We start from the raw sequence: 118,041 nt of genomic DNA, 5'->3' as shown, positions 1-118,041 counted from the left end.
CAGTCTATTTTCCAACCAATTAAATATTAAATTAAAAAAAAATTAAAAGACAAAAAAAAAAGCATATTCTATTAATAGATAAACTCGTCAAACTTGTTAATCGGATAAGCCAAGCTAGTACATTAAATTTGTGAACTGGGTTATAGACTCTACTAGGATTATAATTTTTTTTTAATTATTTTTTATATTAAATATATGATAATAAAAATAGACGATTGAGAAATCAAACATCAGTCAAATATCAAGATGTTTTTTAGATCACGATAATCTCATAAAAGGCGAAATAAAACCAGTTATGGAACTAAAATCTTAATTAACCTTGTATCTAAGAATGAGATAAAAAAAAAAAACTAGTTAAAAAAAAAGTTAAACTTATTAAACCCGTAAACCAAATCAACCAGCCAAACATGCGAATAGGTCAATGAATTTTAAAAAGATTAATAACATAACATTCCACTAAAACTATTTTTTGAATTGTATGAAAAAAAAAATAAACAATAAAAAATTAAAAAAATTCAACCAAACTCATAAATCATGGCAACCCGGGTTACCCTGGCAAACCCGCAAAACATGTTAACCTTAAAGAAAGGTAAAATAAAAATAAACAAATTATAAAGTCAAATTCGCAACCATCCTTCTATTAAAGATAAAATCAATGAAAAAAAAATTGAAAATAAAAGCCATAACAAAAATTCAAGAACAAGAAGAAAAGGAAAAAAAAATATCATGAATTACTATTGTCATTCAAAGTGCAATGTGTGCGGATGAACAATGATTTCCTTACACCCTTTAATTTTTGTTATTTTATAAAGCTCAATAACATAACTTTTTTCTAACACTATTTTTTTAACTATACGAGAAAAAAAAATCCAAGTTCAATTAAAAAAAAAACAACTCACCAAGCTCATAAAGTGGGGCAATTTAGGTTACATTGGCAAATTCATAAACTACACTAACCTCGTATAAAAATAAAATAAAAAAAAAACAAATTACAAAGCTAAATTCTCACTAATCTTAATTTTAAACTATGAAATCAACAAAAATAAATCTTAAAAAAATCATAAAAAGATTTAACAACAAAGAAAAAGGAAAGGAAAAAATAAAGCAAAATACTATGAATTATTATTGTAATTTACGATGCAATAGGTGTTGGGTGAACAATGATTTCTCTATATTTTTTTAAATTTTTATTACTTTATAAATGTTAATAACATGATTTTTCTCTAAAACCATTTTTTAGCTATATGATAGAAAAATAGACTATAAAAAAGTCAAGTTCAACTAAGAAAAAGAACAAACATGTACCCTAGCTAGAAGAAATAAGCAATCAAAACATAAGGACTAAAATTGAAAAAATAAAAATAAAAGGGACAAACATGTACTTTAGCTAGAAGAGAGAGAAAAGTAGGAAGAATAAAGAAGAAACAATCATTGGTGACAAACTGCTAAACCACAATCGACACACTTCACACTAGAAAAAAAAACATGACGGCGCTTCTAATGACACGACAAAATGCTATTTTCAGACAAACAATGGCATCACACGTGCTGTTGAAATAGCACAAATGCTACAAACACTTTAGTGAGTGAAAAACAAGCACCAACAACTTTTTAAAATTTAATATTAAAAATAAATATTAAATTACTAAAAAGCCTAGTAACCTTGAAAATAATAAATAAACCAATGTAAAAGCATCAAAACACCCTCGCGTGCATAAAAAATGTTTTGTCTTATCTAAATGCAAAGAAGCATTTTATTTATTTTAAAGTTTATACAAAGTTAAGAAAACTCTTGGTCAAGGAGTTTAAATTTCATTTAACCTGGAGGTAAAAAAGTGTTTTTACTATATAAATAATCTGAAAAGATAATAATATTCATGTTTAATTATTTAATAGCTAATAGGTCAACGTTAAAAGATCAAAATACTCTTATATACTAGCCTTTCAACTTTTTTACCGGTGCACAAAGGTAAATTCAATATAATAATTTATAATAAACTACACCTATTGCTCTAATAAACCCACCAACCGTTTTAGAATTTTGTCTTATTAGCTATGTTCAAAACGTCATGCGGTAAATATATCAGTAAAACGTGAGAGAGAGAGAACCTGATCCATCCTTGCAGGACAATACTTTGCATAGTCTATCCATAGTCGTTTTATATTGATATCAATACCCATTGACTCATCCATACTTGTCTATTTTAAGAGAGGATGGGTCCATACAAAACTTAAATGGCATTAGTGGGTTGACCCAGAAATAGAGTATGGCTGGTATTGTTTTTAATTTGATTTTTATTTGAAAATTTATTAAAATAATATTTTTATTTTTTAAAAATTTATTTTTAACATCCTATTAAAATAATTTTTTTTAAAAAAAATAAAACAAAAGAATTCAAAATACACTAAAACTGTAGGATAAACACAGCTCGAAACATGACTAAATTTGTCAGGAGTGTAATTGCGGTTACTTTCAAATAACTTTTCTCCACTTCATTCTACAATCTTGTTTAGTACCATGGTTGTGGTTACTTTTCAAATAATTTTTCGTGTTAAAAATATATGTCAATGATGTTTTTTATTTTTTAAAAATAATTTTTGATATTAGCACATCAAAATAATTTAAAAATACTAAAAATATATTAATTTAAAATAAATAAATAAAATTAAATATTTTTTAAAGACATTTTTAAAACAAGAAACAAATAACGGTGGGTGATGCAGGAAGTATATAATTGCTCAGCATGTCTAGCAGAAAGTACATGGGAAATTTCTCGTATACGTGAAGACATTCACGATAACATTTGGCCCGGTCATTTTCCCTGTGATTCTAAAAGATTTTTCTACATTTAGGTAAGCGATGACGCCCCTATTTAGCATCGGTCAGGAGTTAATTAAAAATTCAGACAACTCGATTAAAAATTCTATAATATACTATTAATTATTTTTGGGAAAAAACAGGAAAGATAAATTATACAAGTAAATTTTCTTAATAAATGTTTTATGTTATTGTAAAAAAATTGATAAAAAAAAATAACTACTAAAATACAGTTAATTATTAATTAAGAAAATCAAAGTGGACCTTAAACGAAGCCGCGTTCACATTAAAGGCTGGATAAGAACAAGTCATGTCGGGTCTTTAAATATCGAAGAAGCAGTTGCCGTGTCAGATACATGGAGTATTTAATATGGATGGAGAGAGAGATACACTAGAAAGCATCCTAATCGACGCCAAAATTCAACTTCAAAAACAGCTAAAAACTTGCTAAGAACTTTCCCAGGAATGACTTAAAATCTTTGTCTTTTTATATGGAGAATAATAGGATAAACGAGATCAGAAGCGTGCTAGACAGGCTAGAACTCATCTTGTGAGTTAAGTTCTCCATCTCTCCCCTGATGCCACCCTCATCCTCGATCGAATTCATTGACACCGCACTTTCTTGCACGAGCCGCTTCGCATTATCATATACAGACTCTAAACAAAAATGGTTCATCAGAAAACACCTCCTTTCTTTAATCCAAGATTACCCCACTTTCACCATCTCAACCAATACTTTCTTTCACGATGATGGCACCACTGTGAACCTTCTATGTGCCACTGGCCATCTCCATCTCGCCAATCACACTCCTTCTATACCTCTCACAATCTGGATCCATGAAAACTATCCGTGTATGCCTCCTATGGTCTATGTTTTATCAGATTCTACGTCTCCAATCCATCAAGACCACCCCTTTGTTCACTCTTCTGGTGCGACCTCTTCTCCTTACCTGCAAACTTGGGCATTCCCCAGATGCCACCTCACTGAACTCGTGCACAACCTTGTCAAGATTTTCTCTCGTGACCATCCTTTCGTTTACTCGCCGGCAGCTAGTTTTACCCATCCCTCTCTTGTCTCTAAGATGGAGGCTCTCGACCGGCTTTCAGGAATGCTTCACTATGACACAATTGTCTTGCAGGCCCAAACTGAAGAGGAAATGGAGGATTTTTCTAATTTGCAATCCGAAATGGTGAAAAGAGATGATACCATCACGAGTATGATTATGGGACTTGAACATGAAAGAATGAACTTGAAGCATAGAGCCATGAATTTGATGAACCAAGCTGATGTCCTCGTGAACTGGTTACGAGTTAATGATGCAAAAGCACTAGTGACAAAGTTAGAGGGTGAAATGGATGATGATGATGCATTTGAAGCTGGCGATGAAGATTCAAACTTGTTGATAGAATTCTTGGCCGCGGATAGTGCCATAGAGGATTCAATGTATGCGTTGGACAAGGCAGTCGAGCACGGAGTGGTAAGTTTTGATGCATACTTAAGGCAGGTAAGAATGCTGGCAAGAGAGCAGTTCTTTTTGAGATCTAAGCTTGTTAAATTGAGAGGTCCTAGCATACTCCATTGGCCTTGAAAGAGATTGAGCTTTGTATGGTTCCTCCTTTGCGTATAATGAATAAATTCGTGATAACCATAAAGATAGATGATACCATGGCTTAAATGTAAGTTGATCTTAATTAAAATCCTCAAGCAAAAGCTTAGAAAATAACCATGACCATTTCAAACTCCAATGTCCACCATCGACGAGGCAGACCAAGTTTTTAATTCTCGGCTTAAAGGGCAGGAGCACAAATTAGCTTTGATACGGTCTACTGTCATCATAATCATATCTTTTTGGACGGCTTAAATTCATATGGAACGTCCCCCTCGGTGCTCTTCAGGTCCACAAGAAACTCATCGATCTCACCACTCTAAGGATTCTTTTCTTCACGATCAATAGCCCTCGTTGCTTTCATGATCATACTGTTACACTTAAACCCAGACCCAAATGAAATCTGCCACACACGACTGCCTTTCTTGATCTTGTTTTTTGTCAGAAAATCATTTTAATTTAAAAATTTAAATTATTGAGGTGAGATCTCAAAATATAATTTATATTATTTTTCAACACATTCCATTCCTTAACGTAAATTTTTTTTAAAATAGAAGCAGTATTACTAAACCTGTACAAAGTCATTCTTGAAGCTTCCATATCAGTTTTACTTGAGGTTTTTCTCCACTTCATCGAGCACGTGTTTGCCACCGACGTGAGTGATGACTTGGTCAATGGCCTTCATGAAATTAGGGACCTACGGTTTGACCTTTGCCCCGCGAAAATGCATAGCAATGTAATTTGCGATGAACTGGATCTTTTCTGATATGGGAAGCACTAAGTGGCCTAGTGTGGTCAAGTTGGCTTCAATGGTCTTGATTGCTTCTTGAATGAGATCTTCGGTGGTTGTGATACCTAAGAGTCCTTGCGAGTCCTCCAAGCGTCAAACGCAGTTGGAGGACGAATCAGAAGCAGCTGTGTTGGGACGGACGGCGTGGATTACCTGATACTTGGCAACATGGCTATCCGATGGCTTGTTGGAAAGGAGAATGGCTGCCCCACCAACACGGAAAAAGCAGTTGATATACATGTTAAATCTTAGCAGTTCCATGCATTTAAGACGAACAAGCTAACGATATACCCTCCACGATACTGCGCTGACATTATATCAGGACCTCTTGACAAAGAGAGAGACCTCTTTTTCAAATATCTACATTTTACAGAGACAATATAATAAATAGATATATAAAGGAGATCCTTTTGAATTCTGTATTGAATTATGAACCGTTTATCAAACACTATTCTTGTCCCAGATAACGTTCAAACAGTACTGCCTGCAAAACGAGGGTTTTCGGTGTTGAATGCGGGTATAAGAAAATTTGAATTTAAAGGTTAGAATATAGATATTAAAAGACTTAGGGATGGAAGATAAAAGAATTAAAGATTGAAAAGGGTTTGTATCTTTTCATCCAATTTAAAGTGTTGCCCGGATATAGGGAGCGTTAGGTTAAAATGTAGATCAAATATATTAAAACTAAAGAGTGAAGACTCAATTGTACGTGTGAAATATGTAGTTGAAAACTCGATTAGATGTTTGATTTTAGAGTTGAATTGTTCATGTTTTATTTTGAGAAATTGTAGTTTTTTAAGGATTTAATGTACTTTCTGGACACATTAATAACTAAAAATATAAATTACAGATTACTTGATGTTATAAATACAATTCATTAAGCTGTTTAGACAACATTTTCTTTCAATAAATTATAGCCCATCATTTTTATTAAACCCAAACCCGTTAAGATTGAAAATAATTGTTTTAATTTCTTGAAAATAAAACTTTCAGTTAAAAAAATAATAATTTGATCACCCACTTGACTTGGTAGAGTAAAATCTTTCGTGTTATAATGTATTTAATTTTTCCAAACTATCGATTAAAACACTATTAATATATGAACAATAAGTTTGCGTTGGTAATTCTTGAATAGTTATTTGATTTTAAATTATTTCTGTTTGTTTTTATTGTTTAAAAGTATTTAAAAAAATTTTATTTTTTTATTTACTTTAAATTAATATTTTATAGGTATTTTTCGGATCATTTGATGTGCTAATATAAAAAAAATAAAAATTAAAAAAATATTATTTTAATATATTTTAAAATAAAAATTATTTTTAAAAACAATCACAATTATACTTTCAATTTCATTCAAATTCTAATACAAACGATGTCACCTGCTTGTCACATGGGATGTGTTAATGATGCAAAGAGTCTTATTAATTTTATTTTAAATTGATTTTTATATGTTAAATCTTTTTAATATGGACATCATATCCATATATATATATAATATTGATATTAATTTTCAAACTCTTCACCGGTAAAATCATCAATAATTCAAGCAGAATTTAACAGATCAAAAAACTTCGCGATTTTAATATATACCAGCTTGTGTCCCCGTGTCATGTTACAAGTAAAAATCTAAATCAGTTTTTACCAAAAAACAAATAAGAAGGCGTCAACATTGTGGACATATTTTTGGAATCATAATTTTTTTATGAAAAAATAGAAATATGCTAGATGCACTTTATAAATAGATTAAAAAAAATAAAAGCTGATAGATTGAATAAAAGTCATTAATGATTATTAAAAATTAAGGTGAAAAGTTGATGTTCTTTGTAAAAACAAGATATAAATACATATGTAAATGTTTTACCTCAACAGCTGTTTTTATTTTATATTTATATTAGAGGTTAATTCTACAAATGTGATTTTCTTTTCCTATAAGTGAACCATGCATATTCAACTTATCTACCTAAAAATTGAGGGGAAAAAAGATAAATTAAAATAATTAATTTGAAGTGGTTTAAAATTATATAAGCAATCTAAAAGATCAATTAACACTTTTAAAAAAAATAATTTAAAAAAATAAGAGGGAATTTTATTAAAAAATAAATGAAAATTACATGTAAAAAAGGGTTATGCACCCTTGCTTGGCTAATTTAAAGATAATTAGATGATCTATTTAAAACATTATAAAACTATAGAAACAATAAAAAATAAATTAATATTAAAAAAGTTTAAACAAGATGATTTAAAAAATAAGAGCGAGGGTACTGATTAAAAACTTAAAAAAAAAAAAAAAGAGAGAGAGAGAGAGGTTTGGAATACCAGGCCTGCCTATTTAAGTTATCTTTTTAAAAAGCAAACAATGTGTAGTATGCTTTAAAAAATAACACATGACATGTCTTCTGGATTGTTGGGCAAGGTGTCGTTTGTTCATGCATCTTTTTCACTTTCGGTGATAAAACAAATTAAGGTTTGAGTATTTTTATCTAAAAATTTATTTTCAACATTTTATTTTTCTAAAAAACATTACATAAACCTCGATAAAATAATTTGAGGCAAAAAAAACACTATCTAGTCAATTAATAAACTCAAAATTAAACTAGATTAAAAACAAATTAACATGTTACTTTCTTTAACAGAATTTTTCTACTTTTTTTTTTTGCATGTTTAAATAATAAAATTATCTTCATTAAACCATCTCTTTAAAAAGAAATCATCGGCACCAAGTTTAATCATTTTATTCGCTGGAATTAAGTTTTGCTTGTTCAGTTACTTTCTTCATCTTTCTTCAATATAAATGTCACAAAAAATGAAGTTTTGAAGGATAAAAAAAAACAATAAGGATTGTGCAATTCAAAAATTTAGTAACCAATTTGATTTTGTTTCTTGTAAAAACAACTTTGTTTTTGTTGTCGGTGTCAATTTTGATATTTGTTCTTTCAATTTTCTTGAAAACAATTTTTAAATTGTATTTTGCTAGATAAATCTGAAAAATAACATTGATTTCTCAATAACACGTTGGACGTGCGAGTGAATGGAAATAGAAACATATATTAATGCATAAAATCAAGGAAACAAAATTCAGAAGGATGAAGCTAGTTCTGACGGCTAGTATGTGAAAAAGGTAACAATTGCAAGGACGTGATAGTTAACAGCGACACAAACAGCCAACCGTGGAAGGGCTAAATAAACAGTGAAACTTTCAGTTTGTTTGTTAACTTTAATTGATTAATTAAGATCGTGTTTGTCAGTGTAATAGCGGTTGTTTTTTAAATAATTTTTTATGCTAAAATGCATGTCAATAATTTTTTTATTTTTTAAAAATTATTTTTGACATCAGCACATCAAAACGATCAAAAACATACAAACCATATTAAATTTTAGCAGATAAAATAAAATAAAAAAAATATTTTGGAAACACGGTTTGCACCGCGTTCCCAAATGGTTTCCAAAGATCATTGTAAACGCAGCATTGTGTATCGAAATTAATTTTTTTTTAATGAAAACAATATTTAGGTATAACTAGTTTATTTTTTTAATAGAAAAAAACTTAAATTATGTCGGGGTGACATGAATAACTTTATGAGTTTAAAAACAACATAAAAAATAATTTAGAACATAACTTAACTAGAAAGATTTTAAGGATGATATTAAAAAAAAAAAATATTGAGACACAAATATATTGGACCGACCTAGTTAGCTCGGGTTAATTTGTCAAATTCACAACTTAGATCACAGGATTGGATAACCATGTGGAGATCAAATTAAAAAAAATATATTATGAAACTCAATTCTCAATAAATTCAATGTTGAAAGATGAGTTTTAAAAAAAATCAATTAAATAAAACACGCCAAAAAATGCCTCAATCAACTTGGATAAACTTATATAACTTGTGATCCAGGCAATGAGATCATGATAGCCTCAAAAAAACAAATCAAAAAAATTATGAAGCCAAATTTCAAAGCAACCACGTGTGGGAAAATAATCAACTAAAAAATAATGAAAAAATCTGAATTAACTTACCAAGCTCGTGATTTGAATCATAAGATCGGAATAAGCAAACCTATTAAAGGATAAATAGGAAAAAATAAAAACCCTTAAAAAAAAAATTGTTAAAGTAAACAGTGCCATGTAAGGAGATGAACAATGAATCCCCCTCCTTTTTTTAACTAGTATATGTTGAATAGTTGGCTTATTTTATGTCGAGGGTCGGATCGATTTTTTTTGAATAAACAAAAGAAACATCTAGGCATCGCTAACATTATTATAGTAAAAAAACCATGCAGAGGTTGATCTGATGTGACTTGATCGACTTAATGCATCAAAAAACTATCTGGATAACTAGTAAAAATATGGCTTAATTCATAAAAAAATCAAGACAACATGTTTTTTAAAAAATAACATTGAAATGACAGCATACTAGATCAATCTGGGTCAATCTAAATTGATTTGTCAAATTCACAAATTGGATCATGAGATCACGATAAACCCTAATATAAAACAAATCAAGACATATTATGAACTTTATTTCATAATCAAGACAACATGATAAACCCTGATATAAAAACATGGCTTAATTCATAAAAAATCAAGACAACATATTTTTGAAAAAATAACATTGAAATGACAACATACTGGATCAATTTGGGGCAATCTAGATTAACTTGTCAAATTTACAAATTGGATCATGAAACCATGATAAACCCTGATATTAAACAAATCAAGACAGATTACGAACTTCAATTCCCAATCAATTCAATACTAAAAAAAAATTTGAAAAAAATTAATTAAAAAATAACAATAAAATTTAACTTAAGTTAATCTAGCAAGCCCATGATTAGTAAGTAAAAAAATGACTCGAGTCTACCCACAAAACACGTGACTAAAGTCATGAGACCAAGATAGTCTTATAAAAAGTAGATAAAAATAAACTATGAAATCTAATTCATAATCAACTAGATGTTAGAGGATGAAATTAAAAAAAAAAACCAATTAAAAAAGATAAAAAAACTCAAATCAATTGAGTTAACTAGTCAAATTTGTTATCCAATTTATAAGATCGAGATAATTTTATAAAAACAAATCACGATAAAAAATAGAACTTAGTTCCAAACAATTTAATAAATATTAAAAATAAAATTAAAAAAAATAAAAAAACTCAAATCAACCCATTCAAGTCACTAAGAACGGTTATTAGTATAAAATAATAAAATAGTATCAATAACATCAATTACAACAATAATATAATGTATTCATATTATTGCATCGTCATGCGGACCAAGTTGCTTGTCACGCAATACCATCACATTAACAGATAAAATTAAAAATATCACACGCGTCAATTTTAGAAAAGAAGATCCTTTCATACCTTCATACCAGCTGTCATTTATTGGTCGAGATGAAGGATTGAAGTTGAGCAAAAAAAGGACGTTAACGTTGAAGACATCAACGGACAATGTCATCAAGTCAATTACATTACAGCACCTACATCTCCCTTTTACCAAAGCACCCATCCCTCCAACACAGCTGCAAGAAAACCCACAAGGTTCTCGGAGTAAATTCCTCGGACAACCTTAAACTGATAGTCAAGCTAGAGATAGTCTTGAACCAAATTACCTGTCAATATTAATCCTTGAATAAAAAATTACAGATTTAATCAATACTTTTATTAAATAAAATTAAAATCCAATCCAATCGAGTTAAAAAAAATACAGGGATTTTTTAATATCTGGCTTATTCCACTCAATTTGAGTGAAAATCTAGTTTTAATTCAAAATTAAAATTTTAATTTTGCTTAAATATTAATTGCACAAGAGAATATGTGTGGAAACTATTTCTATTTATTTTATTCTTTCCGATAGTTAACAGTAAAAACTACGAGGACTTTTACCCCTTTAAAATATTACAGTATTTACCATCCAGGCAAAAAAAATTGCTTCTTACCAACGGCACGAATCCGCTGCTTTTCACCGCAAAAACAATTTCCCTGCGCTTCTCCTTTGTAGATGCGAAATCTACCTCCATGTGTTTCCACGAATCGTAACGTACACCAATCTCCATGGCCTCTCTCTCGCGATCCAATTCCTTCCTTGAAAAAAAACCCTTTGTACCTTGTCTTCTCTTGCACAGCCTCTTTTCTCTTTGCAGTTTTTAAGCTTAACATATAAACAAACAGGTACTTTGACTTTGCTGCTGCATTTGGAATATAAAGCAACGACGATCTCCAGCAATTCTAAATTATGAAGATTTCTTGTTGGATTTTGATTTTTTGGCTTCTTCTTTGCATTCTCGCATCTGGGTCTCTTTCAATTGACAATTTTAACCAAGCGTGAGTCTTTTCATGATGTTGCAACTGCCCATTTTGTTGTTAATCTTTATCTATCTATTAGATTTGCAGTTAACTAGCTCGGTGCTCCAGAAAATTCTCGTGCTTTTTTGTTCTGGAAAGTTATAACTTTGTGATGCATGTAAATAATCCCTGCTTGTAAATATATCACATGTCGGCGGTTCCTGCCTATGCTCACTTAGCTTTATGTACTGTAAAGTTTGTGTCTTTTGGAGCTTTGCGTATGCTTTTTCAGCATTTTATCTATCCGGGGTGACATGTTAATGTGTCTGGAATTAAACTATCATCATGTAATGAGTGACGAGTGTGATGAGCTAAACATGTTTGATCACTTTGTTTATGTTGGCTAGAAAATATGCCCTTTAGGTTTGGAGATTTCCTGGTGTAAGATATTTGATGCCAGCAGCTTTTTGAACTATGAAACAAGAAAAAATTGGGGATACGTATGAAAGGCTGCCTAGTTCATAGTTAAGATAGAAACTGGCCTGATCCTGTTGAAAATAGTGTGTCATGCTTGACGAAGGGCAAATATTCCAGAAATTGAAGATTGTCAAATGTAGCCAATGGCGTTGCAAATATTATTTCCAGTTATGTGGTTTTCATAGGAAGTACAGCTGCCAATGTTTTGAGTAAAGTTTAGATCAACACAAAAACAGTTTGTGAAGCAATTACTTAAATTTGATTCAGACACAGGAAATGTATACTTTGCTTTGTAACTCTTTATACAATTTACAAGTTCTCTTTATCCTCACTAATTAATCTCGGTCTTGTGTGTTATAGTAATCAGGCTGTCCTCATTCTGTCAAATTTGTTCTTTTGTTGGTATTGTCCTTTGTTTCACATTTACTCTGCACCACTTTGATTACTTTTTTTTGTTCGCATGTTGAATAACCTAACAATATTTTTCATCACATCAATCGCTTATTGCTGTTTGTGCATACACAGGTTTCCTATCATTGAGCCTGATCCTGGCCATACAAAACTTCGTCTTTCAAGTGAAGGCTTGGAGGCCATCAAACGAATAACAAACCCAATTGCTGCTGTTTCTGTATGCCCAGCATCTTTTTTATGACCTAAACTTTTATGTTTTTCAATAATCTTACATAGTGTTGCTGTTATGCAATGGTTTTTAGAATGAATTTTTTATGCTTTAAATACAGCAAGTGCTCTCTTAGCATGGCTGCAATTGTTCAATCCCTGTAGCTAATTGTACACTTACAAGTTGATATATTTCTAATCTGCATAGCCATATCAAGAAAATTCTCTCTCTTTTTTATATATCCCTTTTTTACAGTTTCTTTTATGGTTGTACAATCAGGTAATTGGTCCATATCGCTCTGGAAAATCTTTTCTGCTCAATCAGCTTCTTTCCCTTTCTTGTTATGAAGGTGCTGTTTTAACCTTAATTAGTCTATTCTTCAGTATTTTTTTTTAATGTTTATGAAATCATTTTAAATTGGTCGAAGTAACATTTTCTTCTTCAGGTTTTGGTGTTGGACATATGCGTGACACAAAGACCAAAGGTAATGTGAGTTTGAGAATGAAAAAAAGCGCAACTCTTTGTTTAGATGTCATCCATAACGTGTCTCTTATATCTTGCAGGGATTTGGGTTTGGGGAACCCCGCTTGAATTGGACATCAATGGAGTAAAAACTTCTGTGTTTTACCTTGATACAGAGGGATTTGAAAGTATTGGGAAGTCAAATGTTTATGATGATCGGTAAATTCCAACTCATTATGTAATCTTGAAATTGCAATTTGGAGATTGAAGTTTTATGTATATGTTTCCTTTTTTATATTTGCTTTTTCAGGATTTTTGCTTTGGCTACTGTTTTGAGCTCTGTGATTATTTATAATCTGCCTGAGACGGTTAGTATTTGGTCTCTTAACTTCTAGTTTTAAATACATGTGAATTCTGGTTTGACTAAATATGAATGAATCTTGAGGTGTCACTGCAGGAAAGTTTCCTTTGTTAGATGCGTAGGATAAGTTAGAACTTTTTATGGCTGTGTGGCTCTGGTTTATGGTGGACATGTGTCTTCCTTTGAGGAAGAAATTTTTCGTCAAAGACAGATAGATTAAGGATGGTCATATTCTTGGCAATCTATATCCTACATTTTGAGGGAAATGTGGTTCTTTAATGTTGAAACTTCACACTTTCAATTTGAAAAATTAATGGGGATATATTATGTGTTTTCTTAAATGTGTGAAAGAGTGGATTGTAATGAAACAAATAATCTAAATGATGTTAGAGAAGTATATATCTGAGTAAATTGGTCAAGGCATTGGCTACTCCAATCATGTTATGGTTATGGAAGTGAGTGTATATGTGCATGTGTCATGCAGGAGGATTGACTTAACACAATCACTACTGGTGAGATGCGATTAGGCTTAAGATATAAATTACCTCTGTTCATCAAGTAGGGCAATCAATCCTATTATGAAGACATTCACATTCTCTTTCAGGTTTCCCAAAATGCCAATCAATTTGAACAGTTATTTTCACAGGATGTTTTGTTGTTTTTACATGAATATAGCAGTCTGTTTCAATCTTCAAGTAAGAATGCAGCAAATTGAAGCATCTTCATTAATGAATAAATTATTCCTATGGTCCTGGGCCACCATTTCCCACTTTTCTTTAGTTCCATTACCTTCTTAACTAGCCCAAATTTGGACTAAACTTTATAGTGGCATCTTTCATTTCTTCAACAAGTTTGCACGAGGATACATGGATGCTTAGCTAGTCTTTATTGAAACTGAACAAGGAGAGCTAGTCAAATATGACAATGTCAACTTGCTTTTGTCAAAACTAAACCTACCAACTATAGGAAGGAAACATGGGACTCTAGACCTTGTTTTACAGGTGGCTGTATAACTAGATCTGATTATTTAGCATTCAGTGCCCTGTCTGAGGTTTTAGTTTCTAAATTAGGTTATTGCCCATTTTTCCTTAAGCTTGCCTTGTTTTAATTGGTTCTTCTGGCAATACTTTCATATTTATCTTCTCCTGCTCTCAGATCCGAGAAGCTGACATATCTCGCCTGTCATTTGCTGTTGAGCTTGCTGAAGAATTTTATGGAAGGTCTGCAGTTCTGTCTTTTGAGTTCAACTTATTGGATCATATCATCAATAAATTCTGTGAATTGTGATGGTATTTTTGTATCTCTCTTTTTTACACCCCATAAGCTACTAATACTGACTTGATTTGTTGGTGGCCTGAAAAATACGGAAAATAGAGTGAAGGTAATATATAAGCTGCTGTGGTTTATTCCTCTTGTATGGTATCTATTAAGTGAATCCTTGGTGTTGACTTGTATTTGAATTTCCATTTTTTCACAGGGCCAAGATGTTGCATTTGAACCTGCAAAACTTCTATGGCTTATCCAGCGTGATTTTCTACGTAAGCTCATAAATGCCTGTCTCTAAAGTTGTTTGTTGTACTAGGATTTCGATAGCTGCCCAGTTCATTCTGTAACATTGTAACAAGTCATATAGCAATTGAACTAGGTCTTCTAGTGAGCTAATTTCACTGAATGCTGTTTCAGTTATTATGCCAAAGCGTTATCCTTTTTAGGTTTTGTATTTTTCTTGTTAGCTTTTACTTGTGCCCCACCAGACCCTTATTCAAGATCCCCAAGATAATGGTATAGTTATATAGAGTAGATGGATGAGTCTGGTATCGTAGATGTTTTAGGTGGGTTACCTATATTGCTTATTATGATCTATCTGCTTCATACCATGCGTTTAGGGGGAACTCATGTTATTTTTTACTTTATTCAGAGGGGAAGTCTGTGCAACAAATGGTGAACGAAGCCCTCCAACATGTTCCTAACAGTGATGGTTAGTCTTCTCTCCTGACAATATAAGTGTAGAAGATATGTGTGATTCACTGTATAATTATAGCATTGTTTAAGCAAACTTATGAATTGCATGGTCTTGTTCTAACGCAGGGAACAAAAATATTGATCAGGTATTTTACCTTTTATGATCTTACTTTCAGTCCCAATTATTGTCAATGGAATGGTATGATTCTGAGACAAGCCTGTGCTTTCTATTTATCAGGTTAATCAGATCCGAGACTCGTTGGCTATTATGGGTGATAACAGCACTGCCTTTAGCTTGCCACAAGTAGGTGTTTGTCTAGTGCTTCTTGCCTTTTCCATTAATTTCTTCAAGCCCGACTCCACACATATCACTTTCCATTGCTATGTTCCTTGGATTTGACTAACCACCTATATAATTTCAATGGCACTTAAATCTGTCTAAAGCAGTCATACTTACGGGATTTGAACTGACAGCCTCATTTCTCTGCTGGACACACATTGGGCAAAGCCCCTCCTTTTTCTGCTGCTCCTCCTCTGGTTGGTGAGTGTGTATTAGCAGTGATGGGGGAGTTACTGGCCTGCCCATTGTCTGAGCAGGATACCTTAGTGTCCATTTTATGATGGCAAAACTTGCCGCACAAAGTTGTTGCATACATCTGGATTTAATTTTTTTTGGAGGGGGCTATTCTAGTTTTGACAGCCTGTGACATTAATGTGCTGTAGATTCAGCTGCATACACAGATGCTTTTAGCTAATATCTCGACCTTGGCTGATCTAATTGTGCTGAATTTGAACTGACAGCCTCATCTCCAGCGAACGAAGCTTTGTGACATGAAGGATGGTGAGCTCGATCCTATATATGTTAAGAAGAGGGAGCAGTTAAAAGAACTTGTTGCTAGCATTATTCGTCCAAAGATTGTGCAGGGTAAATCTCTAAATGGAAAGGAGTTTGTAGCTTTCTTGGAGCAGGTAACTTTGTTTATATCAAGCCTTTTCTGGTTGGAGTCGCTGAACTTATATATTTTCTTCACTTCAGTGTCACAGGAGGGTAATTTGTAGCATTACACAAAACTCTTTTTTTTTTTTTTGGTGGGGGGGTGGTGTTGGGGATGCCGTAATCGAGTTCATTTAACAATGCTGTGATTTTTCCTTGTTAGTGAATGTTGTTGCTGTGTGGTAAGCATTTTTTGGCTCACCAATGCACCCTTGATAGTTTGTCACTGCATTTGCATTGCTAAAAATACTACAGAGAGAGAGAGAGAGTCAAAAGATGATTCTGATGAGACTACTGGATAGTTTGATATCTCATCCAATGTGAAAATGACCTCCTAACTTCTTATCTCACTGTTTGCTGTCCATCCATAAGAGATGTGCTTAATGGTGTCATTTGGCTGATGTCCAAGGTGCACGGCATGGGATCTTAGCCTTGATGACCATGTAGCAGAAGACAAATAAACCAAGGACTTTTTGCTAAAAAATCACCTATAATTGAATGATACTCCTTGATAGCTGTTAAAAGTTGTGGCCCCTCCATGTTACCTTTTTTTATTTTCAGCCCTGTCAGAGAATGGCTGTGAAAAATTAAAAAGCATAGGTGGAATTTTGTCACTAGTTATATATTATTTACAATTCCGTAATTCTGATCCTGCAATTTTCAGATACTCGAAGCTTTGAATAAAGGAGAGATCCCATCAACAGGCTCTCTGGTGGAGGTTTTCAATAAGGGTATTCTTGAGCGATGTTTGAAGTTATACAGTGAAATGATGGCAAAGTTACGCTTGCCACTTCCTGAGAAATCTCTGCAAAATGTCCATGAAAGCTCTAAAGGGGAAACAATGAAATCTTTTGATGAACAACATTTTGGCCGTCACCATGCAAAGAGATCTGTCATGCAGCTGGATGAAGAAATAGAGAAGGTATTGATTGTTTATCAGCAGCATTAAGTTTCTTCTCTCCTTAAATCAACTTGTGGCTCTGTAAATTTACTTTGAACTGATACACATGGATGCTAAATTATATTTTAGATTCCAAAATCTGTTGACAATTCAAACGCACTAGCAAAAAAAAGGCCCTGTTTTGGTTTCCTTTAATTAGTTTCATGTTTGAAGTGTTGAATACTCCTGTTGTTTTTTTCTCGAAAAAACACAAACTGAATCCAAGTTCCTGAAACCCACCTCCACACCATAAACCGGATGAAAAGGTGAATATTTGATCTTGCTGGTATAACTGACTACTTCATAGCTGGCCCACTTCTGTCGAGTCTGCTGCACTGGACAAGCTGCATGTGCTCAGTGTCTCATTTAACAACCAACCATATTTAGAGTTTGAGGTTCTAGTGCAGCAACATATAAATACATATTTTTCGAAGCTGTGTCCTGGGGACTCCAAAACTTGCAATAATCTGTAAGGCTATTGAGTCTAATATTTTAAATTCTCCTGAAGTATTTTGCTGTTGAAATTCTGTCTAGGTTTATAAGAATTTCATAATGGCAAATGAGTATCAATCAGCAAAGCTCTGTGAGGCACTGTATACCAGATGTGAGGACAGAATGGACCAGCTTCAAGTTCTCAGACTTCCTTCCATGGCAAAATTCAATGCAGGCTTCCTGCAATGCAACCAAAGTTTTGAACGGGAGTGTGTTGGACCTTCAAAGGCAAATTATGAGAATCGTATGATTAAGGTTAGCCATGCTCTTTGTAATTTAATTTAATATTGCTTCCTTTATTGCTCTGCTTCTCTTATCTGGAGTGTTTTGAGTCGGAGGGAACCTTGAAATGGGAAATCAAACTCAATGCTGTTTGGTGACAAGTTTCTGATTCTTTAATATGGCATCTATGTCATAATTATCAATATGGAGACCTCATAAACTAAACAAAGTTGTTGCTAAGGATGTAATAGTGTTAGTGTTAGTGTTAGTGTCTGCATTAGGATGTAACCTTCTAAATGCTTTTCGATGGACTTATCTCACCATGAATCATGTAGCACATTTTTTTATTGCTTTATCAATAAGTTGTTTCAATATAGTTCCATGTGGTGTACAAATGCATGCTTTCATTTTCACTTTCATTTACTGATCAGTGCATTGTGAATGGATGGTGTGGATCCACAGATGATGGGGAAATCAAAATCTTCATTTATAAAGGAATACAACCACAGGTTATTCAATTGGTTGGTGGCCTTCTCCCTCGTCATGGTGGTAGTGGGCCGGTTTATTATAAAGTTTATTTTGATAGAAATTGGTGCATGGATACTTTTTATCTTCTTAGAGACGTACACGAGGATGTTCTGGTCTGCAGAGTCTCTCTATTACAACCCAGTTTGGCATTTTATTGTTGCAACCTGGGAAACACTTGTCTACAGCCCTATCCTTGATTTGGACAGGTAACGCAACATTTCCTCAATTACACCTAAGAAAAATGGAATTCCATCTTATCTAAAGATAGTGCTTGATGCATACAAAACTCTTTACTATCTTATTCTTACACATTTACAACTATAGTGTCATTAGCTTATACTTGGTGGCTCGGTTTGGCACTTTGATCAGAAGCATATCTTGTTAGTTGATAGTTCAAAGTCGTGCTCATTGTGTGTTCCTTTTAGAACAGAATGAGCTCTGGCAACACTTGCAAAAAAAATATGTTCCAAGGGTCAAATGTATTTTAAATGATTTTTTATTTCAATCGGTATGCTAGAGATTAATAGGCATATTTAGAAGGATCCAGTCCATAGTTTTGTATTTCACGAGCATTGTTCCATTTTCTTTCTTGTTTTCTTTTGTTGATCTGTTTTGGTTCAATGCAGATGGGCAATACCACTTGGTTTCGTGGTGGTGATTTTGGTAGTATATTGGCGATGTTACGGTGGAAGGAAAAATGGGTCACGCTGGCTGTTACCCTTATACAATAATCATAAAGGGGGCACTGATAGGCCAAGAACAGACTAAATGAACTGCTACCATGTGCCTTAAACATCTGGCATATTCTTTGCTGCAATCATTTTGGGTGAGCTTTACTTTTTTCACATACAAAGCCCACCATTCTTCTTCTTTCCTTTGGTTCCCGGAAACGTTTGTTCTCGGTGCCGAGGCTGATGATGAGATGAGTTTTGCCTGGTCACACTAGTATCATTTCTCCATCATCGTGTCCAGGCCATTTACATTGTTGTAATCTGCTAGTTACTTAAAATGTCTGTTATTTCTCGGGTTTGGTTTCCCTATGCTAATGTTGTAAGAGTATAGTCTTATGAAAATCATATTTGACCATTCAATTAGATCTGCATTACTGACTGTACAGACACAATATTATTCGATTACATTATAAAGAAGAAAAGCTGATATTCTATTCTCAGTGAGAATCTTTTCAGCCACAAAATTTTCAGTGAAGGTGATGTTGCCAGAAGTTTGGTAACTCAGCTTAATTTGTCATGACAACTCTGTATTCTGCACGATAAAATATACCGTTGCAAGCACCATGATGGCTGTTATGGCCGCCTTTCATTCCGTTCTCAGTGAATATATTTTTGATTTACAATAATGTCCAATTCTGAAGAAAAAATAAAAATAAAATAAAATTGAAAATCTAGTATCAACCTGGGAACACTTTCTTGAACCGGCAAGATCTTAATTGAAACAAATTATTAATTTTGAATCCCAGTGAATAATGTCTAGGGATAAAATTGAAAAATAAGTGATTTAGTGACCAAAATGAAAAATGCTTCAAGGATAAAATGTGTATATATGTGTATATACACATTCCGTGTCATGGTGTTATAACTTAATCGTAATAGACTTAGAAAAGGCCAATCCACTCCTCTGGGTTTGTGTTTATTTCTGACAAGAGGGCTAAAGAGAAATCATGGACTCAAGTAAATTATAACTTAAATATTTCTAGTCTAGCGTACCTAAACAATGAACTGCTGCTTTTCACCTTCTTTGTTTTTTTCGCCTGTTTATTTTTTTATTTCAAAATTATTTTTAAAAAAAATTTAAATTTTTTTCTTTACTTTAAATTAATATATTTTTGATATTTTTATATTATTTTGATGCATTAATATCAAAAAATAATTTTTTAAAAATAAAAAAATATTATTTTAATATATTTATAAATAAAAATCACTTTAAAAAACAATCACAACTATATTTTTAAAGAACACTAGCCACGTCTTTTACATCTCTATTAATTTGTGCTTTAGATTATTTTTAAAAAAAGTGTTACGATTCCAAAAAAAAATACAGTTCTTTTTCCTTACAGTGGTTAAATTAAACAAACTTACATAGAATCTATTATGTTATTTGCATCAATTTGATTACTCGTCTTTTATTCTATGATAATTTGATTTCTTAAAATAACGCAGGATTCAAAATTTCAAGAAAAAATGGATTAATTGTTTAAACAAAAATAAAACTATAAAAAAAATGAGATTCTAATAATTAAGCTGTAGCCATTGAATACTTGTAACATAAAAAAGAGATGAACACAAAGAAACAGGAGAAATAAAAGACAGAAAATTAAAATATTTTTAATATAAAAGAAAATTCTTAATATTTTTTAATGAGACGTTATATGATTTTCTTTTTTCTTATTTATGTCCATTTCTTTCCTAGTGAGCGAGCATTGAGCATCATTCCAAGGTTAGTGATTGTATATAGTGTGATGACTAGTTTGGTGGCCATTGTTACACCACGGCCAGACCAAAAAAAATTCTGATGTAAGAAAAAATGTTCTAGCACAGTCGGTGTGTCCTAGAAAAGTAATGAAAGTTAATAATTGCGTCATAAATCCGATTACATCTAATAAATTAATTTTATTTAATTATATGAAAAGATAACAACTGAAAATAGATTGAATAAAAAAAAATTATGATGACCTGCACAAAAAAAACATTTACTAAAAAAAAATACAAAGCTCAGTTCTTGTCCAACTCAACACTAGAAAATGAAATTAAAAAAAATAATCCAATTCATCACGAGTTAAAATGCAAAACTCATGATCTTGGTCACGAGCTCGGATAACCCTATAAAAAACAAAGAAATAAAAAATAAAACTCAATTATTAACAAACACATCGTAAAAGGAATAAAAAAATCAATTAACAAAAATAACAAAACAAACAGCAAATCCGAGTATGTCTGCCAAACCTCACAACTTAGATTATGTGAATATAATAATCTAATAAAAGACAAAATGAAAAGAAAAATAATAAAGCTCAATTCTCAAAACAACCTACTGTTGGATGATGAAATTAAAAAAAAATCAATTAAAAAAAACTCGAAAAAAAGTCTTGAGTCAATTCAGACTAATTCGTCAAACCTAAGACCTAGGTCATAAGATTATGATCACCCTGAAAAAAAAAGCAAAGAAAATTGCAAAGCCCAATTTTTTAAAAAAATATAATGCTGAATAATGAAATTGAAAAAAAAAAAATATGTGTAAAGGTGGACCTAAAACAAACTGATGTTAGCTTGAATTAATTTTTCAAACTTAAGACCCGGATCATGAGACTGAGATTATTTTATAAAAAAAATGACAAAGCCTGATTTCTAACTAACCCGGTGTTAAAGTATGAAATTTTAAAAAATCAAAATTAAAAAAAATAATAACTAAATTTAACATAAAAAAATAATACAACAACTTACGATGTTGGATGGATCAACACAAATCCCATTGAGAGAAGATATAAGATAGAAAAAGAGGACAAGGAAAAAAAAAAAAAGGTTGTTGGTGGCTCACCATCACTCCTTTATCAACATGCTTTGCATCCATCAAAAGCCCTCGCCAAAATGCTTCAAATGTCGTTAAGGATAATAGTTTTTTTTTTTTAAAAAAAAAACCCATAATGAAATTTTAGGAATTTGTTGAGAAAATTACAATGAATCTAAATAGGTATTGAATCAAAACAAATACCAACCATTTCTTTCAAAATGTAAAAGAACACAAAAACTCAAAGCTAGCACGTTATCTTATCATAATCAACAACTCAATAAAAGTAAAAGCAAAAAAAATCTAGTTATCGAGAGGTTGTTTGTGGTCATACTCCAACTTGTGTTTTATAATTTTTTATTTTTTGATTTTTTTTGCTTAAAATTAATTTTTTTTAATGTTTTTTTTTATTGTTTTGACATGCTGATATCAAAAATATATATTTTTTTAAAATATTTTAATATATTTTTGAGAAAAATGTATTTTATTGCTACTTCTAAATACTAGAAAAAGAGTGAGGGAATAAAAAGTGAAGTCCGAATGACGAGTGAAAATGGAAAAATTTAAATTTTACACACATATATAGTATGGTACTAAATAGGTGGTCCACACTATGTTGTGGGCTGGTTCAAATTTTTTTCAACGCAAGAAAATAATATTCAAACAATGATAATTCAAGACAAATTAGGTTAAATTCACTAAAGCATGACTCATTATATAAGACTAAAACAACTTGCATGAAGAAAAGAGAAAAAAAAATTATGAAGTTCGAAACCTAATAACTTAATGTTAAAGATGAAAAAATATATTCAAAAAATATAATACTGATGAAAAAAAATCTGAGTAAACTTGGCCTAAGTTGATAAACTCATAACCCGCGATATAAGATCAGGATAAGAAAAATTCAAAAAAAATACCTAGCAAAAAAAAACAAAGTTCAACAAAAAAAAACCTAAGCTAACCTAGGTTAGCTTTACCAACCCACCATCATAATAACCAAGTAGAAAGAAAAGTGAAAAAAATAACAAAGCTCAAGGTCAAATTATTCCATTCATAACAATGAAAAAAAAAAAACTCATAAAAAATTAAGGAAAAAAAATAGACTTTCAAAAGAAGCACTTACCAAAAAATATCAAAGTTAAAAAAAAAAACTTATTAAGAAAATGCAAGTTAACCTGGGTTAACTTTACCACTTCGCACTCGGCATAACCCATAACGTGTTGGCAAGTGCAACTGTTTTTAAATAATATTTAATAAAACACGCTTAATGATTAATAATTTAATAGCAAAAGATAAAATAAACAAAATCAATTTAAAAAAACCGAGTCAACCCAGGTTAACCTAGCTAATTTGCAATCCAAGATATGTGGCAGACATAACTCAACAAAAAGAAAAACAAAACAAATCATGAATCTCAAGGTCCAATAATTCAATGTCAAAATAAAATAAAAAATTTAAAAAGAACTTTAAAAAAGACCAAACTTAAACCGGGTTCATCATCAAAATTGGTGGACTAGGTCATGAGACCAGAATTTAAGAAAATGCAAGTTAACCTGGGTTAACTTTACCACTTCGCACTCGGCATAACCCATAACGTGTTGGCAAGTGCAACTGTTTTTAAATAATATTTAATAAAACACGCTTAATGATTAATAATTTAATAGCAAAAGATAAAATAAACAAAATCAATTTAAAAAAACCGAGTCAACCCAGGTAAACCTAGCTAATTTGCAATCCAAGATATGTGGCAGACATAACTCAACAAAAAGAAAAACAAAACAAATCATGAAGCTCAAGGTCCAATAATTCAATGTCAAATTATAAAAATAAAATAAAAAATTTAAAAAGAACTTTAAAAAAGACCAAACTTAAACCGGGTTCATCATCAAAATTGGTGGACTAGGTCATGAGACCAGAATTTAAGAAAATGCAAGTTAACCTGGGTTAACTTTACCACTTCGCACTCGGCATAACCCATAACGTGTTGGCAAGTGCAACTGTTTTTAAATAATATTTAATAAAACACGCTTAATGATTAATAATTTAATAGCAAAAGATAAAATAAACAAAATCAATTTAAAAAAACCGAGTCAACCCAGGTAAACCTAGCTAATTTGCAATCCAAGATATGTGGCAGACATAACTCAACAAAAAGAAAAACAAAACAAATCATGAAGCTCAAGGTCCAATAATTCAATGTCAAATTATAAAAATAAAATAAAAAATTTAAAAAGAACTTTAAAAAAGACCAAACTTAAACCGGGTTCATCATCAAAATTGGTGGACTAGGTCATGAGACCAGAATTATCCTATGAAAAGCATACATGAAAAAATTACAAAGAAAATTTTCAATTTATAAAAAAATTAATTTTTTTTAAAAATGAAACAGTGAAGACTAAACCATGCACAAATAATTGAAAAAAACTAATAAGGGATTAAATTGAAAAAAAAATAAATAAAAAAGAGAAATAAAAAAATAGGGACCAAAATTGGAAACCAAATAAAATTTAATTAAACTCCTAAGGACAAAAAAATAATAATAATACAAAGGATGAAAAAGTAGTAATAAAACAAATAAGGATCAGATTGGATAAAAAAATCTAATGAGATTAAATAATGAGGGATGAAATTTAAAACAAAATAAACTTAAAGAAGTATCAAATTAAAATAAAAAAAATAAAAATCAAAAGAATGAGAATCAAACCTAAAATAAATATAAACTGGATGACACAATTGAATTTTTAAAAGCTCTGCACGAATACTAAGGTCTAGGAGAGAGAAAAAAAGGGGAGTAGAAAAAAGATCAATCATCGCCAATCCGTCACTTGAATGACAAAACATGACACTCTAACAGATGCATCGCTATCTTCCGTGTCGGGAGAGTAAATGATTAATCTTTTTTGGCCACTGTAATGGCCTCTAGGCCCCCACGCACCACCATAATGACATGGAGGACAATGACACTCCTATGTTTGCATAGTAGACGCAGGCCTATTATATTAATTTATTAATATTATAGTAATATAAATTACTAAAAAGGTCATTAGGGCATATAAATATTAGAAAAAAAACAATGATGTAAATATGAAAATACCCTTCCAAGACAACCTTTGATTTTTCGAAGTTAAAAGATAAACATGAAATTTTACAATTGTACAAAAACAAAAAGTAAAAGCCAATATTTTTTATTCATGAAAGACACAAACATTATTTAACTATACAAATCAATTTGTAAAGACATAAAAACCGCTAATCAAAAGCTAATTATTTTTAGCTCCCAGGAGCAATGTAATATTTTTTCTGCATGTAAAAAACATAAAACAACTACTTTATTCCTGATTAATTCTTAAATGATATTTAAATCACAAAAAAAATATAACTTTACCAAATTACCAAGGCAAATAATAAGTGCAATAAAAAGCAAAATAACCAATACATTGTCTAAATCTACCATGTTTTCACTTACAAAACATAGTAAATAACTGAACTGATTTAATTTTTTTTTGAATAAATATATTTTTTAAAAAATTTATAATTATTAATATATTTAAAATTAGAATGGAGTAGAATAGATTATATCCGTATCGGATCCAAAACCTAAACTTTTTTTTTAAGAATTCATCCCAGGCTTATCAGTTAATTTTTTTTTACTATCCATTCAGATAGAATAAAGCGGGTGTCCATCGGTTCGGTAAAATTGTCAGCCTAATTGCCCAGGACAAGGCCCACCAATCACAGGTCTCCGTTTTTATGAAACATATAAAACCAGACCTGTACCTGAGACGACGCCACGTGTCTTTTCACCACTAACTCGGTCTGAAACAACACTGCGGTCTCTGCAAATGCGGAAGTGAAACAACAAAAATCCCTAACTTCTTCAATGCAAACCTGAAAATCCAAGATCGTCATTTTTGAACGGAGTCAACTCAATTCGACTCGATGGACACTCACTCTCACTTAACAGCACCCAATCGCTCTCGCAGCTCCCAATCCCCGTCCCCTTCCCACTCAGCTTCGGCGTCAGCAACCTCTTCCATCCACAAGCGGAAACGTGCTGCGGCTGCGGCGGCGTCCGATGACCATTTGCCTCCACTTGCTCCGTCTTCTTTCTCCGCCGACACTCGAGATGGTGCTCTGACCTCCAACGACGACCTTGAGAGCATCTCCGCCCGGGGCGCCGACTCGGATTCCGACGACGCTGAAGATTCCGACGCCGTTGTTGATGACGACGAGGACGAATTCGACAATGACTCCTCCATGAGAACGTTCACCGCAGCCCGCCTCGAGACCACTGCCGGTGTCTCCGCCGCTGGCAGCAGCGGTCGGAACGCGAAGATAAAAATAGAGAATACGAATGTGAAGATTGAAAATTCTGATAGCGGGAAGGATGGTGGGCACACGGGGACTGGTGCAGTGGGGCCTGCCGCAGCGGGAAGTTCTGCTCCAGGGATTGTGGTAAAGGAGGATTCTGTTAAAATATTTACGGAGAATTTGCAGACTAGCGGAGCTTATAGCGCCAGAGAAGAGAATTTGAAGAGAGAGGCATGGTCTTTATTTCTTATGAGAACTTTAATTAGTGTTTATCTTCTCAAGTTCATTTCTTACAATTGTTGACAAGTGACTAAAGTTTAATTTTGCATGTTGCCTTTTCGAAAAAGAAAAGGAAACTTTGTGTGGGATATTTTATAACGGGACATGATATTTTGGAATCAGGAGGAAGCAGGAAGACTCAAGTTTGTCTGTTATTCAAATGATGGTATTGATGAGCATATGGTTTGGTACCTTATTCTCTTCCCCTAATTTTTTTTTTTTGGCTGGATTCATGCTTCTAATGATGAATATTCTTTTTGCAATCTTTAATTCCTAATTTCTTGTTTGATGAGGTTTGTTTTATAAATTGGAAAACTTCTATGTAAACTCTAGCGATGGTGTTGATTTTAATGCTTGCCTTTTCCTTTGGTTTCTCAGGCTGATAGGATTGAAGAATATATTTGCGAGGCAATTGCCTAACATGCCCAGAGAGTATATTGTTCGTCTGTTGATGGATAGGTAATTCCATGAAATCGTCTAAAAGTGCATAAAATAAGCGATTTTTTTCCAAAGTGGCCAGAGATTCGATAACATGAACCCCTTAACTTCTATTATTTGTTTTCCTTTTTGGTTAAGCCGCTTCCAGTTCATTGTGAAGGTAAGTAACTACTTTCTACTATACAGCCTGCATTAATAGTAAGAATCAAAACGGGTTTATCGAGGATGCGTTTGTTTAGATATAAACGTGTCCAGTACTGTAAATTAATATCCTTGCAATCCACTCACCAATGCATATATCACCAGAACTGCATATTGCAGCATATAAGAAGAAGCCTACGTCCTTATGTGATGCCATCTTGGAGAGTGTGCTGGATAATTTGTGTTAATGTCAAAACAGTGAACTACTTACACGTCCTTGAACACAGACATCTAGGGTGTCGTTGTGTAATGAATATCACTCCGATGAGCATGCAATTTGTATGGAAAGACACAGTACCTTTATTTTTTTCTTGTTATTGAATTATTCTCCCAACTTTGCTTATGCTAGCTTAGGTTAGGATTGCTGGTCCCAAGCCCTGCAGAGGAGGGTAAAACTTCGTTGTTTTTATGACATGGATCATTTTCATATGGTGCAAAAGTACTCATGTACATTTTTCAATGCAATATGCAGAAGCCACAAATCTGTGATGGTTATTAGACACAATCTGGTGGTTGGTGGCATCACTTATCGTCCATATACCAGGTTAGGTTCAAATTCATAGTTTTCATGTTGTTTATTACTCATTCTAACTTAAAGTTTTCTTTCATGTTATTATAGTTTTTCTAGGTGGAGTCAAACCTTACATTACCTAACTAACATACTTTCCCTAAACTGACTTGAGAAAAGACATTTTTGCATTTTCTTAGTACTTTAACCATAATTCTGTAAGATGAATGAATGACATGATCTTGGTGAGGTTTTATAATGAGCTGCAGATGACTGGAGTTTCATTTGGTCCAAGTGACTGTACTGCTAAGCTTAACAATTATATCTGGACTTAATACTTTTATTTTTTCCCTCATACATGAAAGTCCTTTACATTAAAGAACCATGCATTACATGAAAGTACTTTATATCTTGTTATGATTTTGTCATTGAAACCTCTTTTGTTCTAATGCTGCTGGTTGTTATAATAACCCCCTTTTCCCTGCCCAACCATAGTCAGAAGTTTGGGGAGATAGCTTTTTGTGCAATCACTGCAGATGAACAAGTAAAAGGTTACGGCACAAGATTGATGAATCATTTAAAGCAGCATGCACGTGATGTTGATGGGTTAACACATTTTCTGACATATGCTGACAATAATGCTGTTGGTTATTTTATCAAACAGGTTGTCTTTCTAATTCTTTCATTAAGTCTTTTGCTTGGTTGATTTTATTGTTTGTTTCAGCATGGACTTGCAAGACACTGTTGATCTGTAAGATATGCTAGAGTTTTTCTTAGATATAATGTTCTAACAGTGTTGTTAAGAAAGTTGAAAGGTGTGATTAGTAAATTAGTAACAAATACTGCTTGTGTGATATCTCTTAGAGGTCTTTCTTTTTTTGGTGTTCTGCCAGTTTGTCTCTATGGAAGATCTGCTGCTACTGTTTAGATAGTAGCTGATTTCGAGTTAAACCTTCATCTTCAATGGATCTGCAAGATTATTAGATGATGTGGTCTTTTTCTCGAGTTCCGTAACTTGCACAGTTCATTGTTTTCCTGAACTGTTTATCTGTTAAATGTTACTATATCACTGTTGGCGGTGATCTATGGAAACGGTTGTGCTATAATTGTGGGTCAATCTTGTTCTTGATGGTCTTTATACATTTTGCTCAGATGTATTTCTGATAGTTACATTGCTATATCCTTCTGAAATATATTGGTTTGTTTCTTAATGTTGTGTTATTTTATTATCATGTAGGGTTTCACAAAAGAGATTTACCTGGAGAAAGATCGATGGCATGGGTATTGTTAATTTACAAGCTCCAGTATTATTAAGATAATTGAAGGGTGGGGGATAGGAGAAAGGAAGGGTTTCAAGTACAGTTCTGCTTTCTATTTTATATACTGAAATTGGAGTTTGGGGGAAAGGGTGTTTGTTATGAAGGAAGATAACTGCAAGCTTATCACACTTGCTTGTTATCCCCCCTTTGTTAGCCTTGGTTGTTGTATCTCATCCATTTAGCTATTGCTGCGCCTCCATTTGTTAGTTCATTTATGAATTTGTGTGAATTCCAGGTATATTAAAGACTATGATGGAGGTATCTTAATGGAGTGCAGAATTGATCAAAAACTTCCTTACACTGATTTATCAACCATGATCCGTCGTCAGAGACAGGTGGGATGATAATCTACTCAGTCAATGTTTTCCTTGTTTAATGCAGTTAGATCATAATATTTAAATGTCAGTGTCTGGAACATGAATCAAGAGAAAGGTCAAACAATCCATTTTAGCAGTATGTCTTCCTTTTCTAAATGCTCAGCTTGTTGGGGCTTTCTTTCATCAGTAAAAGTGTAAATTTTAAAGGAAGCAAGCTCAACCTGTTAGCTCCCATTCAGAAGCTTCGTCATTTTCTATAATTTATTCCAAAACTTTATATTTAAGACGCAAGTTACTCCATTTGACATCTAAAATTGAATCATTGGATTGAGATCACTAGTCGATTTCTGGACCCAAAGAAAGTCAAGAAGGCTATACAAGGCTGCTGAACTGATGCACTAATTCTATTGATAGACCATTTCAATATTTTTTATTGTAAATAATCCCAATTTTCGCTTCCATTTTCATTGATCCTTTTAGGTTTTTTATTATATTATAATCATATGCTCTTTACATCTTAATTTGGATTAATTCTATCACCTGCCCTTGGGAAATAGGGCTTGTTTTCATATCACTTGCTTCTTGAGTTGTTGAGTGAAAATAAATTATAGACTAATGAGTTGGGGGTGTTTCATAGTTGTGTTGCCTATTCTGGAAACTTGGATTTTTCCTGTACATGCACCAGTGTCTTTCAGGAGGTTTTGTAATATAGGCAGTTCTGTAATATAGAACTCATTGACAGGAACACCAATAGTAACTGTTTATTATATTGTACCTTTCCCATCCGTTAGCTTCCTGTCAGACTTGCTGTGCTGCCAGCCTTCCCTGGAACTTTTAAATTACAACTATACTGCACATGTATTACTCACAGACTTGTTTCAGTGCATGACTTCAGAATTTTTTATCTGAAGATTCTTCCTGCACTTTCAGACACCTAACCTTAGTAGATTTCTACGTAGATATGCAGTAATCTTGTTTTCTGATGATGATAGGCAATTGATGAAAAGATACGAGAGCTATCCAATTGCCACATTGTCTATCCTGGAATTGATTTTCAAAAGGTATGTGTCATCAGCAATCTGATATTTCTTAGACCTGTCATCAATTATACTACCTGGTAGTTTCCTTTACTAGATTGCATGCATTCTCTATCTAGCAGTATGGTTTAGTGCTATGTTGTTCATTGGATTAAGATTATATGGTGTAATCATTTTTGTTCAGAAAGAAGCTGGCATTCCCAAGAAGATCATCAAAATTGAGGACATTCCTGGCTTGAGTAAGTTTTTAAATGTGTCATGTTGACTGTATATCAACTTCTTCCAGTCTTTTGCCACACATGGTACATACCTTTTGGGAATTATATGATATAATTGGAAGTTTGGAATATTTATTATGAGATTCGTTTTGAATGTGATGATAATAGGGGAGGCAGGGTGGGCTCCTGATCAATGGGGCCATTCACGGTTCAAAACCTTAAACTCTTCTAAGGATAGTGGCACAAATCAAAAACATTTGACTGCATTTATGCGCTCGCTTTTGAAGGCAAGTCCCAAAATATATTACTTTTCTTTATCTTTTTTTTTCTCACAGGGGTTAAGAAAAAATGCATATCCCGTCACAAATGGCAGCCAGCCATGTAACTTACAGAAATCTTTTGTGGTTGCCATAATTTGCAAAAGTAATAGCATAGTGTTGCCATGACATGGTTTGCATGGGAAATGCTTGTGGTTGAAATTGCCCCTAATGAAACTTTGACATCCTGCTGTCAAGAATACATGTCTGTTTGGATGCCTGTTTTCTGAAGTTGATTTGTTTTATTAAGTTAAAAAAGACAGCCAAATGTGAAGGTTGTTGATGCATTACTGTGGCAAATATCCGTGCCTTTTATGTTGTCACCGTCTTACTATCTAAAAGTAAGAAATATGTCTGGTAATAGTATTCAAATGATCAACAATGGAACAGCCAACTTCTTCTTCTTCATGCTAGAGATATCAAAATTTGATAGAATCTTGCCTACAACAGAAAGATCCCGTGGTCTAGGAAAGTGTAATGCTGCTTTTATTGTATAAGATCCTTCAGGCATATTATTGAAGAGAAGATAAATTAACAGTTTCTCTTCTTAATGATGTTCTTGTTCTTCTATTTACTTTCAATTGTAAATCTGTGCAAAAAAAGTGATTTTTCTACCATTGTTAGTATTCTTTGGGCACTCACGTTCGCAAATCCTAATCCTTTATGCATTGGATTTGCAACACTTTTTGCTCTTGTTTATGCGTTCTCCTTTCTGTTCTACTTAATGTTTAAAAATCTGGAGAACAGTGATTGGCCTGCTGATGTGATATTCATTTTACGGAATTTGTATTAGCAGTCCATGCATGACCATGTTGATGCTTGGCCATTCAAGGAACCAGTTGATGCTTGTGACGTCCCTGATTATTATGACATCATCAAGGATCCCATGGGTAAGATATCAAGTTTCTTGCAATGATTTCCTAATTGACAAGCTTATATGCTGTTAAAATGAGACATGTCCAGGCCACTCATATTTTGTATGGTATCAATCTTTTCTGGAAACATAGGTCACAACTGTCCAAAGTTTTTAAAATTTCAGCTGTCTTGAAACTAAGTTACCAAGAAAATTGAAAACTATAATATTTTTTGTTAAAGTTTATAGAACTCAGTTGAAATCTCATTTCGGTGTCTGTTGCTGTTGCACAAGTTGAGGAATATGGAAAGTACAACTCTGCTTCTAGCATTTTGACAACATCAGATAATTGGCTCCAGTTGTTTGAATCTCTGCTTTTGGAATTTACTGCATGATTCGGCATTAAAAAACAATATCTTGTTCCTACTTGTTCTTACTGAGAATTTCTCACAAAAAAATTTCTTGTACAAATGGGATTACATGTTCTTATTGAGAATTATTATGACCTTTTCTTATTGAGAATTTCACATTGTAAATGCCATCTATAATTCTTCCAATTTGCTGCAGATCTGAAGACAATGTCGAAGAGGGTAGAGTCAGAGCAATACTATGTAACACTCGAGATGTTCATTGCTGATGTCAAGAGGATGTGTGCCAATGCAAGGACATACAACACACCTGATACCATTTATTACAAGTGTGCAACCAGGCATGTTCATACACTTGTGTGCTCCTTTTGTTTCATCCCCCCTCCCCCCCAAATTCATGGCGCCACCTCGATTATATTCATGTCCATTATGCAGGCTAGAAGCCCATTTCCAAAGCAAAGTCCAATCAGGCATCCAGTCAAAAATTTTGCCATGATGTGTCCCATGGATTTACATACTGCAATTATGAGGAGATCGACATTCACTAAATTCAGCCTAAGCATTGCCCAGATTGCAAAGAGAACCCTTGTGTGGGTTATTTATGTATCCTTAACATAGTGCATGTCTTCATACGAACCATGCTAGAATTTAGTTCACTTTTTTCTTTTTTATTTTCCTAGATCTACTCTTCCATTACCTGCATGTACAATTTATACCTCGGTCATGTCACACTTCTCGATTGAACACATGTTCGCATAATAGACGAGATATGTATGTATATATATATATGCTGAACTCAAGTTGTTCGAACCCGCTTCCCCTGGATTTCCATAAGATAACAGTTCTTCACTGGATTAATCAAATGGATCTATCTGTCAATGCTGGAAAATTTTGATTCCCTTCTCAAATCGCCACCTAGTTCTACCATATCGTCTGAGGAAATTTGGAAGGGTAGGTTTACCTTCGGTGGATTAACCCAGATTATCTGATGTGTACTTCCATTAATGGTGGGGCTTTTGATAGTTCATCACTTCATTGTGGCTAGCCAACCGTCAATTTTTAAGGTTGCTGCTGTTTCACAATGATGGATGGCGATGGCTGTATTTTTTCCGTTAGTGTTCCGTATCAACTTATCGATTCTACCGATTAACAAGATCCAACCAGGAAGGTGACCTTTTTTGAGCACAGAAACTCTGCTACTCCGTTACGAAGCCAATGCTGGTGAGATCTCCTAACAATGTCGCTTGAATCCAACTCTATGTCAGGTGAACCTGGGAAATTAAATTTGGAGTGCAAGGATGATCGCCTAACTCAATTCCACTACTTGTAGAGAAGGTTTATGTGAAAGAATCAGTCACGAGGGTCAGCACTTTCCAGTAATCAGCCCTGCAAGTCTATGTGAAAGAATTCCCATGGCGGTGGGGATCAAATTAGCTAAGCAACTCTTAAGCTGGCTTGATTTCTCTTTGTCGCGTTTGAAAAGGCATGAAAAATGTTTCTTATATCGGCAACTTGAATGGGGATAATCACAAGCCTTCCATTGACAACTTGGGTTGCACTAACACGACCCACGTCTACATGAAAAAAAATGTCAAGATGATCTACCAGCTAAAAAGGCTTATTTATAAACCATAACAAAAGGACCCAGTATGTGTTGAAAGTCATAGAATTATATGAACAGACAGTTGTACTCAGAATGGAAGAAGCATCTGATTCATTTCTTTTTGGCATCCCCAGGGATGACGTGAGGAAGTCCTGAGTCACATGCAGGCAAGGTCCCAGTAGGACCAACAGGTGGACCAATCTGCTTTTGCACCTGTTGCATGGAAGGCATGGCAGGCAAACTTTGCCCATCAGCAGTGAGTTGCATGGAAGGCATGGCAGCCATTCCACCATCATTTCTGTTTCCATTGTCAGTTTGTGGATTTGTGGCAAGCGGAACTAAGGTGCTGTTAGGGAAGCTGTTGTTTAGTCTTTGGAGATGTGGAGGAGCAGGGGTAATACCTTGAACTGGCTGGTGAAAGAATTGGTGGGGGTTTGTTTGCATTGGAACAGCAACATTGGTAGATGCATCCACCTGGCCACCAGCAAATGGCATCCCAGGGCTCGGGATGCTAGACCTTGCTAGAAGCACTGGATTCAAACCTGTCACTCGTTTCACTTGTTCTTCGGCCATCTTGACCTGGAAGGTTCATATGTAAAAAAATTTCAACAGAGTAGATTACATCAGCTCATGCACATGCAAAGCACTTTCAAGTTTCAAATTAATGTCATCCCAACTTTGTAAAAACTGTTGCTGTGATTCTTATACTATTTAGCAGGGCGTACTCTGACCAGAAGTCTTGCCTGATATGGTTTGTCACTCCACACATGCAAAGCTATTTTTTTGTGTGCTCTGTATGGAGACAGAAGTTTCCATGATGTGATGTAAACACGGAAGTACGTGCATGTACCCACAAGACAGAATTAGTTTCTGGGAGACATCTATGAAGCATGTTTGATGATTTTACAAGGATTTGTTTTCTCTAACATCATGATCTTAAAACATGGAGTCAGAAAGTAATTGCTAGACAATTTCAAACAACCAAAGGAACCCTCAAAGCAACAAAGTTAAAATAGGTGAAGCGCAATGACTTACCTTTGCCCTTAATGTTTCAATATCAGCCTTCAAAATTCTATTGTCAACAGCAGCATCATCACATTTTTGATTTACATCAGTGAAGCGTGATAGCAGTGAAGTGCGTTCATCCCTTAGTTGACCAACCTATTGAATGCCATATAGATAGAATCAGAGCTTATTAAAGAACCATGATCTAAAAGGCAAGAGTGCCACAGAAAAGCAATGGGCAACCTGAGTTTCAAGTTCATTCAGCTGTGCTTGTTTTCTTCTTCTAGATCGTCTAGCTGACTCTCGATTCGACTGCATCCTGAGTCATTGTCAAGATATCAACACAGTGATTGGTGAAAGGTCCTTCCTTTTTAACACAATAATAAGATATACACTTGCATCTAGTAAGAATCTGTTTATCCCAAAACTTGGAGACAGTTAAGTCAGGTTTAGTAAGGCTGTATCTGATTTAATTAGAAACCATTGAAAAATACTCTTCTCCCATCCTAAAACAATGCTTGATTATTCACCAATAACACGAGCACTAACATGTGAATTCCTCAAAATAACATTACCTGTATAAATTCATAATAAGAGGAAAAATGGGACGTGTATGAGTAAAGAAAACAAAGAATACAAAGTTTCTAAATTGTATTTAGAGCCTCTTACACTAAGCATGAATGTTAATAAATAAGATACCTTCTCACACGTTTCACATCAGCAGGATCCATATTTTCATTGGTTCCTGTGTCTCCTTCAAGGTCATCATCATCCGAGTCTTCTCTTGATGATCCACTGGTTGTTTGCCTGGCCTGAACCTCTTGTTTTCTCTGTGTAATAGGTAAAGCTGGAATGCCAAGTGATCCACCATCTGATTTTCTCTGAGTAGTAGGTAAAGCTGGAATGCTGAGTGATTCACCATCTGATTTTTTCTGTGTAGTAGGTAAAGCTGGAATGCCGAGTGATTCACCATCTGATTTTCTCTGTGTAGTAGGTAAAGCTGGAATGCCGAGTGATACACCATCTGCCCCAATTTGTGCCATTGAAATGCCTTGATCAGTACCTACAATTGACAGTATTATATGCAGCCCAAATTTTGGAGAGGGGCAAGGAAAACTAAAGCATGAAAATCACTGTGAAAGTAATGCACATATTTGCATTGATTATAACGCTTATCTTGCATCAGATGAGAGCACACAAACAACAGTCTATTATACAAGACTTTGTGATAATGCGGTGACGAACAGTTAAGAATACAAGGGGGGAAATAAGGATAAAGGACGAGAGTGAGAGTGCTAGAGATGCATAGTGCAACTTTGATCAACTTAGCTGATACATGTAACTTGTACAAATCAGGGGTTCAGTGGATTCAAGATAAAGTGTGTTCTGTCCTAGTTTCTGAACTTATGTAGATTGCAAAGTGAAAAGTGCATTTCAAGTGCAAGGAAACATGACTAGCTAGTCCCCATTTCCATTCAAATAGCGCAAACAGTTTCTCACCCACCAAACATATCACAATCTATTGGAATCAAAAAGAGGCTTTCACATAGCGTTCAATCTAGATTAAAAACATGATCTTTGACACAATATTACTACCAGTTATATACATAAATGCAATCAACAAAAACATTCAACAATTCAGGAAGCAGGCAAAACCATTATGAAAAGATTGTGTTCCCAACGACATATTTCTTGCAGCTGGCCTTTGATCTTCGGGTAACGAAGAAAAAACTTCCGGCTTTACAGCATTGGTTTCCTGCATTTATTCAAAGAAATCCATAATCAAACACATGTGATGCATGCACACACAATTCAATCAGTACGCGTATATTATACCCTAGACATGGCCACGGCAGCACAAGCGAGATCGAGCTTCGACTTGAGAAGAGCACGGTACTCCTCGGAATCAATCGGTGCCGTTAGATTGCGATCCAGCGGTTGCGGATGTGGGTTAGGAATTGGATGTTGGTGTGGTGGTGGTGGTGGTGAATTGGATGTTTTGTGATCTCCACAACTTCATCCTCGCCATTGTCAGGAGGTATCGATGACGTGGACGATTGAGAAAGCACCGAAGGAGCGGCGGTGTGGGTTTCGCTGGCGGAGGAAGGTACGGAAGCCATTTCTTTTAGAAAATTCTCAAAGGCCCATTCCGATTCGCTTCTATTCATCTTCGGATCCGTTGATGATGACGGAGGAGGAGGAGACAGCCAGAACGGGTCGGAGAAATCGTCCACTGAGAAGACACTATTCATTCTTTGTCTGTTTCTTCTGTTGGCTGATTCTGTTTGAAGATTTTTTTAGTGCGTGAATTTGTTTTATTTTATTTTCTCTCCTTTGCTTAGTCGTTGGGGTTTGGTAATGGCGGAATAAGGAAATCATCACGTGCTTTTTTGCGACAATGATGACCCAGGTTGGAATTAAGGTTAAAATTTATTTATTTTTTATATTAAATTAATTTTTATAATATTTTTAAATTATTCTGATATAATAATATTAAAAAAATAAATCTTTTTAAAATTAAAAAATATTATTTTAATAAATTAAAAAAAAAAAACATTTTAAACATCTTCTCTTTCAGATAATATAATTGGGTACCGCCACGTACGGAAAGTGAAGAAGAAGATTCATTAATGTTCCTATAGCATATATTTGGATGCGGCCTAACCAGGGGAGGCAAGCAGGGGCGGTTCTGCAATTAATTTTTTTATTTATTTAGTATTTAAATATAGAATAATATGATAATTTTATTTTAAATAAATAATTTTTTTAATAATATATTTTATTATATTAATTTTAACCTTCTTTATTAAATACTAGCAGCTCCGTCATGTTTGGATAGTACTGTAAATCTTCCTAACCTAATTTGTTGAAATTTGTTTTTTTTTTTTGGAAATTAGCCCATTTAAAGAAAATGAGAAACCATTATTGTTGGAAAAATATTTTAGAAAATAACATATTTTAAAAATGTTGTTTCCAGGTGTGGTATTTTAATTTCAAGAAAAAACTATAAAATAAAATAAAATAAAATAAATAAAACTTTGAACCACACACGGAATCCAAAATAAATCTCTCTTTTTTTCTCTTCCTCTCCTCTCTCTTTAAATTAAATTATCGCACTTTAAAACTAAGTTTTTGCCCAGAGTTTTTTCAAACCATGCTTGAAATGAAAATTACCCCATTTGATGCCCCTTTTCTATATCAATAATCTTGAAACATTATTATTTGATTTTGAGCCTTGTTGCAGTTGTAATTTTTTAAAAAAAAAATTATTTAAAAATATATTAATATAATATATATTTTTATTTTTTAAAAATATAAAAAAATAAATTTAAATAAAAAATATTTTTTTAAAAAATAAAATTCCAACAGTATTCCCCATGATATCCACTGAAAGGCGGCGAAGAAAGGAGCTTAGCATACCCTTTTTTACTCCGAGTTCTAACATTATAGGGAATCCGTACCTTGGTTTTATATTTTTTGTTTGGTATTTGTTAAGAGGGTGACAAATGAGACCTAATTATTGATTTTGTTTACGTGAGGTCCTCAGGGGTGATGTGTAAGCATGGACATATACATCTACATACATACATAAATACATGCACGCGAGCTTATGTATACAATCGCAAAAACTTAAAAGACTAGGTATTTTACTATTTTTTATACTGCAAACACAAACACGATTGCACGATGAATTTGTATACTGTAGTTTTTTTATGTTTTTTTCTATTTTTTTTTTTTTTTTGGATTTGATCCTTAACATTGATTTTATTTGACCGTGACATTCATAGTTTGTTTTAATAAGTTTTTCACGGGGTGAAAAAAACATTATGTATTTAGTTAGTGCTTAATTATGCAGAAAACTCTTTGAAACGTTTGCTTTTCAAATGATTATATCTGGAGGGACCAAAGTTGAATTTTAGAAATAAACACATCCCTTTACATACCATATAACAAAATATAGCGGGAAAATCAAGGGGAGAAGGGAGTAAAAAATGAGAAGAAAAATTGATAAGAACTCATGCGAGGATGCTGAATGTTTTTGTTATGGTGTGAATTGATCAGCTTTCATCCAAAAGATGGATTTCATGGGATGAAGGTGAATGCTTCCCCCTCTCAAGACCCTTTCTGTCTGCCTGCATAGATACGCTTATGCCAAAGAGAAGAAGATGAAATGCAGATCAATCCTATGGGAAATCAAATCTGCGCCTCTACATACTAATGTTATTTTTCCTTCACATGAAAATTATTTGAATAAACAAGATGTCGAATGAAATGTTCTCAGATTGTAACCTGCTAGATTTTCTATCAATAGCTGCCATTGTCATCCCCGCCCCAGAAAAACAAAATGAAAGCTAATTGGTGCTTTGGAATTTTTTGTTAGAGTTCATTAGACTCGTGGAGTTTGATGGGAATGCAGCTGGAAGAAAGCTAAAGCAGACCTACTAAACCCTAACCTCAGCAGCGACTGACAGAAAAACTCAAGGATTTTTCATCAAATTAACAGAACTGCAGCAGCATCTTGTAGTTTTATCAAGTGCTCGAGTTGTTAAAGACACTGGCAACATTCATCCTGGTAAACGAGATTCGTTTTTATTCAATTTCAATGCACATATTGCTGTTGAAAATAAGAGTTTCAAGCTTTCATTTGATCCCACAAAATTGAGTTCAAGGAAGTGCAGCTTTTAAAGATTTCGTGAAACTCTCTAGTTCCTTCAATCCTTCCTCGGGAGATTTTGCTTCGCCCAACAACTTCACTATGGCACTACCAACAATGACACCATCAGCACCCCATGCCGCAACCTGTCATAAAACTTAAGTAATAAATCCAAACTAGTGCAGAAGCAATCTATAGGCATCAAGTTACATTATGTTGAAGACTAACCTGCTTGACATGCTCAGGTTTTGATATACCAAAGCCAACAGCTACAGGCTTGGTTGTTGACTGTCATAAAAAGAAATCAGAAATGATGGATGTGCGATACCATTTCCTAAAATACATCCTGAATTTTCATGAAGGAGCCACTAATTTCCAAAATGCCACCAATCAAGAGAGTGCCCTGTGAATGAAATCTAACTGTAAAGACAAACCTCTTTAATATCCCGGAGAAGAGTTTGAACTCGGTCACTTACAGAAGCACGAGCGCCAGTAACTCCAACTGAGCTCACCTATAATTCCAGAAGAAATGGGGATGTCACAAAAGATGGCAAACCATTGAGTATCTCATCTTTGTTCATATTAGAACTCAAATATGATTAATCTTTCATCTTAATCAACTTCTAAAATGCTCTTACAAGATACACAAATCCATCTGCTGCTTCAACAATGGCTTTCATGCGTTCTGTAGGAGTAGTGGGCGTTGTAAGAAGTACCTGTGCATCACCAAGGTGCGTACATAAGACACGGTGAATGCATGATAGCTGCATATCTTTCATGGTTCACTACCCACAGAAGCTCAGCAATTCAAAAGGTAAATTGCAAGAAAACCAAAGCACACAACCAAAAGGAGCCCTTCTTCAATTATCATTCAACCAAAAGGAATTTTTTTATGAAAACCAGCAGACACCGTCAAAATAATGATGAGGTAAAGGTGTTGGTTTAGATCTATAATAAATCACGATTAAATGATGTGCCAAAAATAAAAACAAAAAGATAGGGTCCATTTCATTTTTATAACACCAAACTCTACAGCGAACTGATTTTTGGCAAAGCAGAAGGAAATGATTTATTTTTTTTAACTCCAAAAGGGATATGCTAATCAATGTGAATACACAAAATGGAATGCATCATCCAGAAATGTGATAGGTAACAGACCAGTTCAAGCTTATTCTTGACAGCTTCCTTCCTCAGAACTCCAGTCTCCTCCAGAGGAACATCTGGGACCACAAGTCCTGCAAAACCAATGTAAGGTTAAACATATGGTCATGCCTCATGACACCCAGAATTCACAGAAAAATAACTGGAGATGCACACAGTGATCCCCATTTCCCACATCATTCGGCATGATATAAAACATTAAAATAGGCAGTTGGGTGCTGCAAAATAAACCTATCATTTACCATGTACGCCAATGTCTTTTACAGTGGACATAAACTTCTCAATTCCACGCTTTAGAATTGGATTGTAATATGTAAATAGAGCAATTGGACAGGATACTTGTGGAACCACCTGTGCAGTCAACAGTTGAATTAATATAAGGAAATACAAATAAGAAAAGAAACTGGCAAGAAAGCTGTAAACCAGGATACTGTATGCTTGTCATATGGACAGGCACTTCTTCACTTACCTATGAGCATGTGCCCGGGTACAAAATGCTATGACGAACTAGTGTTTCCAGGTAAACTATCTTAATTGCAATCTTAGCAATCAATAGCGTAACAAAAGGAATAGCATGATGAGATTTTTTTTTCAGTAATTAATAATCCAATGATTTTGTCATGACCTCAGCACAGTAGAAAGATAGCATTGTAATATAATGGCCCTACCTCCTTTAACATTGATGTGATAGCTTCAAAATTGGTCCCTCTAGCCAAGGAGCGTGTAGCTGCCGCCTAAATCAAGAGATTCCAATAAGAAAACTGAAATGGAGACTCATACAACCAGCAACCACATTATAATCATACCTGGATAACCGGACCATCTGCCAGGGGATCGGAGTAAGGAACACCTAGTTCAATTATGTCACATCCACAGGCGTCCAGCACCTTCAAGGCTTCCGCTGTGGTTTTAAGATCAGGATCACCAGCTGTGATGTATGGGATGAGCGCCACCTTCACAAGCAAGCATGCTCGTCAAACCATAGATATTAACAATATTTCCTTTCTCCCGCTTCCCCCTACCAAACCAAAACTCTCAATCCAATCCCCTCCTCACAGCCTCAACCCCCCAAATAATCCATTCCAATCTATGTCATCCAAAAAAAAAAAAAAAAACAGTGTTTCCATCTTTCAATACTATCAATTTAACACAATTAAGCTCCTCTTTTCTCCCATCTTTACTTGTAACGCGCCCAATAGAGAACTCAGTAGAAATATCTGACTCAACATGGATATTAACGCACAGAGACTCCTATGTGCAGCTTTTGTCTCCACTAATGGAAGAGTAAAGTAAGTACAGTAAAAAAGAAAAAGAAAAAATCCATAGCCAAAACCACAAACAATATCCAAGTCAAACCCCGTTCAACATGTCAAGAAAAATCAATCAAGTCAGGTGTAAACCTATCAAAGCCCGTCAACTAGCACAACAAAACCCACATGTAACAAAGATTTACTAAGGGGGTGGTGCTTACTTTGCCTTGTTTTTTGAGACTGGAGAACGTTTCTCCAATGCCAAGACTTCGGATCGCAGTGACAGAAGCCATTGGCGCGAACCTTCTGGTTGAAACGATAGTGGGTTTGTGACGGACGAGGAAATGGGTCTCTGGTTTTTTCAGTTGGAGGAAGGAAGGAGTTGATTTCAGAGCAGCAGCCATTACACCCACTGCACAGCAAAAGGGTTGTTTTGACACAAAAATGTTTCGTGTGTGTGCTGGGCCCAGGTACCGTGATATGGTTTTGCCAGTTGTGTCTTTTTGATAGTGAATAAAGATTTGGTTTTGTTCGATATACAGGGTACTGCTGCTGCTTGTTTGCCTTGTGTTATTGGAAACCTTTAGTTTTTATCAGCTCCTGTCCATATCCTAACGACGACTAAAGGAAACTGGTTTTGTCCAGTTTTTAAGTTGAGAACGAGGGAAAAAAATTTTAGTTACGGTGAATTGTGTTGCAGCGTTTTTTTAAATAATTTTTTATATTTGATATTATTATAAAAATATACTAAAAAAAATAATTTGATATTTTTTCATGTTAAATATATTTTTAGAAAACATACAAAAATATGTTTAAACACATTCTCAAACACCCTTAAGCATGTTTATTAATATGGTATAAAATATTTTTTAAAAGTGATTATAAATTAAAAATATATTAAAATAATTTTTTTAAATATCAATATATTAAATTAATAAAAACATTTTAAATAACAAGCTTAACTACAAATATAAACACTACGTAGGAGAGTTATGCTGAGATACCTTGGAGGTTTTTTTTAGCATGAGTCTGCGTTTTTTTTATATCGTTTATTATGAACATCAATTATTAAGATCGCTGGTATAAATTTCATAATTCACACCCGTGCTGACAACTGGAAAATATCGTCGAGATGGATTATAAATTTGAGATTTTCAGGACTCGAAGGCTGGGAAAAAATAAAATAAAATTTGGTTGATAAAAGAGTTTAAGAACTTGTTTCTTTCCTTTTATATTTTAAAATTGTTTTAAAAAAAAATTAATTTTTTTTGTTTTAGATTAATAATTTTTAGTATTTTTAGATCATTTTGATGCGCTGATATCAAAATAATTTTTAAAAACTAAAAAATATATTATTATGATATATTTCTATATAAAATGACACTTTAAAAACCAATCATAACCATTCTTCCAGCAAACCTATTACGCTAATAGTTTGAACCTACATAACAACTCAAATAAAAGTAGGGGAATTGGTTGTATTAAAGTCCAATTATTATTATTATTATTATTATTATAACCGGGTGTGTTCAAGCTAGCTTATGCACATTACAACTAATTTTCGGGTCCACTAAACACCTTACAAGTCTAATAAACAAGTAAAATACCCCAAATATAATAAACATACATGAAAAAGAATTGAATCCAGATGCAGAGAAAGCGAAACGTCCCTTTTCCTATTAAGCTGAAACCTCATGTGCTCAAGTTTATTTATTGTTTTTCTTGGTTAGCGCCAAGGTATCTGTTTATGCTATGTATTTTAGCATAGTTATCAAACTTGAACAAGATAAAAATGCAACTGGACAATTTATTTAAGTTGGTGATTTAAAATATAGTTTTGGCAAGATTTGCTTTTAAATTATTTGGAGTTGATGCAGTTAGACCTAATAGGTTTTACATGTTAATTCATAATCCAAGTAAGATTCATCCACCCATATATTTTTCAAATCTTTATAAAAATATAACATGTATTTTTGTTAATGTTTTTTTTTATTTTATTAAAACAACATTATTTTATTAAAATTCAATAAATTTGGATCAGTCCGCTAACCTAGTGAGGTTACACACTTCATACAATAGATTTATGAAATAGACATCATCCTGAGATTTTAATTAAAAAAATTGAAATAATCTGGTCAAGAAAATAATTTAAGCGAAGCAAGTGTGATTGAAAGATAGAATTTCATAGAGGTTAAAATTTAAAGATACCAGTGGAAGTGTAAATTTTCATAAATAATTTTTTTATTTATTAAAAGATCTGGATTAAACGGAACAAAATATAATGGCTTATGACGAAACATCTGACTGGCTAACATTATTATTTTATTTTTTATTTGGTATTGTGATAAAATTATTTTTAAGTATTTTAAATAAATTAATATAAAAATATAAAAAATTAATTTAAAATGTAAAATATTTTACAAACGGGCCTTTTCTCCCTTCAACAAGACATCATCCAAAATCAAAACCCATCACGCTTTGCCTCGCTTGAATCCGATGACCCCGTTTCATTTCTCTTGCCTTGTAAAAAATGTCATCTCGCTACAGGCCTCTCTCTAAACCAATTTCTCTTCTCAAATCCATCACTAACAAACCCAGCCTTCAACCCAAATCCACACCTTCTTTTCTCCCTACACGCCCTCCTCTCACAGTTTCAAGGTAAGCAATCCCTTTAAAAACATCCTTTCAATTTTGTTCAAGAAGTTCAAATTTTCTGAAATGGGTTTTCTTTAAATCAGCAAGATTTTAAATTTCGAATGTCGGGCATTGCAATTTAGGTTATTTTTCTGAAATGGGTTCTCTTTAAACTTGAAAAAATCTTAAATTGTGGCGGTTGGGTTTTGAATTCCAGGCCAGTTCCTCAACCGGGTGATATTCAATCTCTGCTTCCACTTCATTCGGCTGTCTCATCAGCTAGGCCAGTTCCAAGCCTGGGCAATACTTAGGAGGTAAGATTTACTATTCAATACCAACAACATTCTTTATTAAATTCAATAATACTATCTGAAGAGTGATACAGTACTCGCTATATACAGCGAGGACTTCACAGAGCTTGAATGGTGAGCTACTTGAAGAGCAACAATGCTCTAGGTGAAAACAAACCTGTTAGCTATTATAGTTAAGGAACCCTCTTAGAGAGCATGAACGTGGATGCTCTAGCACAATACAAATCAAGAAGCACGCCTCTGCAAAGAGGAAAAGAAAAAAAAAGGGTATTTTCGCGTACTAGCACCCATTAGCACAGGCTAAGAAAGTTTAGCACACTTTTGAAAGTCGAGTTTGTGAAGCCTTTGAGTAAAAGTGCATATCATTTCATGCTCTAAGATTTTGTTTTTCCTAAGCTTTTGTAAGGGCTCAAGATGCTGGTTCAAATGCTATTATGATGTTTAGAATTCCACTCTCCAGATGAACTATCCTGAAAAAAGTTCAGATGCCTGATAGTCTTGTTGTCATTTCATCCTGGGTTTGCCAAGAGCCTCAAAAAGAGTCTGATTCATGGCAGCAAAATAAATAATATTAGCTTTGGTGAAACGAGTAAGTGACTATTTGGTATCGCGTTTGAAACCGTGTTTGAGTGTGTTTTAAAAATGCATTTAGCTTGAAAAAACATTACATTGATGTTTTCTAGTGCTTTCCCGATGGTTTTGATGTACTAATGTAAAAAATAAAAAAACAAATCTGAAAAAAATTATTTTGATTTATTTTCAAGTGAAAAACACTTTTGAAAAACATCCTGCACTACAATACAAAACACACACTAAATAGGTTCTATCTATGAATTCCATATTGGTTAGTAAGAATTGGTTTGGCATCCACATAGTGACATTTGTTCTTTTATGTTAAGTAGGTTTCTTTGGCTAGGCACAATCATTGGTAGCAATCTATTAGTTGATGACTATAAAATTTCACATGAAGCTTTTTGACTTGTAATTGAATTAAGAATTATTTTAAATTATTTGGTTTTATATATTTGGATATGCGAAACTTTATTTCTTATTTTCATTAGGCAAACAGATCAACCTTTTCAGGAATTCCTGGGGGGAATTATTGGAGTTTGAACTTCTATTTGTTGCTATATGCATAAGAATTCATGGTATAAAGATGTCAAAGACTTAATCAGCCCCTCGTGGCACATCACTGCATCCTGATAACACATGTCATCCGATGAGCATGAATTGTGTTGTTCTTAGTTGTTTCCATTCTTGTGATAATGGAATTATGACTTTGGACAAGTCAATTACTATTTTACCAAATCCTTTTCAAACTTTGTTATTTTGCCATTTGTTTTTAAATAGTGCTGATTTAAAAAAAAAATCTAGAAAAAACACCTCTGGCTTAGGAGATGCATGTTGTCCAAATTAAATGACATACCAAACAACGCCTATTTAATCCATTACAAGCTTTAGAGTTCAGATAACCATGCTCAAAACTGTCATGAAAAGACTAACATTATGAGAAATCCCAGCACGGATACGCTACTTCCCCTTGTTTCCTCACCAAACAAAATTAAATCAGACCTGGATTAAGAGTTATCTGACTTTGGAACCTGGATCAATGACCTCTAAGAGCTTCAGCTACAGCCCATTTGGAAATTAGGGTCCCTTTTATCATAACAGGTTAGCTTGTGGTAATTAAATGTATTTGGGGATTTTAATTTTTTAATACCCTTTTTAACTAACAAGTTTGAGATTGATCGTTAAAGAAGTTTCCGCGGCTGAAATATCTGTTACAATTTCTGTTTCTGGTTCTACTTATTTCAATTCTGTTTCAACGCAAGCAACAATAATTTGTCCGGATGGTTTCAGAAAAAAAAATGAAATGAAAAAAAAGATGCAAGAAATCTCTTTCTCCATTGCAAGCCATCCCTAATCAACTCTCCCATCCACCACTGAAATTCCATGCCCTCTAGGTGATAAACACCGCCATCTTGCTATACAATAATGTACACTATAACACACGCAACCCATTTAGGAATTTGACCAATTCAGTCACGAAACTCCAGCGTCAATGTATTAAATTTGAAATCTTTCACTTCCTAAGAAACCCTGCTTCCATGTCAGAAATCTAAAATTCTGACTGTGTTGAAGAACAGGAAAGGTGTTTGTCAAGAACTAAAACACTTGAAGAAGAGCTTTAATTGGGTTGTGAGTGTTATCTGTCTACCGCTAGTGTCTCACTCTCCCCTTTCTGATTTTTTTTTTCTTTTTTCTTTTCAATAATCTGTGTTTTCTTGCTGTGGTGTTTGTGGTAATGATGCTTATATTCATGGAAGTTTTGTTAGAGAAACTGAAATTTTTGTTTTCTTGTTGCTGAATGTGTCTTGAATTTGCAAAAGGCGTGCTTGAATTTTCAAATACAATTAGATTTTGTTGGCAATGGAAATTCTTGGAAATCTGGTTCTACCATGTATCTAGGATTAATCTAGCATGTTAAGTTAAGTAGCATTTTTCCATGTAGAATCACCAAAACTATTCCTTTGTTACAATCATGAATCATGTATGATTTTTGAAGTATCCTATCCTTATCTTGCTCCATCCTATTCTCTATTCAACTCAGTCTTTTAAACAACTACCTTTTGCTGTTGAGCCTTGTACTTTGAAAATCCATTTCAAAATGCAATACTTTTCATGAACAAGATTCACCTGGTATAGCAAATCAAAGAATTTTGATCTGGGATTGTTCTTTATATTTGATTTTTTTTTATAATTTCATAATCCTTTTCCTAGAATTGATTTTGTGAAAAGTAAATTAAATTATCTTGCTGATGTGGACATCACATCATTTCACACATTGGCATCCACATCTGCAAATGACAGCATAAGCAATTTGTCAATAGTGAAGGCTCATACTTGATAATATTAAAATCATTTTCAACAGAGCCGGATGCTGGAGTTAGCCAAAGGATAACGGGAGTCTCCTAGATTAAAATATCCAAAACCCCTAATCGCTTGTGATTATAATGTTTGGAATTTCTTATGGAGAACTCTTTCTCTTGCTTGGGGCCACAGCTGCACTAATCGGTAAACATCTCCATCTATCTCAGCTGCATTTACCATACTTGCTTACAAGGTCACAATTGATGTGTAATGATTCCCCTTTTCTGATATTGGATACATGCAGGACCCAAGGATCTACCATTAATAGCCAGAACTGCAGGGAGATTAACTGGTCGAGCCATTGGGTATGTGCAGATGGCTCGTGGTCAATTTGACTCTGTTATGCAGCAATCACAAGCTCGCCAGGTACCTCTTTCCCCTTTAAAAAAAGTTCAATTGTAAAAAATTAAATGGGAAGCTGTGTAATTATTTACACGACAGATTCTCTAACAGACATGTATTAAGAAAATATGTCTGTTTCATATGCTCTCTATTATTTTGGCTATTCTTAAAAGCTACAGAAAAGCAGTGGAATTCTGATAAAAAAACAGGGAAAAAAGAAAAAGAAAATAGTTGGAAAGGTTGAGGAAACATAGACTTCCTGAACTGTAAGAAGCAAACACAATCTGCAATTTTTTGGATTAATAAGACAGAACAACCATTTGTTTTTCAAGAGCAGAATAAGTTATATCTAGAAAACCCAACTTTCTAGGCAGTTAAAAAGGTGATGTGATGATTTTCAATGTGGTATTTTATTATTTTGAAGATGGGTGCTTTTGAGTTACTGGCTTTTGTGCTTTAGGTTCACAAGGAACTTCAAGACACAATGGCTCAACTTGATGCTATACGCCATGAAATTCGAAGCATATCTGTCTTGAATCCTGGTCCATTAACTCGGAGACTAGTGGATAATCTTGACCCTCCGCCTGCTACTAATGGTATTTTTATCACCTTGTCATATAAGTTTCCAAGTTAATTATTCTTTCTTCTTGATTGTCCAAGTTTCTAATTCTTGTTAGTTTTTCTGGAGATTTAGCCAGTGGTACGCCTGAAAATGCAGATGCAGAGAATGTACCAAACCCCACAATTTCCAAGGTTTATACTGAACAAACAGCTGGAGAAAGTTTACCAACAGCTAATATTTCCAAGGTTCTTACTGAGTGATCTTCCTTTTCTTATCCTTTGATGCTTTATTTATGAGATTATCATGTTCACACTCCTTTTAACTCTCTTATGTCTTTCTAGGTTTCTGGTGCAAGAGTCTCAGATTCATGTGATTTGCACAGCCAGGCCACTGCTTATGCAAGATTGGCTGAATCCTCAGCCCTGAAAACTGGCCCAGTGCACAGTGGGGCAGGTGAAGGGGAGTTGACTAGTGATATTGGTCTTTTAAATGTTTTGCCTGTGTCTGCTGAAAGCACTGGGCTTTTGCCAAATCGTCAAGGTTACGATCTTTACTCAACTTTGGTTAGCATCTGGCATTTTGCATGAAGCTTTGATGGCCTTTTCTCTCGTGTATACAGAAATTTCTGTTGTGCAAGTGTGATTGGTGCATTGAGTTAGTATGTGAGGACGAACTATCAATATGGTGTCAGACAAACAATTAGATATTCTCTCACCTAAAACATTTCACTTTTGGCACCCTCATCTTTAATGAAGCGCAAATTAGAACATAAATAGTTGTTGCTTGTGGTCAAAATTATAGCATATTTATGCTTACATTTCCAGTATATTCTTCATAAATCTGCAAAAAATGCTCCTTATTCATGAATAGTTGCACGAATGGTTATTTCTTGTATATGACTGTTGTCATTTCTGCTGACTTGTATGTATATGGAGGACCTTTCATTTAAATTTGACAGAAGCACATGGATTCTCGCTCTATAGTTTTCATTTTGATGTTAAAAGAAGCTTATGGATTTGCTTGCAGGTGCTGTAAACGGATCTGACATTGTGCTGGAGGCTATACTGGAGGCTGAGGTGGCTCACAGTGCCAAAGATTTTTTCGCACAGCCCACAAATCAGATCAAATATGATGAGAGGTAGCATTTAATAATATGCTCCTGCTTTTGCTAGAAAGGTCACCAGTTGCAGATAGCGTTTTAAAAAAGGATGCTTGATTTTCAAACAAGATCAAGGATGAAACTTCAGATGATTGATACTTTCCAATGGCAGCCTTGGAAAACACAGGCTGTTTCTTAGCATGGATTGACAATAAGTACTCTGCAAGTAATTTATGTGCGTAGGAAACCTATTATATAGACTTACACAGGTTTTTGTATATAAGCATGGATTTATCTTCTATGAATAAGCCATTTTACTCGTAGATTTTGTGCTTCCCATTGATTATTCTTTGTGCCCGTTAAACTTAAAAAAATGCCAAATGATTTTAGTTCAATTTCTCCAACTCTTGCTGCCCGACATGTAATTATAAAACTGCCTGGTGGAGCTGTTAAGAATCTAGTTAAACATGTAGATACGGCAGGATGATCAGCCAAACTTTTGGATGTATTCCACCAACCCAGTACTTTGCTGTATGGACCTCAAGAAGTTTTGTTCAATTTCTGCCTATCATGAATTTTGGAGTTTGTACCTGTTCGTTAAAGATTTCAAATATTGTTAGGCAAGAATCCAAGAAAGTATGATTGCTTGTCAAATGATGCAATAAGTGGCTACCCAACTTGATTTTATTTACTATGTTCATCATTATTGTTGTGATTTCTTCAACTTTGTATTCAAGAATACTTTGAAACAATTATTTTCTCCGACCTTCATTGTCCCCACCATCTTGTTAGTGGAAAATTAACCTTTCAATGCCTGACGTTTCATTGTGTATCATTTATTCATATAAAGGATAAGATCCTTGCTCGGGCACTGCTGCTTGATTCTTGACGTTGCCTCGTTTTTCCTGTGTTCTCGTTTCGCTGACCTTGCCCCTCTACTGATCTCAAAACCGAAAGAAAAAATACCTCGCCCCTCTAAAATCTGCCACCGAGTTCCGCCATCTGAAAGATTACCGGTCAACGCTGATGATTTATTTTAATGCACTCATTCTCATTGTGCATTTCCCCTTCCACTGTTCCGTGCATTAAAAGAAAAAAAAAATCATTTCTTTTTGCAAGTCTTTGACGTGATGGTTTCTTGACACCGGACTGCACGTCCACGAGGGTGTCTATTGACATAGGCCCAGCTCTCACGGCGTAAACTGGCCTGCATAAGAGTGAGGGATAGATGCCCGCATATATTGAAAAATTTTGAATTTTTTTTAATTTAAAATTAATATTTTTAGAGCATTTTGATATGCTAGTATCAAAAATAATTTTTAAAAATTAAAATAAAATTATTTTAATATATTTTTAGGTAAAAAATTACTTTAAACCATTATTACTACCACAATTCCAAATAAATATCTTTAAAAAAAATTAAGTACTGATTATGCATTATGCAGTTATTAATGAAATAAATACGAACCCGAGAAAAATAAAATATACTAGAGGTAAAACTATATGTAATTCGGAATGAGAAAAATTGTATGTGATTAAAAAAGAGTAAAAAGCTCAAGAGAATGGTTATATAGGAACATTAAATGAATATTATGTGCATCATTTTTTTTTTCTTTAGTTTAGCTATAAAATTTGTGATGCCAAATCACGCACGTACTGAGATTAAAACCGTCCTTTTGTATAATGCATAGTACCTTATAGCTTAACCTTGAAAAATCAATTCAAAATATGCAAGGAAAATGACCTCCCGTGTTCCAGCATTTCCTCCGGAACCGTAAATAAAGATGATAATTTAATTTGAATTTGATGAATAATAATTAAATTTAAATAAATAAGTATTTTTATATCTAATGAATAATAAATGAGATTTGGATGTTGTCCAACCCAACCGAACCTGGCATAAGATATATATATATTTACATATATATAAATATATTTTTTTTAGTACAATATAATATATACAGACCTTAATATTAACTTAAATATATAAATATAAATAATATTTATTATCTTATTATTTAATATACATATACATGCTTCAAATATATATATTTTAACTATTTTATTTTTTTCTTAATTAAAAAATAATAAATATTTATTAAATATTCAAAATACAATAAATAATTTATAAACAATAAATAAGATATAAATATCAAATAATCCGATACACGGATACCGTTGCCATCCCTGTCCGGAAAGGGCTTGAGCATGTAGTTTGCTGGGTGGGTCCACGAGCACGAGAAAAACGATACCGTTTGTCGATAAACCCAAGCAGAATGGAAAGTGGTTAGAAATGTAAATTAACGCGTTCCCTTTACATAAAGCACAACATTTTTAGTCAGGATAAAAGCCACTCCTTTTTGCCCCCCCTTGTCCCTTCGCTCTCAGGACTCTTCGCCAGGCACTAGCTGCTACCAGCAGTATTACAAAGCAAGCCAAAGCAAAGCGAAAAGCTGAAACTTTGAAAGCCGAGGTACTTAGCTAAAAAGAGAAGGGTTGCAAATAATCCCTGAAAAGGTATACGGAACCAATTCCATTCATGAAATGAACTCGTTTCTATTATTAAAGTAGAGATCAATTTATTAACCAATTAAATTCTTTTGTTTGGAAGATATTCATGTTTAATATCATGATTACGGTTGTTTTTTAAAGTGTTTTTTTATATTAAAATATATTAAAATAATTTTTTTATATTTTTAAAAAATTATTTTTAAAATTAATCTATCAAAACAATCTAAAAATATAAAAATAAAAATTAACTTTTAAAGCACGAATATAATCATATAGCCACGTTTTCAAGCGCTATTTAAGGTATCGTAATCTAATTGAGTTGTAATTTGAAATGTTTAGAGATGAGTTAAAATATATTATTTGATTATATTATCCTTTTAGAGTACGTATTTTCCTGACAAGTGTACCCTTGGTCCCTTTCGGTCAATTTTATCTTTATCGACAAACATCTGAAATTCACAATACAGCTTGTGAGAAGTCATTTTAACATCATCTTTATCATAAAAGCAAAAAAGAGAGAGGAATTTACATGACTATAAATATGATATAATTGTATTTACTAAACTTGGATTTGAAAGTCAACTTATTATAAGAATTTAGTTATTGACTGTACATATTTGTTCAAGTTGATTGTTTTTTTTAATAAAAATGAATTAATATTATTTTGATTTTTTAAAAACTAACAATTAAGTTAATTAAGTGAACCTCATCCAAGTCAAACTAAGAATCTATTCAGAAATGTGGTATAAACTATAATCCCTCAAATTTTGATTTTTTTTATATTTTCATATTATTTTTATATAAAAAATTTTATTTTTCTGTTTCAAGCGTTTTAAAAAATATATATATTTTTTTTTTGCTTTAGATTATTATTTTTTTTGATATTTTTAGATTATTTTAATGTGTTAATATTAAAAATAATTTTTTAAAAATTAAATATATATTATTCTAATATATTTTTATATAAAAAACATTTTAAAAATTAACCCTAACAAAAAAGAATAATGTAACTCTAAATTGATTTTAAAAAAACTTCACCCACTCAAAATAACAGCAATGCCACGTAGTTTTAAATCGTACATAACATAATAATGAGAAAGAAAAAAACATGTATATTTTAGAAGCAACGTCAATGATCTAAAGTCAAATAGTAAAGTTATCCACTAAGAGATATTTTAATGTTCTACTAATTTTCATTCTTTATACATAACTGCTTTGATTTTATAAAAGTTAAAATAATTTATTTTATTTATTTATGGAGACTTATTTTCATGTAAAAACTCGTAATTATATATATATATATATATTAAATATCAATAAAAATACTTTTATTAAAACTATAACTGTTTTTTAAAAAACCGCAGTAAGAAAACCCATAACAAAACAGGAGCGCAAACAGGAGACTCATGTGTTGCGCGAGTGAGATTCTTTTATCGAGGGGTAGTCTAGGCACTGTGAATGTCAAGAGTTATCAGGCCAGAATTCTTCAAATAAATCACACCTCCTCTCGTGTGATTATAAAAGAGAATTGATTTCCGTACATATTTGTAAGCAGTTGAATTCAATCCTTTAGAGTACAGTTCTTTCAAAACACGAGATCTGGCTACAATTTAAGTAGTTGAAATCGACTCCTGCCAAATCTTTCATGCCCCAAACATGCCGTAAACCTTCCAATTAAAACGGTTTTGCATGTAAATGGATGCTCTTTTGAATCCCTAACTCGCTATCTCCACTCACTTTGACTCCTCCCAGACCTACTCCAAATGGCCAATAACCCAACCGAACCTCCAACCGATGATTTCCTGCAGGAAATTCTCGGGATGCCTAATTTTGCTTCAGCTGAAGCTGGCTTGGTTGGAGCTGACGCTGCCTTGGCTGGCGCTGCTTCTGCTCAAGCTCCTATGATGCTTCAGCTTAGCTCCGGTGATGGTTCCGGCCACATCTCCGCACTCGGCGGTGCTCCTGGAGGCGGAGGCGCGGGATTTCACGGGTTTCCGCTGGGGCTTAGCTTGGAGCAGGGGAAGGGAGGGTTTCTGAAGCCCGAGGAGGCGTCCGGGAGTGGGAATCGGTTCCGTGATGATATTGTTGATGGTAGAGTTAGAAATGTGAGTGAAAGTTAATTTTTTTTTGCAGTATTAGTTTACTTTTCTTTGGAGCGAAATTATTATTTTTAAAGTTTTTTAAAAAAGGAAAATAGTGATCTTATTAAAACTATTAATTTAGAAATTGAAGACATGCAATTCAAAAGCCAGTTTAATTTCTCTTAATTAATCATTATTTTTTTAATCATTTTTTATTTCCCTTTCAATGCTTGTAGCTCTTTCCATTAGAGTGTAGAGAGAGCGTGAGGGAGAAAAAGGAATTCATATAGAGACATAAAAGTAGGTGGTTGATCTTTGGAGGTTACTGTAGTGAGATTCCAAGATGTGTATTTTGACAAAGGAAAAGAATAGGAAGCTGGTTGTTGTCGGTCCTCCTTTGAGTGGCTAAGACTGATTACTTTGATACACTTATATACAAATGTTTCCTAATCTATAGTTTTCTTTCTCCTTCTAAGGTATAATTTCTTTTTTCTTTTTGTATGATCATGGTCAGTAAAGGAAAATTAAGTGATACAGTGGAAATAGCATTCGGGGGGCTGTAGTGGATCTTTACCAGTTCAACATTATAGCTGGCTGATTGGATATTTTTTAGTTGACAAATGATTTCTTGAGAAGTCAAACATGTGGGGTGTTGTGGGGTTTGATTTTGCTGGATTGGACAATTGCCTAATTGTGAAATTGTCAGCTTTTGAAGCTGGCATGCAAGGAACAGTGAAGGAGCAGGGATTGCGTGTAATAGTTGAGATAGAGAACAGAAGAAAACTTGATTTTTCTCAAGTGAAATCCACCCAAGTTTTCAGATGACGTTAAATTGAATCAGTTTTTCTGCTTCAATAAGAATCATATATTTTCTTTGGTTTATCTAGTAACAAATTCTAACAGTGTAGTGGTTGGTCAGGATACACCTCTCACGTGAGTGATCTGGATTTGATCTGTTGTAGTCCAATCCTAATGGTGAAAAACATTCATTGCATGGTCATATATGCTATATTCTTTCAAATTACTGTCAATCTATGCACAAGCACCATAATTAGCTGATGTATTCTAATATCTAGATTAGTCAATATTTTCTAGGAATTGCCAAATTATACCTAACGTTTCTTTCCTCTCTGGTGTTGTCACAATACCTTTGATTTTTAATGTCTGTTGTTATCTTTTCTCACGTGATCAACCATTGTCGGGCAGTTTGTTGTTTCACTCATACATATTTGGTTTCCTTTTTTTGCAACTTTATGTTTTTTGGGATTGGAGGATTTAGTGGAGCTGGTGAAATAGCCTATCCTTTATTGTAATCTGTCTTTGGTAAGATCCTCATATTTTTGCAGGTTTTTCATGGTCAACCAATGCCCACAACAGTCACTGCAGCTACACATCCACCAGCAATGCGCCCAAGGGTCCGTGCTAGGCGAGGTCAGGCCACAGATCCTCATAGTATTGCTGAACGGGTAAGGTTGATGTAGTATGCACGATAATGTTAACCATGGAAATAGCTTAATATAGCATGCACAATAGTGGTAAACATGGAATGATAATATTGTCATGACTACACATGGCTCTAGAAGAATAAAGTATACAAATTGTTCCTTAGTTGTGGGAGGACTAGAGAGACTGCAACTTGAGCATTCATGTTAAGGAGTAAAATATAGGCTCTGATTAATGTTCAAAGTTCAAATTATTATTTTTTATTAAGATTTAATTGGGTTGAGTCCTGGCAATTGTATTTTAAATGAGGCTTTTTGTTGTTTGATCAGTAAGTGGTGTTAGTGAAGAATCAATGCAAGTATTCTAAATGTAGCTGGTTCATGATTAGCATGCCTAAAATGCTGTGTTTATGAATCTATGATGATAAATCTAATCCATATCTCTCTGGAAAATCTGGTAAAAAGGCCTTCTATATATATATATATATAATTCTGGCAAGAAGGCCATCAGTGTGATGTTTATGATCTTATTAAAATGTCACAACACTAATGCTTTGGTTTGAGGGAGTTATCTCACTGAGAGTTGAGGTTTCAAACTGACTAGTTTCATCATTACAATCAATCTTGCTGGGAACCTACTTATCTCAAGGTTTTGACATGGATTACATTGTGTTGAATTGAAAAAGCATCCATATACTCTTCTTTTGATGGGCATGTTTCCATGTGATTTTGACTATCACAACCTTTATACATCAAGAAGGATTGTTAGGCTCATATTATGATGTTTTGAAGGGTTAGAGAGGACTTGAGTGTTGGCTCTTGAGTTCATTGTTCTTTTCTCATCTTTCAGATTTCATTTGTCTTTCTCCATAGAAATTGCACTGTTGTTCTTGATCTTTTTTCCCCTTTTGTCACAGTTGCGCAGAGAAAGAATAGCTGAAAGAATCAGGGCATTGCAGGAGCTGGTTCCTAGTGTGAACAAGGTCAGTGTCTTTCCCCTTGCATAATTTCAGAATGGGGTTGCTTTCTGCACTCCAGGAAAAGCATTTGGCAATTCATTCTTGCTTCTTTTGTTGGAAGGAAAAAACATTAAACAATTAATGAAGTACAAATGAATTTATTTTTGACCAAGTGGATTGTTCTTTTCCTGAATCAAGTTGTTTGAAAATAAGTAGGGCTCGTCAAGTTGAGGTTAATGATTTTAAATACTATGACAACTTTATGGTTTCAAATCTCTGGTCTGTTTTCAGTAAAGAAATCCACCATAGGGATGGTTGGTGGTGGTTTGTAAGAGGTTTACTTCATGGTGGTTGGTCTTGTAGTTATGCTGGATTATCTGGCAGTGGCAATGACTTGTCTTGCAGCCTTAATTACAGAACATTATGGGCCTGCCAAGATATTCAAACAAGATGGCCTAGACCAAATATCTACTGCTTTCTGTACTTATCACCTCCTAGGTGCTAAATATGTGGCAATGTGTGGTGGTAACAGAGTCCTACTACCGAGACCATTATAGAAAAGCTGCCCTATTTGACAAGGGAGAGGGAGTTTGAGCATCAGACTGCAGTTTGCCAATGCAGTGGAGTTTCATTTGTGTTCAAAAAAATTGCTTATAAAGTCTAACAATTAACCTTTTTACAAATTGGGAATCAACTAATATATAAAAATTGTATGTGTTCAAGTGGAATATGAAAAATTCAATATAGTGTCATGTAGTTAAAATGGTTAATTTTGCTGAAACTGCTAGAGTTATACATGATGATTAGTTTTAGGCCTATGATCAAGTTTGCCTTAACCGTGCGCATCTATGACAATTGATTAGATTCCTCTTCTGCTGGTGGCAAATGCATTGACATGACTTGAGCACCTTGACATAAATTATATGAGCATTTGGCCATTTGCCAGAAGTTTGTTGTATTCTTCTCAGAACTGTTTGGGGATTATGGATTTAACAGAATATTTGTTGGTATATCCAAGAAATCACATCTGAGTATAGATTTCCTTCCGTGCATATGTTTGATCTAGCTGGACTTGACTGTCCACGAGGATACAGGATATTTTGTATTTTGATAGGTTCATCTGTGTCCTGACTCCTACACTTTCAAGTCTTTTTCCTACTTTTGGCTTCCAATCAATTGCTGTGATGGAAATGAGAATGAACTGTGTATTTGAAAGTCAAAAAATGGATCAAGCGATAAGTACTAGAAGGGAAAAGAAAAATATTTTTTTTACATATGGCATGTGTAAGGTTCCAATGGAGCATGATTCCTCTAGTTTATAGGTGGGGATTTATAGGTGTATTGTTCTAGGAATATGGCTATAGAATGAGTGGTTTTGGTTGATCAAAGGAAAGGAAGGTTCACAAAGCATGACAGTTGCTTCTTTCTCAAATCCATCCTCCATCACTGATGCATAATTTTTTTGTACAGACAGATCGAGCCGCCATGCTTGATGAAATTGTGGATTATGTGAAGTTTTTAAGGCTTCAAGTAAAGGTATGATCTCTATATTTCCATTCTCAATTGCATAATCCTTATTCAGCCAATATCTTTATGGCGAACATCAATATTCTTGTGTTTGTGAAGTGTCAAGAAGATTTTTAGTCACTCTTTCCCCCTTTCTACTCCAATTTATGTTTGAGAATAATTGATTATGTCAGTCAAGGTTCTGATGATTGCTGAACCAATGGGTGATTTTAGCAAGAGTCATTCTTTCATCCAATCTAAACAGGCTTTTATGCCAGAGTAGTGGTGGTGTGGTGTCAGCTGTTTAGAATATAAAAGACAAATTATTTGTGGTCAGTTGTTTAGAATATTGATTATGGTCTTTCACATAAATTATGAATTTCCACTTGTCAGTTAATTTTAGATTCCCTTTTGTCTTGGGTGTCCACTTTTGTTCTTTGATCCTTCCATTTCTGAAACAAGTTTTTTTTTTGTCTTTAAATATTGTTGGTACTTTTGTGGTAGAATTTGTTGCAAGGAAATGAGAGGGTCATGTATAGTTTCCTCAGGAATATTTGGATGCTCATAAATTTTAATGAATGACAATATCTTCACTATAAATGACAAATTATGAAATGAAGATTGCCTGGAAAAGGTGAATTATTATATGTTATGCAATTAAAGTTTGAATATTCAGTGTCTTGTTTAGGTACGTACCTCATTCATTGGGAAATGAAGTGCTCACACAAACTGTAATGAATTTATTAATTTCCCCTTTCTTTCCATTTCTAAATAATGACACATCATCAATTTAACAGGTATTAAGCATGAGTAGACTGGGCGGAGCTGGTGCTGTTGCGCCACTTGTAACCGACATCCCACTATCACCAGTTGAGGTAACAAGGAAAAGATAGTGTTTATGGAGGATAATTCACTTCCTTTCCCTTTTGCACCCAGGCAACTGTGCTCACTCCTTTTACTATAGGATGAAACTGGCGAAGGCGGAAGAAACCAACTGGCGTGGGAGAAGTGGTCAAATGATGGCACTGAAAGACAGGTAGCTAAGCTAATGGAGGAAAATGTTGGTGCTGCCATGCAGTTTCTCCAATCAAAGGCTCTTTGCATCATGCCCATCTCACTAGCCTCTGCAATTTACCACACACAACCACCAGATACCACCACTATTGTGAAACCAGAAACTAACCCCCCGTCATAGAACCGTGGAAAGGGGGGAGCATCCCGTGGTCCAGTTTAAAAGTCACCAAATGCTTAGGGTCCCATTCCTTACTTGTCCCGTTTCAACCCCCACGATCAAATGTTCCCCGAGTTTCAAATTGCAATCAAAGTCAGATGCCATAGTTCTTGCTTTTTCGTTTTCTTTCCAGCCTTTTTTCAAAACGGGGTTCGATGTCTATGCCTAAAAGAGTGCAGGCGCTCTGCAAGTTCAAGAGAGAGGAGAGTTTTCAAAGCTCGCATGACATGCTCTTCTTTTGGAATCAGTGGTGGGGGAGTGGAAAATGATTAAAGCACTTTTCTAGTGGAGCTCAATTTTTTTGTAGTGGGTTGTGGGACCTTGTAAAAGAGGTAGACTGAAAGTAAATACTATTATTGTAATAGTGTATTTCAGAGGAAATGGAATGCAAAGGTAGATGTCTGGTTGTTTCAATATGCTGGGTGTTCTAGTCCAACAGAAAATGATGGTTGCTACTTTCTTTAAAAAGTGCGCGTGGGGTTTCAAAAAGCAATTTGACTTCCTTTTCTCCTGAATCGTTATTGGAGGATGAAATCATTGGAGAGAGACATATCCATTGGGAGATTTGGGCTGTGTTGATTACCGTTGCTAATCCGACTGTTTTGTTAACACAGCCATCTTCCTGGAATCATAAAATGCTCGTTCAGTGCTAATGTGTACTTGAAGGGCAGGCAACAGAATCCTTAAAAGAGGGGACTTCGATTCAAGTAGGAAAAAACTCAAACGGCTTATGTACGCGTCATTTAGATGCTGGTCCTTTTTCCCTCAATGCCTCAGCAAATCCGACGAGTATCATCAGACATTGCTATCAAATATTTCCTCTTCTTGTTGCCCGTGATTAACGGCACTCAGGTCTGTGCAACAGCAAGTATCCGCAGCAATTCTTGTACCTGCGGTGCTATGTGAATGGATTCATTAAAGGGAGTGTTTTTAATGTTTTTAAAATATGATTGTTTTTGAAAATGTTTTTATTTGAAAATATATTAAAATAATATATTTTTAAAAATTATTTTAATATAACATATTAAAATAATCTAAAAACACAAATAATATTAATTAAAGCAAAACAATAATAAAAATTTTAAAAACACTTTAAAAATATAGAAACAAAGGTAAGACGTTTTAAAACAAAAGAGTTGCAGATATAGATTTAGTTTTCGATTCCTCCGTTGACCCTAATCCAACTCTTAACCTAATACAGAAGTGGGCTGGTCAGTTACGACAAATGAAGCAAGTCACTACATCCACGCTTATATCTAACCTCTGCAAATATGTTCATGTCTATCTATCGTCATTGATATCCGCATTTTAGTCGCACACTACAACTTGGTCATCACCATCCTCAAATCCTACAACGAAAATGGACAAATGCCTATCACTTTCAAGGCACTACAGGAGACAAGTTGATAAAGCAGAGAGCTGACATCATGATAATCTATCATTTGTTTATACTATTTGTTCGTTCCGGATGAGGTGGAAACACAGTCCATTCCAAGTGCGGAGTACCGCATCAAATCACGACATTGGTGAACATTCCTCTTAAGGTCAACAAGCTCAAACAGTCAACCAATTTGGGTATCCAGTTTGCTGGATGGCTCAGTTACCATATAGGGATAGCTCATAGATCCAAGAAACAAAGCTTGTGGACATGCTAGTTGCTACTGAGTACAGATCCTCATGTCAGAAAAGAAAAGAAAAGCAAAGAAAAAAGCAAGGAAAATATTAAGCTCCAAATGACAAACTCATGGGAAATCTGGGTTTCTCTCTCCCTCGTTTCACTTCAGAATCAACAAAATTTGACTCGTTATCATATGGTGGTTTTTTCTGTTCCTTTTTTTTTTTGGTGCCCCGAAGAAACATCTTAGGGATGGTTTTAGAATTACATTTTATGAGCCATGCCATACCCAAGTGTTAACAACAAACTGTTTTCAGTGCCACCATAAAAAGGCAAGCCCTCAACCACCTACAGATTTTATGAGAATCCAAGGACATCAATGATCTGTTAAGCCATTTCACAACTTGAAATTAGCAGTTGCATGGATTTAAACATCCACCAGAAACCAGGCAGGCAGGAAAATACAAAAAAATGGTTACGCTTAATGAAACAAGAGCAAATCATCAAGTAAGCCAGAAAAACTCCATTTTTTGCATTATTTGAGACGACATTTACCATAGCTTTAGCAGGCATCAAGATCCCGACATGGAGGAGGTTTTGGTTCTCCGTGCAGAGTAGTATTGCCTCCTTCTGGTCCACACTTAGTGCGTTGTGGGTTTTGTGTGCCATGCTGGAATGCATAACAGAAATTGAGTTTACAGCAATAATAGCGCTGGTCATATGAGAAATAAAAAACCCCAGGGAAAAGTAAAGATAATCAAAATCCCCTGCCAGTAGTCTTACCGGTGGCTTCTCCCCCTTTCTTAGCATCTCAACTATCTCAACCACTCGTTTTGGAGTAACATCTTCCTGCAGTTAAAATGAAAGACCAGCATAAAATTCTGAAAGTTTTACATCATCTGAACACACGAATACTCAACTTTTAAGGACAGAGGGATTATCATTGACCCACGTAATAATTGTAAGTATATCCTTCAGATCCATTGGAGTAATCGGCGACTGTAATCATAGGAGCATTTACGCAACATCCCTGCAGAAAAGCAATAACTAATATCACACCATGCATCCATAACAAAAGATGGTCAAGAGTATCATAAAAGACCTGTATTTCATTATCCATGTTCACATAGTTTTTGTGCTTTTTAAGTTGATGGATTGCCACCCCTTAACCACCAATTGCCTGTGAAATTGGGTTTGATCTCTCTGCTAAGATGGCAAGAGCCTTTACAATCTAAGCTAATCAATATGTTTGCGTTTGATCACCTTCTAATACCCTTATACAATTCCATGCGGAGAACTGGGCAATCCATAACAAAATACCCATAATTTCTGTTGCTAGTTTTCGTCTTTGTATTTGTTAATTAGAACTCGAAGATTTCAACTAAACCTAGCAATAAACACATTGAAATCCATTTTCCAAAAATTTCATTGGAGCATCCAGCATGGATGTAGTTCTTTCTAATTACTGAGTCCTGATTCAAGTACAACCTAAGGAAAACAGCACTTCGTTTAATAAAGATGGATGAAGAAATACTCACCATACATTCCATTTCTCCAACAGAGAAAAGGCCATCCTTGGTTACTTCTACACGTTAAAAATTGGAAGCAAGGGTTTATTCTCCAAATCTCAAGTCAAATTCTAAATAACAAGTGATCCACTATAATGTGAAAGAAGCCAAGCATGTTATTTAGAACTCACCATTGCGCTTCACTCCCAAGTGTTTTAGTAATGCATCTTCAATTTCCCGTGAACCTCGTATCATACATGGTGTTGTGCCACAAACCAATAGATGATATTTGCCCACCTGAAAAACCAATTAAAGAGGCTCGTGAAATTGCACTACGCATACGTAGAGAAAGCAAGATGTAAAAAAGGATAAATTTTCTTACAGGAGACCGGTTGAACATTGAGTAAAACGTTGCAACTTCATACACACGGATAGGGGCAACTTCTATTACCTTAGCCACCTAGAGGATCCACAAAACATTTCAATACTGTTAATCATATATCAGTCTGCTTTCCAGTACGATTATCTTTCTTTTAGTCACATGAAGATATCCAAAAATTTGAAATTTACAGCAAACAGGTTTAAAAACTAAGAAAAACAAAGTGGCAACACATGTTAGCAAAACAAGTTCGTGATCTGATTATATGAACCAAATAATCCAGTAAATCTCACTGAAACTCAGAAGGAAAAATAATAAAATATTTGATATAAAATAATACAATTCATGGCCATCTTGGGTTTTTATCAATCTATCCATTTATGTTCAAGATATCAATTATTTTGCATCTCCTATAATTTTGTGCTCTACAAATAAGAACAGCGGGACAAAAAGAATGTCACACCTGCTGAAGAAGGAATACTATACATAGTGCCAAGCACAAAACCATCCTCAAACTAAACAGGGTAGCTTTAATGCTTATTCTACTAGGTTATTTTTTTCCCCTGATAGATTCAGCAATATTAGGGACAACCTTCAAGAAAATAAATTGGCTCCAAGCTTTTTTTTTCCTTTTTTTGGTTTTTTTTTTTTTTTTGGGTTTGATGGTCAGGAGGTATCCCAAGCCTAGCTTGGCTGAATCTCCATCGTCCAGTCACAGGCATGCCATCTATACCAGGATTATGGAGTATGAAATTCACTAGAAAATAGATCCTCATAACTTGGCCTTGGAATTGAAGAATGGTTGACAAAGTGGGGAGCATAGCCACAAACCCTTGTGGTTATAGCAAGTTGATAAGACAAAATGTGATCATTTGTGAATTTTGGATACACATATCCAATTGCTTATGTGATTAAGAAATGCATTTTCTAGTTCTCCATTAGCTTAGGGTTGGGGGGTCTGATAATGTCAAATCATGATTTTGGAGGATTTTTTTAGCTTGATTACCATTGGAAAAGTCATGTGAAAAGAGGGGGGAAAAACAGTAACTATGGCCAGATTTACCCAACTTCGAACCAGATGTAATCCCTAAATGATTTGACAACAGACAAGCAACCAACAAACTGTTAACACAATATGATAAAATATCATATAACATTTCATTAAAATAGAAAGGCGCCATGATATGTTAGCATCCAACTCTCACCGCAAATATTTTGTTTACCACAAACATATCAAATGTGCCATTAAATTCCCTGTGTTTAAAAAGACTAGTTCAAATTTACTGCTAGAAGTTTATAAATGTGAATTAAAATCAGTATTGTTTGTACATCATGTCCACTTACAGCATTCATTGCTGAAACAGGAAGCCATCCTCCATGCTGTTGCTGTGCAAGATCTAACAGAGGAATAACTGCAGATTGCTTGTAGTTGGATGGATAGTGAGATATTATTTCTTTAACCTGACATCAGAGGTTGTGAAAAATGAAATGTTAACATCATCTGAACATTAATAGACAATCAGTTAAGAGAACAATCAATGTTTTTGGTGAAGGGAGTTAAAGATGGGGTCTAGGCAAGCTTCTGTTAGATTGAGATTCCATGGTTATAAAGGCCAGTATTCATACTTTGATCGACTGCCCTGCTACTGCAATACAAGAATACAAGGCTAATTGTCTCACCCATTCATACTAATAGAGAAACCCTTCATGCCTACAAGCCACTTAAAAATTGGATATGAAATGCTGATTTAAGGAAACAAAGTTTTATCCTTATGAATAGCTAATTTTTTTTGGTGAATTCGTAAGTGCATGATCCTAACATAATTGAAGAATGTAAACAGTTGTCTTTGTGATTTACAGAATTTTAGGTACAAGCTGCTGATGTTATGTTTCACTCTCATCTTCCTCATAACAATGATGAGATCATTATATCACCATGGTCACATTAAAGGAGAAAGAGCTACAACCAACAAAATTGTCTGTACATGTTTAACAGTCAATCTACCAAAACAAGAAAAAAAATTACCAAAACTCTCATTGAAGACAGCAGAAGAGGAGAATTATTGGCCATGTATGAATACATTACTGTATGGCCAACAGTAATAACAACCCCCAGAAAGAAGCCTGCTTTAAATGCAAAGAGTTCACTATCATCTACTAACACAGAGTTTTAACTCCTACAAAAGTTGTTACATCAGCACCACAAGAGAGGAAAAGAAGTTACAGCCTAGGCACCCTGCGAGTTTCACACAATAATATCCCGTCTCACCCTCCAATGCAGTTCCTCTATGAAACTGAAGAAGAAGGTCACCGAATCATAAATTGTTTTTATCGATCACCTTTCTCATATATTTGCTAAAGGCAATAACCTTCTTCAAGGCCATAAACGACGCTATTAACATACCAACAAAATGATCACTCCATGCCAAAGTCTCCTATAACTAACCAATATTCTGCACAAAGCATTTAATTCCAAACCTGCATTTATCATATAATACTCCCATTTCAGTGGCCCAACTTACATAGCATCATCATAATTGTAGATTCTTCTGATGTACAAGGTCATTACCTTCATGACCAGGCTCTAGTTTAGTAAGGCTATCCATCTTGCCGCACCCAATAGCTTGGCAGGAGACAGTTTCTAATTTCTAAACAACCCAGGCCAAAGCTTAAAATACACTAAACTTGGCTTGTCTCCGCCGATTACTAGTAATAATTATGAATATAAATGATCAAGATTTATTGACAATACATGCAAAATTAAGTGAAAAATGCCATATACACAGACCGAAAGAAAAATAATAAGAGTGAATTACTTAAAGATTAAAATTATTAGCTATTTCACATTACCTTCTCATTGTTCGCCGCCGTGAACTCCCATGGAAGGTCCGGATTGTTATCCGGAGTATTAAGGTGCTGCGCCAAACCCCAATTTCATTTCACACAACAGTAATTTCAAAAATAAATAATGAAAAATTCAATGCAAACAGTCAAAATTTCGTAGCAGGGAGGATTGGTGCTTACATAGTTCAAGGCAGTGGAGAGGGATCGAGAAGCCTGTGGAAATGAGAGAAATGAGATCGAAGGAGGCGATTGGATGCAGAAAAAAACGATAGGAAATAAAAATCGAAGGAGAAAACCTGAGGAGTTAAGCGGAGAGCTTGACGGATCTCGAGAAGACGCGTGGCTCCGAGACGAGCTAGCATTTTCGGGGGACGCTGAGCTCAGTGGAGTGTGAAGACGATTTGGTTGGGTGGGACGATGCTGGTGATATTGACCACAAATCCGAGAGAGGAAATGAATGAAGCCAGCATGTTCCGAGTATGATGCGTGTACAAGCCGATCGGCGAGTGGTAGGCGAGCTTCTGTTTTCGTCAGGCCCATTAATCTAGCCTGCTCTTCGAATCTGGACACGTGAAGATTGGTGGATGTGGATTGTTTAAGGCCCGGCCCATAAAACATAGAGAAGCTGTCCTCTCTTTTTTTTTCTTTTTTTTTTTCCGGATTTCTAAAAATAAAAATAATAAATGAGAATTTAATCAGTTTTAATGTGATTTATAGATTAGATAAAGTGACACACAGTGGATTATCTGGAATATGATTAATTAAAACTTTATTTTAAATTTATTATTGTTTTATCAATTTTCATAGAGAATTTTTTCATATTAAATTAAATTGGATCAGATTTGCCCTAAAAAAATTTATTCCTTTTTTTAATCAAAATGTATTTATTAGCAGGATATTTTCCATTTATATTGCATTCTATGTTTAATTTTTTGTCAACTCATATTAATATTTGGAAAAAAAATTAATCCAAAGTTCTTTCTAAAACAATTATTTTTATACAAGTTTATTAAGTTTTTTTTTTTATAAATAACCTTTTGTGAAAGACAATACAATTAGATAGAGTTACAGGTATAAACTAATTGTAAAAAAAAAAGAAAATTTGGTCACATTAAAATTACTTTTAATATTTAAAAAGTATTCAGCAATAATGGAACAAGTAGAGAATGCTAGGGTGAACAAGAAAAATTTGAGTAGAGCTGAATCTAAATATTAGCTAAGTAAATGTCCAGAGTAGTTATGAAATGGTGAGGGGAGGGCTCCAATTAATAAAAAAAAAACCCACAATCTTTTAAGGTTATCCTCCACTTGAATAAAAAGTAAATAAATAAATAAATACAGCGATAATAATTTGATTTTTGGTCGCCGCAGTAAATAGAAGAGAAATCCTCTATAATTTTTATTTATTTATTTTAAAGAGACTAACAGATCCATTTAATATAAATTGTTTTGAAATAAAAAACAGGGTGCTAGTACGGATCGATGCCAAGCCCAAAGACAATGCCAAAACTGAAACTAGCCCATCTTCCTCGCGAAAGGGGACACCATTCATCTCCTGAACAAGGATAACCAGAAGAGTGCGGTGAAAAGAGGAGCCAAAAACCCTTGAAAGATATTTTCCCGCAAAACCAAACTCCCCACCGCATTCACAGTATCGGCACCTTTAAAACTCACCGTTTCATGGTCATTCACTGCCATAAAGTCTAAATCTAAATCACAGCAAGACCAAAATGTTTCAACTTCCAACAATGGCTCTAGAGCAAACACTAGCATTATCATCAACAGCTAACCTATTTTTTTCCATTCCAAAAAACCCTCTCACAAACATCAAAATCCCTACTTTACCCCTAAGCCCCCTCTCCTTCTCCTCTAAGAAGTCCCTCCCCAAACGCAGCTTGAAATGCTCCATTGACTACAGAGACAACCACTACAGTCAAACGGTTACGCATGCTAAACCGGCTGAGATTCAATGGAACAAGGAGCTCTGTAACTCGGTGCACCTCATCGGCATCGTTGGGATCCCTGTAGAAATCAAGCACCTCCCCTCCGGCAAGGTAGTCGCTTGGACTCGACTTGCTGTCAAGAAATCTGCAACCGATACCTCCTGGTAAACAAAATGCACATATGCAAAACATAAGTGACGTTTTTTTTTAATTTAACAAGTTGAATTTTGTACTTTTAATTATTTACAGTTGCATCTGCGTAGCCTAGAAATAGGTACATTTAATGGCATGTGTTCAGTATCTGTTACCTTTTACTTGTAGGGCTCTGTCACACATCTGTTTCCTGCTTTCCTGTGATATTACAAGCATTGCAGTTTGCTTCACAGGGTTTAAATTTCATAAACCCTTTATGGAAATGATAATGCTTGTTTCCCAGGATCAATTTGACTTTCTGGGATGAGTTGGCCCAAGTTGTTTCTCAGCATGTAGAGAAAGGCCAGCAAATATACGTGTCTGGTCGTCTGATTTCAGATTCAGTTGAAAATGATGATGGGAAGCTGCAGACCTACTACAAGGTTCTGTTATGGTCATATGTGCTTCTGGGCTAGTTTTTTTAATAAGCTTATACAATTGGATTTTTATCTTGTTCCAACTTCTTGCAGGTGGTTGTCCAGCAGCTGAATTTTATAGAGAGGAGCTCTCCGACAGGATTATATGACCGAGGCTTTAATAACATGGAAGCTGGTAAATCACATGTCTTTTATGACATTAGATTTCGAATGTAAAGTTATTGTTTGGTTGTTGACGTTATTTGATGTTTAACTGCCTGCAGGTAGAAAGTTTGGTAATAACACTGCAAATGACATGGGTTCCACAGAAGAACGGTGGCAAGCATTTTTTGCTAGCCCTTTGGAGTGGTGGGATAACAGGAAGGACAAGGTAGTCGTCTTAGTTAATAAATTGGAAAATGCATGCATACATATGCTTCTTGCCATCGTGTTTGATTGGAAAGTTCTTGAGTGCTTGTATTTGATGCAATGATCGTTTTGTGTTTGTATGTTCCGAAAAAAATTTCTTCGTGCATTAAGATTCTGTTTTTTTGTTGTTCTGTTAATCCATTTTCAGTTTATGGTGTTTTTCATAATTGTTTATGAAAATGGATCAAGAGGCCTGAAGTAGTCTGCCTTTTTGTTAATACTGCATGAGGACTTCAAATTGATTGTTTGCTGTTTCATATTCCTATATGCTTCATTCATTATGTTAATTCACCATTATTTCTTTGATTGACAGAGGAACCCAAAATATCCTGATTTCAAGCACAAAGACACTGGAGAAGCTTTGTGGGTTGAAGGCAGGTACAATCCATCCTGGGTGAAGTCACAATTAGCTATATTAGATGAAAGAATGGGGTCTCTTCGTGATCAGGACTCTAAGTTGCGTTTAAGTTCAATGTCTGGTGATGATTTCTTGTCCTTGTCATAGCGTGTAGTGCTTTTCTCCCCATTACTGGTGTCACTTATGGTGGAATTCCTGCTTATCAAGTTATTTTCCCTCTTTATCTGAGGTAATTTTTGAAAGATCCAGAATAGGCTTTGTATTTATATCATGTGATGTAGAAATATATTGACTATGAGTTGTAAGTTTAGTCGTGGCTTTTGAACCATTTAGAACCTGAATCAACATGCTTTTTCTTCGTTTTGGCCTAAAGAAACATGTCCAACATGGACTGGTATTTCTTCATGGATTTAATCAGGAGCATTATATAGCGTATTCTATGTAAGATTGGATTATTTTAGTGTGTTTGCATGAGTGCTTGGTTGGACCTCAATCCATCCAGCTTGGATTCAACTTGATCTATTACTACCATGGGGTAAGTAAAGGAGTAGGATGTTGGAGCTAACATAATTAAGGAAATCAACACGATATTTGTTGAGATATGCATGAAATGCCACGTCAGAGTTTTTGTATATGAAGATGGACACATAACCCCTGGCTAAGACTTTAAACCCCTGGCTAAGACTTTATATTTAGCAGCGTCATACCTGAGCTCTTGCTCCTTTACTACGTCCTCAACAATCATATTTGACGTTTTGTGCTTTGCTCACTACTAGTAGCTTACAATAAAAGTAATTCGAGAAGACATGACTGATGATGAATAGATGCCTCTGTTGTCTTAATCGCAATGTTTCTGTTATTCACAATGATAAGAGATACTCTTTCAGCTTTTTACTAACTTGCTCTATTGCAACTCAATGTCCATAGATGATAGAGGTAGCAAGGCTTCAAGAATACAGAAATTCTAGAACTGGTAGCAGCTCTAGTGTCTCCTCCCTAACTACCATTTAGAATAGGAGGGAATCAAAGAACTTTATTCTCCTATCAACAATCTCTCTAGTTATTGTTGATGACGAGTTATAAATACTGAAATACGTGTCTCACCGGATCATCTTTCTAGATTTTGTTGCCCTCTCTTCCTAAAACTGGAAGTTTGCCAGAGTCATAATCATGTGCCTGCCCTTTTTTTCTTTTCTTTTTTTTTATCTTGGTCTTGCATATACGTCAACTTTCAATCTGAATGTTAGTAACGTATACGCTCATAGAATCGGGTAAAGCCCTTCCAGGCAATCTGGCTTGGATGGGATTCATTCTCTCTAGCAAATTGGTGGAAAGGTATGTGCAATTTTTCTGTACTTTCCTGAAAACCCAGTTTCAGCTCTTCTCTGTATTAATGAAGTGTGATGTTAGCATCCATCCTTGTAAATGATCATCTAGGTATTTAGTGCTCGAACTGGTTTTTTTTATTGGACTTACCCCCATTTCTCCCTGTTATTCCAAAAACAATATTTGTTAGATGAATTGAGATGTATAGTTTTAGATGGACCTAATGTGGAATTAAAATGCTCTCAAAGTAACTCTTCCTATCGTGGGATTGAAGAGGGTATGAATTCCTGCTGGAATTTCTCTTTTGAACCATCAATGGAAAAAGGAAAATATTGTTGGAAATAAGGTTTTGGATTTATATCAAAGTCCATTCAATCTCTCATTCCCCTACAAATGCTATGCCTCATGCATATGACGATACCAAATCTCATTTAGACTATTAAGCATAAAAAAGAGCCTCAATTACCAAGTAAAAGCAAATATTTTCTCTCTCTCTGTTTCTAGCACTGAATATTGAGCACTAGTATATGATTCAGAAAAGAAAAAAGTATAATCTTTTGTATCTGTAGTGTAATTGATACATATCCAAATCTAGGAAGAAAGCGATACATTTTCTCTGTGGAGTTGGACCTCGGGAATTTCCATTTATTCTCTTTCCCAGCTGTATTAATTCCTTATGATTTTCGAAAACAAAAACAAAATGAAGGCAAAATTAAGCTACACGGAGAAGGGAAAAGAAAAAAACATCTGATCAAATATATATGTTTCTGTTCCTATTACAGTAACCTTGAGAGACCTCACAATCTCTTGTAGAACCCCGAGGCAAATTACTCTTGTCCTAAATATCACCAAATCTCCTTTCGTTGACACGTTTTGAACGATTGTGTTCTGTATATGCTTATTGTTAACAACCCAATCCTCTAGCTTCTGATCCCTTCATAATTCTCAGCCTCTTGCAGGTGGAGATAAACATACTGCAATACGATCAAAACCCTTGTAAATTTGGGGAAACAGATAGCTAGGAGAGCACTTCATCTATATAAAAGATAAAGAAACTATGGAAGATGGAACTTACTCCCATGGAACGTCTCCAACAAGCATCCAATCTCCATCTCTATCTTCGTAAGTAGGAGCGAAGTCAGATCCATTGTATCCTTCATTCTCCGAGTACTCTCCTGAAACATTTGTTTAGACTCTAATTAGAAACGATAAAACAATATTTAATCCACCATCGTTACTATTATCATACATGTGATAAGGGAGTTTGCATATACTTACCGATGGTAAGCTTGAACATATCTTCCAACGCTTTGAGGAGCTCTGGGTAGCTCCTGTACACCTTAAGATCAATCTTCCTGAGATAAGGAGCTCCATCCACGCTTACTTTGACGTACATTCCAGCACCATCAACTCGATCATTTTTCTTTGGTTGCAAGCAATTTTTCCTGTAAGATCGGATTGGTGGCCATCCCACTACCTGTGCCCTGCCATCATTAGCCAACACAAACATGTTATCACAGGAGATATTCGACACAAATCAACGCAGTTGCTCATCTTGATCATGTCTCGAAAGATTCGGCTGTTCAATATGTTAGAGGTGAAAGAACTTACTTGGCAGGAGGGGCACCATCTCCTTCACAATTTTCAACATTGGAGGACAGACTAGAGCTGCCCTTGGACCTAGACTCCTCTGATATTTCTGGTGATGCTCTCTTGTTACTCCTGACACTAGGAGTGGTTGATGGTTTCTCCGGTTCATCGCTTCCAGGCAACCCTAATCTCAGTTCTGTTGCCTTTAGATTTAGATGTCTTTCGTATGCCATTAACCTCTCCATTGCTTATCACGAATGTTAGAGCAATAACTTGATGATGCCAAACAAATAATTAATCTCTCTTTTGGCCACAACCTCTTGCGCAGAGGGAATTCTTGAATATTCCAAATCAATCAAAGTTGAACTATTTCTTGAAACTGTTGCTGTGATGCTGAGAAAGATGCGATGCAGAAATAGTTTTATAAGGGTTGTTAACAAGGGACAATATCCAGGTGACTTATTCTGTTCGTGCATGAATTTCAGTGATCAGGAATGATATCCCCACAAACCTGTGCCACACGCTCTACCATCTGGACCAATCACATATTGCCAGGTAGGGTTTGAAGGTGGGCTCACAGAAACTAGCCTGAGTTTGCGCGTGGAGCTGAATCATTGAAGTGAAAGCCGGCAACAGATATCATTGCTTGTCAAATTAGACGCACAAAGGAGTTTGGTGTTGTCAGTGAGGGGGACAAAGAAGAGACAAGCACGGCCGATAGTATTGAAGGCTTGGGACCGGGAACGAACGGATGAGATTTGATTCTTAGAGAGGCAGATCATGGAACGTTGGATCTTGAGGGTTTGATGGGGACATCCCCATGTGACCTGAGGGTCCCTCGTGGATGTCTTTGATTGGCAATGCATGGTCATATGGGTTTGACATTAATGGGACCCTCTGTGTTTGGAATTTGATTTGGTCTCGTGGACGGTACATGACATGTGTAATGTCATGTGGCATGGTCAGCTCTTGCCTTTTTGAGCCTTACATGACCTTAAATGAATTATGCCATTCTCTCTCTCTCTGTAATGTCGTGGATGTACTTTTTTATTAGAAGAGTTTTTTTAAGCATATAAAAATTATGATACATTTAACTTTATAAGTTCAAAAATAACCTCAACATCATTAAAAATATAGTTTAATTTTAAAAAATTTAAATTATTTGTAAAAAATACTAAAACAACAATATATTAAATTAACTTATAACAACCCAAGTTAATTTGTTAAGTTCACGAGCCATGTTACAAGATCATAAAAATGTTAAATAATAAAATTATACAATGTAATTTTTAATCAATTCAATGTTAAATAATAAATTTTAAAAAAAAAAACACAAAAACTTCCTGGGTAAAACTAGATAATGAGACTAGAAAAACCCATAAAAAAATTAAAATAAATTTTAAAATTCAATTCCCAACCAACACTTTTTGAATAATGAAATTATAAGAAAATCAATATAAGAAAACAGGCACAATAAAATAACTCGAGAAATGTGATGAGAATAATCTAATAAAAAATAAATTAAAATAAATTTTAATTTTTAATTTTTAATCAATCTAATATTAAAGGATGAAATTAAAAAATATATATATTATTAAAAAAAAAAAAAAACTTAACTCAAATCAGGTTAACTTGCCTGACCAATAATATAAATAATGAAATCAAAATAACCATATAAAAAATAAAATGCAATAAATTATAAAATTTAATTTTTAATAAATCAAATAATAAAACTAAAAAAAATATTATTATAATAAATAATATTTTATGAAGTGTTAAACAGCAGTCACCATCATTTTGGTTTTTGTTAATTATTAAAAAAAATAAAATTGGGTTTCTACTGCAAGGCAATGTAGGCAAGTAGAAATCAACATCAAGATGTTCCTCCTTCCAACCACACGGCCCCACATTAATTACAGGGAAAGATGCCACCATTTAACTTTGAGTCTATCTCCTAGCCAAGAGCACACATTAAATGCCTGCATCCATGGGAGCCCCATGACCACCTACTCAAGGCAAAATCTTTGTTTAGTCAAGTCTTGTGGCGTATAATTTACAAGCCAAGCCCATATGGCTCGCAAATCTTCTCGGTTTTGCGATTAATTGAATGATAGGTATGCGTAACAACTACAATCTGTTTCTCCGTAATGCGATAGTGCTGTCTGATTGTTACCTTTGTAATTCTCGTCCACAATTTTTATTTATTTTTAAATTCTGGCCATGATATTTAGAATTTTGATAGGTGTAAAAACACAGAGCCTCCGCGAGTCCGCTATCTTGGCAGGTCTGAGATTTAAGTAATTTGGTAGCTCCGGCTGCGATTTCAATTTCTCCGACCAAATCATCAACCTTCCTTTAGATATAGTCGACTGCTTTGCTGCCTGGGCTCGTGATCCACTACCAAAATCATATTTGCTCTTTCCATGGACCATTTATGTATAGAAAAGTTTGATTAAAATGCTCCCTCTCCCAGTCGAAAATGAACTTGGTTGTGTTGGAGGAGTGCAACTCTTTCCAGGAAAAGTGACTGGCTTGATCTTTTCTTCCGGCGATGAGATTCCTGCCTATGAAAGTGCTTGGCATTTTCCTATAACGGCAAAGAAACAAAAGCAAGCCCACTGGGTTGGAGGGACTTGTTCTTTTTCTCTGCATCCTGGGTTTAAACCTCACCGTGCACGTCTGTCATCTCCGTGGCGTCTTGCATGTTCACTGGGTTTGCAGGATATTCAGTGAGCCGTGAGATTAGTCGTGGTGCGCGCAAGCTGGTCCGGACAGCCACGTAAATAATAATAAAAAAAAGAAACAAAAGCAAGCCCACTTGCTTCGGATGTTGTCAAAAAAAAAAAAAATCAATCATGTGCATGTACGCGTAAAGGATTCGTGGTGCTTACTCAGGGATGCTGCGTCTAATCTTTCTCTGTCAGGCAAGCTCAGAGAAAGGGAAGATGAAGCATCTGGCAGGCATGGAACATACTGCAGGACCAGTTGCTTTTAATAAGATTGGAATAAATTCCCTAGATCAAAGAGAGAGGAAGAATTCTAAGCATCCAAAAATCGGCAATTTAGTAATTTTCAAATTAACTTCGTTAAAAATCTGTTTATGAAAACAAATGTATACTGGCTGGGTATTTGCTTGTTACAACTCGTGTATTTTCTTATGTAAAGTAGAAATAAAAATTGAGAGAAAATCCTTTTCTAGTCTGTATTTGCCTCAAAAGTTAGCTCCCTTTATCTTTAATTTTGAGCAGACCTTCCAATTTGAGAGATAGCTTGGGATATGAAGCAGCTAGCTTCATTCTGGCTTTCAAGTAAAAAGTACCTGGCAGCTGCCGGTGCTAGCACGCATACAAAGCTATGAGTCCATGTAGAAGATCAAGCCATGTCAACTGAAATTAAAATTAATGCAGTCAATTTTTGTTAAAGCTTAGAGATAAAGAAGATATGAGTCACTGCATAGCTATATAGAAGTTTGATTGCTTTATATATATATATATATATATATATATATATATATATATATATATATATATGCAAATCCTTTAATTAAGCCTTTTAGATTGTAGTTTAAAGTGTTTTTCGTTTAGAAATATATTAGAATGATATTTTTTTTATTTTTTAAAAAAATTATTTTATAGATCAACACATCAAAATAATCTAAAAATATATAAAAAAATTAACAATATTTATTTTTTGAAATTTAAGAAAACCAGGTTCTCAAATGGTCTCAAGTTTATCTATGGAATTTTTGTGATATACCTAACATGGTTATTTTTAAAAAATATTTTTTGTTTCAAAGTATATTAAAATAATATATATACACTAACAAAATTATTTTAATATTAACAAATCAAAATCATCTAAAAATACTTAATAAAAATTTAATTTAAAATAGAAATAATAATTTTTATAAAAACATTTATCTACGGCAAAAACAAGTAGTGAAAAACCATCTCGACAAAAAGCAATCTTTTAAGAGAAACGGTAGACAATCATCTCTAAAATTGAGTTTGGTGCTGCGTTTGCATCTGTGTTTTTGCCCAAATTTGAATCTTTTTTTTTTTTGCTAAAATTGAGTTTAGTTTATATTTTTTAAATCGTTTTGATGTGCTGATATAAAAAATAATTTTTAAAAAATAAAAAAACATCATTGCATGTATTTCGGCACGAAAAATTATTTGAAAAGCAACCACTACCACACTATCAAACACGCTCTAATCATCCATTGTATGAACCATGCCAGACGCAAAAAGGGCCTACCACCTATTTCAAAACCAAGACCAGATCATGGCATTGATTTTAGTATTTTAGTGTGTGCTCGGTAGGCTTTAAAAATATTTTTTATTTAAAAATATAATAATAATATTTTTTTAATATCGGTAAATGATTTTTTAATATATTGATACTAAAATAAAAAAATTATTTTAATATATTTTAAATTCAAAAATATTTTTAATAAATACCCTTCACCACATAATACACAGTTTATTTTATTAATTTTGAGGGGCGTAATTTAATTAGTCAGGTCTTAGGTTTATTTTCTAGAGGTTACTAGTTTGAGTCTCACAAATTTCAGAGCTGCTGGAGGCTTATATGATCGTTAATTTCAGGTCCCATAAAATTAGTTGAGGTACATAAAAACTGGTCCGGATATCCATATTAAAAATATATTTTTTTTTCTTGCAATAAATGGACAAATAATTAAAGAACTCTAAAACGCGTGGGGAAAGTACTGTAGCTTTCCCCACGGTTTTCCCTGCCAAAACATATCGCCTGTCATTAAATATATTATAATTGTTTAAGTTTTCTTCTTCTTTTTTCTTCTGTCAGCGACATCATGATGGTTTCTGAAATGGTTTCAAAAATTAGGCTGCTGTTGTTTTCTTTCCGTGTAATTGGGTTTCTTTTCCTTCTATCAAGGGAAAAGACATCTTATAATCTTTGGCATCATGTCCGTTTTCATTGTTTCCTTTTCTGTTATTTGATCACATTGTCACCTCTTCTTTTCCCCAGCCAAAACCCACACTAGCAATCAACATCCACCGTTGTTTTTCTGCCTTCTCCAGTGGCTGAAGTGGATCACCAGCAGCTTCACCGTCGATCACCATCCAGCAACAGCAGCAAACACCTCCCGCAGGCTAGGTAGCTTCTTCTCTTCTTGCTTCTCCACGTAAATCATGCATCTCTCAGCTCCCACCTCTCTCAGCAAGCAACTTTAGAGTGACAGTAGCTTTTAACATATTTCAGAAGATGGAACTGTATGTTCCAACTCAACTTAAAGACTGATGATTGATACATAAAAAAACCTATCATTTATTTTCCAGAGAATTATGAAAGGAGGGGCACATTCAAATAGAGATTTTCTTCTTTTTTTTCTATCCTGTCAACTACAGACACTTCTCAAAGCTCCTGATACAGTAAATAGAGTGAGACATGCATCTAAAACTACCCCTTATTCAATCGTTGATGGATGATAAAAGCAACCAAAAGTCTTATGATTACCCATACAGTCAGATAAGCTAAACCTATGATCATGTCAAACGTTCATGGAAGTCCAGGGGTAACAAAGAAGGTAACGAAACGCTACATGGATCTCACCGAAACATCAAAGATCATATCGCTATGGCAAGTCTGAAAAGTAAAAATATGGGAAACAATAAAAGAATCCCATGAAGGCATGAAGTGTTTATGTTTGATCAAGTAAATAGTATTTGAGGAATTAATACACCGTTGTTTTTCTACCTTTTCCAGTAGCTGTAGTCGATCACCAGCACCTCCACCGTGGACCACCAGCAGCTCCACCGTCGACCACCATCCTCACGACAGACCAGCAACAACAACAAGCACCTCCCCCAGGCCAGGTTGCTTCTTCTCTTCTTGCTTTTCCACGCAAATCATGCATGAATGCTGTTAAAAAAAAAACAACAAACCCTGTAGAATACATGAGTAATTAATTACCTGTTGCTTGCAATCTGCTTTGCCAAAGGAAATAGCAATTTGGTTAATTATTAATTTGTAATAATGATTAACAATTGGTTATATATATTTGGTGCTCCATTTCTCCCTTATGCAATCCGGCTCAATCTAAGATAGTGTCAACTCCAGAGGAAGCAGATTGCAAAGTCTTCGACAACAATCAACTTTTAAAAATCCGTTCTCAAACTCGGTTCCTTCTCCTCCTTCGCAGATCGCCGCCTTCGTCTATAAATAAATAATAATAAAAAAAAACTTTAAAAGAAGATGAACTTACCTTGACAGTGATGTCGTCTTCTTCTCCTTCGGTTGATCATCTTCCTCAACATGAGGTAGCCACGCATCATGATCTCACGGAATCGGACCAGAGAAGCTGCTGCTGGTTCCGGTGATGGAGCCAATAAAGTTCAGATTTCATTTCTTACAAGGCAGTCGGGTTTTTGCCATCTTTCAACTCATTTGGCATCCTTTTCATTCCATGTTTTCCTACCCTTAATAATTAAGGAGTCTGGCTGAAGCATAGGCAAAGCAAGCTCAGTCAGATTCAATTGGCCGAGACTGGCAACAGAGGGATGATTCTGTGGTTTCCGTGAGTTCAGGGCTTAGGGGTGGGGCTTCGATTGATAGATGAAGCTAAGAGCGCATCTGGTCTTCATGAAAAAAGCAATGGGTTACGGGCTCATCTCATATGTCCGATTCAGGCATCTCTCTTATTGACGCAGAAAATAATTCGGGGGGACGTGGAACCGGACAAGATATTTTTTGCTCTGAGTTTGTTGCCGAGTAGCATGGACACCTTCCCACGTGTTTGTCTGGACTTGGTCTCATCACATTTATTTTACTATGCACATAGGTACAACATTATAGGTAGATCCATGTGAATTCCACTTCCCGTGATAAAATTAATGTCCTATGCTATTATTTTTTTATGTTGGAAAGGTTACTTTATTACAAAGTATTTTTAAAAAATATTTTTGTCTGTGCTTATTTTTATTTCTATTTTTATATATTTAATTATTTAAATGTATTTTATAAAAAAAAAAGTTTAATGAAATATATTTGATCATCAACCTTCAAATTTAGTTCATACGTACCCTTGCCTTTGGCTAATCTGAATTCTGATCTTCGATCTGATGGAAAGGTAAGAAAATCATGGCAAGTAAAACCAAACGCAGAGGGTTTGAAATGAAAATGAAAAATGACTGATGTGGTAGAGGCCTATAAGAGCTTCCTATAGTAGTACAAAATTAATTATTACATTTCGTGAGCTTCGGAGGATGTGCCACCTCTGTCTCGCACCCTCATGTGTTGTGCTTCGCAGTTGTCGCCAGAGGAGAAAAACAAGGAAAAGACGATGACGACTTTTGTGACCTCCCCGCCTTAGTCTAATATTTTACAAGTTAAAAATTATATGCAAAAGCAAATCATTACTAGCGATTCCAAAATAAGCTTTATTTCATAGATAATGCATCTTATAATATTATTTTTTAGATAGGACATAAAAAAAATAATAGATCACGGGAAGTGGAATTCACATGGATCCATGTGAATTCCACTTCCCGTGATAAAATCCAGTTTAACATGTCCTATGCTATTATTTTTTATTAATGTCCTATACTATTATCTAACATGTCCTATGCTATTATTTTTTATTAATATCCTATGTTATTATCACGGGACATTGAATTCCACCTCCAAAGTAAGCTTTGTTTCATAGATAATGCATCTTTTGCTCTAACATAATTTATGTTTTTATTTTCGTGGCTTTTTCTTTGATTTTTTAAATCACAGGATTTATTTTATGGTCTTTTCATATTGCATATCCCATTTCAAAATCTCTAGCCCTAATCACCATTATATTGTTATTATTATTATTATTATTATTATTATTATTACTATTTTTATATATTTAATTATTTTAATGTATTTTATAAAAAAAAAAGTTTAATGAAATATATTTGATCATCAACCTTCAAATTTAGTTCATTTACTAGAAAACATGTTTGACTCATAATTCATAAAATATTTTATAAATAATAACTTATTTCAACCATTATTTTCATATCATCATAATTATCATCTCACTATCTAACCCTTTACCATTATTTTATTATTATTATTATTATTATTATTATCATCATTATAGTATCACCCTCTTTATTATTATTATCATCTCAACTTATCACCATCATTATTAAAAAAAATATTTTGCAAGTTAAAAATTATATGCAAAATAAAATCATTGCTAGCGAAAAATGACATGTTTTAGAGTATGGTTCTTGTTGTTTTTTAAAATGTTTGTTGTAGTGAAATATATCAAAATAATATTTTTTTATTTTTTAAAAAATTATTTTTTAAGACCACATCAAAACGATTAAAAACATAAAAAATTATTAATTTTTAATAAATGAAATTTAAAATTTTTAGAAACACAATCACGTTTCTAAATGCTCTTTTCATCAACAGTGATTGTTTATGTTAGGTTTTCTTGGCACTTGGTCTACTTCAAATTTCATTTATCTTTTGAAAAAATTAAAGTGTATTAACTTTTTGGATAGGTGGCATAATTATGTATACTTAACAGCATGGTTTAATACAGTTCAAGATGGTATTTAATTACGTGAAGAATGGCGAAAATATAACATACAGGATTGGGATTAATACAAACAGTAGTCGAAGGATGTTATAAATATGGAAGCAAAAATACAGGGGCGTGTACGTCTTCATGTTTTAGGTACAGATTTCACATGCCTAATGATCATGTAAAGAAAGCAGGTCACAAGTCCTTGGTTTTTTAGCAGTGTTTGCATATGTCAAACTATGGATTATAGTATGGTTTTGAAAATAAAAAAATTTCTTACCCTATGTTTGAATTTTTTAAAAAAACATTGCGGGACACGGGACACTCTCATTAAAAAAATTACAAAGATTATAATCCTTATTCTTTGCAGCTTATACGATTTTGTTTTGATTTTGTTACTTTCCTTTGTTTTTTTCTTTAGCATTCACCAGAATTGTGATAGATTGTAGAAGTTATTGCCTTTATTCTTTGTAGCTTATACCATTGTGATAATTATGCTGGAGTTGTGATACTGATTTCTTTTACCTAGATATGTTGCCTCATCTTTTTTTTTTTTTTTTTGTTCTTTCATGCCTCATTCTCCAGATCTTATACCCCATGTCTGTTTATTTTTATCCTTGCACATATTAATCAAAATTGAACTTCGTTTTTCAGGTCTTTTGAAGGGGCTACTTTTTTTATCATCGGTATTTTTCTCAGGTTTATTTTGTGCCTCTCTCTTATTTACTTTATCCATTTCTATTTCCTTGCATGCTTAATCATGATTATGGTATTCCTATGTTTAGCAACACATAATGTCTTTTTTTAATCGCTTAATATTTTATTGTTATATCTCCATCCTTTCCTGAACCAAGGAGTTATGTTTTTAGCTAACCCTACCCTATTATCATGTCTTATGATATATCAAACATTTCAGTGTAATTATCCCTATGTTTACATGATTTCTTTAGAAAGTGCATGCCATTAGCATTTTCTCTATCCCTGTGTTTTCCTTCACTTAGCCATGATCATGTACTAATCATGGTTTTTTTTGTGTTTTTCTTTCATTTACCTTGGTGTTTTATTTTCATAATTTATTTAGAGCAACATGACAAGTCCTCACGGACATGTTCAACCGAATGAGTATGTGCCATCTTCTCCATACTCACAATTTGTCTTGAATGACTACGAAACCCCTGTTGATAGAATCTTGCTATCCAATAACCCGAGCTCTTCAAATACACCATCTGCTCCACAACATACTCAAGGGGTTGGCACTTTGGTTTGTTCACGCCAGCACATAGATATACAAACCACCTTCTCCTTATCAAGCAACATAGTGCAAACTGAAAGTAATGAAATTAATGCAGCAAGGCTATCCAATCCTCCACAATCTACCGCACTTGCTTCATTTCACTGTGATGAATCTGAAGAAATTCTCTGAGCAAACCCTTAATCATCAATCTACTATAAGCCAGGCATTATATCAGCAAAAAAAAAGGCGTATGTAATCCAATCATGTACCTTTTGTAGCCATTTAACCTGTATTTATGATTGCCTATTTTATATCATTCGTTCAACTCTCTCAACTTTATTTTTTTACAGGTTATTTAATTGAATACATTGATTTTGGGGATAAAACATACAAGTGTAACCATTGCAACGCTCTTTTTTTGGTTGCAAGAACGCTTGGCCCGTTCAGCCAAAACAAACCCATGCTTTACACTTTGTTGTAATAATGGAAAGGTTGTGCTTCCTGCTCCACAAGAAACACCTAACTATCTTGATAACCTCCTTAACCCAAACAATGGTTCATCGTCCAAGAAGTTTCGACGTGAAATTCGTGCTTATAACTCAATGTTCGCTTTCACGTCCATGGGGGCTGTGGTTGATCATTCTGTTAATTCTCGGCCTGGATCTTATGTTTTTAAGGTCAATGGATATTGCCACCATCTTATGGGTTCTCTTCTTCCCATGGATAATAGAGGCCCCAAGTTTGCACAGCTTTATATTTTCGATACAGATAATGAGGTTTCTAACCGGCTGCAACCATTCTGCAATGAAAATTTTCAATCAAGCTTGGATAGTCAGATTGTTGTTGGTCTAATCAATATGCTTGATTCATCTAATCAATTGGTTCGTTTGTTCCGTCATGCTGGACAAAGGTTCGGGGATGTCGAGGTTCCAGAATTCAAACTTCGGTTAATTGGTAAAAGAGATGATGACTCAAGGCAATACGATGATCCTTCTTTAAATGACATTGGTGGTTTGGTTGTTGGGGACATTGGTCATTGTCGATCTGATCGGGACATAATTATTGAAAGTTTATCTGGAACACTTCAGAGGATCTCAAAGCTTCATCCTAAATTTATGTCCCTTCATTATCCACTTCTTTTTCCATATGGTGAGGATGGTTTTCACACTGATATTCCATTAGCTCATCAAGAGCAGCAACCACCTAAAAAAAGGCAAAAGGTTTCAATGAGAGCCTATTATGCTTATCTCATTCATGAAAGAGAAAAACAAGAAAGCACTCTCATAAAAGGCGGACGATTGTACCAGCAATTTTTGGTTGATGCATTTGTTAATGTTGAAGAGGAACGTTTGGATTTTATACGTGCAAACCAAGAAAATCTTAGAAGTGAGCATTACAAGGGAATACATGATGCTGTTACTAGAGGTGATGTTGATGGATCAACTACAGGGAAAATTATACTTCCATCATCTTTAACAGGAAGCCCTCGGTATATGATTAATAATTACCAAGATGCTATGGCCATGGTCATGGTGGAACAGGAAAGACTTTTTTATGGCATACAATTATTAATCGAGTTAGATCTGAAGGTTCAGTTGTTCTTGGTGTTGCCTCATCTGGAATAGCTTCTCTTCTATTACCTGGAGGGCGAACAGCCCATTCTAGATTTAAAATTCCATTAGAAGTTAATGAGAGTTCAACATGCGAGATTAAACACAACACTCACCTTTCACGACTACTGGAGATGACATCACTTATTGTTTGGGATGAGGCTCCAATGAATAATAGATTCTGTTTTTGAAGCTTTGGACAGGTCTCTACGAGATGTTCTTAGACTTAACAATCCATTTGGTGGCAAGTCTGTCTTATTAGGTGGGGATTTCCGACAAATTCTTCCTGTTATACCTGGAGGAACAAAAGAAGAAATAATTAATGCTTCTTTTACTAGCTCATTGCTATGGTCTGCATTCACATTCCTCACTTTGAATCAAAATATGCGACTATCAGCTGAAGGTTTAAGCCCAGACCAAAAAGGATGAACTTAGACAGTTTGCAGAGTGGATCCTTTTAATTGGTGATGGACAAATATGTGATTTGGCTGTTTCGGATGATCATGATGCGGCATTTATCAAAAATCCCATGTGAGCTTCAGGTTGAAGTAATTGATTCTCCAATTGCAGCTATTGTCTCTGCCATATATCCTGACATTGAAAGAGCTCATCTTGACCCATTCTACTTTAAAGACAGAGCAATTGTTACACCGAAGAACCTAACTGTTTCTGAGATTAATAATTTGATCCTTGATATTATACCTGGTCATAAATATAACTTTCTTAGTTGTGATTCTATCCAAACAACTTCTGGTGATATTGACAACAATCGATTTATTGTATCCAATTGAATTTATCAACCAGCTTGACTTTAATGGTGTGCCCCAACACAGTATTTCATTGAAAATTGGCACACCGATTATGTTACTTCGGAACCTTAATCCCTCTGCTGGTTTATGCAATGGAACAAGGCTTATTGTTACACAGCTTGCCGAGCGAATTATTGAAGCCCAAATTATTACCGGTTCTAACATTGGAGATCGAGTTTTTATTCCACGAATTGTCTTTCCAGTTAATGATAAAAAATGCCCCTTCACAATCAAACGGAGACAATTTCCTATTAGGCCTTGCTATGCTATGACTATTAATAAAAGCCAAGGACAATCACTTAAGATTGTTGGTGTCTTCTTGAAAGAACAAGTTTTCAGTCATGGTCAATTATATGTTGCTTTATCAAGAGCTACATCAAAGAATGGACTTAAAATCATTTCCCTCGATCATGAAGGAAAACCATCATGTTATGCCAAAAACATTGTTTACAAGGATATCATTCAATTATTACCAAAAGGTAATCTTTGTATTCATTGTTGTATCTTTTGTGTGTTTAAATTCCTTATTCATAACCTTGAACATCTATGAGTCTTCTTTCAACATATATATAAAAAAAAAATTAGTTCCATTTTAACTATAATATATTTAAGTTTTTGCTTTTTTTTGTTTTTTGTTGCATGCGGACAATAATTTCTCATACTCCTCTATTTTTCATAAAGTCTTTTCATGTCTTTTCAGGTTAGCCTGTCACTTCGTCTGCTATTTATTTTTCTACTTTGGATCAACGACTTCACTCCTTGCCCTTACAATTTCATGTAAGTTTGTTTTTTCTTCACAGCCCTTACTCCATGCTTAGGGTGATTTTAATATTGAGTAATGAGTGGACATGCTAATTCTTGATTTTTGTTGTTCCTAACCATTAATTTGTTTCATATACTACTTTCACCTTTGCCATACATGTATGAAAATAATCAATTGCCATACACATGTATTCATGATCTGAATTACATTTCCTACAATTAAATAGAATTTATGCTTTTATGATGACACTTTTCTGCCATATTAGCTTTATATTTTCAGATTTGGGTTCCATTTAGATCTACTACTATGTTTATATTTTAATCTCATGTTTAATTATTCGCTTATTTGTTCAATTTTTCCTTGCTTTTTTTAAATGCAGAGTAATGGCTATTCATTTACACAACATTAAAAAATATGTTTTCTACCCTTTAATCCGAGCTCGAGTATGTCGTGTTTGGATTCCAAAACAAAATGGACAAGCAACAAACTTCAATTGCCTATTTGTTGATCGTGAGGTATGCAACATATCTACTAATATAATCTTTATTATTGTTTTCTTCAAATTCTTGCCTCTGCTTGCATGCTTTTTTTTGGTCCATTTTTTAATTTCCCACACAATTATGCAATGTCACCAATTATTTGCCTTTTTTAATGAACAAGGGTGGTGCAATACAAGGATCAGCCAAATCTAGAGATGCTGCACATTTTTCTTCAATCATTATTGAAGGTGGATATTATGAAGTCAAAAATTTCTACACCTTTGAAAATCGCTACATGAATGTTGTTGTTGGCCATGAAGCTGTTGTTGATCTTAAGTCTGACACCAAAGTAACTCACCTCAATTCTCCCCCACTTTCAATTCCACGATATTACTTTAATTTCACAGATTTTGCACATGTCCTTAACAAAGAAAAAGGATCAAGACTTCTCACAGGTGTTCTTCATTCTTACCCTTATGTACCAAACTGTATCATGCATAGTTTTTTCATTCCACTAACATGACTATTCAATTATTTATATAGATGTTCTCGGTAGGCTAAAAGCAATACAACCAATTGAAAAGATTTTGGTTCGGGGGCAAACACTTGAAGACAAAAGGGAGTTCATCCTTGAAAATATACGGTTAATGATAAATTCAAATTATTTATTATATTGAATTCCTCCTAGCATTAGTCTAATATACTTTTATTTTGTTTAGAGGTGAGGAGCTTCGTATCACTTTATGGGGTGACATTGCTCGAAGCTTTGACGACGCATCTTTAGCAGAACAAGATTCTCCTCTTATCGTTGCTTTTGCTGGTTTTCGTGTCTCTGAATTTAGAGGTTTCCTTCGTTCTATCATCAGGCCTACCATCATTCAATGTTATTAGATTTTCGGTTCAAATTTCATAACCTCTTCACATTAAATATACACCAATAAATATGTGGTTGTTACATTTTTTATAGGATCTGCAAATCTAATTGGCACCGCAGCTTCAGTTTGGTATTTTAACCCGGACATACCAGAATTATTAGCATACAAGCATTAGTAAATTTCTATATTCTTTGAACCTTTTGCATTTGTTAAAATCAAATTTATGTATTAATGTTTAAATTAATTCTCAACACCTTTTTCTTTATCTTTTTGTAGCTATGCTCAAATGGCTGTTGACTTACACCAGCTGCCTCCATCATCAGGAGCTGTCCTCTCATTGGAAACTCAGATAAATGAAAATAGAAGAACAATAAGGGAGATCCTCTGTATGGACCCATACGAACACAAGGTATCTATTATGTTATTCTTTAAATATTACTTATTGCAATTCATGTCGTGATGCCCAAGCCCAACAATTGTCTAATAAAGATAGATCGTCAAATATAGTGTCTAGGATCAAGAATCATGGCATAGAAGTTCAAGGCCTATAATTTTATATCTCATGGCTGGTTCCAGACCCCTATAATATTATGATTACACTGCTGTTGGCAATCACCAACACTGCATAGCCTGCATTTTTTATGAAAAAAAAATGTATGACTTTGTGCTTTAATTGACACCTGCAGAATGAAAGATTTACATGTAAAGCTTTCATAGTTGATTATGATCTCTTCAAGGGATGGTGGTGTCAAAGCTGTCCAGATTGCAACAAGCCACTCTCTGGACTCCCTAATAATTTGCGATGCATGGAGCATGACTATCCATCCTCTGCACCAGTCCCATGGTTCAACTAATATGCATACCAAAACAACGTTGAATTTTCAGCTAAAACATATATTAACCCATGCTTTTATTTCATTCTTAACTGGAGCTCTTTTTTCATATCTTTTAGGTTCAGACTTAACTGCATCGTTAGCGATGGTCAAGATGTCACGAATTTTCTTCTCTCTGGCAAGACAGCTGAGTATTTTTTCAATGCTTCAGCTCATCATTTGGTGTTCGACAAACAATTCACTGACCCATTTTATTGTTCCACCTCAAATGATTGAGAAATTAAACAAGACAAAAATATTTCAGCTTCGATTTGGAGCATACAAATCTGTTCTCGGCAGATGTGAGATATATGTTTGCAACATCTTTGATGAAATACCAACTAAAGCATCTGTTAGCCCACCTAGCCCCATTAAAAAACATTGACACGCCAGCCTCAATAACCTCTGCTGCTGGAAGTTCAAGGACTTTCACCCCTTCAAACACCAAACGTTGCAGATCCCTTGGATGTAGATCAATCTCAGATTCAGACTCCAGCTTCACAGCAGGACACCTCTCCACAAAAAGACACGTTCCATGACAGCTGCCATCGCCAGTCAAAAAAGAGCACTAACCTTCAATGATGTTGAGCCACACGACAGGTTTGCTTTGCCTCCCCACACATAACAAATAATTCCAGTGCAAACATGACACACCAGCGGAGGCCACTATCTCATTTCTTTGATATGCATTCCTTTAGTAATTATTCCTTGCCTGATCAACAACTTTATAAATACTCTTCCCTTTCATTCTTAATATCTTATTTGGCATGCAAATATCATCCCGTGGAATCTTTTTTCAGCTATATCATTATTTTTATTCTTATTTTTTTGATTTCAAGATATTAACTTCCAAGACACCACTATCTAATATTTGCTCAACATTCATCCTATGAAAGTTATTACTTAATTGTTCTACTAATAAATAAATTGTTTTGTCTTTCATTCACATTGTTTACATTTTCCATTCCTTAAGTACTTCCTTTCAACATATGATTCAGCACCCAGCTTCCCCACCCAAAACCCTTCAACGAAGACTCATCAAAGGAGCATCTCTACAAAGATGATGACAATCCTGCACCTCAACTTTCAAAAAAGCAGCGCCTCTCCGTTTCATCACCTGAAAAAGTAAGCATCTACTTCTAATTAGTTTCCCTTCTTTATGAACTCACATACTCAACAATAATGACATCTTCATTTCTCATTACTGATTTATCTTGAAAAAAATTTTAATATTTGTTGCTGTATAAAATTTATGACTTTCAGTTACACTGATTTTTTCCAATAGGAAACCAATTAACATTTGGTTAGTCAATGCTTGCTTTTCCAACATCACAACCTGATTGGGCGTCTTCATCATCTGCGTTGTTGATACAGCTTGCTGCTCATTCACGTCCAATTCTCTACCTATATGTATAAAGCATAAAATATTTACCTCTCGCTGCTTTTGTTATGTTTGAACTAACTTTGTTAACTATCTGAACTTAACTTTTGCAACTAACTCTGTGAATATACTATCTATTCCCATATAATTTTTTTTTACAGATTTTGACACCCGCGGCATCGCGCGGGTATCAAGACTAGTATAAACTATAAAGGATGTCAAATCGACTAGACACGTGTGACGTATTAAATGGTGATAATGAAACGGAGGCCTTGAGCCGCACGTGGTAGCAAAATGTTTTGGATTTTGGACTATCAGGCGTAGAAGAAATTAAGGCCCATAAAAAGGAAAGGCAAAAGCCCCCTCTCTCTCCTTCTTGTTTCCCATGTATGGGTCCAAATAGCTCGTACGCCCGCTCTTCATGTCACTCAAGATGCCCATATGGCATGTCTCGGAGAGGGATCCATAGTCTAAAAATCCAAGTTACTGTTTGTTTTTTTGTGCCGTATTTTTTTAAAATAAAATTATTTTTTTTAATGTGTTGATATTAAAAATAAATTTTAAAAAATAAAAAATTATTATTTTAATTTATTTTTTAATAAAAAATACTTTTAAAAAAACAAAGGATGCTAACTACAATATTGAAATACTTCATACTTCATAGAACTATTTGCTTTTTTGTCTAGGCCACGGCTGTATGGTTTCGCATCCATTGCTCCCTTTCGTTGCGTGAATATACACTTCAGATATTTTTTGAAAATTATATGAATAAAAGCGAGTATATTGCAGATAACAACATGACTATAATGCACCCGGCATTGGAATTTGCATCAACCTATTGGTGGTTCGGTTCTTGTAATAGGTGTGTTTTAGTGTCGTGTATATTTTTTTTTAATATATTAAAATATTTTTTTATATAAATTTTTTATTTTTAAAATCAACACGATAAAATTTTCAAAAACCATTTAGAAACATCAATTTAATATTTTTTTATAACAAAATATATTTTTTAAACAATCTCAAACTGCAAAAAACAAACAGAATAAAAAAATCAAAACTACATTTAAAATTTATATATATATAAGTGAAATTATGCAGATCAGGATCCTAAATAGATACAAATTTTATCTTTATTAATCCTGTCAGCGATCATACCAAGCTCAAAACCTCTCAAGTATTCCAACATAGAAAATAATCACAATTTCGCACGTATTTCTGTATTTTCTTTCCTATATTATAGAAAAGAAAAAGAAAGAACCGCCTTTTATTTTAATTTTTTAGAATGACAATTCACAAAGATTGAAACAAGTAATTCATATATTTTTTTCTTCGGGGGGTGAAGAAATAGCCATCTCGTGTTCTCGGACCACACGTGAGGCTGAGCTCGTTCAACTCTGGACCCCATAGCGGACGAGTAAAAATAGTCCAATATTGAGGCGGACAGAGGCCCACATCTCACACTGACAAGTGCCGTATAGGCTGTGTCTCGGCCTCTTTCACAGGATTTAACGAGGTCTGGTCCGTATTGATATAAAAAAGGGGGACATGATATCCGGCATCACGAGGCCCGGATAACTCATGTAGTCATGTTTGGTATCTATCTACGTGCCTTAATCACCATCAATCATTCCTAATCATCAATAATTTTCTGCAATCATTGAGCCACTCAGAATCGATTCAAAGCCAACACATATATGTCCACAGCAGATGGAATTGCTGGCCACAAGTACGGACGCTAAATCTCCTTTCGCATGGCCAATCGGCCCAATCCTAAAGGAATTTGTATAAGATCATACGAATTACAATGTAGATTTAAGATTCCGAGTAAATATCACAAATAAGTTGATAAGGATGCACACTTGCATGTCCCTACTGACCGTCAGCATTTGTTCTTATCATCGAAGGCGAATTTATAATACGACGTGTTCATGCGTGTACGTGCACAGGAATTAAGTTGGGAAGTTAAACCTTTAGCAATATTATAGTTTCTTAATTATGAATGATACGTGTAATTGATTTATTTTTTTGATTAATGTGGATTTCCGTGTCAGCTTGCATGCATCTCGACTAATTCCACGGGCCCTGTATAATTGATTCTTTGTTTGCATTACAGATTGTTCGTAGGTCATGAAAAAATTTCATATCAAAATTGAGCTTTCTGTTGGTTGTAATCATGGAGCAGGAATTAAATATCAGCTTAGTTATTCCTTAAAAAATAAATCTCTCCTATCATAGGGGACCTTCAATATTTAAGTGAATAGATACATGAGAGAAATAGTATATGAGAAAATTAAAAGAAAATTTATTGTTTTGAGAAAATATTAGATCTGAAAAATTATGAATCTTTCTATTTACATGATAATCCAAGTTATTTATAAACTTTGGACATGTTAGCTCATCTTGATGAAAAGTTATATTATAATTGATTGGTAAAAATATTAGTGTCTATTATTGATTGTTGTGTCTAAAATATAATAAGTGTCGTATTGTATTATTAGTTTGAAATGTGGTGTCAATCATGCATAGAAGTGTATATTCGTAGAAAATCTACTAGTAAAGCGTAATTTATTTTTGTGCATCACTACACCTCTTTCTAGCTTCTCAAAGCTCGAAAAAATATTTAGGTGTATGCATATTGAACAACCTGCCACAAGGGTAAGGGTGTAGTCGTTTCGGCCGGGACTCAACCTCACGGGTGTTGCCTTTTGGGCCATGGCCCAAAAAACATGTGGCTGTGATTTATTTATTTATTTTTTTAAAAAAAATCCACACCATCAAACAGAAAAATGCAAATTCAAGCCTGAAGCTTACTACTAGGAGATGCGGGGAGCTCATTTTCACATGAAAAGGCTCGTAATGGAAAGTTGAAAGGGTGATAAATTAGAAAACATGGCAAAAAAAAAAAAAAAACCTACCAGTACTAGATGGTATTTTCCCATATCTCCCCTTTAAAAAAAAAAGCGAGTTAAAGATTGTTCGAAATGGGTCCATTTTTTATTAATTTATACTCCCAGGAGTCCGTACGGCCTTAACTAGCCCTTGTAGCCAAAGAACCATAACTTCCCCGATTTTGAGGACGTGACATGAGTACGATCCTTCCCTAAAACTTAAGATTTCCATAATAAATTTTCGAACGCGTGCAGCGAGGCGTGTCAATCCAAAAGGGTGCAACAATTCACCACTGCATTCAATCCAAAAGCTTGAAGAAATTCTACCGTCACAATAAGACCTATGCTGCCTTAGCGATATCAAGGGAAGGGCAGGCTAAAACTCCCATATAGATTCACCAACGCTTTAACGAAACAATTCCAGTTAGCACATATGTAGCAGGAATCGCGCTTAGGATCCGCTCTCGAAGTGAGGTTTAGGTCCAAGAGATCAATTTTCCAGCATATAGAAGGTTCATAGCACCAAGAATCCACCAGGCATATCAGTCTTAATATTTTATTTTGCGTTCTGCAACTCAGTGCTCATGATCATTCACATATAGGCTTGTTCCATTTGACCCATACTTTTTTAGTCTGTTACGGAACCACCGCCCACTGATCACAACCTAAAACCTAACAATTTATCTGGTCAATAATCATTGAATCATCATTTAGTCTCCCTAGCTCGAAGAAAGAGGGGGAGCAAAAAAAACTGAGCATGCGGCAGCAGGGTTATAATTATTATGACCACAGGTCCACAGACCATTCGGTGAGTGATGATTGCTGAAACTTATACCTTCTATATGATTCTGTGTAGGGAAAACAAGTGTCAAGATACAACACAAGCAATCTCAGCGCTATAGAATTAACCATAGATCTTCATTGAAGATGTTAATCTCAAAGGCAGTTCTAATTAAAATATGATCCAATGTTTGCATCTCCGTTGAGAAACTTAGAGTTAATTAATTAGCAACTCGATATATATAGCTATAGTATAAATGAGTGGTAAGTGGGATGCCCTGCAGCGGCGCACATGGGATAGGGTTTGACACTAGGGCGACACAAACCCCATGAGCCAAACAAGCTCACATGGCTCAGTCCAATGCATCTATGCACATGCATGCTTTTCTTTACACATTAGGGTCCACCCTTCTAAATTCCCTCAACCACCCAAGCTCGTTTTTTATTACTATTTCGTCTTCCTTTGATCCTTTCTTAGCTTACTTTTTATTAATTTCTTGCTCCTGGCTCGAGACCTTTTGTTTGCTATAGTAATTAGATTTACCAAATTCACTGCTCGACACGTTCTTGGTAGTAAGAGCGATGTCTTATTGCTGCTCGTCTATCTTCGGCTTTTTGCTAGTGATCATGAACGTAGCCTGCATGAGTGCATGCAATTTTAGACCCATCGATCGCACGGCCAGACAAGCTCGGCGCCTTTCATATATACAAGTAACGATACGAACATGCATTCGAGGGACCACTGCATCTCAAATAATTGCACATCTTTTTGTTTTTGCACCTCGCTAGCTTCATGCAATTTATTAATGTAGTGATGTGAAAACACAAAAACCTACGTTCACAAACTAATTACATACTCTAGAAATACAGTAGGAACTGCTGTTTATGGTGTTTAAAGTTTTCATGCATATATATATATATATATATATATATATATATATATAGAGAGAGAGAGAGAGAGAGAGAGAGAGAGTAGATTGCATGTTGTGTATACATGCATGGTGTATTTTATTAGTGTCAATTTTCAGTTTTTTGATGCTCGAAAATATTAGAAAATAATATATATCATATCCTGAAACCTCACCTAATAGCTGAAGCTATTGGATTAAAATTATTTTTTGACATGGTATCAGAGTCTTGATGACCAAATGGTCACGAGTTCGAATCTCACCATCCTCATTTATTTGATAAAAATTAAGCACAAGGTAATGTGAACATGTGCAAGTTTTAAATCCAAAACACTTTTATTTGAAGAGGTATGTTAGAGAATAATAAAAATCATATCCTGGAACCTCGCCTAACAACTTAAGTTATTAGATTGATATGGTTTTTTGATAGGGAAAGAAAAATTAAATTGGACTTGGTGATTGGATCTCTAATGCCAATTTCTTAGGCAAAACATACCAAAAAAAGGAAGAAAAAGAAAGTATGAAAGAAATCAAATTGATCACTTTCGAGAATTTAACATCTCCATTATGTCGGCAAATTTAGTTAGGATATCTCGAGTGTTCATAATTATATAGTGGGGTGCTCTTCGCCATAGAACATGGATTGGATCTCGATCGAAGGCACTATTGATATAAGTCAGAGGACCACCTTCAAATAATATTAAATCTTCACATTAATTTTGATAAGTTCTCTTAGCTTGCCATTATTGTGGGAATGTTTCCTGATTGCAACATCAATCAGGGACCATGAGTGCCTGATCTAAAGCATTAACAAGCTCAAACCGAAGAACCAATCTGGTGTTTAATTGGTATCTGATTTTATTTTAATTATATCTGACTGGCGCCACCGTGAGCATCAATTATAGTTAGGTAGGAATAATTCCATGATCAAGTAGAGGATGTGGCCGGAAAAATGTTGGTGTAAGCAACCGTATGCGAATTCTCCAAAAACAATGGGGGAAATCACATGGGACAGCAAAAAGGAAAGGAGCAGAAGAAGAACAGAGAGATTAAAGAGAGGAGGGGAAACAAATATAGCAAAATTGAATACGAGGTTGAAAATCAATCTCTCGTATTTGGAATTTGAGTATTTAACGATTGGAATCTCTATTCAAATCAAACTGCTTCATTGAGAATAGATTCACCTTGGAATAGTATTTATTTTTAATTAGTGATAATTAGGATAAGTTCACTTTGGAATAATTTGCAATCTAAATCTAAGTTTTGAAAAAAGAATAGACACGGCATAAAAGATAAAAATTTGTATCTCACTAGAAGGCATCCTCTTGCTTACTAGGCAAAAAGTAATAATATTTTTATTTAAAATAATTTTTAAAAAATATTAGACATTGAAATTATTAAAAAAATTAATTTGATTATTTTTCAAAGCAAATTTACTTTTTAAAAAAACATGTAAAAACAAAAATTACTTCTCTTCTAAACAGGTTTCTGTTTTAATAACTTTAATATACGAGTAGACAGATAACTAACCTAATTTTCATACAGGAACTGGAGGTTTGTTTTTGCAATGATCTAGAAATTAAAGTTGTTCAAAGGTAAATGTCATCGCAATTTTGATCCCTTCTCAATTGCACATAGAAATCATTATAAATTTTTATCACATAAGTTTTAACTAGCATTCTAGAATCCACATGCAATTGGATCGCCCTTAAATCAATTTTTAATATATATATATATATATATATATATATATATATATATATATTTACTTTTTTTTTAATGCTCTTATCCCTTATGATAGTTTTGAAATTCAAAATTACATTAACATGCTTGAAATATCTAGAAATGCAAATTAAAGAAAATGCTATTTTCATAAAAATAAAAGATCAAGTTAGGTGTGTTTGGGTGGAAGGTGTGGTAATTTATTTTCAATGAAAAAACATATATCTTTTGGTTTTAGAAGATGTAATTGATGTTTAAAAAAAATTATACCTTTAAAAAAAAAATCATTATATCTCTCACCCAAACACAAACTAAGTACTGTAAAATAGATTTGAGTGACCCATTCATTATATTTTTCTTCCCTCACCTCTATTTGCATGATGGTGAAGTGTTTAATTGCTTTTTATAAGATTTTTTATTTAAAAATATATTAAAATATTTTTTTTTTTATTTTTAAATATTAAAATAACCTAGAATTATAAAAAATTAATTTAAAAAAAAATATATTAAAATTTTATAAAAAGGGTACCAGTGCCCGTAACGAAACGGGACCGATCCTTGATTGCTTTCTGGAGTAGACTAGAGCAGAAGAGCACAGTAGAATTATTTAGGTGGTCTGGTCCACTCCCCAGTCAAAATGGCAAATATCAGCCAACAGGCTACAGACAATCATAGGCTATAACATCACCATGTCGTCACCTGCCAGCAAACGTTTAAAGAAGCCAGTTCTGACATATATCCACGTGTCACTCTCCCATTAACCCTGACTCAAAGACAATAAAACAAATGCCCCAAGCCGTACATTAATACCTATCAAGCCCAAACACCACAAGTCTTCCCCCAAGCGGGAGCCCCATATCATTACAACCATCTTGCAAAAAAGTTTACCTTTCACTTTCTCATACATTTCAGTACCATACCGCCACTTAATCCAAGAAAATCAAATCCAAGCTAACCCACAACTGCGTGCAAATTATAAGCTTAGAGAGAGAACAGAGAGAGAGAGAGAGAGAAAGGGAGTGATCAGTTTCTGAGAGGAAACTAAGAGAGAGCGGGGCAAAAAATTAAGTACTCTTATCATGGAAGTGGAGAAGGGAACAAAGATGGGGTTTGAGGAGACAGAGCTAAGGCTAGGGTTGCCAGGGAATGGTGGAGGGGCTGAAGGAGAGATGGTGAGGAAGAGAGGATTCTCTGAGACTGTGGACTTGAAGCTCAAACTTTCTTCCAAGGAGAGCGGTGCTGATCCAAATCATGAGAAGACCAGCAGTCTGCAAAGGGAGAAGAATCTTCTGGCCACTGATCCAGCAAAGCCTCCAGCTAAGTAGGTTGCATGTTTTTTTTAGTTTTTGTAATCTAATTTATTTTATTTTTTTAACCTTTTCGCGTTCATGTTAGGGCATGATTGTAGGTAGTACATGATTAGATTTGATAGCATATTTCACATACGAGAGAGCGAGAGTAATAATTGCCTTTAAGGTTTCATAGTGGACATAGCCATAAATTAACATGTAAATATTTTCTAAAAAAGAGTATCATGTATGCAGTGAATATAGAGAAAAACTATAATCAAAGAGCTTGATGTTTTTCTTAAAAAAAAAAAAAAAAAGGAGCTAGATGATTCTGAAATACCCACAAATTAACATATAGAACTTTAGATTTGTTGCAGGTGGAAGAGGTTAATTATTACTAACATTATTTCCTGTGCATTAATATATATATATAAATGAAGCATGCACAGCTAAAGGAGGAGTGCTCGCTGAAATATATTATACACTGAGTTCTTGAATTGGCTTTTGCTAAAGGAGAAGTGCCCACTGAAATATTAATATTATGAGATTGCTAACCTTTCCAAACTATGAATATGGATTCTCTCATTTTCATTTTCGAAAAAGAAAAGGACAGTCATATTTTTAATAGGAGCAGACGTTCAAGCAATTTGCCATTTTTAACATTGCTAAAATCATGTGCTTTCATTTTGAATTTTTGTACTACTTTAATTTTAATCCAAAAACGAGAGAGAGCTAGTAATTAGATCTTGATTGGAAAACATCGGTACACTAAAATATGAAGGCCATTGTCAATGCCCATAGAATTTCATGGACCCACTTGCATGATGAGGAAGATAAAGTACCCGCTGTAGTACTGTATCATTTTTATCTCCAGTTGATTAGCACAGAGATTGCTCGAATATCTTTTGGTTTAGTGACTTGTTTGTGCATCATTTTCCATTTTCCACAGCCAACCCTTTAACTGGAAGTTGGATATTATAAATTAATTAGGTATACAAAACTGAAACTCATGGTATGCACATCCAAATAAAATTTTAGGGCACAGGTTGTGGGCTGGCCTCCAGTACGATCTTTCCGAAAGAACATGTTAGCAGTCCAAAGGAGCAGTACCGATCAAGAGTGTGAGAAGGTTCCTGGCTGCAATGCTACTTTTGTGAAGGTTAGCATGGATGGGGCACCTTACCTCCGTAAAGTGGACCTGAAGATGTACAAGACCTACCAGGAGCTTTCTGATGCCTTGGGGAAAATGCTCAGTTCCTTTACTATAGGTACGTACGATTAAATTTACATCACCTCTCACATACATAGAGGCTGTATTGATATTTTACATATGTATATAATAGCCCGTGATTATGGTTTAACAATCTGATATATCCCATTTTGCATTGAAGGCAATTGTGGATCCCATGGATTGAAAGATTTCCTCAATGAGAGCAAGCTCATAGATCTTCTCAATGGCACTGATTATGTTCCAACTTATGAAGACAAGGACGGTGATTGGATGCTCGTCGGTGACGTCCCATGGGAGTAAGTTCTTAATTGACTTCTCTACAGTCAATACAACCTTCACGAAAAGAAACTGTGGACTACTTTTTAGAGAGTTTAATATTAATTACAATACTATATATAGTAAACCCTATCCCCTTCTCATTAACTATATAAGAGCTAACTTTATCTTAAACACAGCATGTTTGTTGAATCATGCAAGAGGCTGCGAATAATGAAGGGAACGGAGGCTACTGGACTTGGTTAGTTTACATTTCTTACTATAGATATTGGTAGCTAGCTTATAGTATTCATTCAAAAACAAATATTAATTATTACTTGTCACATAATGTAAATCATCATACCGGTAATGAATTCAAATCTCGCCCAGTGGGTTTGTGTAAGTTTTAAGGAGAATATTGGAAAAACGTAAAACGTCAAGGTTGGTTGACCTATATATAAACTATCCAATTAACCATGCCAAGAAATTAATCTTTCTTGAAAAGAGGTTTAATACTGATTTCTTCTCGTTAATATCCATCCCAACGCCAATTTTGTATTTCCTGAACTCATTTTCAGCACCAAGAGCCATGGAGAAGTGCAAGAACAGAAGCTACAAGTAGTGAGCGCCACAAGCTGCTAGCTCCTTTGATCTCGTGGGTCGCAGGAACGTACCAGAAAGATGATAAAACGCGTAGATTGATTGAGCAGGTTGTTCTCGACGTGGAGCTGCTTCTGTACTATTATTAATTATGTTTTGTGAGATACTCTATCAGTAATATTATTATGGACAGGAACGATAATAACTCTAGTTGTGTTCCGAGAGACTCGGTCATGTGTCTTGCTTGTTTTATGTTTTAATTAATTGTTTGCTTATTAATGTTACGACCATGTACTTGTTTGTTTTGTGGTGGTCATCTAGCGTTCACATTCCTTCATTTATTATAGTATTCATTATTAATACAGTAATATTTATTGCTATATATATAATTCTCATGGGTTAGGAAGAGGACTGGGTAATGGAAATGTTCCGTATGGACGTTGTTGTAAGGGAACAGGATCATGTGCTTGTCGATGGAGCATTTATTCATTCATGTCCATTTGTATAAGTTTCTTGATTTATTAATTGTTTTAGGCATAAATATATGAAAGAGATTGCCTGTTCAAAGCTAGCAAGTTAGCGAGTAACAGATTTGACCGCCGTGCATTGATGGAAGCAAGGGTATCCCTTGTACATAAAAATTTGCCAGTACATTTTAGCCAGTCATGGGACTCATGACTCTGGTCCCTCCCTGTGTCGATTCCATCTATGATTTGGAATTGGAAGTCAGCTCCATGATCGATCTCTCTCTCTCTCTCTCTCTCTCTCTCTCGGATCTGACAATATTGCTGAATCCACGCCGTTCCATCAATAATGGCAAATTTTAATTTCTTACTAATTCTTAGAAATCATTCTTGGAGCCAGCCAATAGCTTCGCACAATGCAGAGAAAACTAGCAGGAACATATCGCGAAATATCCGAGTTCTTAACGCAAGTTGCTCGTCAAATGCAGAAATGAAGGGGGGGAACGAGTGTGTTTCGCTATTGGGATAAGTGTAATATCATCCCTAAATATCCATTTAAATTATTATTTTTATACAATCACTCAATCAGAGCATTGAAATTATTTAGAAAACTAATTTGAAATGTGTATTTCATTAGAGTATTTTTTCACTGATTTCACCTACATTACTTTTATACTGCTCAAGAGATTTACCGTTCGAAGTTTTCCTTCATCTTTTAAATATATTTAGGTGGTTGGTGGAGAATTAATTTTAATCAAAATGCTTTCAATAGCAAAATGAGGTCCCATATAAGCTTATATTGCAAAACTAAATTAAATGATATAGAAAACACAGGGTTTTTTTTAATACCTAACAGAACTACAGAAAAGTAATTTATTTTCAGCGAGTAAAAATTGACCTGACTACACCACCCCCACTATGACCTCCAAAAAAATGGTATAGGGGTCGGCCCATAAAAGCATTCCACACACTGACAAAAGGAGTAGCTAATAAACAGGCGGTAGTCGAGGTTCAAAAAAAGGGGGCATATAATAAATAGTTGGCCCAAAGCCCAAAACATCAAGAACAGAGCCTAGATCACACGGGCTTAAAAGGGTCCGGGCCATACCCGAGCCCATGGAGGTTGCATCTGAAAATCTGCGAACAGTTTCTAGTTCTACCTCGGTCAAAGAGACCACCAACTGTACTAGTAGACCTCCGCTAGATTTAAATTGCCAGTTTCAAGGTGAAGTCTTTTTCACCCATAGAGTTGACACGGGCAGCGTCGCTGAAGGTGAGCGAGCTGTTTAAAATTACTGTCCTGGTCACAAAAACAAGTTGGTTCTGTGACGAGTGGCAAGTAACATCGAACAGCTGGTGCTAACTTGAACAGTAGAAAGCAGACCAACTTTCGCACAGGTACGATGGAAACAAGTAGCTTTATTCAAAGGTTAATAGCTGAAAGAACTGTGAAGTCATCAGAGTCCACCGGTGTTTAGTTTGGTTTGAAACAATTGACTGATATCAAAGGAATGGCAATTATACATGGCAGATAACCTAACCACGATTCCGGACCACTGCAAACATTTGCTTGCACGAGGCATTTGGCCTAAGAATAGATAACAATGAGAGATTACAACATGCGTATAGATTACACAATGTGTACAGTATGAAACATGTATGATGGGCATGTTGTTCAGTCCACAAGCACATTACAAGGACGACTCGCGATTCTTCTCCGCTTCTTATCCTCGTCATATGGCTGTAAGGTAGAAGCAACATCAGCGTAAGTGTTTAACCCAAACATTATATTCTCGGAAACCAAAAGAATTTTACAATTTATTCAACTTTTAATATTCTATGAAAAGCATGCTTTAAGTGATTGTATTACACTATGGTAGCGTCGGATATACTACATAGCAAGCAAATGAATGATATAGCTTGACAAAACATGGTGTAGTCAACCTACCTGCTGGCTCAGGAATTGCGGGACCCTTACCCTCTTTGAGCCATCAGCCAAACGCTTATTTGGGAATTGGTTTTCCATTGCAGCAAAATTGTTGCTGACCTGCAGGTAAGTTCAACAAGTATGAAAGAGTAAGAACACAATGATTGAATCTTAACTGATTCAATTAAAGCCCCAAGAGTCAAAACGAAAATTAAACTATGACTTGAATCTATACTGAAGGTTTAAACTAAAACATTCAACTTCCAAACAAACACCAAACTTTCTCAAGGGCAAACAATCAACTGACTCCAATTGCACACTGACACATAAGAAACTTATTAAAACAAAACACGGGAAGCGGTTAATATGGATGAGTTCCAAATACGATCAATGCAGTAAACTCAGCCCTAATGAAAAACATTACATCAACTATTAGACAAATGCCATTGTAGACGTGCATGTCTTTTGAACAGTCTTGCCATGATCATGATGGTACTGAAAGAACTACAGACCCAATTCCCAAACAGATTTTTGCAATTATTTAAAGGAAATTGAAACTATTTTTGATGAAATGGAAAAGGGACTGCCAATGATCTAGAATAGGAATCACTGAAGTTTTGTTTACAGTGTTGCACGTTAACTGCTTTCTGGTACAAGTAATGAGCGACTATCAACAAAATATTTCCCAGACTTAAAATGAACAATAAAAAGAAAAAAAGTAACCCAGTCCTGTGGTGGGGAGATCAGAGTTTTTGCATGGAAGAGACTGGACAATTAACCATAGACTACAATCAATTTACGGGTGCAACCAGCATTTTCATTGCATGAGTTTTCTAGCTTGGTTAGCCAGATTCAATGCTATCAAATAACATAAACAGTTGGTACATAATCACCTATTCAAAGATTAAAAAACCACCAAGCCTTGTACAGCAAGATAAGGAAAAAAAGAGACTTGAATGGAGTTGGCTATTCACCTGGCTCTGAATACCCTCAATCAGTAAATTGTGACATCCTGATGCATGCACACTTTCTAAACTGGGGCACTGCAGGAGCACTCTTTCTGGGGAAATATGTATAATAACCAATTAACTATTTTTAGCCAAGAAAATGCAGAATTAGCACAACTCAAACAAATTATCACCTTAAGAGAGCAAAACAATATACCTGGATGCAAGTTTTTACAGGAATTCAGATTCAGATCAATAAGTTCCGGGCAGTTTAAGTATAGAGCCTGCATTTAAACTCACATTCTGAGAACAGCAGGAGATGGAAAATCAATGCAACCATGTACTACATGTCAGATAACAGAATCTTACATCTAAGCCAGAACAGCCCCATAGGCTGAGCTTTTTCAACCGGCTATGTTTAATGATGAGCTTTTGGTATATAAGGTGTAATTTATTTTTAAATGTCGTCTGCAACTCAAAATCACCACTTTCATCAGAAGTTGGATACTGAGAACTCAGATCACAAATTGTCATTCCACAGTCCATGAGTTCAAGTAGAGGCAATTGAGCTGAAGCAAATTGAATTCCACCTGAGAGGAGTTAAAAAGCAAGACAGTTAACAAAAGTTTTATGCAGGGCCAAAGCATGTTGCAAATATAGACTCTAGGTTGCTTTTGGAAGGGGAGGTTTGAATGTAGATTACTTGAAGTGATGTTCGGACAAAGCGCAAGAAGAAGCCTTGAAAGTGTTCCAGGAAACACATTGCATATCATTCCAATGCCACTGTCACTGATGCTAGACCTGAAATCGACTTGTAGTATAAAAAATTCCATCTAAAAAAAGGATTGATTTAATTCACCATTTTAGACATAAAAATTTTTCAAATGTAATAGGCACTTGTTCCAAAACATACCCACTCAGATCAAGTAATTCTAATTTTGAATAGCTTTGCGAAATGGCAACGACAGATGCATCAGTAATTTCAGTTCCAAGAACAAGTGAAAGCATCCGCAGCCCCCTAAAATCATGGAGCAACTAATCATTAGATAAATGCTTCATCCAAAAATTTTATATTAGATATATGCAGGTCGTCCAAAAAGATAAGAGAAATGTAAAGAATGACAGTAGAAACCCCTATGAAGTTCGTAGTGTTAAACAACTATTTCAGCAAATGAGCATTACATAGCGATAAGGTACTTTGTGGTTGAAGGATATAAGCTGACAATGGAATTGTTTAACAAACCTTAAGTTTGCAGCTGTGAGAGCAAGCACTGCAGCATGAGAAAGCCGAACTGATGCAACATGTACATTTTGCAGCCGAGGGCAACTCCTTCCCAGACCATCAACCATGGCAATAAGATCAGTGCTGTCATTTTCTTGGCGAGAAAAATCAAGGGAAATCTCCTTCAAATTGGGACAGTTAAAGACCTACAGAGTAGAGCCAAAGATAAATAAAAATTGACTTGTGTTAAACGCCGGCTAATATCTTCCAAACAACATAGAAGCATGAACCAACAGAAGGCCAACCTTCAATGCCCTCCTCTCATATAAACAACAAAGAGCTTCAAATTAGAAGACTGGTCACAACAAATGAGATGAGGCAAGTGAAATAAATAATTACCATCTTAGATAGGCAATACAGATCTGAAAGCCAAAGTGTAGAGAGACTCGATGAACACAGAACAAAACCCCCTAGATTAGAACAACCTTCCATCTTAAGACTTGTAAGGCAACGTTTATCAGCAACAAAACGACCCAATTCATCACTGCATAGAAAAATCAGAAATTTGACCCAGTTATCAGCCATTTCACAAATAGCATACACTCACTCTTTAATCACATAACATTTAATAGGGCGAGGAACAAGAAATGAACACAGACCCTGGGCAGAAAATATCTTATTTGAAGAACTGAAACAGAAAAAAAAATATTGATTATACTCCCAAATAATAAAAGTCTACCGGAAGCATGTTGCCTCACAGGTTGAAGGAAGGCCTGATTATTAAAAATAAAACCTAATAAGCCTATGATTGTCTAGACATCATTTTAATTGATGCACCACTCTTAAACAGAGTAGGCGTAGTCGCATTTCATGACCAGGCAGACCATTTAGAGCATATGCGAAATTGGACCTATTGTCCTGTTTCAAGTAAAATTGGGATCAATATCACAAATCAGTCCTGAATCCATAACTCAATGCTTCACTTTTACATTGTTGCCACCACTGCCACAAAGCATTATAACAAGAAAATAGTTAGCATAGGATGGTTTTCTGCCAGTTGCCAGTTGGCTCACTATCAATATCCATCACTAAAAAGCAATACAAAAAAAAAAAAAACTGCAGATAGAGAGAAAATGAACCATATACAACAGATCGAAAAATAATGAGTTAGACTAGGAAAAAACCATACCCAGTTATCCTATTGACTGCAGTTTCAGATGTAGAAATCTCCATCACCTCCAAATTAGGGCAAGAAAACGCAATGCAAGCAAACATAGTCGAATCCAAATCACTGCAACAGCCAGGGAAACAAAATCAATTAAAAAATCAAACATACAAGATCAATTTAACTACTCAAAGCAGCTTCAATTTGTTAAAAAATTGGCCTGATGAAATCAAAAATCACTCATTTAAGCTTGGCTCTTAAAAATCTTAAACAGCTAGACCGCGATTATTCCTTCATTGATGCATATAGATCAAACAGTACCATGATATCAAAATTCATTGCTTTTTATAAATTAAACAGCTGTGATATTTTAGCATTTCTCTTCATAAATCAAACCACATTTTAATTAACTGCTTTTAATCCTCGAAAAGCTTAATACCGTTTATCATGTTAATATTATCAATTTTCGTTATAAAAACCAAAATGCCGATAATCCCCAGCCGATCCACTTCATGAAACCCTAGATCTGAAAAAAGATATTCCTCTCGGGAACAGACCCTAACCTTTCCAATCTAAGGTTAAGTCTACTAAGTCCAGGACACTTCTGCAACACAGATCCAACAAACCCAGGCTGAGACCTAGGTGGAACCCTAAGTCTAAGCTCCTCCGCCGCCCTCCACAACCTCCTCGCTGTCTCTCTCCATCCTTTACACACACTTCCTGCCGCCAATAACCCCGCTGGCGGCAACCTCCTAAAAATCTCCCACATACAGCTCACCGGCAACTTCCCGCAGCCCGAACCAAACAGATCCATCTCCGATTCATCGATTTCAACCTCCGGCGAGTCACACCGTAAGTCACTATCATCAAATGACAACGCTCTGCGGAGATTTGAGTACTGCTGACGTGGCGGAGGACGAGAAAGGGAATTGGATACTGAAACAGAAGAGTCAGTTGGTGTTTGCGTTGGTGTAGTGGTAGTGGTGGATGTAGGAGGGAGATGACAGACGTGGCCTTTTTTGGGGAGACCGCAACGTCCACAGTTGTAACTTCCTCTGTGCTTTTTGACATGGTGGGGGATATCCAAGGAGGTGAAGGAGGCGGTGGATCCGCCGGGAGTGGCGGGGGGGATATGAGGTTGGTTTTCGAAGTGCATTGTGTAAGGGAGAAGGAGGGGAAGGGGGGAAGGAGGTAGTGAGAGGCGGAGAAATAAAGGTACGAGAGGCGCGGGGTTGGATAGTAAGAGAGAGGGGGGGTTGGTCAGAGAAGGAGCGGGAGATTGGTCATGTTTTCGCGCCTTTGTATTTTGTTTGAAGTATAAAATGGGAGGAGCGCGGTTTGGTAAAATTTAATGACGGTATTAGCCTTCGTTTTGGCGGGTGAAAAACGTGTTTCTTTTGTTTGTTTCTGATTATGGAAGGTTCTTTATGGGAAATAAAATCTACGGTCCGATTTTGATTCTGCGCTTTCTTTAGGGTTTTGGATGCTTTGCACTTTCACCGTGTTCATGATACTAGTAGTTCCGAGTTACAAGTAAGAAAAGTTAATCTACGTATAAAAGTTAATCTAGATTAATATAAAAAAATAATTAAAATTAAAATAATATTATTTTTATTATAAAAAATTTATAGATTCGATAATTGATCATACTTTAATCATTGGATTAATTTCAACTTTTAACTAAATCATTAACATTTTTTTCAATAAAAATATATTCAAGTTTTCTATTGAATTACTAAATCGATTTAATTTTAAAAACAATGTAAAGTCTTGCATCTATGTTTAAATATAAATCAAATATCCTTGGAAAAAAAACTTAAATTTCATGGTAATTAAATTGATAGCAGTTAAATTTTATAAAATAATGAGACTATAATTAAGTAATTCTATTTGTTTTTGCGTTTTAAAAAGTTATGATTTTAAAAAAATTAAAAAATATTTTTCTTAATTTTAAATTAATATTTTTTAGTGTTTTTTATTATTTTAAAAGTAATTTTAAAAAAATAAAATATATATTATTTTAATATATTATCCAAATAAAAATTATTTTAAAAAAGCAATTACAACGACACTTTTAAACAAATTTTAAATTTTATCATGCTATCTTATGTCTGTGTTTTAAATATATTACCAGCATTGAAAAAATGTTTTGAGCTAATTTTTTTTGGGGGTTTTTTTAGCATATTTAAGAAAGTGCATGGGGAATTATCTCCTTTATCGCATTTAATATCATTGTCATGGTATGGTTTGGAAAATAAATTAGCAAACAAATAGCTAGTGTTGAGGTATTTGTCACGTGACCACCAGGCTTCCGGGCTAGTGATAGCGAGCTCGTCACGGGAGAAGATTAGAGTAATTCCTAATACCCAAAATTAGGTAATTCATCAAGACTTGGAGAAAACTAAAAAAAAAAAAAAAAAGACTGTATTCCATGTGAAGGATCTCACGCGATAAAATATAAAAGTAAGATATACATGAGAGAAGATAGAAATGCACGAAACAACAAAAGAAAGAGAGGATTTAGTCAAAACGGAAAAATATATAGTGTTAAAGTCATAACTATTAATCATCAAGAGTCAGATTCATTAGATGTCTATTTAGTATTGCGTTCTCAGTTGTATTTAGATATGTTTTAAAAATATATCAAATTAAAAGTTTTTTTATAATTTTTAATGATTTTAATATGTTCATGTTGGAATATAAAAATAAATTATTTTAATTTATTTTTAAATAAAAATTACTTTTAAAATACACGTTGTGCTATAATAACAGATACGCACATGGCTTAACAAAATTGATTTTTAACTGACTGCCTTTATATATTACGTCGAATGGCATTTGTTTTGAAAATTATGTGATTTTAATTGTTTTGATTATTTCGTTTAGCCTAGTTCTTCTAGGCTAACTTATCACTTCTCGGTTGCACTTATCAATTATTATTTGTAAATTGACTTTAACAATGAAATGCAACTCAATCCGTGTTTTAAAAAAAAAAATTAAAAAAAAAATTAATAGATTTTTATATTTTGGATCTTTTTGATGCATTGATTTTAAAAATAATTTTTAAAAATAAAAAAATATATTATTTTGATTTATTTTATTATGAAAAACACTTTGAAAAGCAACTATACTTCTAAATAAACTTAACTTGACCTCATTTATACATATAAAAGGAAGCAACTTTTTAAAGTGTAAGAAAACAATGTTGATGTCCTGGAAGTATATTTTTTAAAAAAAAAAATTACTGACTTGGTATTATAGAAAAAGAGCTTAAACAAATACAATTGTCAATCTATAAAAATCAAAATATTGAATGATAAAATAAAATAAAAATTAACAAACAAGAAAATATTTTAAAAAATATAGTATAAGTGTATTTCATAGAGGAAAAAAAATTGACAACTTGATATCATAGAAAAAGAAGCTAAAAGAAATAACAACTGTTAATCCACATGAATCAAAACATTGAATGATGAAGTCAAAATAGAAAAATTAACGAACAAAAAAATTATTTTTAAAAAAAAATCCAGCATGCTGGGCGATGAAATTGAAAAAAAATAAAGATTATGAGCACCCTTATAAAATTAAAATCTAATAAAAAAAAAGATAATAATCAAAATAAAAAATAAAAACATTGAGGGTCAAACTTCTATCAAATATTGAATTGAAGGTCAAAATTAAAAATTATAAGGCTACATTTCACAAAAGAATCTAAAACAAAAATTAAATCCTAAGAGAATGAGTACAAAATTTTAAAAAATATATATATAAAATAAAATAAAAACACATTGTTTTAAAGCTCTCCTCAACCCAACGGTTAGGCTCATGACCCGAGGAACCTAGGGTTCAAGGCAGGTGCTGGGTTTTAAAGAAATTGCAACAAAGCCTTCGAAAAAAACATTTGGTGTTTATATTTAATCAATTAATTTAATTTAACTCAAAAGCAAGAATCCTTGTAAAAAAAATCTAAATTAAACAAAGCCCCAAAAAATCTAAATAGCTCGTGTTTTTTTTTAAAACAAATGAAAAATCCCATGTAGGAAGTGAAAAAAAAAAAAACATTTGAAGAATGAAAAAAAAACAGCTCAGGGTGGACTAAGTGAATTCAAAAAAGCCTTATGGACCAAAGTTAATCTTTCAAAGCCGTTACCCATTAAATTCCAATCATAGGCTCAGCCAAAAAGCTCAATATTAAACAGATAACATTGAAGGACAAGATCAAATGAATAATTTTAAAAAAATAAAATTCATGTTAAAAATACAAAATATAGCAAACAACACAGACACAAGGGCAAAACCTAACTAATTTAATATCAAAAGACATAATAAATTAATTAAATGTAATTTTAAAAAGTCATTTTAAAAAACATAGATTCGGTAAAGACAGGAAAAAAAACTAAAGGTAACTTATGTTACTCTCAAAGAAATGGAAAAAGAAAGTAAAAACAAATACCAGATGATGAAATCGAGAAAAAAGATATTTAAAAAAAAACAGAATGAAAAAAATAAGTAAATTGAGTGCACCTCCTAACTCTAAATTAACACTTCAAGCTTACAACCTCGCCGAGCTCTAGATTCAGGTTTAGTTAAGAAAGGTCAACACCCTGATAAATTTAGTATTAAAGGATAAGATTGCAAAATAAAATAAAACTAAAAAAATAAAGTTAAAAAATCCAGTAGGAAAAAAAAATATAAGAAGTATGAAATCAAAAAACAAACTAATTATATCAACCATTTTAAGTGCAATAATTATAAATAAAAAGAGTGATGACTAAATTAAACATGTGAAAAAAATTACATGGAGGTGACATTTAAAAAAATCTAATTTTATAATTTATTTAAAATGAGAAAAATAATAATAAAAAGATGAGCGATCAGATATATAAAAAAAATAAACCGAAGAGTTGCGTTGAATTTTTCAATGATAAAATTTAAAAAATAAAAAAATATATGGGGGATGAAATTGAAAATAATTATATATATAAAGTATCTAAGATAAAACATATACTAATTAATTAAAATCAGGGATCAAATCTTAAGATAAAACTAATTAAATGTCTGCATTGAATCTTTTTAAGGGAGAACTCGCTTTCATAAGACGCGCGAGAGAAAAAGAGATGATCATTGATGGCGAACCAAAAGGGAAGACGAACACACGCGCCATTTTGTCATGTAGCGACTGTCAAGAGGATTCCATTGCCGCACTGAAAGCCACTTTTTTGGCCATGTAAATTAGCCACATGCTCCACCACAAATTTACCAGAATCTCCACGTGCCTCCAGATTAATTATTTAAATAATATTATATAATACTAAAAGACATAACAACCCTCTGAATTCGATAATTACCAAAAAAACTAAAAGAAAAATAAACAAATGTCCTTAAACACTCGTTGTTTTTTGGCCTCATTGTGCAATTAAATATGAAACGCCAAAAATACCCCCAAATAACAAGCATGTGCCATTTTGCTTTCAAGGATAAAAAAGTCACTGTATTTGGCTTAGAGGTGTGTGGTTTTTTTATCAAAGGTACAATATTTTTTAAGTACAAATTACACATCTCTAAAAGCTATAAAAACATGCTTTTTACTAAAAAAAAACACAAGCTACCTCCCATTCAAACACCCTCTAAACCGTGCAATACAAACATGTGAAGACTGGTATGCACCTGATTAATTCAGCAATGCCAAATAAACTCCCCAATAAAATACAATAATACCCTCAAAAATAACAATTTTCAGTTTCACTAAGAAGGTTATAGACGTCATAATATTATTCCAATCCACGGTATGTTGTGAATCTAAAAAGTGTTTGAGAACATAATAAGCGATTATTTTTTAAAAATGCTTTACATTTAAAAAAAATACATCAAATAATATATGACGTGTATATATATATATATTTTTTTTAAAATTTATTTTCTACCTCAGTACATAATAACAATAAAAAAAATTTAAAGATATTAATTTAAAATAAATTTAAAAGTCAACAACAAAGGCCACGAGACCACGAAATTTACTAATGCTGGCTTTTAGTTTTTTTTTTTTTTTTAAAAAAACTTATCACGCCCTCATTGTTTAATATACTATTGTTGCACGAAGAAAACACATCAGCAAAAAATTGCTGTCTTTGAGGATAGCAGACAAGTTTGAACAGAATCAATCACGATTTTTTCCAGTGATGATCGAGAAGCTTTATTGAATACAGGATAGGAGCCAACAAGTTAATTAATGGCTTAACACTTGCACATAAAAAACTTACAAAGTACAAAGAAATTTACGCTGAAGCTCCAAGTTTTTGGTTTCTGTTCATACGTACCTTAACGACGTTCTCTTCCGTCGGTGCGTGAGTGAACTGAACTGTCTTAACGGCAACTGAGTTGAAAAGGCTCGTACCCTCCACTGCTTGACGGCGGAAGTTGCTAGCCATGGATAAACATCTCCAGAATCAGTCTCAATAACCCAATATCCAGTTCTCTAGCTCATGATCTAGAAGCTGCACTTATATATCTCCGAACGTTAGCCTTTTTAACAGTCAAAACTTCTGCTACGTTGGATTCTTTAATCCCTGCTGGAATGCTGAAAATACAAAGAAGGTGGCCTTGAATGGATCATCAGCCATTAATTTATTTTTCTCACGTGAAGTAAATAAAGCTGGCCGAATGCAGTGTTTTTGCCAGCATATATGGTGCAAGTGTGCTTGTTGATATATATGTGAGATTATAGTGCTGGTCTACCACACTAAAATAACAGGACCAAGGGCCGTTTCGCACAATAATTATCTGTAAAATATTTGAATTAATCTAACGTGGGATATGGGCTGGGTTCACAAACATAAATCTCATAAAGAGTATCGATGGATCTGAAAAAAAAATAATATTAAAAGAGACATTTTTGAAAAATATTAAAACCATAAAAAAAATATTGAGAAAATCAATTTAAAACTTCTTTAAAAAAAAAAAGACATTTTTGAAAAATATATAAAAATAAAAGCAATCTCATTCTCAACCCTAAGTTGATTGAGGCGAGCTGTTTCTAATTTCATAATCTACTTCAAGATTCTAATCGTAGATCATTCTAGAGACTCACTCCATAGATTATATATATATGTTCAGATTATGCTAGTTTATGATCCAACCTTCTTCTTGTTTTTTTTGGCACAATATGTTTTATGATTTTTCATTTATTTTAATGTTAAAGTACTCTTTTAGCTAGAAAAAGCTATCTGAATACGTTTTATAAAAAAAATTAAGCCAGCTTGTATTATTAATCAATTTCAATTAAAAAACAAAAAAATAAAATTCAAATTTATGATCATTTAAAAAATAATAATTATTCAAACACTATATAAAATAATTGTTTTGATTTAAAAATTTAATTGTTAGAATCTAATTAGGTAAAATTGACCAGAAGTCCCGAAGCACGAACGTCTTAGCTCTTCCTGTTCTGCTAGGCGACAACTGATCTCACTACTCAACAGACAACAAAAAGGGAGTGCCGCGCCTTCCATAACTTTCTTGAATTAGTCATAAAAAATACCGAAATAGTCAATTCCATGATTCCGAGTAACCCATGCGAGTCAATCACGTGCGCTGAAAAATTCAAAGAAGTTCTATAAAACGGATAGCTTCAACTCAGCTGGCTACGGCCAGACCACGCCCTATTATTTTTATCACTTGTTCAATGACTCGTCATGGTTAGCTACCATACCACACCCTCCGAAAATATATATTATTTCAGTGGCCACCTTGTGTTTGCTTCACACATTCCTCAATTCAACAACAATGGCCAATCTCTCTCTACCCAACACGCTTCAGCTTCCTTTCAAACAAGACATCTTCCAATCCAAAAGGTTCTCCCCTGCACACCTTCCTCGCCAAAACTCTCGACTTGGCGTATCAAGATCCATAGATTTCGAAAGAAAAACATCCACCAGTGCCATACCTCGTGTCTTGTCCAAAGCAAGCGAGTCATTAACATCCACGATCACCGAGCTTGAAAAGGAACAGGACTATAATTCCAATACAAACACCAAAGAACCAAAGCGAAAACTGGCCGATGTGTGGAGAGAAATCCAGGGAAAAGATGACTGGGTCGGCCTTCTTGACCCAATGGATCCACTCTTACGATCAGAACTCATCACATATGGCGAGATGGCAAAAGCTTGCTATGATGCTTTCGATTTCGATCCGTTTTCAAAATACTGTGGCAGCTGCAGATTTACGAGTCACAGGTTTTTCGAGTCTCTAGGAATGACACGACATGGATACGAGGTAACTAGATACTTGTATGCCACATCAAATATCAAACTTCCGAACTTTTTCAAAAAATCTCGCTGGCCTAAAGTTTGGAGCAACGTAGCCAATTGGATTGGATACGTTGCAGTTTCCAACGACGAAACAACAAAACGTTTAGGCCGCCGTGACATTACTGTTGCGTGGAGGGGCACGGTGACACGTTTAGAGTGGATTGCTGATTTAATGGACTTTCTCAAGCCAGTCAATGGTAATAAAATCCCGTGTCCGGATCCCACTGTTAAAGTCGAATCCGGATTCTTGGATCTTTACACGGACAAAGATGAGAATTGTCGGTTTTGTAAATATTCAGCTAGAGAGCAGATTTTAGCGGAGGTTAAAAGGTTGACTGAAATGTATGCCGATGAGGAAATGAGCATTACAATTACTGGTCACAGTTTAGGCGGTGCTCTGGCTATGCTAAGTGCATACGATATCGTGGAAACGGGTTTACATGTGATGCAAGAAAGTCGGGCATTGCCTGTTTCTGTGTTTTCCTTTTCGGGTCCTCGGGTCGGGAATGTGAGGTTCAAGGAAAGGATTGAATCATTGGGGGTTAAGGTTCTGAGGGTGGTCAACGCGCAGGATGTGGTGCCTAAATCACCTGGATTCTTTTTTAATGAACAAGTGCCGCCTATGTTGATGAAGTTGACGGAGGGATTGCCATGGTGTTACTCGCATGTTGGAGTGGAGTTGGCTTTGGATCATAAGAATTCGCCATTTTTGAAACAAACGGGCGACCCGGTTTGTGCACACAATCTGGAGGCTCTTTTGCATTTGCTTGATGGGTAAGTTATATATTCTTATTCTTATTCACTGTTGAAAAGCTTGTCTGCATTTTCTCGGTAATCATATTTTTTTTGCTTCTCTATTAATTAATCAGCAATATTAAGATGCAAGGATTGATTTCTTTATTGGAAGAGTTTATAAATAATTCATCACCCTTGTTGACAATTCGTAGTTACAAGCTTGTAGGAAAACATTATTTCAAAGCAAATTCTTAAAAATTAATTCAACTTCTCTCCCAAATGCAACATTTACTCTTCTGTTTTATTGTTTTGTCTTGCGAAGTTTTTTTTTTTTTTTTTTTGAAATACAGGGCTTAAAGCTGTAAAGAAAATAAATTAAACGAGGAAAAGTTAATCCAATCATGTAAAATTATAAAATTAAATATAACCCAGGAGAGTCATTAATAATACAATCATATTTAATTAGTCATACATTTTCAAAGAGAGATAGAGAGAAACACAACACTTAATAAAAGTATATATTCATTTCAATTTCTTATTGTTCTTAATTTTTTTTACTTTGTTTTTTATCTTATAGCACACCCATGTTTCTTCCAAAAGTTACAACATGGATTTTGTTAATGCATGTCACCCATGTTCAATTTCTTTTATGAAATGTTCATCCATAAAAAAAGGAGAGAAATTAAGAAAGAAAGATAGTCGGCTTGACTCTCTTTGATTGCGAGAAAACAAAACAATTGACGATAAATTAACGTCGAGAAGCTAGAAAGTCAAATCATGTGACAATACAATTCATCGACTTGGAATGGAAAGTGTCAAGAGGGAATTCAGCTTCGAAGAAGAGGCGTGTAACGTGTAGTAGATTTTACAATTCATCGACTTGGAATGGAAAGTGTCAAAAGGGAATTAAGCTTCGAAGAAGAGGCGTGTAACGTGTAGATTTTAGAGTTGTTCGATTCTAATTCTATAGAAATCATGTTCATCTACTTCCATTCACACTTGGTCAATGGAAGGTCTAACCCTTGCCGGGAATCATAGACAAAGTCTGCTCTGCCTTGTTAAAATATTTTACTTATTTCTATATATAAAACACTGATTTCTGTTTGGTTTACGCTTTACAGGTACCATGGAAAAGGGCAGAGATTTGTTCCGGCAAGTGGAAGGGACCCTGCATTGGTAAACAAGGCGTGTGATTTCTTGAAAGATCATTACTTGGTGCCACCAAACTGGAGGCAAGATGAGAACAAAGGTATGGTGAGGGATGGTGATGGTCGTTGGATGCAACCTGATCGCCCGAAACTCGATGATCACCCTGCCGATACGCACCACCATCTCAGAAAACTGGGCCTGGCATCTGAGCACTAAAAATTTCCACCACCCTGACCACAATACAACTTGGCAATGGCTTGATTGATTATTTCATTATTTGTAGTCACAATTATGTCAACGAGGATTAATTTTCTGGACAGCTAGCTGAAATATTGCTGGGATCAAGTAGTGAATGGTTAGTTTAATTTGCAACTCGAGGTGATCTTCGAATTCATTAAATTCCTTGAAAAAATATACAATGGCTTAAAAGCGAGCTGATCAAGGCTGTAAGGAACTAATTGGGGTATTAAAACAGTCTTTTTTTCTTAAATTCAAGTAACTCAATTACCTATGAATACCTAATCTACGTTCTCGATCAAGTTTTTCTTTTTATACAAAGAATAGAATTGTTTTTGACATTTTCTTGGTGTGAGCATGATATCTCAAATCTCTATCAGTATCCATTAAAAAAGGAAGGAAGGAAAGAAAGAAAGAAAAAAGAAAAGGGGGGGGGGCCGATTATCCGGCTCAACTAGAAGATTGAAACTGGGCCTAAAATCCACAATGGAAAGAAACGGGCACCCTCATGTATTCAAGTCGGGTATTACTCAACCCGGACAAACAACCAAATTGCCGAACCTAAAGCAGAAACCCAAAACCCTGGTTTGAAATTGAAAAAGCTTAAACCCTAAGCCCCCCCCCCCCCCCTCCTCGTTGTCTCTATCGCGGAAGCTGACAGGTTCATTCACTTTCTTCGAAATTCAAGGTAAAACCGAAATGTTTACTCCTGTTTCTTGCATGTTTATCGAAGCCACTATGTTTTCCTGAGTTAATCAGCAACGATTTCCCCCTTAAATCCAAGATTAGGCGCCTCTTCTTGTAAATTTGACTTGTTTCAAAGTCTCCGTGGCATGTCCTACCTCCTTTATCTTTTGAATGGCAGACTATGCTCTGATTTTATTTTATTAATTTTAGTAGTGCATATAGTGATGCCACCGTGAATTTAAGTGTAAGGGATTTCTTGGTGCTTCATTTATATATATATATAGAGTGCAGTATTCTAAAGTTTCTTGGATTTGTTAGATATGCAGCAGTTAAATTATGATTAGGTTTATGTGTATGCCCATTTAGCTGAAGATGAATAATTTGTTTGAATTGTTTTGCCCAGTCAGGGTTTCTTTTACGGAAAGATGATTTTGATTTCTCAAAATGTTGGCTAAAAAAATAGAGTTAAGCGTGCAAATGTGGATGCTGATGAGCCTGCTTTTTGGAGGTGAATAAAGATGATGAGGATGAAAGAGAATCTGATTTGATTATGTCTAAGACAAAGAAGAAACGTAAAGAAAGGATGAGCTGTTAAAGAAGCAGTTGGAATTTGAAGAAGGAAAGGAAAAGAAGAAGTTGGAGAACTTTTTGTTTGCTTCTCTATACTCTCCTGTTGAATTTGGGAAAGGAGACATTATTTTTGGACCGGTCTGTGGGTGGTGTAGGGCCTGATTATGAAGAGGATGTGGAATTGACCGAGGACAGTGACATAGAAGAGGAAAATGAGCAACGGAAAGCTGCCTGGCTTGACAAGGAAGGATGGGGACGAGAGTTTGATTTCTGGTACTCAGTATGTTGCAAGATTAAGGGCACAGCATGCTAAGATGAATCCTGGCACTGATTGGGCCAGGCTCGATTCACAGTCTAGAAATGATGGCTTGTCTGATGAAGAAAATGGCACAGTGTTGGCTCGTGGTTACAAGAATGACAAAGCTTTTGATGATATTCTTCGAACTAATGAAGATCTTGTGGTGAAGAGCCAAGCAAAATTGCTGCCTGGTCTTCTTGAGTACTCAAAACTTGTGGATGCAAATGCTGAGGATCCCTCCAATGGTCCAATCAATTCAGTTCAGTTCCATCAGAATGCTCCAGTTGTTACTTGTAGCTGGATTGGATCGGAGGCTTAGGTTTTTCCAGATTGATGGTAAATGGAATACCAAAATACAAAGCGTCTTTATCAATGATTGCTCCATTAGAAAGGCATCATTCTGACCTAATGGTTCTAAGGTCATTATAGCTGGAAGAAGAAATTTTTTATAGCTTTGATTTAGTAAAAGCTCAAGTTGATAAAATAGGCCCACTTGTTGAAGGGAGGAGAAGAGCTTGGAAATGTTTGAGGTTTCCCCTTATTCTAGTACGATTGCTTTTGTAGGCAATGAGAGTTATATCCTTTTTTTGTGTAGTCCAAAACAAAGGAACTAATTGGGACTCTAAAGATGAATGGAACTGTTCGTTCTTTAGCTTTTGCTGATGATGGGCAGCAATTATTGAGCCATGGAGGTGATGGGCAAGTCTACACCTGGGATTTGAGGACAAGGGCTTGCATCCACAAGGCTGTTGATGACGGTTGAATTAATGAAACATCTATTTGCACTTCACCAACAATAAATTTGTTTGCTGCTGGTTCAGACAGTGGTATAGTAAATGCTTACAGTAGAGACGAGTTTCTTGGTGGGAAGAAAAAACCAATCAAGACAATTGAGAATTTGACCACCAAGGTGGACTTTTTAAAATTTAATAACGATGCTCAAATATTGGCCATTTGTTCACACACATGAAGAACAGTTTAAAGTTGATACATGTCCCATCATTTACTGTGTTGTCTAACTGGCCTCCAGCCAACAGCACCCTACATCATCCCCACTGTTTGGATTTCAGTCCTGGTGGAGGTTTGATGGCCATGGGAAATGCCGCCGGAAAAGTTCTGTTATACAAGTTACACCACCATGATCGTGCATAGAGGAGATGTCAAATACTGGAATTCCTTATTCCCCCTAATGTGATTTTCCTCGCCACATTTTATGAAGCTTCACTTTCAATGACTAGAACATTCAGCAATATATCACTGTTGCCTCCCAATTATTCTCTTTGATTGAGCTTCCGTGGGAATTTGCAGATGGTGAGTGCCTTGAATTTTTTAAAGAGCAGTATCTGTTAATCTGGCATGGTAATGGACTAACCATCCAAAGTTTTTCCTTTCTTTTCTTTTCTTTTGGTATGTATCATTCAACTTATTGTAATCTTCAAAATCATCTGATAATTGCAACGTCATAGGTTTTTAGAGCATCAATTGTTGTAGAAATTCCCAGGGTAGAACTTTTACTTGATGATAAGTTGTTATAATGGTGAAGCTCAAATTTTTGGATAAATGTATTATGTATCATCTGATTACAACTCGACCTCCTATCAAAATGAAGAATTCTGTTGCTGCTTGCTTGATTTTTTGCAAATGCATTGGATGCGATTGTTTTTATGGTTGTACTCCTGTGAATGAACATTTGGGCTGTGATTTGTGAATTTGCTCCAAATTTGACAACTATTTAAAGAACATTCATCAATGCCAATTGAGTTTGTCCAAAGGTTTTATGGGTAGAAAAGTATGGAATTTGTGTAGAATTTCTCTCAGAAGAGCTGTCTTCGCACTGGCAGGCACTCTGAGACTCGTCTTTAAATTTCTTTGGCAATCACGTATGCTTCTATGCAGGAGAAACAGAGAAACAGAGACGCTTTGTGTCAAATGCAACAGGAACAAAAATCTTCAGATGTAAGAACGTTGATCATTCAAAAGGAGTTGAACGCGTTCTTAAGGTGTATATGACAAATCATCCA

General features: G+C 34.4%; 13 protein-coding genes, 1 long non-coding RNA gene and 2 pseudogenes across 22 annotated transcripts; 10 read left to right on the top strand and 6 right to left on the bottom strand.

Moving 5' to 3' along the window:
• Nucleotides 1–3,210: 3,210 nt before the first annotated feature.
• LOC118049308 (protein ELC) lies at nt 3,211–4,475 on the top strand. Its single transcript, XM_035059260.2, has one exon. It carries the CDS (start codon nt 3,397–3,399, stop codon nt 4,405–4,407), a length of 1,011 nt encoding a protein of 336 aa, XP_034915151.1. The 5' UTR covers nt 3,211–3,396; the 3' UTR covers nt 4,408–4,475.
• A 6,680-nt stretch (nt 4,476–11,155) lies between these two features.
• On the top strand, nt 11,156–19,727 carry LOC118049307 (uncharacterized). 2 transcript variants are annotated; one of them, XM_073407650.1, is made up of 16 exons: nt 11,156–11,538; nt 12,502–12,604; nt 12,875–12,944; nt 13,041–13,079; nt 13,159–13,276; nt 13,368–13,425; nt 14,574–14,645; nt 14,896–14,956; nt 15,337–15,396; nt 15,507–15,526; nt 15,619–15,684; nt 16,182–16,349; nt 17,039–17,296; nt 17,849–18,061; nt 18,491–18,762; nt 19,183–19,727. In XM_073407650.1, exons 1-16 carry the CDS (start codon nt 11,450–11,452, stop codon nt 19,322–19,324), a joined length of 1,809 nt encoding a protein of 602 aa, XP_073263751.1. In that variant the 5' UTR covers nt 11,156–11,449; the 3' UTR covers nt 19,325–19,727. The 2 variants fall into 2 exon arrangements, with proteins under 2 accessions (XP_073263751.1, XP_034915150.2); XM_035059259.2 differs by lacking the exons at nt 11,156–11,538; nt 12,502–12,604; nt 12,875–12,944; ... (2 more) ...; nt 13,368–13,425; nt 14,574–14,645 and adding an exon at nt 14,742–14,799.
• Nucleotides 19,728–25,854: 6,127 nt separating this feature from the next.
• LOC118049305 (histone acetyltransferase GCN5) lies at nt 25,855–33,054 on the top strand. Its single transcript, XM_035059258.2, has 13 exons — nt 25,855–26,620; nt 26,792–26,856; nt 27,047–27,127; nt 27,780–27,851; nt 28,311–28,479; nt 29,053–29,096; nt 29,370–29,469; nt 30,444–30,512; nt 30,673–30,727; nt 30,875–30,993; nt 31,820–31,913; nt 32,444–32,585; nt 32,680–33,054. Exons 1-13 carry the CDS (start codon nt 26,018–26,020, stop codon nt 32,738–32,740), a joined length of 1,674 nt encoding a protein of 557 aa, XP_034915149.1. The 5' UTR covers nt 25,855–26,017; the 3' UTR covers nt 32,741–33,054.
• A 707-nt stretch (nt 33,055–33,761) lies between these two features.
• Nucleotides 33,762–37,205, bottom strand: LOC118049306 (light-inducible protein CPRF2-like; annotated as a pseudogene).
• Nucleotides 37,206–39,420: 2,215 nt separating this feature from the next.
• Nucleotides 39,421–42,490, bottom strand: LOC118049304 (tryptophan synthase alpha chain). Its single transcript, XM_035059257.2, has 9 exons — nt 42,139–42,490; nt 41,474–41,620; nt 41,336–41,401; nt 40,910–41,018; nt 40,665–40,741; nt 40,145–40,222; nt 39,941–40,018; nt 39,735–39,794; nt 39,421–39,652 (listed from the first exon to the last, which is right to left on the bottom strand). Exons 1-9 carry the CDS (start codon nt 42,319–42,321, stop codon nt 39,518–39,520), a joined length of 933 nt encoding a protein of 310 aa, XP_034915148.1. The 5' UTR covers nt 42,322–42,490; the 3' UTR covers nt 39,421–39,517.
• Nucleotides 42,491–44,366: 1,876 nt separating this feature from the next.
• Nucleotides 44,367–50,131, top strand: LOC118049302 (uncharacterized). 6 transcript variants are annotated; one of them, XM_073407251.1, is made up of 8 exons: nt 44,367–44,575; nt 44,769–44,865; nt 47,795–47,937; nt 48,038–48,159; nt 48,596–48,731; nt 48,824–48,942; nt 49,039–49,260; nt 49,724–50,131. In XM_073407251.1, exons 3-8 carry the CDS (start codon nt 47,877–47,879, stop codon nt 49,730–49,732), a joined length of 669 nt encoding a protein of 222 aa, XP_073263352.1. In that variant the 5' UTR covers nt 44,367–44,575; nt 44,769–44,865; nt 47,795–47,876; the 3' UTR covers nt 49,733–50,131. The 6 variants fall into 6 exon arrangements, with proteins under 6 accessions (XP_073263352.1, XP_034915140.1, XP_034915146.1 ...); XM_035059249.2 differs by having other exon boundaries at nt 44,372–44,575; nt 49,039–49,237; XM_035059255.2 differs by having other exon boundaries at nt 44,376–44,575; nt 48,830–48,942; nt 49,039–49,237.
• A 3,647-nt stretch (nt 50,132–53,778) lies between these two features.
• LOC118049301 (transcription factor UNE12) lies at nt 53,779–59,940 on the top strand. The gene is made up of 6 exons (XM_035059248.2): nt 53,779–54,412; nt 55,735–55,854; nt 56,748–56,813; nt 58,260–58,325; nt 59,093–59,170; nt 59,260–59,940. Exons 1-6 carry the CDS (start codon nt 54,071–54,073, stop codon nt 59,488–59,490), a joined length of 903 nt encoding a protein of 300 aa, XP_034915139.1. The 5' UTR covers nt 53,779–54,070; the 3' UTR covers nt 59,491–59,940.
• LOC118049300 (NADH dehydrogenase [ubiquinone] flavoprotein 2, mitochondrial) lies at nt 58,755–66,366 on the bottom strand. Of its 3 annotated transcripts, none has more exons than XM_073407692.1 (11): nt 66,169–66,366; nt 66,053–66,085; nt 65,879–65,944; nt 64,373–64,489; nt 63,032–63,109; nt 62,841–62,946; nt 62,680–62,726; nt 62,094–62,171; nt 61,925–61,990; nt 61,697–61,811; nt 58,755–60,875 (listed from the first exon to the last, which is right to left on the bottom strand). In XM_073407692.1, exons 1-10 carry the CDS (start codon nt 66,232–66,234, stop codon nt 61,704–61,706), a joined length of 765 nt encoding a protein of 254 aa, XP_073263793.1. In that variant the 5' UTR covers nt 66,235–66,366; the 3' UTR covers nt 58,755–60,875; nt 61,697–61,703. The 3 variants fall into 3 exon arrangements, with proteins under 3 accessions (XP_073263793.1, XP_034915138.1, XP_034915137.1); XM_035059247.2 differs by lacking the exon at nt 58,755–60,875 and adding an exon at nt 61,272–61,489; XM_035059246.2 differs by lacking the exon at nt 58,755–60,875 and having other exon boundaries at nt 61,438–61,811; nt 66,169–66,365.
• A 1,000-nt stretch (nt 66,367–67,366) lies between these two features.
• Nucleotides 67,367–69,509, top strand: LOC118049299 (protein OSB1, mitochondrial). The gene is made up of 5 exons (XM_035059245.2): nt 67,367–67,979; nt 68,252–68,390; nt 68,478–68,559; nt 68,648–68,754; nt 69,106–69,509. The coding sequence occupies exons 1-5, from the start codon at nt 67,603–67,605 to the stop codon at nt 69,295–69,297; spliced, it is 897 nt and encodes a 298-aa protein (XP_034915136.1). The 5' UTR covers nt 67,367–67,602; the 3' UTR covers nt 69,298–69,509.
• Nucleotides 69,510–71,206: 1,697 nt separating this feature from the next.
• Nucleotides 71,207–72,490, bottom strand: LOC118049298 (auxin-induced protein 22D). Its single transcript, XM_035059244.2, has 4 exons — nt 72,088–72,490; nt 71,755–71,960; nt 71,552–71,651; nt 71,207–71,450 (listed from the first exon to the last, which is right to left on the bottom strand). Exons 1-4 carry the CDS (start codon nt 72,309–72,311, stop codon nt 71,381–71,383), a joined length of 600 nt encoding a protein of 199 aa, XP_034915135.1. The 5' UTR covers nt 72,312–72,490; the 3' UTR covers nt 71,207–71,380.
• Nucleotides 72,491–77,203: 4,713 nt separating this feature from the next.
• Nucleotides 77,204–78,766, bottom strand: LOC118049296 (uncharacterized). The gene is made up of 3 exons (XR_012169136.1): nt 78,314–78,766; nt 77,806–77,970; nt 77,204–77,345 (listed from the first exon to the last, which is right to left on the bottom strand). It is a non-coding gene; the product is annotated as an uncharacterized lncRNA (long non-coding RNA).
• Nucleotides 78,767–81,704: 2,938 nt separating this feature from the next.
• On the top strand, nt 81,705–87,496 carry LOC118049263 (uncharacterized). The gene is given in 14 exon segments (XM_035059213.2): nt 81,705–81,878; nt 82,343–83,427; nt 83,665–83,864; nt 84,032–84,231; nt 84,233–84,781; nt 84,971–85,047; nt 85,413–85,548; nt 85,694–85,967; nt 86,056–86,155; nt 86,232–86,356; nt 86,480–86,561; nt 86,664–86,796; nt 87,074–87,231; nt 87,340–87,496. Coding segments are annotated over 14 exon segments (3,450 nt in total).
• Nucleotides 87,497–95,771: 8,275 nt separating this feature from the next.
• LOC118049295 (auxin-induced protein AUX28) lies at nt 95,772–98,618 on the top strand. Its single transcript, XM_035059242.2, has 5 exons — nt 95,772–96,259; nt 97,266–97,495; nt 97,619–97,754; nt 97,914–97,975; nt 98,292–98,618. The coding sequence occupies exons 1-5, from the start codon at nt 96,018–96,020 to the stop codon at nt 98,333–98,335; spliced, it is 714 nt and encodes a 237-aa protein (XP_034915133.1). The 5' UTR covers nt 95,772–96,017; the 3' UTR covers nt 98,336–98,618.
• Nucleotides 98,619–100,176: 1,558 nt separating this feature from the next.
• On the bottom strand, nt 100,177–105,313 carry LOC118049294 (F-box/LRR-repeat protein 17). The gene is made up of 11 exons (XM_035059241.2): nt 104,602–105,313; nt 104,063–104,164; nt 103,273–103,417; nt 102,895–103,079; nt 102,565–102,669; nt 102,355–102,452; nt 102,021–102,241; nt 101,869–101,935; nt 101,679–101,764; nt 100,726–100,824; nt 100,177–100,518 (listed from the first exon to the last, which is right to left on the bottom strand). Exons 1-11 carry the CDS (start codon nt 105,192–105,194, stop codon nt 100,453–100,455), a joined length of 1,767 nt encoding a protein of 588 aa, XP_034915132.1. The 5' UTR covers nt 105,195–105,313; the 3' UTR covers nt 100,177–100,452.
• A 6,386-nt stretch (nt 105,314–111,699) lies between these two features.
• Nucleotides 111,700–114,821, top strand: LOC118049293 (phospholipase A1-Igamma1, chloroplastic). Its single transcript, XM_035059240.2, has 2 exons — nt 111,700–113,118; nt 114,201–114,821. The coding sequence occupies exons 1-2, from the start codon at nt 111,821–111,823 to the stop codon at nt 114,442–114,444; spliced, it is 1,542 nt and encodes a 513-aa protein (XP_034915131.1). The 5' UTR covers nt 111,700–111,820; the 3' UTR covers nt 114,445–114,821.
• Nucleotides 114,822–114,945: 124 nt separating this feature from the next.
• Nucleotides 114,946–117,651, top strand: LOC118049291 (U3 small nucleolar RNA-associated protein 18 homolog; annotated as a pseudogene).
• The last annotated feature ends 390 nt before the right edge of the window (nt 117,652–118,041 follow it).

Source organism: Populus alba, chromosome 2 (assembly GCF_005239225.2).
Source record: "Populus alba chromosome 2, ASM523922v2, whole genome shotgun sequence".
In the NCBI taxonomy this organism is placed as follows: Eukaryota; Viridiplantae; Streptophyta; class Magnoliopsida; order Malpighiales; family Salicaceae; genus Populus; species Populus alba.
The sequence above is the reverse complement of the archived record's forward strand: the minus strand, read 5'-3'. Positions and strand labels throughout refer to the sequence as shown.

Coding starts and splice junctions, on each gene's coding strand:
- LOC118049298 (XM_035059244.2), bottom strand. CDS start 72,311: ATGGAGAGGTTAATGGCATACGAAAGACATCTAAATCTAAAGGCAACA. Junction 71,652..71,754: donor TATGTTCAAGCTTACCATCG/GTAAGTATATGC, acceptor CAAATGTTTCAG/GAGAGTACTCGGAGAATGAA. Junction 71,451..71,551: donor GTTGGAGACGTTCCATGGGA/GTAAGTTCCATC, acceptor ATCGTATTGCAG/TATGTTTATCTCCACCTGCA.
- LOC118049294 (XM_035059241.2), bottom strand. CDS start 105,194: ATGCACTTCGAAAACCAACCTCATATCCCCCCCGCCACTCCCGGCGGA. Junction 101,765..101,868: donor CTGTAAAAACTTGCATCCAG/GTATATTGTTTT, acceptor ATATTTCCCCAG/AAAGAGTGCTCCTGCAGTGC. Junction 100,825..101,678: donor TTGAGGGTATTCAGAGCCAG/GTGAATAGCCAA, acceptor ACTTACCTGCAG/GTCAGCAACAATTTTGCTGC.
- LOC118049307 (XM_073407650.1), top strand. CDS start 11,450: ATGAAGATTTCTTGTTGGATTTTGATTTTTTGGCTTCTTCTTTGCATT. Junction 15,527..15,618: donor GGAACAAAAATATTGATCAG/GTATTTTACCTT, acceptor TCTATTTATCAG/GTTAATCAGATCCGAGACTC. Junction 18,062..18,490: donor ATGAGAATCGTATGATTAAG/GTTAGCCATGCT, acceptor GTGGATCCACAG/ATGATGGGGAAATCAAAATC.
- LOC118049305 (XM_035059258.2), top strand. CDS start 26,018: ATGGACACTCACTCTCACTTAACAGCACCCAATCGCTCTCGCAGCTCC. Junction 27,852..28,310: donor ACTTATCGTCCATATACCAG/GTTAGGTTCAAA, acceptor GCCCAACCATAG/TCAGAAGTTTGGGGAGATAG. Junction 29,470..30,443: donor TGATCCGTCGTCAGAGACAG/GTGGGATGATAA, acceptor TGATGATGATAG/GCAATTGATGAAAAGATACG.
- LOC118049293 (XM_035059240.2), top strand. CDS start 111,821: ATGGCCAATCTCTCTCTACCCAACACGCTTCAGCTTCCTTTCAAACAA. Junction 113,119..114,200: donor CTTTTGCATTTGCTTGATGG/GTAAGTTATATA, acceptor TACGCTTTACAG/GTACCATGGAAAAGGGCAGA.
- LOC118049304 (XM_035059257.2), bottom strand. CDS start 42,321: ATGGCTGCTGCTCTGAAATCAACTCCTTCCTTCCTCCAACTGAAAAAA. Junction 41,019..41,335: donor TCACATCAATGTTAAAGGAG/GTAGGGCCATTA, acceptor TTGACTGCACAG/GTGGTTCCACAAGTATCCTG. Junction 40,019..40,144: donor CAGATGGATTTGTGTATCTT/GTAAGAGCATTT, acceptor CTGGAATTATAG/GTGAGCTCAGTTGGAGTTAC.
- LOC118049300 (XM_073407692.1), bottom strand. CDS start 66,234: ATGCTAGCTCGTCTCGGAGCCACGCGTCTTCTCGAGATCCGTCAAGCT. Junction 61,991..62,093: donor GATATACTTACAATTATTAC/GTGGGTCAATGA, acceptor TTTTAACTGCAG/GAAGATGTTACTCCAAAACG. Junction 61,812..61,924: donor GAAAGGGGGAGAAGCCACCG/GTAAGACTACTG, acceptor TATGCATTCCAG/CATGGCACACAAAACCCACA.
- LOC118049301 (XM_035059248.2), top strand. CDS start 54,071: ATGGCCAATAACCCAACCGAACCTCCAACCGATGATTTCCTGCAGGAA. Junction 56,814..58,259: donor TGGTTCCTAGTGTGAACAAG/GTCAGTGTCTTT, acceptor TTTTTTGTACAG/ACAGATCGAGCCGCCATGCT. Junction 59,171..59,259: donor TCCCACTATCACCAGTTGAG/GTAACAAGGAAA, acceptor CTTTTACTATAG/GATGAAACTGGCGAAGGCGG.
- LOC118049299 (XM_035059245.2), top strand. CDS start 67,603: ATGTTTCAACTTCCAACAATGGCTCTAGAGCAAACACTAGCATTATCA. Junction 67,980..68,251: donor TCTGCAACCGATACCTCCTG/GTAAACAAAATG, acceptor CTTGTTTCCCAG/GATCAATTTGACTTTCTGGG. Junction 68,560..68,647: donor CTTTAATAACATGGAAGCTG/GTAAATCACATG, acceptor AACTGCCTGCAG/GTAGAAAGTTTGGTAATAAC.
- LOC118049302 (XM_035059249.2), top strand. CDS start 47,877: ATGTTTGGAATTTCTTATGGAGAACTCTTTCTCTTGCTTGGGGCCACA. Junction 47,938..48,037: donor GGCCACAGCTGCACTAATCG/GTAAACATCTCC, acceptor GGATACATGCAG/GACCCAAGGATCTACCATTA. Junction 48,732..48,823: donor CCCTCCGCCTGCTACTAATG/GTATTTTTATCA, acceptor GTTTTTCTGGAG/ATTTAGCCAGTGGTACGCCT.
- LOC118049295 (XM_035059242.2), top strand. CDS start 96,018: ATGGAAGTGGAGAAGGGAACAAAGATGGGGTTTGAGGAGACAGAGCTA. Junction 97,496..97,618: donor GCTCAGTTCCTTTACTATAG/GTACGTACGATT, acceptor TTTGCATTGAAG/GCAATTGTGGATCCCATGGA. Junction 97,755..97,913: donor GTCGGTGACGTCCCATGGGA/GTAAGTTCTTAA, acceptor TCTTAAACACAG/CATGTTTGTTGAATCATGCA.
- LOC118049308 (XM_035059260.2), top strand. CDS start 3,397: ATGCCACCCTCATCCTCGATCGAATTCATTGACACCGCACTTTCTTGC.